The following is a 144,179-nucleotide window of genomic DNA, read 5'->3' as shown; positions in this document are numbered from 1 at the left end:
TTAGGGCTCTTGTTTTTTTCTTATAGAAGCCAGTTTAACTCTCCTGTGAGGCTTGTTATCTTGGCTCATAATTAAGGGTGTTTTTTATGATGATGCTCCAGGGACTGTATTTTCTAAGTAAATTCCTCAATTTGTTTCATTTTTTTGCTGTATTACACAATACTAATTAACCTCTCACTACTGGCTTATGGGCCTCCCAGATAGTGGTGTAAGGCATTTCTGGAGTATAGTTTGTGATGAAATAATTTGTAATTTCCTCTTTTATTTTAGTGACTGTATCTGTATTGCAAAGCATAGCCTTGTTCAGTCTCCAGAGGAATTGCTGGTTCGAATGATTGACCACATGTAGGCCAATTTCCAGAGGAGCTTGGGCCGACCACATGATGGCATGATACTCCGCAAGCCGGACCTTGAACAAGAGTGAATTATCCATAAAAATATAATATAACCTTGAGTAGGTGTGTTGAACCCAGGAGAAAAAAGAGTAGTCTTTCATGGTCAGATTGACCCTTTTCCAGGCGTTTGTTATAAATCGGGATTTGCAAAATCTAATCGCGGAATAATATTGTCTTAGCACAGGTCTCAAACCTCTGGTCGCAATTTGGAATAAGAAACAAAATTGGAGGTCTCAATGGCATCTCCGGGGGGGGGGGGGCTTTAATAGCCTCATTTCAGTGTAGGTGGGCTTGGGTTTTGTCTGCTTCATTTTGCGGCTTGACGACTCACTCCTAGTGGTCTGCTTCATTTTGGAGGGCTTAAATTTTCCAGATCCAAATGCAGGATTGTCAGGTCATTAAATTTCAGTAATGCCAGGCCCTCTGCTAGGGTGCAGATGGAACTCTGGGAGTCTCCTAGCATGATTACTGGGTGGAAAGGAAACCCCCCTTGTACCTTATTTTCTGATCTCTAAGTATCTGAGTGACTGATAGAAGCTCCCTTTGTTTAACCAAGGTTGTTGGTGCTAGATCTCCATAAAATTGCAGTTGGTGGCCTCATGTTCTACCTCCTGCAGATCTCTTGATTTCCTTAAGATAGCCTTGGTAGTGTGAACATAATATGGTGTGTCTGGGTCTATTAGATAAGGCTGCTTTCATAGCTACGTATTAGATCAACTAGCTAAGTTCCTTTGTACTTTCTGTTAACAGTCTTAAAGAGCGCTGACATATAGTCATTAAATTGACCTGGGCCCACCAATTTGGAAATCCCCCTCATACGCAGGTTATTTCATCTCGTGCTATTCTTCATGTCTTCAAGACCACGTTGAAGCATTATCATCTGAGATCTGAGATCATGGAGCTCAGAGTTGACCTTGTGTTGTAATTTTACCTTATCCTCTTGCATCTCTCACTCATGTCTGTGCAGTCACCAATCAACTTCACATCTTGTCTGATTTCTGTGTTTGAGGTTTGCAGTTTGTGCTGCAAACTTTTCTCGTAGGATCATGCCCATGTCTCTTTTTGTTACTAGTGTCGAGTTTTTGTCTTCTGAGCTTGCTTCCACACGCCATTTTCGGATTCTGTATGATCGCTGACGAGCCTTATAAAAAAACTGTGATACTTCCCCTGAGGTTTTTTTCATTTGTTTCGGGGCCATCACACCGGGTTCTGCCACCCAAGAAGTCCGTTCTGAGTGAAATAATGCTCCGTGCACTCAGGTTTTCTTATGAAATGTGTTCAGCAGAGCAGAGCACAAGGATTAGGTTGCCATTCACGCATCCTCCATACATGCATCCCCCAAAGTTGCTCTTCATAGTCACGTCGACTGGGCCCTGCCCCATAGAGGGCTGTACTTTGTGTGCGGCGCGCTCACTGTCGTGCGCCCAGCCGCGGCCACCAAGGACGAGGCCTAAGATGGACAGATCGGATGCTGCCTGTGCTATGTGTTAGGAGCTGTAACTGCTCTGCGTTTGGCTTTTCTAAGTGTGGATACCTTTAGAAAGAAGACCTCGTGCTCACAAACATTGACAATATCCCTTGTCATGATTATGCTACAGGACTGCAGAGTGGAGCATCAATCCGCTCGGTAAATGTATAGGTGTCATCTCTTAGACAATGAATTGTGTGGCTTTTTTCTTTCAAAAAGCTGGAATTTAATTTCCACAACAAAATTGATGAGTTGTAGTGTTTAGAAAAATTGGATAAATTGATTTGACTTCATCACTTTAGAAAAGTTTTAGTCCGCTTTCCTTTCAGCATTATAATTTCACATATGAATGAACGCATACATTACTTTTCAATTAAATGATCAAAATAGAGACGTGTATCCAATTGCATATAGTTAAAAGCACTATTATCAAAAGTCTCATATAAAAACACTCTCATTCATATGTTTTAAAAGGTCTATTAGATATCCTGTCGTACAAAAAAATGATGGTAACAATTCAAAATCTGTAATATAGTTCAGATAAAATTGTTATTCTCTAAATTATTTCTATTGTACGTTTCACCAAGTGATGCACAGAACAAACAAAGAGTAGCCGGTAATTTCAGATCTAATTGTAATACATTACCATTGGCCTTTTATTTTAAGACTTCGAACATGTCATGTATAATCTGTGAATTACCTGGACTCCTGCTGTTTTACTTTGCTGAGTTTGTAATTGTGATATTTCACTCAATATAAACATAAAGAAAGAAAAAAAAAGCAACAATACATGGGAGTGGGGGGAGGGGGATGTCACCATATCGCTCAGCTGCTGAGCAGCATCTGGGTTAATCGTAGCCTTAGCCACCTCACACACTTAGCAGTCCTTCCTTGGGACAAAATGAACCAATGGCAGTGACGTGTTCAAGGGGTTAAATCTTGACGACTGGGAAGGGGGGTTAAGATCTGAAAACTACTTAAATGTGACATACACATGTATTTACTCATTATTGAAAAAGTGAAAGCGACGGTTACAGTATGTGGTTTTAGGAATATGTATGCAATGCTTTATTGCAGTGACGCTAAGGCGTGATTATACCAAAAACCGCAGGTGGCGTCGCATAGCGCGACACAGCGCGGCGCAAAAACAAATGGCATAAATCCTATGTAGGTTAGCATTCCATTAGCGACGTGCGCGCCGCCTGGAGCTGCAGGGCGGCAGGCTCTTGAAGAGACTTTGAAATTTGTTTCTGGCAGGCGAAGGCTGCGTCAGGTGAGCGGTTCAGCCAATGAGGGTGAACCGCTCACGGCCACGCCTCCTTTTCTCCTCTCACTGCCTCCTCGCCCTGCTCAAGATGCCGCTCGGCGGCAGCGGGAGGGTGATGTCAACGGATCGCGCTACCGCTCAGCGGCGTCTGGTATAATCGTAGCCTTAGCCACCTCACACACTTAGCAGTCCTTCCTAGGGACAAAATGAACCAATGGCAGTGACATGTTCAAGGGGTTAAATCTTGACGACTGATTAAAGTTAGTTTGTAAACATAATGCAATGTAGGTTGTGATGCCTTTCAGCTGATCAACATTAGAGTTCTTTATATGTACAGAGCTCTGAAAACCTCACAGGATTCTTCTTGAAGTGTACCCTTGAACGCTAACCGTCTCCATTACAACTAGTTGAGATGTATTCAATGTCATACTCATTGGAGTTAATATTTTGCATTGAAATACATTTTTGACGCATACCGATAACGTCACAAACTTGATTTTAAAATGCATAGCCCATGCTGTATTAAGTAGCACATTTAATAACAAAATCATAACTCATTAGAGATTAAACTTTTGATGTATTTCTTACTAGCCTGTAATATAATAACATTGGTGTGGAAGACAGAAAATCCTGATAATCCGCTCGGAAAACCTCATCCAGCAGTCACAGAGATGTAGAAGTTTAAAAACAATGGGAAATATCAACCGAAATACATTTCTTTGATTCATTTTATGACAGCATTAAAATAAAATGTGACAATCCTTTGTAATGTAAGTTCATATTTTATGTACAACAAGTTACTGTATATATTTGTCCTGTTGGGATACTGCCATGTATGTGAACTCAGGGTAAATGGTTTAAAGTAACCTATAGGATGAGCATTTATGAAAGCAACACAAATAATGCCAATCATAACATACATTTATTGACCATGCTATAAAAGGCACATTACTACAAGCAATTGGGTGCTTCTGTTGTCATTGAGCTCCTCTGCTGCTCATCCAGCGGCCATGGTAAATGCGTGAAGGTTACAGAATGGGAGGGTGTGCACAGTTCTATGGATCCAAACAACCCTTGCACATTGTAAGATCTCCGAGGCACAGATTTCCTTTCCTATTGTCGGATTATGTTTGGCACACTTATTGTATTATATTTCCCAGTATCTAATTGTCTTCTGTAAAGCACTTTATACACTATTGGCACTGTATAAATGTGATTTTACATATATCTGTATCACTAAAAACAAAAAGAAAGCCCATGCTCCATGGTAAAAATGATAATCTAATAGTATTATTTGTGAAAATTAAAAAAAAAATATGCACTCACAAATATGAAGACCTGAAAATCATGTATAAATAAAAAGTCAATCATTACAATCAAACAGTCCCCAATAACTGGCACAAGAGAGTCTTTTATAAACTGCACTGAGCAGCGTCCTCCCGAGAAAAGCAGTCTCTTTAAGCTGATGGCGCCATAAGAAACATAATGATAATATGTTATCCTCTGAAAGTTTATATTTCCATTTCTGAGGCATGCAGAGCTGGTATCGCTCTTTTCTATAGCACTCACGTGTCGTCGTTCAATCCTTTTGTAACCCGCAGGTTCTAATTCAGAGGAGGAGCTGCTTTAGCTATTCAAAAAAAACGCTCACGTGATTTCGTTCGGGGCAGAAAATTCAAAATACTTCTTTATATGTTTTCTGTTCAGAGGAGGGGGAGCTTGAAACGCTCTTTACCAAGGTGTGCTCGTGCTGCTATCTGTCCCCTCCAACTATATATATATATATACATATAAATATATATATCAAACAACAAACATATAATTGGCACTCCAGAAGAAAAGGCAGATAATGGTACCTTTCCTTCATCCTTCAAGCATGCAACCGTTATACCATTACTCAAAAACAGCAAGCTTGACCCTACCTGTCCTTCTAACTATCGACCTGTCTCCCTCCTGCCTTTTGCCTCCAAACTCCTTGAACGTCTTGTATTCTCTCGATTGCTACACTTTCTCAACACCTATTCTGTACTAGACCCTCTACAATCTGGCTTCCGCACTGCTCACTCTACTGAAACAGCCCTCACTAAAATAACTGACGACCTCCACGCTGCCAAAGACAGAGGTCATTACACTCTGCTCATATTACTCGACCTCTCTGCAGCATTCGACACCGTGGACCACCCTCTTCTCCTTCACATTCTCCATACTCTTGGTATTCGGAACAAAGCTTTATCCTGGATCTCCTCTTACCTCTCCCATCGTACCTTCAGTGTCTCTTTTGCTAACACCTCCTCCTCCTCTATTGATCTCTCTGTGGGGGTACCCCAGGGCTCTGTCCTGGGACCCCTTCTCTTTTCTCTCTACACACTCTGTCTAGGTGACCTAATCACATCTTTTGGGTTTAAATATCACCTCTATGCTGACGACACACAAATTTACCTTTCAACCCCTGACCTTACACCTGCTATACAGACCAAAGTTTCTGAATGCCTCTCTGGAATATCATCCTGGATGGCCATCCGCCGACTGAAACTTAACATGGCAAAAACAGAGCTCCTTATACTACCTCCCAAACCTGGCCCTACTACATCCTTCCACATTGCTATTGGAAATACGATCATTCACCCAGTAGCCCAAGCACGCTGCCTAGGGGTCACACTTGATTCCTCTCTCTCATTCTCCTCTCATATTCAAAACGTTTCTAAAACTTGTCGCTTTTTCCTCCGCAATATCACAAAGATACGCCCTTTCCTCTGTTACTCAACTGCTAAAACTCTGACTCAGGCCCTCATTCTCTCACGTCTCGATTACTGCAACCTCCTGCTGTCCGGCCTTCCTACCTCTCACCTGTCTCCCCTACAATCTATCCTAAACACTGCTGCCAGAATCACTCTACTCTTTCCTAAATCTGTCTCAGCGTCTCCCCTGCTGAAATCCCTCTCCTGGCTTCCGATTAAATCGCGTATCTCACACTCAATTCTACTGCTCACTTTTAAAGCTTTACATTCTTCTGCCCCTCATTACATCTCAGCCCTAATTTCTCGCTATGCACCATCACGACTCTTGCGTTCTTCTCAAGGATGTCTTCTTTCTACCCCCTTTGTATCTAAAGCTCTCTCCCGCCTTAAACCTTTCTCACTTTCTGCCCCACACCTCTGGAATGCTCTTCCCCTCAATACCCGACTAGCCCCCTCGCTATCCACCTTTAAGACCCACCTTAAGACACATCTGCTTAAAGAAGCATATGAGTAGCACTGGATAATCATGGACACATGACACAAAGCTTGGCCTCCTGCAGACGCACTTACTAGTATTCCCTCCTACTGTCTCTGTACGTTCTCCCTACCTACCAATTAGATTGTAAGCTCCTCGGAGCAGGGACTCCTTCCTTAATGTTACTTTTACAGTATTTCTGAAGCACTTATTCCCATGATGTGTTATTTATATTTGTTATTTATATGACATGTATTACTACTGTGAAGCGCTATGTACATTTTATGGCGCTATACAAATAAAGACATACATACATACATACATACATAATGGCTGGGTACTTTGATGTATGTGGCTACTAGTCTGCCAGTAGTCAATATATGGTTTCCCCCCCTCCTTGGCGCTGTACTTGATTGACAGTGGGAGACGGTGACATCAGGCTTGGGCATGACCAATCATGAGACAGACCTGGTGCCCTCCTCCTGGCTATACTTAAGGGCAGTGCCACCCCAAATTCCATAGTGCCTTTACCCACTTGAGAGGGGCAGGTCACACAGCCAAGAGTCTGACTATTGGGCCTACTCTGGTCCTCTTCCCTCCGGGGGAGAGTGAGTGTGTTCCATACCTCTGCCCCTGCTAGAGGGGCAGGGAAGAGCTGGGACTGCTACGGGTGCCCTTGACCTGTAGTGAAGGTCCAGGGACCATCCTTCTGTGGTAGCTGAGAGACTATTTTAGGCAGAACCTGCAGTGTACTCTGCTGCACAGAGAGAAAATAAACCGTTCCTGTTTGCATATTCTTCCGGCCTGGTGTGTGACCTTACTGGGGGGAGAGGTAATCGTTCTACCGTGGGAGATCATCTTCAGTTCCCTGGAGCCTACGGCAGATGGAGGCGCTGCACTGCTAAAGAATATAGGGTATGAACCCCAGATGCCTAGTCCTGTGTCCCCACTACCACCGGCGGACGGCTCAGCCCTCCTGTTACAAGCAGGTATCATGCACCACATGACCAGTAATGGCCAAATCTCCCACCAGGTGGGGGAAACACCGTTACATATAGATGCAAAACAATATTCTATTTATAGCAATTACTCACAGAGCTTGCTCAAAAATGTGTTTAAATTGCAATGTTTTGGACCACTATTGGGATGCTGATAAAGGCCCAAACAGAGGTCCAAAATGTTGATATTTAAATAAAAATTTTTTTTTTTTAGAAAATCCTGCCAGTGTCTGGCATTCATATAATATTAAATGGCAGGCTCTAGTGGAATTGTAACTAATATTTCTCATCCTCACCCCTTTCCCTCCATGTCACTGTCATCTATTGCCCCCTTTACTCAACCTCTCATTTTCTTGACAACTTTGTCACCTGGCTTCCTCATTTCCTCTCTTCTGACACATCTACTGTCATTCTGGGAGACTTTAACATAACCATTCCCAATACCAATACCACGTCAGCCTCCCAATTTCTCTCCTTAACCTCCTCCTTTGGTCTCTCTTTCCTCTCTTTCTCACTCAAACGAACACTTCATTAAACAGTTTTTCTCCTACTGCTCAGATTCTAACTCCACAAGCACTCCCTTCCCTCTCTCTGATTACCACCTCCTAACCTTTAACCTCACTCAGGGGCATAGCTATAGCCCGGGCAAAGCCCGGGGCCCATGCTTATGGGGGGATGCTCTCCCCACCTGTCAGCAGCCAGGCCCCCTGCCCGCACATTAATTCCCTGCACGTTCTGTCCATGGCATCCAGATCTCCTCCTGTCTTATTACCTCCTCTTACTCCCGCCTACAGGACCTCCTGTGCTGCGCCCTCCCTGGAATTTCCTACCATCCACCATAAGACTTTCCTCCAGCATTCAGACATTTAAAAACTCCTTAAAAAGGTGAGTTATCTGGCATACTCCTAACATCGACCACCCTCCTCCAACTCTATTGGGACCAGCTTTGTGGCTGGACCAAACTCCAGACTATCTAACACCCCCAAATATCCACACCCCAAACCATAATGGGATCAGCTGTGCGGCTGGATCAAACTCAATCAAGAGGCATACCCCACAATGAGTAGCCACTTCACTTTTTATTCCCTGTAGATTCTAAACTCTCACTAGCAGGGCGCTAAGTACCTTTGGTATCAGTTTGTGCTCGTTTGTCTTTATTTGGTATGCCATTCTGCTTGTCATTTATATTACTCGTTACCCCCACTGTGCTGTGGAATATGTTGGCACTTTACAAATAAACAATAATAATAATAATCCAAAATCAGAATCAAAAGCAAAAAAACAAACTTGGTCAAAAACAAAACCTGAAATTATTTTTAGAAACAAAACCAAAACGTTGGGTCAACTGAACAATGGTAACTCTGGAAAAAAAATCATTTGATTGGCCATGACTTGTTATAAATGAAACATATTTTCACATGTAATAAATGAAAGCAGGAACGAAGAGGTGAAACGGCGCTACTGCGCATGCCTGAAGAAATGAAGCTCCCGGATGTTCTTCTGAAAAACTTTATTGACCACAACACAAGGGCTACACCGCAATCTCCCCCTCTACGCGTTTCACCCTTACAGATAGGGCTTCCGAGACGAAGCCCTATCTGTAAGGGTGAAACGCGTAGAGGGGGAGATTGCGGTGTAGCCCTTGTGTTGTGGTCAATAAAGTTTTTCAGAAGAACATCCGGGAGCTTCATTTCTTCAGGCATACGCAGTAGCGCCGTTTCACCTCTTCGTTCCTGACTTTCACTGACGGCGGCACGCAGTAGCTGGGGAGGAGAGCAGGTCCCAGACCAACGGTGCAGGAGAGGTAAGAGGACATCCCCCTGCACAGGTCAATTCAGTGGCCACGCACAGCTCCCTCCCACATAGCTACATTGCCTGGAGACACCCTGAGGGTGCATCTGCCTTTATACACAGAAGCGCATGACAGCGTCAGTATCTGTTGGAATAAATGAAAGCAGTTTAGTACTGATGTATATAAATATAGTAAAGCAGGGGCTCTAATGCATCCGGAATATATGCAATCCTGTATCAATAATAGAATAATTCAGACTCTGGAGTGGAACTCTAGTATGGAGTGGGTATAGTACATATTGAGTATGTAGCCCCTGTAAGAAATAGTGGGCTACCTATCCTTCTCCTACTGGAGTAAGCCCTGTTAAGGGCAGGCGCCAGTAGTAATCATGGGGTTTCCCCCCACCAAGCCCTGCCTTGAGTGATAGAGGTAGGCCCCTGACTCTGTGGCAGGCCTGAGACAGAGGGGAGGTCCTGCTGCCATCATAAGGGGCAGGGCTGTATCTATTTAGTGGGCTGCTCCTGTGTGTGTCTGGGTTCAGTCTGTTGGAGAGTGGAGTCTGTTGGAGTTGTGAGTGGAGAGTGCTGGAACAGAGAGAGCATGGTCTGGGAGTTCAAGGAAACAGGAGAGAAGACACTCAGCCATACTGAGTAGAGCTGATAGCACTAAGTGCGGTGGACCAATGCCCCTCACCCTGCTGGTGGGGTGAGGGGGGAGATCTAACCTCACCCAGAGGGCCTACCCTTGGGTGGAGGTAGGGGTATTGAAGCCCCAACAGCCCATCTTGCTAGGGTACAGCCTGGAGGAGAGGAGTGGAGAAATAGTTCAGTTACATTTGGAAGCCTGCTGTATATGAACTGCTGCGATGCATATGAACTGCTTCTGTGTGCTGTATCATTGGTTAAAGGAAAATAAAGACATTGCTGCTTTTATACAAAAGACTGTGTGTGTGAGATTGGAATCTCTCGCCCTGGGACCGGGGCTTTCTCTGGGAAGATTCCAACCTATCCCCTAGGTTTTGCCAGAGAATGGAGGCGCTGCACCACCACCACTAAAGATGAAGGCATATACCCCACTTTCTTTTCACTGTCTTTGCTCTTCACTGTTGCTGCACGTCTTATTTTTCTTTTTTCTGCTTACATCAATAGTGCATCAATATGGTTTGGAGCTTGGTAAACTGTAGAGAGAAAAGGGAGGAACACTTTAAACTCCTTTTTACAGATGAAGTGCTGCATGGTCAGCCTAAGGAATCAACTGATTTAACAGCCAAAGATCGCTTTAAAATTTTAGAACGGTTATTGCTTACCGAAGGTAAACATTGGCTTGAGACCAAAACCCTTCAAAGTTATCTAGATGTGGGTAGAATACCCAGAGGTCTCAGGTTTTCAAAAAGTCCTACCTTCGGTAAAGATAACCCCAAATTTATGCAGGAGTGGAATAGGATTCAGGATGAATGTTCTAATGATCTCATTAGGTTAATAATATATGAAAGGAACCGTGAGATCAAAGATTTAGAAAAAGAGATTTTGAAAGCAATTAAGGCATTAGAACCGATAGTGATAGATACTGATTGCTCAGAGATTGAGCATGATTTAAAAGTAAAATTAGAATATGAGGAAGATGAACTTTTAAAAACGAAACACAATAAATTCTTAAGAGATAAATTAGATTATCAGCAAGGAAGACAGAGAGACTGGGCAAAAAAAGATAGAGGAAGGGTAGTAGGTGATTAATATATCCCCCACAAAAAAGCAAGAGGGGGGTCTGCGCATTCTAAGAATAGACAACAAAACTATCACACCTATGAACAGAGGAGAGAGAGCAGAATAAATATAAATGATCGGTCAGATAGAGACCGATCACGCTCCAACCATGGTAAGGGGTACCGTAATCCCAATTATAATGTGAAGAATTACATTGAAGGTTTCAGATATGGTTCAAGGCCTCAGGGCCAACATAGGAACTTTGAATATGAACATAAGGACCCCCAAGTGAGAACATCTAGATACTCACCCAGGAACTCCCCTAAATACTCACATAAGCGCCCAGTTAGAATAGAACCCACAACAGATTCACCTTCTTTTTTAGATTTGATAAGAACAAGATTAGAAAGGAAGGTGAAAACAGTAAAAGATGTACAGAATACCCCACAAGAGAAAAGGAAGATAAGGGATGTATCAGACGAGGAACACGAGGAGGGACCAGAGCACAAAAGAAGAGGGTACTCTTGGGAAGGAACACCCTAGCGAATAAAGGGGCCTTTAATCTCTCCTCTACAGTTTTGAGTACAGATCAATTGAACATACTAGGAAGGGGTCTGAGCTTTTCTAAAGCCTGTGGACCAAGTTCCTTCCAGTTGTTCAAAGATCTGCATAAGTTTACTCGTAACATTACCCTTAAAAGACACTTCCTGAAACAGGATATGGACCTTACTCCTGGTGAGGCTGCAATGGTTTCTACAAGTAATTCGGATACAGAATTGGTAATTAGACATACAGATTTTAGAAGTCAATCCAAATTTTATCCCGCACATTCCAAAGGTCATCACATTGATACAGTTTTTAATATGGTCATCAATGATTTTAATGTTTTATCACGTAATTTTAAGTCAGGAGATATTAAGCACAACCTCAGTGCAAGTGAATCTTTAGCCCTCAAAAAACTTAAAGAAGATACAAGTTTAATCATAAGGCAAGCAGATAAGGGTGGGGGCGTAGTAGTCCAAAATAGATGCGACTACGAAAAAGAAGCTTTAAGACTTCTTAATGATACATTGTCTTATGTAAAACTAACTAAGGATCCCACAGTGGAATTCTTAAGGGAACTGAAGGTTCTACTAGACAATGCAGTCGCCCTCTCGGTTATCACTACAGCAGAATTTGCCTTTTTATTTTCTGAATTCCCAAGGATCCCCATATTCTACCACCTACCGAAGATACATAAGGCTTTGGTTGATCCTCCTGGACGCCCAATTGTGTCAGGTATACAATCGATGACAGCCAACCTTAGCCAATATGTGGATTTTTTTCTCCAGCCTTATGTCGGGAAGTTAACCTCTTATTTGAAGGATTCTACTGCAGTTTTAAATTTATTTAAAGACTTCCATTGGAAGAGTTCATATGTATGGATTACATGTGACATAAAAGCCCTGTATACTAATATACCCCATCAAAAAGGGTTAGATGCAGTGAACTCCATTTTGGAGGCAGATCAAACACTACACCCATTAAATAGGGAGTTTATTCTTGAGTCTATTAGTTTTATTCTAAAACACAATTATTTTCTGTTTCTCTCAACCTTCTACCTGCAGGTTTGCGGAACTGCAATGGGCACTAGGTTTGCCCCCAGCTTCGCAAACCTGTATGTGGGAGAGTGGGAGTCTCAGTTTATTATGCCCGAGAAACCATATCACAGGAATGTCGTTGTGTGGAGGCGCTACATAGACGACATCCTGTGTGTGTGGGACGGTGACTGTGCATCAGCCAGTGCATTTGTGGCTGACTTGAATAAGAATGACTACAATCTAGAGTTCACACACAAAATGGATGCCACACAGATAGATTTTTTGGATCTAAGACTCACTTTTCAAGTGGATGGCACTGTGGAAACTGAGACCTTCTTTAAGGAGGTGGATACCAGCAATTTGCTGATGGCAAACAGTAGTCACAAGAGCACATGGATCAAAAATATACCAGGTGGGCAATTCGTCAGACTCAGACGTAACTGCAGTAGTGTAGAGGTGTTTGACAAACAGGCTAACAAATTATTATTGAGATTTAGAGAGAGGGGATACCCCAAGGAACTTTTGGAAAGAGAGATTAAAAGAGTACGTAATATGGATCAGAAAGAAATGCTAATCCAAAATAGATCTAAAATTAGAAATAATGGAAGCCAAACAATGAAGAGTGGAATTTTAGATGTGGCTTTCATCACTAATTATAACTCTGTATATAGGGACATTGAAAAGGTTTTTAATAAACACTGGGGTATATTGTGCAATGATCCTATCTTGGGATCTCATTTAGACACCAAACCACGGTTCATCTATAGGAGAGCCAAAAATATTAAAAACATATTAGCACCTAGTGATGTTTTTGTAAGTAATAATACTATATCACAAAAGAATTGGCTTGGACCTAAACTAAAAGGTAATTACATTTGTGGCAAGTGCAATATTTGTAAATATCAACATCCTGTTAAACATACGTTTCATTCTAGAAACACACAAGAGGTTTTTAATATTGATGACTTTATTTTATGTACATCCACACATATAGTGTACCTGTTGGAATGTGCGTGTGGATGTGAATATGTAGGCAGAACCAAACGCAGCCTCAAAATCCGCATCCAAGAACATGTTAGAAATATTAAAAATGGGTTTGACAAACATAGTGTTTCAAAGCACTTTTTATTACATCATAATAAAGACCCGTCCAGTCTCACTTTTAAGGGGATTCAGTTTATTCCTGTGAATAGAAGAGGTGGGGATAGAGTTAAAGTACTATCTTCTAAAGAGACGTATTGGATAGACAAGTTGGATACCATGTCCCCTAAGGGGTTAAATGAGGATGTAGATATTTGGGCATTGTATTGAACCCTCAGTCCATACTAACATCGGACCCATGGGATATGTTATTTATCTGTGTTTCCTGCTCTCCCTGCTCCATCACACCTTTTTATCTCTAGTTGTATTTTTTGTATGAAGTATATGAGAATATCAATTTTAATTTACTAATATTGTGTTTCTTTTTATTCCAGCATGTTTTTAAGTATTTATGCTAGGTTTAGTTTATATGTTGTTTTTTGTATGTTCTTTTAGATTTTGTTAATAAAGTTGTTGTTTTAAAAGTAAACATCACATCTTCCCTATCACTTTGACCATTACTTAGATGATTGGTCTAAAGTTTAATTGCTTGACCAATGAGGCATCTCTGAGAGGTATTTAAGTTAGCTCTACGAAACGCGTTGGATGTTATTATTTTTTTGCCATTTATTTGCTATCATTCATATGCTGGATTCGCTCTGCTATTTACATCACATTTTATGCTAGTTTGGTATTATTTGGACTAATAAGAGACTCTAAGGGACTTGTTTCCTCCTTCCCGCCGATCCCATCACCGCTGCGGAGACTGTGACGTCATCACGCAGTACCACGTGACGGAGCGGCATCGTGGCACGCTGAGAGTGCCCCTGCAAGTTGCGGTTTGGCGTCCGCCTAGCGGGACTGTGTGCCGAGCCACTCCAAAGGCCCCAGACTGCTTGTAAGTCTGAGTGGCCTTATCGAGCAGTGATCAGCTGCAGGAGAGACGGGTTACTCAAGGGGAAATCCCCCTGGAGGCGGCACATCATCGGATGAGGAGCGGTCCCACTGAGTATCTAAATCTGCAGCGAAACTTGGCTGTTTAAAGGAAACCCCCCCTGGAAGTGACGCCCTGCTAGCTGAGGAGTGCAGGAAACAATTCAGCCCCAGAACCATTGCAGAGGCTCCTGCAGAGAAAAGACAAGCATCAGACCTTCCTGTTAACAGCTACTGAGCGGTAACAAGTGTGGTATACACTAAATGCACCAATTTTATCAATTTGATGTACGCAGATATATTACCTATTAATTATTAATTACATATTAATACTTGCTTCACTATTTGGCGTTGTGCGCTGTTTTCTTTTTGTTTCCATATACCCCAGAAGCCTGGTCCTGTCATCCCCCACACCACCGCGGGAGACTCAGGCCCTCCTGTTCCAAGCAGGTATGCACCACCACAGTACATGTATCCAGCCCTCACTACACCCTAGAGGTCCAATCTGCGACCGGGGGGGGGGGGGGGAACATGGGCTATATTTGGAGGCGAGCTGCTGAGATCCAGAACAGGACAGGCTTTCAGCGAAGCAGAGCGGGAAGAGTGAAGTGCACCTTCCGTGCAAGTACTGGAGACAGTAGGGCATGTAATACCAGGGGTAGTCAGGGGAGCGTGGATTCCCGCACAGTACGCCCTGGGTGCCCTAAGAGGGTGTGGAGCTATTGCTGTTCTAGTCCTTTGAGGCAGATAGTGTGAGGCCACTGGGGGGGTTAGCCTGTTAACTTGTCCAGGGACCATGGCCCAGGGCCCGCACTATGAGTGGCCAAAAGTAGGAGACGCCCGTAATTAGGGAGATGCCCGGTACACTAGCCAGCACCCACATAAAACACACCACAGAGTACTTGCAGGAACCGTCAGCGAGTGCAGTGCACAGAGAAGTAGTTCTGCCTAGCCTGGGGTATGCCACATCATATCAGTGGGCAAACAGTCAGAATAGCATGCAGAGAGCATCAGAGAGTGTCAGTGGGTACAGTCAGTGTCTAGGAACAAGTTTTGCACTAGACACTGAGAATAGCGGTGATATACATTTGGAGGGCTCATCAAAGATGGCGGCCGTCACTACATGTGCTCCACGGAGCAAGAAAGAGTCCAAAATGGCGACAGCAGCGCCATCCACGGCCCAGCAGTTAGCAGCTGAGCTAAAATGGCGATTCCCGCCAATTCTGGAGCGCGCACGTGAATCGTGCAAGGAGACTGAGAGAAATGTGGAGGGAGATGTGCAGGGGTTTGGCGCCAAACCCAGATCCCCTGCAAAAGGAGCGGCGCGAAAGCCGAAAGCCCACCCACCTGTGCTGTGACTGGCCAACCGACAAGGCCACGTCACACTGAGAGAAGGAGTGCCCCTTCTCTTGTTTCCAGCAGAGGGAGGGGGCACAAGGAGAGCCAATCAGGAGTGTCCTCCCCAGTGAAGAGAGGGACAGGAAGTGAGAGCGAGGAACTTCACTTCTGTCTGGCATTCGAAGAGCAAGGAGCTGAAACACTGAATTGTTCCATCCCTGAGCCAATAATGTCCGAGCTAAGCATGACCACGTTCCAGTTCCCAGGAGGCTTCCTGGTAGTGGAACTCGATGGCCGAGAGTACCTCCGGTGCCTGTGCATACATTGCAGGACACCCGGACCGGCCCCAAGCACGAAGGCACGATGCCCCCAATGTAGCACGTTCTACCTGTGGCCTACCGAGCCATGGCCAATGATCAAGACCCCTCGGGTACCTCTCCGGGAACACTAACGGAGGTGGCGGAAACGACCGACGAGGCTGCCCTAGTTCCCTGCACCCTTGCCGAGGTGGGAACCGAGGCTCAGCCAACTACAGAGCCGAGCGGAGATACGGCGGAGAAGAGCGCGACCGCAGTGGAGGTACCGGAGTGTGCCCGTTTCGTACCACTAACCACTGGCGGGGCCGCAAAAGACCCAGGTGACTCCCTAGCGGAGGATCCGACCAAGTCGTCTTCAGAGGAAGAGGATGGCGTTTCATCGGTGGTGATGCGCCTACCGGCGAACCACCCCAGCTGTAATAAAGATGACAGTCCACTTACCGGAGGGAGCAGACGAGTCCAGACACCTCCCGACGGCAAGTGCTGGTGCGGCCTGAGGCCCATAGAAATCCAACGCCCGTGGTGACTCCCAGTGCGGCGGAGGCAGCGTCGGAGACGGATCCTGAGGGACCCGAGTACATCAGCCTGCAGCCGAGCGGTAAGGAGACTCCACCACCCCCTTACTCCCACCAGGCAAAGACGGACCCTGCAGAGGACGAGAAGGAGAGGCGTGCGGCCTACTTACCCGTCCGCGGACACGATGATCCACCACCGCCCCTTCCGGTCCTCGACGCACTTCCAGTGCGTGACCACGGAGCGGATGGGGATTCCGCGGGTGGCAGCGATGACATCACTTCTGGGTCCGACTGGAAAAGAGGCCCGGGAGCGTTGTTCTTCCCGCGGAGAGCAGCTATGGCCCCTGCCATTGCCACCCTGCATAGCCAAGGTCCTTCCAGAGGATCACGGGGCTCAGCGGAGAGAGCAAGCAAGAAACTGCCCACTGGTCACGGGATTACCCGCTTACTGGACATTACCCCAGCCCCAGTCCCTCGCGTAAAAGGACAATAAAGACATTGCTGCTTTTATACAAAAGACTGTGTGTGTGTGAGATTGGAATCTCTCGCCCTGGGACCAGGGCTTTCTCTGGGAAGATTCCAACCTATCCCCTAGGTCTCGCCAGAAAATGGAGGCGCTGCACCACCACCACTAAAGATGAAGGCATATACCCCAGAAGCCTGGTCCTGTCATCCCCCACACCACCGCGGGAGACTCAGGCCCTCCTGTTCCAAGCAGGTATGCACCACCATAGTACATGTATCCAGCCCTCACTACACCCTAGAGGTCCAATCTGCGACCGGGAAGAGGGGGGGGGGGGGAACATGGGCTACAAGTAAATAACCAGTCAGGTGATAATAAAGTATCTCCTGAAGCAAACCAACAAGGTGAAGATGAATCCACTTGCAGTTAACTCATTGGAGAGAAACTGAATTAATACTGGTATAGGGCAAACTCTTGAAACAGTCATATGTAGAATAAACTTTTTCTCACCCACTCCTGAGCCTCCATGAGTCCATATTGGCGTGTTCAGCCACAGATATAGAAATCCAGTGAAGAGAATAGAAAAAAAGCAGCACACTGCCAGGGAGCCAGGGGGTTAAAAATAAATGATTTTATTCAACACATGAACTTCACCCAAGGGGGTTGTGCCAACCTCCCACATGTTTCGGCCGCGATTCTTGCCACGATTTTTGCCAGACGGTTATTTTTATACACGTAAAAAGTTTTTTTTTACTTAAAATAAGTAAATAACATCCCTTGGGGGGTGTTCATGTGTTGAATTAATTCATTTATTGTTAACCACCTGGCTCCCTGGCAGTGCGCTGCTTTTTTTCCGAGTCTTAGTACTGATGTAGCCCATTTCCCAGTCCCACCTGGGGAAGCTGGGAATGGTTTATCTATGGTTTGCTCACGGTTTCTCGATGGGCCGCCCACTGCGGCTTTCCCTGCAGCCACGGATGGTTGTGGTTTGTTTCTCCCGGCACTCCCTGGCTGTGGGGAGTATAAGGCAGGCTGCATCTGTAAATGTAACCCCGTGAGCATTGTTCTTTCAAACGATTTGTGATTTAAATGGCCATAGGAAAAACGTTTAAGTCACAGATGTAGAATTTTGAGATGTGGGGAGTATCAGCTAAAATGCATTCCCTCACTATCATTTTATGACAGCATAAAAATCCTTTGTAAGTCCAATGTTTATGTGCAACATGTTATATATTTGTCTAGTTTGGATTCTGCATGTCTGTGAGCCCAGGGAAAATGACTGAAAGTAACCTATAGCATGAGCAATTATGAAAGCAACACAATCATGCCAATCATAACATACATTTATTGACCATGCTATAAAATAGATGCACATTATTACAAGCAATTTGGTGGAGCTGCTGTCATTTCGCAAAATAGGTCATCCGTAGAGAATCGGGGTTACTAGAGGTCAAATATCAACAAGTTTTGCCTCTGAGTACCCATCATACATATGAATAAAGCTATTTTCTACAGAATAAAAGACAACTTCTGATTAACAACCTTTATTTCTAATGTTTGTAGAGACACTTAAACCTTTTTCACTGACTGCCCCACACCTCTGGAATGCCCTTCCCCTCAGTACCTGACTAGCACCCTGTCTATCCACCTTTAAGACCCACCTTAAGACACACTTGCTTAAAGAAGCATATGAATAGCACTGTAGATATTCAGAACACATGATACATAATGCTTGGCCCCCTGCAGACGCACTTACCAGAACTCCCTCCTACTGTCTCTGTACGTTCTCCCTACCTACCAATTAGACTGTAAGCTCCTCAGGGAAGGGACTCCTCTTCCTTAATGTTACTTTTATGTCTAAAGCACTTATTCCCATGATCTGTTATTTATATTATCTGTTATTTATTTGATTACCACATGTATTACTACTGTGAAGCGCTATGTACATTAATGGCGCTATATAAATAAAGACATTCAATACAATACACTTGTTTCTTTATGGCAATATTCACAATATGCACAAAGCACCATTAAGCATTGTCTGTTTCTTCCTCTTTTCCTCTCCATCTCCAGCAAAAGTCCTGATTCAGGGTCTGAATTAAATACTCTAACAGAGCTATGGGAATCTAGCACTATTTGCCAAATTCTGCTAATTTTCAAGCAATGCTATTTTTTGCAATTTTAGTTGACACAGAGACATCGTAAGTAAACATCAAATACTTTTGGTGGCAGTGAGAGATACTAACTTTTGCTAAGAGAATGAGTCAATAGGTTTTCTTTAAGCATTGTATTTTTTAAATCTAAGAACCAAAGAAAGAAGTGCGGTTGAAGAAGTGGGTGGGTTCGGTGAGCAACAGAGGAAATCGATAGGCTTGGCTCTCTCTGGCAGTGGAAAAGAATTCAAAGGTGGAAATTAGGAATTGTTCATTAGAGAGGGCAAACGTTGCTCTTCAAGTAATTATCAAGCCTTGAGCAGTTAAAGAAAATGAGCAGAGGGCCTGAGAAGGAAGTTAAAAAGAAACGATTGGATCAGTGAGTATCCATGAGAAAATATGTGATCTGCTTAAAGATAGAGAACGCACTGCTAAAGAAAGGGGAATGCACCTGTAACATAAACGTGATGTAGTTTCAGCATACCTGAATAAATTGGAAAAGGCAGAGAAATATCTGGCCATAACTTTTACTAAAAGGGACAGCCATTGTGGCCTACCAGGAATCTGCAGCCACAATTATTTTAGAGACTCGAGACTTAGAGACTGATACATCGGTATGATAAAAAGGTAACCGTCTGGTCAACACTAGGTCATTTGGAGAATAAGGTTCATTAATGGTGCAATCCCACAGCCGGCCAGTCGAATTTCTTAGGGGGCCTCTGAATGGAAGGGAAGTGTTTGCCAACAAAGTGTTTTCCTTACCCTTATCCCATCCCGTCCTTATCAGAGAACCAGTAAAGTTTACTGGAGGGAGGGAAGGGGGACTCTAGCTGTGTAAGCACTGGGTGAGCACACCGTGACATCGCAAGAAGCAGGCAGAGAACATCAAACCCCTCCCAAGTCTAACTTTAACAAATACATTGAAAATGTTTATAGGTGTCCTATTTGGGCAAGAAATGTATCAATCACCCAGATGAGAACCATAAACATGTGACTGGGATTTGTTCACTTTGGACCTAGGAGGGATTGCCTATTAATGGAGAACAATGGTAAAGATAGGAATAAAAACCCTTAGCAGCTTGAATGACCGAGGCAGTCATTTGACACGTTGAGGAAAGTGAGAAAAGAAAGACAAATCAGACTTTAAAATCTAATGGAAAGGGGAGTTGAGAAAGAATAGCTAAAAAACCAGGATGTCAGTTGTAGCCCATCTACCCCTGCCCCTAAGTGAGATAGTGGTGGGTATGCCTTTTTCTGCTACGCTGGGTGGTGGTGTATACCTGTTGGTAACAGGAGGGCTGAGCGCTCTGCGGTGGTGTGGGGCGAAACAGGGCAGGAGGGACAGGATACCTGGTTCTCAGTTGGTGCAGCGCCTCCAGCCAGCAGGGATCCTCTGTGGGTGTTCAGGGCATGGGCCCCTACTGACATTCCTCCATACACAGAGACAGTAACAGACAGCATGGTCTTTTCTGATGTTTTATTGCAGTCAGCTCACATGACAGAGAACAGGCATTTCTCCTAGCTGTAGCTTCAATTTCTCCTGCTTCTCTTTCCCATTATGTCAGAGCCCTGACTCAGGCCTACTCCTCTTCCCTCCCATCCCCTCATGGGTGGGAGGAAGAGACTCCTCTCCTCTTCTATGACCATTCTTTGGAGTGCTGAAGAGAACAGATAGAACAGCCTAAAATGTGGGAGAATATCCGAATTTATAATCTTTGGGGAGTGTCTGTAACTCTAACTCATAGCAAGCCAGATCTGGATACTGATAGGCCCACACACATACAGGGTGTGTTCCAACAAGTATCTACCCCTCAGATTGACATCCTCAGAAGTTGCTAGGCCTGCCCTTAAATACTGATTACATCATCCAAGGCTGTAATACACACACAGGCCTAAGGAAGGAACTAACCTTTCCACTGCCTGCACTAACCGGACTGACAGAGGAAAGGCCCAGGAAAAAGAAGTAACTGACGGAAGGCTAGGCGATAGAATAATAACATGGGAAAGAGTAAAGATGAAACAGACTCTGTAGACCTCAAAAGAAGAGAATGTAAAGTCCTTATTTAATATGTTGTGTTGCTGCGTAATCAGGTTGGAGAATATTTTAGCCCCCCCCCTTTTTTTTTAATGGAGCTGGACTATTTTCCAGCGCTTGGAAGCGGTTTTATAGCATATTAATTATGAGCCAAAGGTAGAATGGTATATGGAGAAGCTGAGTTTGAAAGTGACTCCCTTTGTGAACTAAGGCATATGGGATAATATTATAATTCAATAAAATAATTAATACTTAAGAAGAAGAAAACACACACTGATAAACAGTTACAAAATGATGTGATCTAAATTGCACATTACAAAATAAATATGTTTTAATCCTTACAGTTTTTTTATCTGTCCCATGGAATTATACCACACCATAAAAACCACCTAATATATACAATAAAGTCAATATAAAATATTGGCCCCATAGAGCCACATCTGTTTTGTGCCACTCAATTAAATAATATGTTATGCTGTGGATGAGTCATGAAGGGGACAGTTATCATTGAACCCAGGTTAAAAACCAGCATGGCTGCTGCTTTTCCGATGACCGTGTTTGTATAATATACAGTAATTGTCTGGTAGGCAGCTGAAAGGTTACACCTGATGTGCTATTGTAGTGCAAGGAGTACAGCGCTATACTTATCTTTTGATTACCGGGATAAGTACTAACTATATTAACAGTACAATGAACCAGGAACCTAGAATGGCTGTGAGACATATGATCCATTCCTGAACTAAAGTTACATTAGGTTTTCAGTTTTCAATTAGCTGGTTTGATCCTTGAGAAATGCACATTCGTTGTAGATTGTGAAGCATTTTAGCCGACCAACATTGCAGTGCTTAATAGATTAAATTATAATATACAGGGCTTTCAAAACGTCATAGGTTTCTACTTCAAGTGTATTGTGTACACTTGAAGTAGAAACAGTAGAGTACACAGTATACTTCAAGTGAAACGTATGAGCTTTTAAAAGCTCTTTACACTCTAATCCACAAAGAACTGCAATGCTCATTACATTACATTTTTGCAAGATAAGTGCGCATCCCTAAATATAACACATCTCGAAGAATGACTATGCCTTGGATATGATTGAATATATCTCGTTTGTATTAGTTCTAACCCTCAGCGGGCATTTCTCCATGATAGGATAGCAATGTCAGCATGTATACACCCCAGTAATGTTTCTCTGTATACTTTAGACACTTGGTGTACAGTAGGGCCCCACTCATATGGCGTGTTCCGTTCCAGGCCACCACCGGAGAGCGAAAAATCTCCGAAAAGGGGAACATTTGCTTTGTACGCTGGCAATTTTCCATCTCTCCTATCCCTTCTGCGCATGCGCAGACTCGTCTGTCCCCCTTCTACGCGCGCGAAATCGACTGCTCCACCTGTGCATGCATGAACTCGGCTGTCCCCCTTCTGCGCCTGCCGCTCCCCTTCTCGGTACCGCCGAGAAGCGGGGCCCTACTGTATGGTCTAACTAAATATATATGCTTTTCATTGGGGGTCTCTGGAACTTGAAATGCTGCTTGAAAAGGCTGAATTTCAGTACAACTTCAGGATACCCCTGTGAGTGTTTTGTGATACATATGCGTGTACGAACAAGTGTAACGGGTATTCCCCCCCCCACCCAATCGCATATATGGCATATGGAAGGGGAACCTATATGTTACCAGGTGTGGTGCAGTATACCTGTCAGGCTCACAGGAGGTCTGAGCCTCTGCCAGTGAACGCCTGGGGTGAATCTCTGGAACGTTTCTTGGTTTCAGCGCCTCCACCTGTGTAGGGTTCTAGGGATGTAGAAGGTTACCTACACAGGACCCACACATATAATAAGTACATGCACGAGGATGTATATAACCAATTTATATATATGCAGGCAATAACAACTCTTATAACATACACTTCTAACACTCCCCCTAGGGAGTAACTCAAGTCCCCGTATCCCCACACTGTGTCCACAGCTCAACCCCCTTGTCCCGTGGTCAGCGCTGCCACTATGTGTGATGAAAGTATGTTAGGATACGTTGGTACACTTATGGGGTACCTGCCAAGCGCTCCTGCACTCGGGCCTGCAATTGACTTCGCAAAGGATTTGTCGCTCGGTGATTCCGTCTGATCCTGTGGTTCCTTGCACGAGATCCGCCAGGGGCGATCCCACCCTGGTGATAGTCTCTGTGGGCACGGACTTGAGCCCAAGTCTTCTCTTATAGAGCGCAGCGTCCGCTGTGTCCTATCTAACACTATTGCCACTGTGACAGGGTCCCTAACCTAGGGCCTGTCCCTGTAGCACCACAAACTGGGGAGTGAGGACCTGTCTGGGACCTAAGGGGTTACTGACCTGCTCCGTTCCCCTAGCTCTTCCCGGTCCTGACTCTAACTACTACCTAGCACCTGCAGTAACGCACTGCCACCTACTTGGTACTTGCAGCAAACGTGCTGCACAAACACACTATGCCTTCTTGTCAGACCTCACAGCACTGACAGCCGTGACTCTGACAAGACAGCATATACGCACACCTAAGGGCAGGGTCCCTAACCTGGGGCCGTCCCTTGTTAATTACCCACTAACCTGGTGGGGAGTTGGGGCCTGTCTGGGACCTGGGGAACCTACCTGGTGCAGGAGCTTCACTCGCTCCCTACCCCCTTCCTTCCCCTTCCTGCTCCCAGCTCCAACTAACTAACTCAGCGCGCGAAATGTATCTAATAACCCTCTCTGCAGGGAGATCCTAAGCCCTATTGGCTCCCTGGCGTCACGTGGGGTGCGCAGAGGCTCATGGGACTCGTAGTCCCTGCTTAGAGCCTTCCCTGGTAGGCTAGGGTTTCGCGGGCTCTCTTCGCGCTTTCCTCGCGCATGCGCAACTCATCCGGCCGCCCGAGCACTCACTGCGCATGCGCGAACTCTGGCAAGATGGCGCCACCCTTCACTCTGCAGCGGAAACACCGGGAGCCCTCGCAACGCGATTGCGGCCCTGGCAACCGGCCGCGCGCGTCCCCGGCAACCCCCTTGAAACCAGGTTCTCACCGCTCCCACTCCTGTGATCGGCCGACGGGGCCGCCATTGGGCTCGGCGGCCCCCGCGATCGCGAGCAAGGTGAGAGGGGGCGAGACTGGCAGGGGGGACCTGGCTACACATAATTTTTTAATGTTTCCATGCCATATCTTTGGTGGGTCTATGTACGAGATCTAGTTGTATGTTATTTATATTTTTCACATATGGTAAAAGAAAAATCTTTTGTTCATACTTCCATGTTTCATTGTTTCTTTAATAGGAGTGTGGGATACCCCTTTTGTATATATTATTAATTCAGGAATATGTTTTGTACAAATCTTTGCATGTATGTACAGATGTAAAAGTCTTTATTCTTCCCTTTGGCGTATTATGGTGGGATATTTTGTGATATGCTGCTGTATCACTGATATTGAATCCTATGTTTGTGTTTTTTTTATCCTAAGGCCGCGCTTATAGTGCTGGCGACGCCGACCGATGATGTCACCCGTCGCCACTGGCGAAAATTGTAATTTGATTTTTAGCGATGTCGATGGCGACAAGGCCAGTGACGTCACTAAAAGGGGCGGGCCGTGCAATTTGATTGGTTTAGAGAGAGTCACATGTGGTGACTGTCTCTAAAAAATCAAATTTTCCCGGCTTCAAAATTGTCAGTGTCTGCCTCATAGTGCATATTATTTCATAATCCTTGTTTTATTGATTTAACTGCTGTGCAATTCTCGATATGTAGCTCTATTGGTCCATTACCTGATGGATACCAACAGAATTTTTATGCCCCTAAATACCATTTGGGATTTAACGGTGGTTTTGTTACCTTTACTAAACATTTATCTTTCTGCCAACACCATAATATATCCTTATATTTAGGGATTACTGCTGCACAAAAACAGTCGCCATCTTTCTGTTCACAATTGTCAGTGTCTGCCTCATAGTGCATATTTTTTCATATCACTTAGGTATTTTAACATATTGTTGAGTTTATTCTTTTAGATACTAATCCTTGATCCTTGCACTTTCCCCGGATTCACTTCAGCCATAAGGCCAAGAAGATCCTCAAGGTCTTGACTCCTTCCTGCTTTCGGATTCCAGACATCCAAACTGGGGTTTCTTCAGCCAGAAGATTACAGCCGCATGAGCACTTTTTTGTCAGTGGCTCATCCGTGGTTTGGCTACGATCAACCGGCATAATTATTTGTGTGGTTATTTCTTTAATTGCAGTTCAGTATGTGTCTGGCAGGTGGCGCACTGAATGTCTTCGACTATGATACCCATTAGGCCCGTTCTATAGTGCCTGCGTTTGCTGCGGGGTCTTTCTATAATGGCGCAGCGCGCGTGAGCGCACTGCAGGGAGAGTCGAGCGGGCCGACAGCAGGGAAGATTGGAAAAATAATGATTTTGCGCTGCTTCTTGTTGCGCGTCATCACTATGAGCCAATCATAGTGAGCCTGCAATTTCATTGGCGCGAAAATTAATCCTGCCTCTTGTTTTGTTTGTTTCCATGTGTCTCCGTCTCCGTGTGTGTCTTTGTGTGTCTCCCAGGCATTGCGGATTTGTGGCACTGGCTTGTGATTTGTGGATTGGAGTGGTGATAATGCAGCCCTTTAAAGTGAAGGTGCTCCATAATGTTACAGTAATTCATAGCACTGATTGCATATACATGTTTGTTTGTGTTTTGGTTCAGTTTTTACTAATTACACTAATTAAATATTCTTTATTATGGACACATATATATATGTTAAAGCATGGTGTGACGTCATGGCCCCGCCTACCCGTGCTCATCATAGCCACGCCCAACCATTGCTCATAGCACAGACCAGTACACACAAAATGTGTGCTTCTCGTGCATGAGCATTTGCGCATGTGCACACGCGCGCACCAAGTATAAAACGGTCCTTAGCCATAAGGGAGACGCAAATTGCAAATAAATGAAGGCGATTGTATTATTTCCCAAAGTCTTTGTTATGTATCTCTAAACTGTCATTTACTGGACTCTAATAAAAAATATATCATACTTAAACAATACTTTTGAGTTACGTTGAAATAAATAGGATATCTTATATCATGTGAAATTAACAGGGATAATGGATGAGTTACGTGGCATTTAAATCAAAGACACATACTAGCACCGCCTTTCATTACTGCAGAGTATTACAGCTGACGCTAAACTCCATTTTGGCGGCCTCGGCTCAGTCGCGGTCCTCGCATCCACAAAACGCAAATAAAATGCCAGGTATTTACACTGCGTTTCTCGTGGTTATGGGGACGGTAAGTCTGGCTACATCTGTACTCGTCTCATTCACTCTTTTCAAGACTGAGATAAAATGTTAACTTCCATGTACTCATTCAGTTTTTGTATGTCTCCAAACACACCAGTGACATTGTATGGGTAAGGGACTGTTATTTACTTATTTTATTTATCAAATGTTTTACCAGGGAGTAATACAATGAGAGTTACCTCTCGTTTTCAAGTATGTCCTGGGCACAGAGTTAAGATGACAAATAATACATGGTTACAAATACAATACCTTATCCCTTTAGGTTTACTGTTATGTATTTTATGCATTATACACTAGTCTCTACTTGTACTATTTTCGTATTAATCTCCTTGTATTATGTCTGGTATAATATGTCTGCATACATGGCACTACATAAATAAAATGACAACACAATGCAGTGAGGCACATTACAGTTTATTATTTCATTTTGAACTCAACAAATGTGTCATGCAGATTTACTATTAGCATGGGAGAAAGACGTCCTTCTCCTAAAACGTATATTGATAAACACGAAATGATACATTTACAATAGCCCGATCTGTCAAATATTGATTTATGATGAAATTTTTGGCCTGCCACTTCACAATTGTGCTGGTACTGCCATCCAGTGGCTTGTACACCAATCAAGGACTTATTTACTATATGTTTGCAGTAAATTTTACCTGGCGCTTGCTTTAATGAACATACATAATACATTAGGAGCATACGTACATAAATATATTTCTAATAACATTTACACATTTTAGCCATAAAAATATATGCATCCTTTAAGATATATCACAGCTGTATCGTTGTTGTTTAAGCAGAGGGAGTCAACATGGCCTTGTTCAGATAGCTATTTACACTGTACATTATTTTGAGGAATGCATCCAATGTGGTCACAAAAGCTCATGTACAATGTAAATGAGACTGTTTCGTGTGTGTGTATATATATATATATATATATATATATATATATATTTTTGTACCCATGATCTTGTCATTGTTAGATAGTTAATTATATATATATATATATATATGGAACACACAATAGATGCCGCAATCAAATCACCCTTGTGTGATTAAATAATCAGTTAACCAGAAGTCAAGGTAAAAGGTAACCCTCTGGTGGTGCTACCGACCCAAGGGAATAATATGACTAAAAAGGAGGGAGAGTAGGGTCAAAAAGGTGCACTCAAATGCTGAATTATGAAAAATAGAAATGGACTTGATTAACAAAGAGTATAAAAAACACAAAAGACAGACCCACACAATTCACATGTCAGATCGCTATGCGACACAGCGTAAAAACATCAAAGAGGTACAATTGGTCTGATAAGAGCCAAAGCAGGGTAACAATATATCATTACAAATATAACATAACAGAACTAGGGGAAAAATATTTCTCCCCAAGTAATGTTTACTGAGATCGGCCGATCCAGAACAAGAGTAGCAATGAATATAAATGGTAAGTAGATACAGACCACAAGAGAAAAATTGGATATATATTGTAGTAAATGTACATAAACCTCTTAATGATGATGAAAATTAGACACATAGCTAGAAATACATACAGTTGTGACCCTTAAATGTGCTGTAAATCAGCTGAATAAAGTGATGCCCAGATTGAGCTGCACATGTAAAATAAGTAGCAGCAGTGGTAGATCTATAAAGTGCACTGGTAGCGCTCATACAGTATAAAGTCCCCTGAGATACAGAGCTCAAAGATAATGAGCAGTGGTGGTGTGTGAATAACACAGGGACATAGAGCACTGCTGTGTGTGGTGTGCACAAGGCACTGGGGAAATCCAGTGATAAATACCAGCGTTACTCAGTCAGGCAGCAGGAGAATCAGATGATAAAGACCAAAGTCTTGCAGTGGGACATCAGCAGTAAAACGGATGAAAGTCTCACGCAGTATGGTAAGGCACACGGGTCACAGGATGGAGGGGTGCTGTCACAGCTCTGCTCCTACGGCCGTTTCGCCAAAAAGGCTCCCGGTATGAGCGCTACCAGTGCACTTTATAGATCTACCACTGCTGCTACTTATTTTACATGGGCAGCTCAATCTGGGCATCACTTTATTCAGCTGATTTACAGCACATTTAAGGGTCAAAACTGTATTTATTTCTAGCTATGTGTCTAATTATCTTTCATCATCATTAAGAGGTTTATGTACATTTACTACAATATATATCCAATTTTTCTCTTGTGGTCTGTATCTACTTACCATTTATATTCATTGCTACTCTTGTTCTGGATCGGCCGATCTCAGTAAACATTACTTGGGGAGAAATATTTTTCCCCTAGTTCTGTTATGTTATATTTGTAATGATATATTGTTACCCTGCTTTGGCTCTTATCAGACCAATTGTACCTCTTTGATGTTTTTACGCTGTGTCGCATAGCGATCTGACATGTGAATTGTGTGGGTCTGTCTTTTGTGTTTTTTATACTCTCTGTTAATCAAGTCCATTTCTATTTTTCATAATTCAGCATTTGAGTGCACCTTTTTGACCCTACTCTCCCTCCTTTTTAGTCATAATATATATATATATGTATATATATATGTATATATATATATATAGTGTTCAACAATCATATACATTTACACGCCCGGGGCGAGTGGATTTAACCTCCGGGCGAGTAAATATTGGTCCAAGCAGCACACGTGTTTGGTTTTTTAAATTTCCCTGCTCGCGCTGAAAAAAAACAAAAAACTCCCCCTACCTGACTGCTGATTGGCGCGCGCTCCCAGGCTCTATATGAGCCCGCCCCTAACGAGCGGCCTACTTTGTGATTGGTTGAGGCTCCTGCTCGCCACTGATTGTCTGCTGCTCTCTGCTATGCTGTCTGCTCTCCGGTGGCTCTTTCCTTTTTTCAGTTCCGGGCCCCACCTTGCTCTCTGCACACGCGCACACTCACCCGTCCGCTGATTGCCCGCCAGCGTTGTGTGCCAAGTCTTGCGCTCCCAGCCAATCGCCGCCTCGCATTGCATCCCCACGCCGTGCCCCGCGCTGTGATTGGTGGGTTCCCTCCCCCTGCTCGGATTTTCCACTGTCTCTTTTTCGAGCTATCATAGGTGTGCTCCCTGCTCTGCGCGGATTGGTCACTCTCTCTCCGTTCCGGCGCGCGTCCCCGCTGCCTCAGACGGTTCAGAGAGCGAGCGGGAGCACACGAGGCACTGGGACATGGAGCCGCCCTCGGGAACCAGGCCGGTACCGCCTCCCCGCCGCGGGTGCGTGGACCGCAACCCCATCAGCCCCCCGAGGAGAGGCCCGCACACCAGGGAGCAGAGAGACCTCTGGGAGGTAGGTAACGAGTTATGTCAGAAGCCCTGGGCAGAGAGGAATGTGGGAGCGAAGGAGTGACGCGGAGGTGAGAAACCCAGGAGAGGCAGAGCGAGTGCACAGTAAGGTGTGTGTGTGTGTGTGTGCGCATAGGACACCAGAGGTACCCCCCAGTCACCCCCTCCCCACCCAGTAACAGTCAGACAACAGAGGTACCCCCCAATCAGTCACCCACCCAGTCAGTCACTCACCCACCCAGTCCCTCACCCACCCAGTCAGTCAGTCAGTCACCCACCCAGTCAGTCACCCACCCAGTCAGTCACTCACCCACCCAGTCAGTCACTCACCCACCCAGTCAGTCACTCACCCAGTCAGTCAGTCACTCACCCACCCAGTCAGTCACTCACCCACCCACCCACCAGTCAGTCACTCACCCAGTCTCTTATTTACCCTATATAACTTAACTGCCCTATACAGTACCTACACCGAAATAACCTATACTGTTTTCTTCCAGATCTGACTCAAGCTTCACACGGAAGACATCGGAACCCCCCTAACCCAGAAGACAGGTAGGGAACACATCCCCTCCAATGTATAACATTGCGGGAATGAGGGTACCTGGACATTGAGGGACTGCAGATCAGGTAAGATCCCAGGCGGGATTGCTGCTTTAGATATTGTGAAGCGGGGACGTCCAGACACTGGTTAAGGGGTTCAGGAAACTAGTCATTAACATATGGCTTTTATTTCTAGATCCGACATTTACACACACACACGTAACACGGACTAATTGTAGTATAATGTAATACAATAAATACATTTATGTCAAAAACGAATGTTGTTCTGCCTAGGAATTTATTAAATGTATTTTATTTATATATTTTATTTTAAAGCGGGGTTGGGGGCTGGACATGGGGTGGGACTAGGTGGCGAGTAGATTTTTTTGGTTGGGCGAGTAGATTTTTGGGTGATTTGTCGAACACTGTATATATATATATATATATATATATATATATATATATATATATATATATATATATATATATATATATATATATATAAAATGATGGCTGATGGGATTACTATTCTATATATGAAATAGTGGTGTTAACTAAATAGGGTTAATCCAATAGAAATAGACGTCAGGAAGTTTCCATTTAAAAGAATATGTATTATGTCCTAATCACAACAGACTCTTTAACCAGAAAAACAGGAAATAAATCAATCCCAAATCAGACATCCAATCAAAAATGGGAGATGACTATATAACCCTAGGCAGGAACAGGTACACGAATATCAGTGCCTGATGAAGCCATAGCAGTGAAACGCGTAGGGCGTGTTGGTACAGTGTACAGGAGTGAGAAGATTGATGTCCATATCGAATGCGGTGACCAGCATCCACAGCGCGGACTGTGGAGCAGAGTTGAGATCTCGCAAGACTGCGACATGATCACGTGACACGGTTGTGGGTGTATGCAGACGCCGGTATCGTAGTAGCAGCAAGTGTGAGATACTCAGCTAAATATTCTAAACTGCCTTTTTATAACTCAGAGTGTGAGTTTTTTTACTTATCATGGCATCTTAACCATTTTTTCATTTAAACAGTTTTACACTACCTTGTGTTCCTTACCTTGCTTTACATGCATATGGTCAATCCCTGTGACAGAGGTTGTCCGTCCATAATCTAACCTGTTGCTGAACTATTTGGAGTGTGTGGAGATTTCATCAACATTGCAAGAAGTCCAGTGGGGACTGTAATATCGAGCCGAGATCCCGATGCCATTGTGGATAAAGGCTTTTATTTGTGTTTATAACTGTGAGTGCATATCATACCATCTTAGTGCTGAAATTACTGAGAACATACTGCACCGACACACTTTATTCGAGCAAATACCCGGTATGTACCTGGCAGATACCTGGAATGCGCCGCTCCTAACCTTTGACAAGCCCCGTTGCATTTGCCTTCCCAGCCTGGGTTCATGCCTGGCTGATGGGCGGCTGATCTGTTAAATGATAATGATTAGGATTTAATAGGCTGCAATGCTTCGCGTGTCTACCAGATGGCATAAATTCATGAATTGTAATGCAGTTTAAATATATATACTGTGCAGTATTGCATCCAGCGGGAATAAAATGCTTCAATCCCTGCCTGGAAAATAACTCAATGCACTCGGGCAGAAAACAGTCACAAACCTCAATACACCCGGGTATACCCGAATTCGTGGGACTAGCCAAGCTCGAATAAAGTGTGTCGCCAGTGTACTACCCTATGTTTTTTTCCCCTTTCCTTTTTTCTCTTCCCTATTTCTTGCGCCTACGTCATTCTTCTGGTATTTACTCTTTGCGGCGGTTGTGGAGCCGTGGACCTAAATGGCAGCAGGCTGAATAGGGTTAGATAGATTGTAAAGTTTAACATCTCCCTTTATATATGTGTGTTGGTAGCATTATATTAATTGCATTGGTAATTGTTTAAGGTTGCGCTGTTTGTTTCTTTGTATATTATATATTGTGCGAGGAAAGGTGGTAAAGTCATGGATGGGAGATACATAAGCCCTGCATTTGCAAAGTATACCTGTCCCTACTAAGGGTTAAAGCCCCAGGGAAGGTTTTGCAAACGAAGCCAGGTGCAGATCACCTGGCCTTGATTAACAGAGTTTAAAAAGGCCAGGCTGGATCAGTTCTCCCCTGTCCCCTATTCTGACGAAGAGGGATGGATGCTACAAAACCTGCAGCAGGTTTGTTTATGATACCTGTGTTTTATTGTTGGGTAAGTGGGGAAGCCAACCAAAGATAGCTAGAGAATTGTGGTCTAGTTAATGCTCAGATAAAGCAAGGATTTATTTTTGATTCTTTTGTTTATCTTGATTTTTGTCTGTTGCAGTGCTAAGGAAAATAAAAGAATTAAACCAGAGCTGGATTGTCCTGTGACTACGGTTTACCCTAAAATACAGTGGGTATTAAGAATCCCAAACAAGAACCCTTAAGCCAAAAAGGGTATGTTGTCACTACATATACATATACAAGTAACTTGAAAGTACATTTTTATATCATGAGGGCATTAGGTGTTCAAAATGCATGCACATTCTCACTGTCTGATTCCGACCACCAAACTGTGTTTACATCAACCCAAAATGGGACCGTTACAATGGTAGCCAGAACTAACTGAAGCTGTCCATGGACCAATTCATTAAAAGGGAAGGTTTGACTAGTAAGGTTCTCATTCTAATTTCAAATCTAACTATAGTCGGCATGCATGTAAGGTAGGCCTTCGTGAACTAAGTCCTAACAATATTCATACAAATACTTATGTAAACTAAGTATTAATAATGCTTGTGTTGACTGGGTTGTGCTTCACCAGTCTTGACTTGATTTTTGTTTAATGAACTTTAAGCATAAGAAGTATAAAGCCAGAAAACCAGCACTTATACCGATAAGTAAAATGTAGCATGCATAAAGTGGGTAGGAATCCATGCCGATACTTTCGATGATCTGTAAGGAAGATGGACAAAGAGGTTAATAATTAATTGCATTTATCACGTATTGGCAAATAGTTATATTTTAGTATTTGACACAACACAAAGGGACCCAGGGAAACAACTGCATTTGATATTAAATTACAAAGCCTACACATTAATGTAAAACCTATAGATGTCAGGCCTGCTTCACTGGTCCTCAAATTCTTTATTCAGAAAATGAACATCACCCAAGGGAGTTGTGCAACCTTCTACACGTTTCGGATGTAATGTCCTTTAACAAGGAGTATGCTACACGCGTTTAACAAGGAATATGCTATCGCGTTTTGGACGTAATGTCCTTTAACAAGTAGCATACTCCTTGTTAAAGAACATTACGTCCAAAACGCGTAGGATGTTGCACAATTCCCTTGGTTGATGTTCTTTTTTTGAATAAAGAATTCTCATTTTTATACCACCGACTCCCTGGCACTGCGCTGCTTTTTTCTTCTTTGGCTATTGGATTTCTATATTTGCGGCTGGACACGCCATCATAGACTTTATTCATAATGTTGTTATGTGAAGAGTGTTTCTAACTCCAGTTCCGATCAAGTTTTTCTCCAATGAGAACTTCAAGTTGATTTATCATTACCTTGATTATTTGCTTAAGGAGATATTATATTCTTATTTAACTGGTTTACCACTCTAGATACCGTATTTTACCCACTCCATATTAGAGTCTTACTCCAGAGTTTTTCATAAGGATTATTGATACAAGACTGTATATATTCCGAATTCATTGGAGCATTCAATTTCTCATATGTATACGAACAAAATATATTTTATATATATATATTGTATTTATTAATATATGTTTGATCATGTATGATTATCTAAATAGGTATGCCACTCCTCCACATTATTTACCTGGCCCTTAGAAAGGTCAGCACCATGCTAAAGACTGGCTCCTAATGTCCCTGCAGCCAGTGAGTCTTTATCTGTACCTCCACTGGGTGCAATTCCCCCTTCTCCTAAACATATAGAACTATGAAATAGAATTCCATCTGCGTTCTAAAACAGCCCTTACATTCGCAGATAAACCCCATCTCTAAGTCAGAGGGCAACCTCTAAAATAATAGTGGGCTTGTTAAGGATCTGTACACATCTCTTTTCCTAGTATATCCTGTGAAGACATAGGGAGAGAAAGTGATTTGTATCGGAACACACAAGTGAAAGTGGCTTAGGCAGAAATTGAATTCACAAGCTGGGGTTTTAATGAACACGTTTATTAATTCTATTGTAACTTCACTCAGTAAGCTATGCAGACCACTAGAAATGTAACATCCGGTTTCCAGCCCAGAAACAGCTGCATGAACACTTTTACAATAAAATATAAAATCTATTAAATAGCAGATGTTCGTATTGCTAACAGTGCGCGGTATATACAGTACTGACAGATGTTATGACTCACCAGTTTTCCTGGAATAGTAACAGTGAAATTTCCAACAGGCACATCATACTGGTGATCAGTAAACTGAACTTGCAATAGTCCTTCAAATCCCCAACGGAGAAAGGAGATATGAGAAATCCAATACGGAACTGCAATGGGAAAGACGGAACATTCAGCATTCTCTGACACAGAAAGGAAATCCTTCATAGTCTATTAACAAGTCATCTTGGACAGATTGACCGAGTGCTGCTATTCCAAATCACGCCTTCCAGCAAATTGGCTTTAGGGGAGTATTCCTGTGCCGAAAGGTGTCTTGTGGCAGACCACAGCTTAGTTAATATGCTGCATTATCCTAATATAAAAAAACATACATCAAGGTATATGATGCAGCAATAGGTTTTGCAAATTAACAATAGGACTGTGTGGTTTTGAAAATTCATATGCAACATTTATGATTTCAATATTTAGGCAAAATATCAGATGCGCGTGAATACACATTACTTACAAAAAGAAGGTTATGTATGTGGCACCTCAATATTTTTGTGTAAAATCCATTTAAAGCTCTGAGTTTAAGAATAACAAAATAGTTATTACTGGGCACCCCTGAACATTAAGCAAAGATACACACTTATTCAGACATCAGTTTGCTGTCAGTCTTAATGTCGATGATAATAAAGTGATGCCTCCATTAATATGTATATTTGCATAAAAAACATTATGGAGTTGCCCAATAATGCAGTTATAGGAAACACATATCACCCATACATTCATTCTATGATAAGCATTTCTTAAGGAATTCTTTTTCTTCAAATAACCACATCTAACACCACCTCACTGCCAGGCGGCCCTGCAATTAAGGGTTTGTTTAGGCAATTGTAGAGCGTTGTTTTCATTTTCCTACCTGTCCATAGGTTTTCCAGGCGGATTATGAAACCTCCTGTCAAATAGGATGATGTAAAAAGGGCATTGCAGAGAAACGAAGACATCTGCAAAGTGGGTAACAAAGCTGACATCCATAATGCCATTGTCCGACTGCAGTATACCACAAGCCAAACCAAAAAGAAGTTTAAAAAGAAACTCGCAGGTTCTGGGTTGAGATTTGCCAGCCAGTATATCGGAACACCATAAAAAATAACAAAAGCAAAGTGTTCAGGGAGTTCCCCAATGACCTGCCAAAATACATAAACCAGCTGTTATAACCATGCCGCCTTCCTAAATTCTCATCAATTACACAGTGCGATGTTCTACTAAGAACCTGAGGACTGTGTGTGTATCTAAAACATTAGTAAGACGATAAAATTATAATTTTAACACAGTATAACCACTTGCTGTTTTTCCGCTTAAAATAGAACAGATCCTTATTGCACGTCTTGAGTCAGGATGCAATTAAAGGCAGTGTCAGCCATTTATATAAAAAAAACTATGCAGTAAAGAAATACCATTGAGGTCCATGTCTGTGAGGAAGGGTTTTGAAATGTTACCTTAGTATCAATTGACGGTATAGAATCAGAAATATAATACATGTTTGTATGTCATTTACATGCGTGAGTTTAGACTTTAAATAGAATCTGTGTGTGGTGAGGAGGCTATTTTAAAAACCTAACATGACAAGAGCCACATCATCTCTCTCCTCTCAATCTCTTTATCTCGTCCTTCCATTCTTCCGCTTATTCTGTCTGTCTTTCTCCCTGTCTCTCCCTCTAGAATTTAACCACAGATAAGAACCACCTGCCCCTATTAGTATGCCCATTTTTCAATCTGTTATTAAACTTCAGACCCAATTTGCTCCTTGGCGTTCATTCATATTTAGGATAGCCTTGGGTCTATACAAAGCATTTGAACATCCCATTACTGTATTAGCCCCTGGCTATCCCACAAATACACAACTTTTTCCATGAAGAAGTACTTTTTCACATTTCTCATAAACCTGCCACCCCCAATTTTAGAGCATGACCTATTTCTTTTTTGCTGAAATAAACTTTCCTCCTGTACCTTAATGCAAGGGGGCTGCCTATTTTTTTCCCTGCGCCACCCTGCCAGCGGTTCCCCTCTCTCCGCGTCCCCCCCTCATTTGACGCCGCGTTGCCATGGCAACGCATCTAATGATCCGCCGGAGCCAAGGTAAGTCAGGGTACAGAGGCCTTCACCGCTCCCCCGGCACTTCATTTAATTGCCTTCGGGAAACGCGCGGGGCCTCTGTAAACCCCGCGCCCCCCACAGTCAGGCGCCCCCCCCCCCCGTTTGCGCACCGCTGCAAGCACCCCCATGCCTGCTGCACTATGTCCAATCTGATTTTGGAAATGCACCAATATTTACATGTACAGATTTACTTATTGTATGCACACTGCATATAGAATGTAGCGTGGATATAACATATTTTATCCTACACTTCTGTGCTCTCAGATTAAACTGAATATGTCTTTTTTTTATCATGTATTTAAGGTTGAAGCACTAATAACATGCATGTGTATGAATGCTATGATTTACTACAAACACAAGGTATAATTGCTATTTATTGTGCAAATGAGAAAGTATACTAAATTACCTTAGCAAAAAAATATGGCGTAACTGAATACATCCCATCTTCTAATTCATGATAAAGCATTGCCCTCTCTGAATGACCTGCAAGAAAAGCATGTACAAAATATGTTGATAAGAACCTCTTCCACTGTTATTTATTATTAGCTTGTTATTGAAAGCAAGCTCCAAGTGTAAAGGTTTAACGAAGAATTAAACTTACATTTTGCGACAACATCTAATACCACTGCAAATGGTGTTAGTGATCCCTTCATGAACAATAGTGCAATGGTGTCCTCTATTGAAAGTTGGTTTCCTCCTTGTCCATAATATAAAAATCCTATTAACATAGCCATGAGAAGAGCCTCAAATCCATGGATCAATAATGTTGTAAGATCTCGCAAATCATTGGACACCTGCCGCCTGCAGGAGATAGAAAACCTTCAAATTCTGTGTGGATTCACAAAGGAAATCTTTAATGTTGAAATATTGAACACTACCAAGGATGCTTTGTATTTAATAAAACTATGTGAAGGTCACAGAGAATCTGTTTTTAGTTCTGTATAAGAGACGTTTTTGTTTGGTTGACTTAGTAACATGGGGGTTGGCAGTTTCCCTGACACATGAAAAGTTCAAAACAAAACAAAAGCACGGAACAATAAAACTGACAAACACTATTATCTTTATGCGTGCACCATGTAAGTGTCTCCTCAAACTCCTTCTATTGCTCCATAGTCATACTGTTAGGCTGCGCTTATAGTGACGGCGACAGCGTTGCGACAAAACAAATGCATTGCCGCCGTTGCGTGCACTTATAGTAAGCGCGACGTGACGGAGTGACGGCTTGGTCGCGATCGCTGGAAGTCATCTCAATTTGTTTTCCAGCAACGCAAGCCTGACGTCACCGTCGCCGGCACTATAAGCGTAGCCTTATCCTGACGCAAGCAGAGCAAAACTGACATAACAGACCTTGATTCATTGTTACTAAAAAGAAAAGGGCAGAGTAAATGGATGTTTAAACATAAATGTGGAACCACTAGTCAATGATCTCCTAGTATCCAAGGAGAAAGGGTTATTCAAAAATGTTTGTTTTCCAAATTGCATTGCGAGTTTGTGGACAAAATGGTGTGCCTTTTTAACCAAAGACACTAAATTGTGTCAGATGTAGCAGGCTTCATTGTTCCCTCTGGTGCATTATGGTAGGGCACATTGTGTTATCTTGTATTATAATCTCCATTGAATACTATGGAAACTGCAATATTCTGAGTTATAGCTGAATATAGTGTGTTATTTCTACATAGGAACATTGAGGCTGGCCATATCTGTATGTATCAAGGCAAAAATAGTGCAATTCAGAAGAAAAGATGTTCACAATATGTAGCAAAGAAAAAAAATGACATTGAAATCAATAAAACTATTTTTTTATACAGTGTACATCAGGTACAGTTTGTTTTGAATTGCACCTCTTTTGCCTTGATAAATCGCCCCCAATGTTGTTAAATTAGAAAACAATGAATCGGCATTGGAGCACTCGTTTCAAACTTCAACATTCTGTAGCTATTTAAATGGACTTGATACAAGTTTGGAAAATTGCATTTGATTAACAATTTGACTATTGATGAATAACCTAAATTATATTCACGTGATTTTCTTTTTTTATCACAACCCATGGATCACTTGTATATTTTAAAGTTGGGTGCAGCCCGTGATACTTTCTAGTTTCCATTGTAATATATTTTAATGTTAATGAAAGTATCCTTCCACAAAGCTCTGCAATGGGAATTGTAAGTGGAATCAAGTAGGAAACTATAAAATTTAACATAATGTAATCTTTTATATGGCAATTATTTCACACAGTGCTACTATGCATTGTACACATGTACAATATTGAATATAAGTAATTCTATTTGGCATTACCTTATCAATATGGAGAATTGGTGCAAACCTCCAGGCAATTGATCAGTTGCATATGAATTTACTGTAATGACTTTTTCAGACGAGGAGATAGGCACGTTAAAACTAGGAGAAAAAGAAAGGATGTCTGATAAAGATCCCAACCTAAAAGGAATGAGCTAGCTTTGAACAAATTAACCATAACAAGTGTTACAAAAAAAGTGTAGGCCCCGTTATTAAGACAGTAGACACTTAAGGAGGAAATGATATACCATATAATCAATGTTAGCTGTTAAGTTCAATAGTTCACAGACTCAATAATTTCACACCCAAACAGAAGGCAGAAAAGAAATAACCCAGTGCTCAACTCCCCAAAACAAGAGGGCGAACTCCCAGACTCCAAAAAAAAAAACCCTCTCCAAGTACAAGAAAAGGAGCAGGCATATAAGGCTGAGTCCCCGCTGGCGCTGAGCTCGGGGGGCAATCGGACAGAGGGGGGGGGGGCAAACGGACAGAGGGGGGGCAAACGGACAGAGGGGGGGGGGGCAAACGGACAGAGGGGGGGGGGGCAAATGGACAGAGGGGGGGGCAAACGGACAGAGGGGGGGGCAAACGGACAGAGGGGGGGGCAAACGGACAGAGGGGGGGGCAAACGGACAGGGGGGGGGCAAACGGACAGAGGGGGGGCAAACGGACAGAGGGGGGGCAAACGGACAGAGGGGGGGCAAATGGACAGAGGGGGGCAAACGGACAGAGGGGGGGCAAACGGACAGAGGGGGGGCAAACGGACTGAAGGGGGGGGCAAACGGACTGAGGGGGGGGGGGGGGCAAACGGAGTGCTGCCGTGTGGTGGGGGGCAAACGGAGTGCTGCCGTGTGGTGGGGGGGGGGGGGCGGCAAACGGAGTGCTGCTGTGTGGTGGGGGGGCAAACGGAGTGCTGCTGTGTGGTGGGGGGGCAAACGGAGTGCTGCTGTGTGGTGGGGGGGGGGGCAAACGGAGTGCTGCTGTGTGGTGGGGGGCAAACCGAGTGGTGTGGTGGGGGAGAAGGGAGAGAAAGAGGGGGGAGAAGGGAGGGAGAGACGGGGAGAATGGAGGGAGAGAGAGGGGGGAGAATGGAGGGAGAGAGAGGGGGGAGAATGGAGGGAGAGAGAGGGGGAGAATGGAGAGAGAGAGAGGGGGGGAGGAGGGAAAGAGAGAGAGGGGGGAGAAGGGAGAGAGGGTGCTTAGAAGGGAGAGACGGAGGGGAAGGGTGAGAGAGGGGCGAGAGAAAGCAAGGGGGGAGAGAGGGGGGATGGCCGGGAGAGATAGGGGGGGAGAAGGGAGAGAGGGGGGGGGGATGGCCGGGAGAGATAGGGGGGGAGAAGGGAGAGAGGGGGGGGAGAAGGGAGAGAGGGGGGGGAGAAGGGAGAGAGGGGGGGGAGAAGGGAGAGAGAGAGGGGAAGGGTGAGAGAGAGGGGAAAGAAAGCAAGGGGGGGGAGAAAACAAGGGGGGAGAGAGGGGCAGATGCCGGGAGATAGAGGGGGCCGGGAGAGAGAGCGGGGGGGTGGCAGGGGAGAGAGAGCGCAGGGGGGGCGGGAGAGAGAGCAAAGGGGTGGAGAGAGAGCAATGGGGTGGAGAGAGAGCAATGGGGGGGGAGAGAGAGAGAAAGAGCAATGGGGGGGGAGAGAGAGAGAGAGCAATTGGGAGGGGAGAGAGCAATGGGGGGGGGAGCGCGATGGGGGGAGAGAGATGAGGGAAGGGGGGAGATATATATCTGAGAGAGATACACAGACAGCCCCTATTCAGCCAATGACACGCCCCCTCCCCTAATAGCCACCCCCCCCTAATAGCCACCCCCCCCCCACTCCTGCTCTAAAAATGTTGCAGGACAGCGATCGCTCATGCTTGAGAGCACCACTCTCCAAGCATGAGCGAGCTCAGCGGCAGCGTGGACTCAGCCTAAAGTGGACAATATCTAGTGAAAGAACAAGTGGTCCTGAAATGTTGTAAGTGGTCTTTACATGATAGCCCCTTTATTGTCCGAGGCGTTGCTGGCCCCTCAGACGACAGTGTTTTTGCTAACCTAACAGATGTTCCTTTTTACCATGACATATTTCCTATGATTTAAACACTGTCAGTCATCGGAAACAAGAAAAATAATTACCATGCCCCACTGGGTGCATTGTTCTTGTTGTCTTCTTCTGCAACTTTCCATAAGAAATCATCTGAATCTTTGACTTTGTCCCAGAACATCTCTGCCAGAGACATTGTCCTCTCCTGACATTCCGTTTCCTGCTCTCTGCTTCGTCGGTCAACGCTGGTCAAATCAACTGCAATTACAAAGTTGGTTATACACAAACTTCATAATAAGGAATGTTTTTCCTATACTAACACAGTAATTAAAACAACCATTATTTTCAAAGAATAGAACATATATACTTGTCTATTTTGCACAATGTGGTGGGTAGAACCGGTTTGCTTTACCCAACTCATTTTATTTTGCATAAATGTTTTTTGTTTCCATCTACAACTGTGGCAAAACATTGCAAATCCATGCATGCCCTGTACATTGGCTTTACCTACCATAAAAGTCTGCAGGGTTGCAGTATTTGGGGCATGGATACCCTATAGATGTGAAATACTGAACCATGTCTCTGGCTGTTCCAGAATAGATAGTGGCTCCTGAAGACAAAAGGAGAACCAAATCGAAGAGCCGGAATATATCAGAACGAGGCTGGTGGATTGATAAAAGAACTAATCGATTTCCCCTGGCAAGCCTGGACAATGTTATCACAAGGTTGTGTGCTGTAAAGCTATCCAAACCAGACGTGGGCTCATCCAGTATAAGAATACCTGTAGAAAAAAAATAAGATTTGGTGGGACTTTCTGATTATGCATATTCAAAAATAATAGTCATTTGACTGTAATGAGAGAAATACAACATGAATAAATTATAGTAATTACCAACATCGTTTCAATAGTTTTTTTGATTTTCAATCATTTTTCTTTAATCCCATGAGTCTATTTTTAAATGCATGCCTTGAAAGTTGAAAATATGTTGATGCTTATAAATTATATCCCATACCCGTAACATCAACCTATCATGGCAATTGCAAAGTTCTCCAATGCAACTACAACACACATCACTGCGAAATGCTCAAAGAACTAGATTGGTCATCACTTGAGTCTAGGCGCAAAGTTCACCTTTCCTGTCTCACCCTCAAATACTTTCTGGGCAAGCTACCCAGCTACCTGAACAAGCTCCTCACCCCTACCACATGCAGTACCTATTACCTGAGATCAGACTCCAAAAGACTGTTCATGGTCCCAAGACTCAACAAAGTATCCGGATGTTCCTCCTTCTCCTTCCGTGCACCCCAAAACTGGAACAACCTACCAGAGACTCTCATATCCACCACCAGCTTAAGTTCTTTCAAATCTAAGGCTGTCTCACACTTTAATCTGGTCTGTAACTGTTTCATACGCTCATAATATATATTTTCTTTAACTGTGCATGCAATGTCTTGTATATAATGTATACCTTGTTCATTTATGTAACTGTACTTGTAACCATGTATTATTTTGTTTTACTCTGTGCCCAGGACATACTTGAAAACGAGAGGTAACTCTCAATGTATTACTTCCTGGTAAAATATTTTATAAATAAATAAATAAATTGCATAAACTGTTGAAATCCGTGCCCCAGATCTCAGGTGCTGACGAAGCACCAATGTGTGAAACGCGTAGGCAAAGGATATGCCTACATGCCTGCTGTCGCAGCAGTCGGAACCGGGATACTTTCTTCAATGCACACCCATCAACTGATGGTGATCGATATCCGGAGACACTCAATGTTTCAGCTGGCACTCTCTGATGACTCCCGGTTTACCTGCGATAATGCACGCTTACATTTGCAAGTTCCGTTCATTTGGATATTAGCAGTGACTCTGCCTTTCATGTTTTTAATCTTCATGTACTTTGTATATTGATGTTGATATGTTTTTTTTATTGTTGCACTTGTGTCTTATTGACTTAAGTGATGTCTTCTACAGTACAGTTTTTTATACCTTATTGCAGCGGTATGCGAAGTGGGATTTTTTTTTGATAGTGCGCGGGCGGTTGCAGAGGCCCATCGCTCTTCACCGAGGCAATTAAATTAAATGCCGGGGCATCGCGTGAGGCCTCTGCTAACTCACTTACTGGGAGTCAGATGATTTGCTTTGACGCATCGCCATGGCAATGCGGCGTCAAATGACACTGCGGTGTCATGCGGAGTGATGTCACACATCCGTCTCCATGGAGACGGGGTCATTTGATACCGCCAAACCAGGTAAGGAGGGCGCCAGGGGGAGCAGGCAGGGGGCGCAGCTCCCAAAGTTTGCGCTCCCCTGCCTTATTGATCCTCAGTGCACTGTTTGTTTTGTCTTCTCTATCATGGCGATCTTTCTGAGATCTTATGACTTTTGCCACAGCAGAGATCTCTCAGTGCTGTGCCCTCAGACACGCCTCACCAAGGCTTTTAATCTGCAAATGGTCTCTAATTCCATGGTTGTTTTTTTTAAAGAAACTGGTGGTGATCAACTCTCCCATAAAGTACATTTACGAGAGGACTTGCTGGTGGATTCACCTACTCTTTCTTTCCATGATATCCATTGCAATTCACTGCAATGTGTTTACTTGCTATGTGGCTGAACCAATCTCCACCGTATGTAATATCCTTTCCACTCCCCCCCCCCCAAAAAAAACCTTAATGGCTTCACCTGTGTGACTGGACCATATTCTAACCAGAGCCACACCTCATCCTACAATGAGCAGCCACCTTACCTTCTTGTTTCACCATTGTCCCTCATTCCCTCTAGATTGCAAGCTCTCACGAGCAGGGCCCTCATCACCTCTTTGTATCTGTTTGTGCATGTTTGTCCTCACTTGTATGTAACTCTTTATAAAATATACATAACTCTGTGCCCCATTGTTCCGCGCTGCAGAATATTGGAGCTTCACAAATAAATGATGATAAAACTAATAATAATAATACCTGGATTCCATAGAAGTTGCACTCCAATGCTTACTCTTCTTCTCTCTCCACCAGAGACTCCTCGGGTGAATTCATTCCCTACTTTGGTCTTTGCACATTGCCGTAATCTCAGTTCTGCTATGACATCTTCTACCTGTCATGAACCAAACAAAAGCATCAATCAAAATCTACTTTCCTCTATGAACCCAAAGGGTAAATGTGGGGGGGGGGGGGGGGGAATAATGCATACAATGCGGACCACGGATTAGATATAATATATTTCAACTTTAATATCTATATATATTCAATACAAATGCAAAAACATATACATATGTAAACACAAAATACAAATATATATTTATGTAAACATACATATAAACACATTAATAAATATGTACATTACTGGTAAGTATGACAAAGCACCAAACCAACTAGTAAAACATACTTAAAAATGAAATAAAATTCAATTAAATATCAAATTTGGAAAATAAAGTTGATCAATCAGTAGTGACCTAGATTACAAATACCAATCTTTAGTCATATCCAAGACTTATCTAAGGAATGGGGTCGGTTCCATCAATTCATTGAATCCTTTAGGGTATTTTGACTCAAAAGTGTATATACAGAATTGTTCTTTTTTCAGCAAGAATAGATCTCTATAACCATGTCTAGCTGATCTTGGAATACATTAAATCCCCAGAAACTTCAAAAAACTTGGATCACATTTATGAACATCTTTAAGTAATGGTGTCAACGGTTGTCCTTGGTTAATGGGCCCAAAACACGATCTAATTTTAAGATAATCTAATGTTTGCTCAAAATCTTTTTTTTTTTTTGAGCAAACATTGGAGGATCCTAAAATTATATCCTGTTTGGGGCCCACTAATCAAATCCAAACCAGATGTGTTTTTTTTAGGAAGGCCCAAATTCTGAAGGGGCTCTTGGTCCCAAGTCAGGTCAAAACTGTAGGCAAGGTGCCCAGTCAAAACTCGATTGGGTATCATTGGGAATTAGAAATGCGGTAAATGCAAGGCATGTCCCCATATGAAAACGGATAATAAAAAAAAAGTTGTATCATCAGTAACACAAAAGAAATACCCAGGTCGTAATTTCATCAATTGCTTAACAACTCATGTTGTATATTTCTTGCAATGTAAATGTAATTTACAATATATTGGGAAAACGAAAAGGGTATTAAAATTAAGAATACGAGAATACTTGCAGAGTATTAAAAACATTCCTAAATTGGTGGGAAAAGGAATCCTGAAGAAGCAAAGATTGCGAAACGCGTAGAATCTTATCAGCATTCTGTTCGAGCACTGCAGAGTGATCCAGGCTACGGTGAGAGCGTGTCTCCGCCAAACTCCGCCTAGAGACGAGTCGTCACCGGAAGTGACGGAGGAGCTTGGAAGGGAGACGCACGCCGGAGATTGAGGTGCCATGGATGAATATCCTCTGCATTCGTACCATGTTCGGTCCTTGTTTGTAAAATGTGAGTGCACCAATATTGTTATACATTGTAATCTACAATACAATAGTGGACATACTATACTATTGAGAGTTTCCTTCCTTTATATCTCGGAGAGAACATACCCTTTACCTTGCACCTGAAATCCTAGGGGAGATCCCCATTGAGGTTTTGAAAATCCTGATATCCTGCTATCTGTCCTACCATAGCTCCAGTTAGAGAGAGAACGTGTCTCTAACCTGTCTTAATTTTGAAAGAGGAATATGTGAGTGGAATCATCATCACACTTTTTGATATTAAGATACCTTACCATACAGGTCGCACTATGTTTGGTTGTGGTTAGTATCTGTTCCCCTCATTGTGGTTACTAATTGGGTTATTCATAGAACTTCCACTGCAACTACCTTGTTTTTTTCGTGCTTTGATATCCAGCTTCATAGAAGCCAGTACTGGGTCAGTGTCCCCTTATGTGGGAACATCCATGTATTTTATGTAATTGTTATATGTATTCTTTTTGATGTTCTTTAGTTAATTAACGTGTTGTGAATATAATTTTTTTGTGATACATTGGTTATTGTGGTCTTGTGACCAGATATTAAAGTTGAAATATTTTATATCTAATCCGTGGTGCGCATTGTGTGCATTATTTTTTGTCTTTTTAGGAGCTCCTTTGGGAGTTCTCTACCTTAAGAGTGTATGAGGAGTGACCCCTTTCGTGTAAAGCTGCAAACGGATTACCCTAGCTCAGGCCTGCACAACTCGTAAAGCTAGAAGGGCCGAACTGCTCCAAGGAAAAAAAATTTGAGCCGCACGGGTAAAATCATCATCATCATCTCTCCCCCAGCACCCCTCATCATCCTCATATCTCCCCCAGAACCCCTCACTATCAACCTTTGCGATACTCCCCATCTATCTCTCATACCCCCATTTCTCCCCCTCACCCACACACATAATGCTCCCCCTCCACATCAAACACACAGTACCCCACTGCACACCACACACATCCCACCCCCCCTGCACCTCCCATCATTCTCCCCTGTGCACCTCCCATCATTCTCCCCCCCGTGCACCTCCCATCATTCTCCCCCCTGACACCTCCCATCATTCTCCCCCCCTGACACCTCCCATCATTCTCCCCCCTGACACCTCCCATCATTCTCCCCCCGACACCTCCCATCACCCCCCCTGACACCACCAATCACCCCCCAACACCTCTAATCACTCCCCCCCCGACACCTCCAATCACTCCCCCCCGACACCTCCAATCACCCCCCCCGACACCTCCAATCACTACCCCCCCGACACCTGCAATCACCCCCCCCCCCGACACCTCCAATCACTCCCCCCCCGACACCTCCAATCACTCCCCCCCCGACACCTCCAATCACTCCCCCCCCCCGACACCTCCAATCACTCCCCCCCCCGACACCTCCAATCACTCCCCCCCCGACACCTCCAATCACTCCCCCCCCCCCGACACCTCTAATCACCCTCCCTGCACCTCCAATCACCCCCCAACACCTCCAATCACTCCCCCCCCCCCGACACCTCCAATCACTCCCTCCCACACCTCCAATCACTCCCCCCCGACACCTCCAATCACCCCCCCCCCGACACCTCCAATCACCCCCCCCCCCCGACACCTCCAATCACCCTCCTCTGCACCTCCAATCACCCCCCTCTGCACCTCCAATCACCCTCCTCTGCACCTCCAATCACCCTCCTCTGCACCTCCAATCACCCTCCTCTGCACCTCCAATCACCCCCCAACACCTCCAATCACTCCCCCCCCGACACCTCCAATCACTCCCTCCCACACCTCCAATCACTCCCCCCCACACCTCCAATCACTCCCCCCCGACACCTCCAATCACCCCCCCGACACCTCCAATCACCCTCCTCTGCACCTCCAATCACCCTCCTCTGCACCTCCAATCACCCGCCTCTGCACCTCCAATCACCCGCCTCAGCACCTCCAATCACCCGCCTCTGCACCTCCAATCACCCGCCTCTGCACCTCCAATCACCCGCCTCTGCACCTCCAATCACCCGCCTCTGCACCTCCAATCACCCGCCTCTGCACCTCCAATCACCCGCCTCTGCACCTCCAATCACCCGCCTCTGCACCTCCAATCACCCGCCTCTGCACCTCCAATCACCCGCCTCTGCACCTCCAATCACCCGCCTCTGCACCTCCAATCACCCGCCTCTGCACCTCCAATCACCCGCCTCTGCACCTCCAATCACCCGCCTCTGCACCTCCAATCACCCGCCACTGCACCTCCAATCACCCGCCACTGCACCTCCAATCACCCGCCTCTGCACCTCCAATCACCCGCCCCTGCACCTCCAATCACCCTCCCCTGCACCTCCAATCACCCTCCCCTGCACCTCCAATCACCCTCCCCTGCACCTCCAATCACCCTCCCCTGCACCTCCAATCACCCTCCCCTGCACCTCCAATCACCCTCCCCTGCACCTCCAATCACCCTCCCCTGCACCTCCAATCACCCTCCCCTGCACCTCCAATCACCCTCCCCTGCACCTCCAATCACCCTCCCCTGCACCTCCAATCACCCTCCCCTGCACCTCCAATCACCCTCCCCTGCACCTCCAATCACCCTCCCCTGCACCTCCAATCACCCTCCCCTGCACCTCCAATCACCCTCCCCTGCACCTCCAATCACCCTCCACTGCACCTCCAATCACCCTCCACTGCACCTCCAATCACCCTCCACTGCACCTCCAATCACCCTCCCCTGCACCTCCAATCACCCTCCCCTGCACCTCCAATCACCCTCCCCTGCACCTCCAATCACCCTCCCCTGCACCTCCAACCACCCTCCCCTGCACCTCCAACCACCCTCCCCTGCACCTCCAACCACCCTCCTCTGCACCTCCAACCACCCTCCACTGCACCTCCAATCACCCTCCCCTGCACCTCCAATCACCCTCCCCTGCACCTCCAATCACCTTCCCCTGCACCTCCAATCACCCTCCTCTGCACCTCCAATCACCCTCCCCTGCACCTCCAATCACCCTCCCCTGCACCTCCAATCACCCTCCCCTGCACCTCCAATCACCCTCCCCTGCACCTCCAATCACCTCCTCTGCACCTCCAATCCCCCTCCTCTGCACCTCCAATCCCCCTCCTCTGCACCTCCAATCACCCTCCTCTGCACCTCCAATCACCCTCCTCTGCACCTCCAATCACCCTCCTCTGCACCTCCAATCACCCTCCTCTGCACCTCCAATCACCCTCCTCTGCACCTCCAATCACCCTCCTCTGCACCTCCAATCACCCTCCTCTGCACCTCCAATCACCCTCCCCTGCACCTCCAATCACCTCCTCTGCACCTCCAATCCCCCTCCTCTCACCTCCAATCCCCCTCCTCTGCACCTCCAATCCCCCTCCTCTGCACCTCCAATCCTCCTCCTCTGCACCTCCAATCCCCCTCCTCTGCACCTCCAATCCCCCTCCTCTGCACCTCCAATCCCCCTCCTCTGCACCTCCAATCCCCCTCCTCTGCACCTCCAATCCCCCTCCTCTGCACCTCCAATCCCCCTCCTCTGCACCTCCAATCCCCCTCCTCTGCACCTCCAATCACCCCCTTCTCTGCACCTCCAATCACCCTCCTCTGCACTTCAAATTGCGCCCCCCTTGCACTTCACATCGCCCCCCCCGCACATCAAATCGCATCATCTCGCCCCCCTGCACTTCCTTCCCTACCTTACCTTGGTTTGCGGTGGAGGAGGCGGCGGCGGCAGAGCAGGCAGGACTGCACGCACACTCTAGCACGCAGCAGGCAGGAAGTGCCTCAATGCTATAGCGCACTGCCACCCTGCAAGGGGGAGAGCGAGTGACAGCGGGCTGGCGGGGGAGGGTGACAGCGGGCTGGCGGGGGAGGGTGACAGCGGGCTGGCGGGGGAGGGCGACAGCGGGCTGGCGGGGGAGGGTGACAGCGGCCTCGCGGGGGAGGGTGACAGCGGCCTCGCGGGGGAGGGTGACAGCGGACTCGCGGGGGAGAGTGACAGCGGCCTCGCGGGGGAGGGTGACAGCGGCTTCGCGGGAGAGTGGACTCAAGAGGGAGGGGGAGAGCAGAAAGCCGCCGCGGGCCGCACAGCGAGTGCAGGCGGGCCGCATGCCGCCTGTTGTGCAGGCCTGCCCTGGCTGATATTACAGGACAGCACAAGCGCAGAAACCTTGCTGTTTGGCCAAAGGGCTAATGTGGAATTACAAAAGGTTAATTTATCTGGGCCTGGTGAGTTATGCTCTAATCTTCATTCCCAGGAGCCTCTAGTATAGGACAATTTGCTTTTTGATCAAATATTGAGGTCCTATGTGGGGACTCAAATCAGGATTAAAAACATGGCCAGGAAAATAATTAAGATAAAAAAATATATAGATGTTCATATATATATTTGTTAGATTACAAATCCATTTAGTAACATTTTGTTTTTACTAAATGTAACAAATAATAAACAAAAATATTACGGTGCCTTGCAAAGTAAAATATGCGCCATTTCCCTTTTTGATACATGGAACCCATAAGAAGCTTTTGCAGAGTTTCTGCTTGAAAAGCAGTAATATTGTAAGAATTACCGCTGCAAGACGGAAATAATAATAATTACCCTTTTTTTCCTTTGTTCTTCTGAAAAAGTCTTCGGAAGACGAAGTTTGGCAACAAAGGATAACGTTTCTTGAACGGTCAGGTGGGGTAAGAGTTGATCGTCCTGCCGCACATGAGCAACACATTTCTTAACTAGCTGCTTGGTGCTGACCTTTCCATTAATTAGTATCTGGCCCGATTTAATCTTCCCTCCTTCATCCTTACATGTGATAATGTCTAGTAAGGATGTCCTTCCTGCCCCTGCACACACACAAAGAAAAACACTGAAAGGACATTTTTCAACCTGCAGGAGTTTTATTCTTCCAAAAAAAAAAAACAACTCGCATTTAAAAATTAAATATGTAATTGAAAAGCATTTATTAGAAATGTGCATTCAAACAAATACAACCATAATGTACATTTTTGCATTGCGCGGTTCCTACAGTAATGTATTCCATTCAACCCACATATTCTAATAAACCATCTTCACATTGCATGAGATTTTGTGCACATATAAGCTCATGCGACAGTCTCTTATATTTATTGGTATAATGCTATGGTTTAATTCACTACATACAGGCATACCCCGCATTAACATACGCAATGGGACCGGAGCATGTATGTAAAGCGAAAATGTACTTAAAGTGAAGCATTACCTTTTCCCCACTTATCGATGCATGTACTGTACTGCAATCGTCATATACGTGCATAACTGATGTAAATAACACATGTGTAACAGGCTCTATAGTCTCCCCGCTTGCACACAGCTTCGGTACAGGTAGGGAGCCGGTATTGCTGTTCAGGACGTGCTGACAGGCGCATGCGTGAGCTGCCGTTTGCCTATTGGGCGACATGTACTTAATCGCGAGTGTACTTAAAGTGAGTGTCCTTAAAGCGGGGTATGCCTGTACTTCTTTTAGCATGTTATTAAACAAAGTATTTGCTTTCCTGGCAAAACAGAGGGTAGTCTTGTCAGTCCATATTGTAGGCTAGCTATTTCCAGAGCTATTTTGAAGGCTGCTTATTAGTTCACCTTTGAGGCTACTATGTATTCAAGATATGTATAATAGCTTTGCCGATTATCGACTAACCATTTTATCCTGCATCAGAATATTGATAAATACTATACGATGTACAATACATACTGTTTATGTTAGGAGCGCACACTCAAATAAACAATGAAGTCCCAGCAGTTCTGAATCCTGATATAAAGCAGTTCTGAATACTGACATAAAGCAGTTCATTGATCATTTTCAACTGGTCTTGAAAAATTTGACATTGATATTTCTAGAAACATTGAGAAACCACTGGATACTTTTTCATTGTGGGATGAAAGTAAAGTAAAGGTAGTATAGAAAACAAATTGTGGGGTTCCTAAATCAATGTAATGGACTGACTTTGTGACACTGCAAATCGAATAAGATTAGTTTTACATTAGCGTGTTTGTGTGTTGTGGACAGGTAAAGACAAGAATAACAGTTCTTCAGTTGTGTGTTGCCCTTGTTATAGCTACAGTCCCAGAAGATGAACAGCACCAATTAAACATTGAAGCAGTGTGCAAAACCCCATAAAAGAAGGAGGTGCTGGACTGGAGGTCACCACCAAGACATCCAAAAGCATACATAGAATAGAATAATGTCCACAGCACTCTCTGATGCAAAAACAGAAGACACATTTATTGTTGCAAAGCTCAAAAACAGATGTCCAGTAGGATAAATATTTTATGCTACAAAGGCCTTTTCTCAAACCCAAAGGCTGTGGACATTGTTCTATTTTGTGTCTCCTTGATATAGCAAGATAACTCTCCTAAGCCTAGATGCCCTAAGCTCCGTCAGGCTACTTAAGGGCACATGCATCAAATGCCAGTACGGGTTGTCACACCCGTTCCGGTGATAACTCCCATTGACTTGAATGGGAGTTAATGCCAGATGAGGTGCGATAACCCATCCCTTAAAGTCACATTCTAAGTAACACTAAATCCACTAAGGACAATACTGTAATGTTAAGCCATGTTTCCTCCTGTAAAGAGGATAGAATTACCTATAACAGATGTTAGTGTTAATGAGATGCAAGTGATATGCAAATGAGGCGTTTTCATATCATCTCCTAATCAATAAATGCCTGTTAAGGTTAACGTGGGACTTAACGTTACATTACTAAAGTCAGCACCAACCTTGCCGTTACTCCCATCCAAATCCTAAAATTGCACATTGTCTGGATGGGTACAATGCCACAATAAGGCATCATTTTAACAACGCAGCATTATTTCTCTGCGTTACTTCCCTCTTCTCTCCACTCCAGTATTTCAGGGTCTGGATAGGAGTCAGGTCAGGAGTTATATCACGACCCGTTATTGAAGATACCGCAATGTTATCCTACAATGACGTGACATTGACCCTACTCTAATGAGATGTACTATGGATGTTGCTTTTATATATAATTAGCTCTGTGGATGCGGCATGAACTCAGGGGACATAACGTCCGTTCCTGTTTTAGGTAATGCCACGTTACATTCCCTGATGTAACTGAATGTGGTGCATCTAGGAACCGGTGTATAGTACGGCAAATCACATTTACTTACTAGTGTTATGTACAGAACAATCAAATGAAATGTAATCAACAGAAAACCCACCTCCTTGCCTTACATATTAGCATGAGCATCCTGTGTTATTTTATTTAAAAAGAATATTTCTTCAAATCAATTGCATAGCATAATCTTACCTGTGTTTCCTATGACTGCCAGCATCTGCCCACTGCTAACTTTAAAATTCAAGTTCTTCATGGCTGATGTATGAGACCCGGGGCCTTTATTCCATTCCCACGGCATTTTAAACTCTGCTAACTTCTCATACCATGGAATCTGAGCGTTTAAATTAACCTAAAAAACAAATGATACAGTTGCACTGAGGTGAAGGTGAAATGATGTCATTCTTTTCTTTAAGTAATAATAATAATAATAATAATAATAATAGCATGTTCTTGTATAGAGCTGCTAGTTTTACGTAGCTCTTAACAGAGACATTTTGCAGGCAAGAAACAATGTTTTTGGTGCATGAGGCACAGGGAGATAAAGTGACTGGTCCTAGGTCACAAGGAGCCGACACTGGGGATTAAACTCAGTGCCAGAGTCAGTGTCTTTACTCACTTGGAATATACACGACTATATAGTTTTCTATACAAAAACAGCTACATTGCATAAACTGTATACCTTGATCAGATGTATTACATTTTTCAGAAAGCCTTACCTGATAATTTAGGTCTCTGACCTCCAGGACATTTGGTGTTCCAGAATATGTAAAATATAGGCTGTTGTCTTCAGGCAAGAATAAATTATGTCTAGGCTTCATGTCGAACTGTAAAAATATTGCTAGGATCAGTAAGTTTTTCAAGTAACAGTGAATATAAAAGTAGGTCCAGTACAATAATTACAATTTTTTTTTCAAGATTAGTATAACACTTTTCTGACAAGAAAGAAATGATGTAAAAAGTGTCCAGATTTTCCTATTCCTGATTGTCTAGAAAACAGAAATGTGGAGACAGTGGAGGTGATCCCAAAAAAATGAAATAATAATTTTCTGAACTATAAATGCACACGTCAATAACAAGGGCACACAAAAGCTAACTATTTATACATTTTATTTAATAAAAGTGCAGCTTTCAAAAGGAACAAATGCTTTTGTGGTTTATTTTATGTTAATATTGTGACTGATATTCTGCATTGATATATCCCACATGGGGGAATGCTGACAGACATTCATTTTAATCTCAAAAACAACTGTACTGACTTCCGGTATGGCGACACGTCTGTGAGGACGCACTGAGAGGCGCTCCTCTGGTCCGACGGGGAAAGCCGCAGTAACCGCAAACCGATAGCCGGCAAAACATGTCAAAAATTAAAGGGACAGACGCCTCAACAAGCGGAGGTACCTGCATGGAGAAATATCTCTCCAAAACTGCACAGATGGCCCCAAAACAGCAGCAACAGCGCCAGGACAAGGGAGAGAGAAGGAGAGAGACACTGAAAATGGCCGACTGCCACGAGGCTCAGGCAGGAGAATCCAGCCACACCGGGGGAGCAGACAATCAGGCACAAACAAGGTCAGAGCATGAAAACATTGCAAAGGCTGTAGCAAGAGAAATTCTCCCACAATTAGATAAAAAAATTGACAAAATAAAAACATCCATAGATGAGCTGAAAAACGAGCTGACAGCACATACATCAAGAGTGGAGGAGGCTGAAACTAGAATTAGCAATGTGGAGGATGAAATGTCTGAAGTGCATCAAGCAGTAGAAGCACTGAGGAAAAAAAACTGCATATTGGAGGAAAAAGTGGACGACCTTGAAAACCGGTCTCGACGAAACAACATAAGACTGATAGGAGTGCCTGAATCAGTAAAACAGTACCAACTCATAGAGTTCTGCGAGAAATGGATCCCAGAGCACCTTGGGCTATCCGCAGATCACGCAATAAAGATCGAGAGAGCACACAGAATGGGTGCTGCAAGGCAAGACCAAGAAACTAAACCTAGAGCAATAATAGCAAAGATTCTCAACTTCGACGACAAAGTCAGAATTATCAAAGCTTTTAAGGAGATGGACCAACTGACATTTGAGAACAAGAGAATTATGATTTTCCAGGACTATTCGGCAACGGTCTCACAAAAAAGGAGAGATTTCAGCAGGGTATGCACCACTCTCTACAAGCAAAAACAGAAATTTGCGCTGATCTATCCAGCAACCCTAAAAATGTACACCGACACAGGGGTGAAAACCTTCACCTCCCACGACCAGGCGGAAAAGTACGTGACAAAGATGACAAACCCCAGGAACGCAGAGGAGGACCGGAATGACACAAGAGACGACGACCGCTGAAGCAGACGAATGCAGAGCCAAGGAACACATTTTGCTTGAAAGAGACTGAATTAAGATAGTTGTCCCTTGTAAAAAAAAAAAAAAAATAGTGGTATGTATGGATATAAGTATATGTGTGGCCCAAGAGTGTGTATGAACAAGCCCAGGTTGATTGACAGCATATAGGGATGTGTGTGGATATCTGAGTGTGTAACTGGTATTAAGGGCAGTATATATAAACCACACAGGGCCCCCACGCCTTATAACCTGCACATGTATGTATTTTGGACTGGATGCAAAATAGTGGCCAAGGGGGACAGAGACGGGCAACCACGACACTGATGTAAGGTATACAGCTACATAACCACATGAACATACAAACAATGGGACCAAGAGAGTAGTGGGAAGGAGGGCAAACCCACACTTTATAGCATTCGAAGCACTCATACCACAAGCAAGAAACACAAGGAGATGAGCAAGAGGGACACACAGACACCCTAACATACGACCAAGGTTATTAATAAACAAGGACAAAATAGCCGCAAGACAAGGGACATAACAACAAAACCAAAAAAAAAGCCAAAAAATAAATAAATAAAAATTACACGCAAAAGAAACAAACAAAAAAAAAAAAAGAAATAGGGAAATTGGCTAAGGGAAAAATAAAATAGAAAATATATCCCCCAGAGGGGACAAGGAGACTAAAGTGCACACATAAGGAAACACACAAGAGGGTAGAAAATATATCTCTGGAAAAAAGTGAAGTCCAGAAAAGAAAGGAAAGTTAAAAGTTTAAAAAGTTAAAAGGTTCAAAAGTTAGAAGTTCTAATACACAAAATAAGGCAGAGATCATGTTGACAAGCCGGTCTAATAAAAAAACAAAAGAGTGTTGGGAACAAGCAGAAAAGAGAGAAAAAACCCAGAACAGCATACTTAGCAGGAAACAGGAAAGAGCTAAAGATGACATACATAGAGGACACGGAACACATATAGACATAAAATGCATACACGAATAATAACATGGAATGTAAAGGGGCTTAACAACCCCATAAAACGCAAAAAAAGTACTAAACTACCTAAAAAAACAAAAAGTGGACACAGCATTCCTACAGGAAACGCATCTAAATCCAAAAGAAAGCAATAAACTACAAAGAGATTGGGTAGGACACAGTATCTTCTCCCCGGCGATAGGAAAGAAAGTGGGAGTGGCCATACTTATAAATAAAAATCTCCCCCTAGAAATAATCAACACAGAGAGAGACAGTGAGGGCAGCATCATAGTGGCAGAGGTAAGAAGTGGAGGAATAGACTACCTCCTAGGCAATGTCTACGGACCAAATGACCATAAGACTGAATTTTTTCAAGAAACTATAAACAAGATACTAAAATATAAACATAGAAATGTAATCCTGGGGGGGGACTGGAATGCAATACAGGACAAGTTCTTAGACAGATCAAACCATAATGATAGCACGCCCAAAGAAAGCGCCCAAACCAAAAACATGGAATCAATTAAAACAGCACTAGGGGTAGTGGACGGATGGAGAACGCTCAACCCAGTGCAGAGGGATTTCTCCTTCCACTCCAATGCACATAACTCATTTTCAAGAATCGACGCAATACTACTAACACCGAACCTACTAAATAAAATAACACACATAGACATGGGAGAGATAATTATCTCTGACCACGCAATGGTGCGCCTAGATCTAGATATGGGGCTGGGCAGAGCAAGCCCAAACACCTGGAGATTCCCAAACTACCTGAGCAATAGCGAAGACTTTGTCAATTACTTAAAGGGAGCCTGGGAAAGATTTGATAACACAAATCAGGAGCATAGGACAAACCCCATACTCTTCTGGGAAACATCAAAAGCAGTAATTAGGGGAGACATTATGGCATATATATCCAGAAGAAAGAAACAGGCAGCACAGGAGTTCTGTAAAGCAAGTAAAGAACTTAGCAAGGCATTCAAAGCGTTCAAAACAGATCCAACACCCCAAAACAAAGAAATCTATAACCAGAAAAAATCCATATGTGAGATATGGTTAGAAAAAAAGAACTAGGGAAAAAAATCAATAAAAGAAGCCAAATTTTTCAGACACGGTAATAAGACGGGTAGACTTCTGGGAAACCTTATGCGCAACTATAGATCAACTAAACCTATCACTAAAATATATGATAAGACAGAGATAATCACAGAAGCAAAAAAAATAAATGAGGTATTCAAAGAATACTACAGTAAACTATATAGAGACAGAGAAATAAATACAGAAGCAAGGGATACTTTTTTTAAAGACATTAAAATACCTAAAGAGAGTCAAGAAGAAATAGACAGTTTAAACTCCCCTATTACTCAAAAAGAGATAAAGGACACAATTCAAAACGTTAAAAACTGTAAGGCCCCAGGCCCGGATGGGATGTCAGGAGAATACTACAAACTCTTAAAAGAAGACCTGATAGAACCACTACAACAATTATATCACAAGGCACTGAAAGACGCCACGTTTATGCAAACAAGTGAAATGGCCCATATAATGATAATACACAAACAGGGGAAGGAACCACTAAGACCAGAATCGTACAGACCAATCTCACTGATTAACCAGGACACTACAATATTCACTAAAATTATGGCAGATAGGCTAGCGAACTTTCTCCCGTCCTTGATACACCCTGACCAGTCGGGATTTGTCAAGGGAAGATCGGCAGTGAAAAACATCAGAAAAGTATTAGCGGCAATAGAGTGGGTCCGACTACACAAGATAGGGAATACAGCCCTCGTGACTATCGATGCCGAGAAAGCATTTGATAACATAATGTGGGAACATGTGTTTTTCGTGCTAGACAAATTTGGACTTAGGGGAAATTTTAGCAACATGATAAAGGCAATGTACAACACCCCAAAGGCTAGAATAATAGCAGCAGGACACCTATCAGACCCATTCCAACTATATAGAGGGACACGCCAAGGGTGCCCGCTGTCACCCCTTCTTTTCAATCTAGCAATAGAACCTCTGGCTATCTACCTGAGACAAACGGAGGATTTTAAGGGGATCAAGATAAACAAAACAGAACTGAAACTATCAATGTTTGCAGACGACATACTAATGTTCATGACTAATCCAGATGAATCAATCAAAAAGGTTCTACAGCAAATAGAGACATTCGGGTCGTTCGCGAGCTTTAAAATAAATATATCTAAAACTGAAATGATGTACATTAAAGAACCCCCAGACACAACGACACCATATAACTTCCCTGTAAAAGTAACAAAAAAAACACATTAGATACCTGGGGATGATGCTGGAGGCAGAAATTTCCAGACTATACGAGAATAACTTTAAACCTATCATAAAAAAAAATAGTGCAGGAACTAAAAAACTGGATGACACTATCCTTATCACTATTTGGGAGAGCAAGCGCGATCAAAATGATATCATTTGCCAGACTCCTATATCCCATGCAGACTCTCCCTATGCTCCTCAAACATGAAGACAATACTGAAATAAATAGAGAAATGACAAAATTCTTATGGGGAAATAAGAGAAGCAGAATAGCTCTAAAAAAATTACAATTACCAAAGGATATGGGAGGTATCAACCTACCGAATATCAGGAACTATAACATAGCAAGTATAATGAGACATGTAGGAGACTGGATAAAAGACACCAATCACTACTCCTCCCTAGAAATGGCAAACACCACAAATTTACAACCTGCAAACAACTACCCAAATTCCTACTGGTACTGTTATTCTCTTTAGCAGGTGATATTGAACCTAACCCAGGTCCTCCCATTTCAGCTCTGTCCCATGCCCCTGAGAACTCCACCTTTAAATTCCAAAAAGGGCTATCTGTCGCCCATATAAACATCCGGAGCCTGCTGCCCCCAAACTGGACGAACTAAGGGCATGGTGCCTTATGCATAAACCTAAAGCTATCATTCTTACAGAAACATGGCTAACCCCTAAAACTCCTGATGCAAATATCGCCATTCAGGGATACTCCATTTCTAGGAGAGATAGGTCAAAGAGAGGAGGAGGGGTGTTATTTTATATTGCAGACACCTTACAATTTACACTGTTAAATTGCCCCCCAAGCCCACCCTCTTTTGAAATTCTAGTTGGCAAAATCTGCCTCCCCTTTTCTAAGCCCACCTTGGTTGCTGGCATCTACCGCCCCCCTAAAGCCCCTCTACAATCCCTGACTGATATCACCCAATTTCTTGGCTCCATTTCCTCTCTGAATGAGAAGAGTGAGCTGCTAGTTCTTGGGGATTTCAACTTCAATTGGCTTGACCCTAAAAACCACAAAATCCAGATACAACTCAAGTCACTTTACCTATCGCAACTCATTTCCCAACCCACACGGATAAACCTGAAATCGCATAACCATTCCTTGCTAGACTGGATTCTCTCCTCAAACCCCAGCAGAATCCAATCCTCTGGCATCCTTCCTGACATTTTCAGTGACCATGCAATAGTGTACTGTGTAAGGAAAATTAAACCGCCCCAATCAAGCCCTAAAGTTCTCCTCACTAGAACATTTAAAAACTTTAACCCACAACAGTTTCTGGATGACCTTACCAACTGCCCATGGCACAGAATCGATTTAATTCCCGACCCTGATTCTGCACTCGACTATTTCCAATCCGAGTTCTTAAAACTCTGCGATACCCATGCTCCACTACGCAAAATAAGGGTACGGGGGGCCCACCTTCCATGGGTTACAACTGACCATATTGCACTCTACCAGCTCAGGGATACCTTGTGGAAAAGCTACAAAGTAACTGGCACTACCAAGGATCTCAATCACTACAGATGCATGCGGAACATGTGCACAAGGCAAACAAGGCATGCAAAAGCACAATATTACTCTTACAATCTCCACCAAAATACAACAAACCCAGCTAACTTCTGGAAGGTTATCAACAATATATTCCAACCTCCTAACCATCAACAACCAAGTAATATTGCTTTGTGGGGTGTGCCACTAACTTATTAGCAAAACGCAGCCCAAACCACAAATCTGAATCTCATCCTGGGAGTACCCCTATAGTCCCACCCCCTCCCAACACTGCCCACAATTTTCAATTTGGCCCAGTATCTGAAGAGGAGATTATACAAGCGCTCCTCAAACTAAAACTAAGCAGCCAATGTGGACCTGACTTACTACAATCTAGGTTCCTACGACTTGGTGCCCCAGCCATTGCCAAACCAATTGCGTCCATAGTCAACTCTATCCTGTCTGCAGTCCATATTCCTAAGACCTGGAAAACTGCCAGAGTTGTGCCAATCTTCAAAAGTGGGGACAAAAACACTGTCTCAAACTACAGGCCAATCTCTCTTCTCCCAATACTATCCAAAGTCATTGAAAAACGTGTTCTCTCCCAATTAAGCGATTTCTACACCAAGACAAATCTCCCTAGCCAATTCCAATCTGGGTTTCGTCCCAAACACTCCACCGTAACTACCCTGCTAAAAGTTTGCAATGAAATCCAGTGTGGAATGGAACGGGGACAACTCACTGGTGCAGTATTCCTAGATTTTGCAAAGGCTTTTGACACAGTTGGTCATGCTATCCTACTTAACAAACTCCAGAGCTCTGGAATAGGGAAGCATGCTTTAAGCTGGTTTCAGTCCTACCTATCAGGAAGATCCCAACATGTGTCCATCTCAGGCTCTAACTCCAACCCCCTGGATATCACCTGATGTGTCCCGCAAGGCTCTTTTCTGGGGCCCCTACTCTTCTCAGTGTTCATTAATGATCTTCCCACAGCTTGTAAGGAAGCCTCAATACACATGTATGCAGACGACACAATCCTATATGCACACAGTCATAGCCTCTCTGACCTTCAACACATACTTCAGTCTGACTTTTTGAGACTCGAAAACTGGATTTCCCAAAACAAACTGTTTTTAAACACTGACAAGACTGTAACAATGGTATTTGGGACCAAGACTAAATTTTTAAAACTTCCAGTGACTGAGCTCCTGATTAGAACTGACGCTAACACCACCCTAACCCCTGTCACTAGTTTTAAATACCTGGGCTTATGGTTTGACTCCCACTTAACATTCAGGATGCACATTGATACCCTGACAACCAAGACCTATGCCAAACTAGGGGTACTTTACAGGAACAAATCCTCCCTAAGTCTCCTGGTCAGAAAGCGTATCGCACAGCAGATGCTAATGCCAATTATTGACTATGGAGACATAGTATATGGCTCGGCACCTCAAACCCACCTTAGCAAACTTGACACCCTCTACAATTCAATTTGTCGTTTTGTTCTCCAATGCAACTACAACACACATCACTGCGAAATGCTCAAAGAACTAGATTGGTCATCACTAGAGTCTAGGCGCAAAGTTCACCTTTCCTGTCTTGCCTTTAAATTCTTCATGGGCAAGCTACCCAGCTATCTGAACAAGCTCCTCACCCCTACCACTTGCAGCACCTATCACCTGAGATCAGACTCCAAAAGACTGTTCATGGTCCCAAGGCTCAACAAAGTATCCGGCCGTTCCTCCTTCTCCTACCGTGCACCCCAAAACTGGAACAACCTACCAGAGACTCTCACATCCACCACCAGTTTAAGTTCTTTCAAATCTAAGGCTGTCTCACATTTTAATCTGGTCTGTAACTGTTTCATACGCCCATAATATATATATTTTCTTTAACTGTGCACGCAATGTCTTGTATATAATGTATACCCTGTTCATTTATGTAACTGTATTTGTAACCATGTATTATTTGTTTTACTCTGTGCCCAGGACATACTTGAAAACGAGAGGTAACTCTCAATGTATTACTTCCTGGCAAAATATTTTATAAATAAATAAATAAATAATAAATAGAAATAGAAAAGGAGTTTTCTCCAGAGACATCCCTGAGAGAGCTAATACATACTAAATGGGTAGACATCCCAGTGACCCAAAGAAACAATATTCTAATCAAAGATACCATAGTAACGTTGAAAACGGTCAGAAAAAAGTTTAAACTATCACACACAATTTCTAGATATCTACCAATCCAAGACAGATGTTAATATCCCTCAGTGCGCCTGCCTGTCATTTGTTTTTCCTACTACATGACACACTATACAAACTAGTGACAATAGACAAACTGGAGACATCCATAGACAGGAACAGAACAACGGAAGATTTCCGCCAAAGATGGGACTGGTTCCTTGAGGAAAGAGACTTGAGGACAGGGGACAGCTTTGGAGAAAGACATGAGACAGGGGACGGAAAGTAGGAAAGGAGTGAACAGGACCAACACGACAAGTTGCGTTAGAGTATAAGTCTAAAGTTTAAGGTTAATTAGATAGGAATCGAGCTGGAGAAAATCGTAACCATAATGTATAACACAAGGGTGTAACAAGGCGAACATAACCGAAGAAAACAAAAATGCTCGCCCATATGGCAAAAACGAACCCAAGTTCGAGTTCAAAGTTAAGAGAAAATATGTTTAATATATGAAAAATTTGTAAACAATGTCTGTGAATAACGGGTGACATAATATGCATGTAACAGCAGAAGTTTTCAAGCTGATCGCCTGTATACTGAAAATGTACCCAATAAAAAAGATTTGTGAAAAAAAACCCAACTGTACTGTAGTCAGGGCCGCCAACAGGGTGGATCTACAGGGTGGATCTGCAGGGGTTGGCGTCCCTGTGACTCGGGGCACACCGCCGGGTCCATGTCAGAAAAAAAAAACTGAGGACAGGATATCTAATCATGGCCTCTCTCATTGGCGGGGAGTGGGACAGACTAGTAGCTAATATAAGAAAATTGCTGAGAGACCCGGCGTTGCCTGGGAGTAAAATTTCCCGCTCCCCCCTCTCTCTCCACTCCCCCTGTATATTTCTCCGCTCCCCCCTCTCTGTTTGTGTCCCCCCCCTGCGCAGCGCCGTTCCCCCCCCTACAGTGTTCTACACAGACACACAAAGCCCCCCCCTCCCCCCACACACACAAAGCCCCCCCCTCCTCCCCCCACACACACACAAAGCCCCCCTCCTCCCCCCACACACACTAAGCCCCCCCTCCCCCACACAAAAGCCCCCCCTCCCCCCACACACATAAAGCCCCCCCTCCCCCCACACACACAAAGCCCCCCCCTCCCCCCACACACACAAAGCCCCCCCTCCCCCACACACAAAGCCCCCACACACACACAAAGCCCCCCCCTCCCCCCACACACACAAAGCCCCCCCTCCCCCCCCACACACACACAGCCACCCTCCTCCCACACACAAAGCCCCCCCCCTCCTCCCACACACAAAGCCCCCCCTCCTCCCACACACAAAGCCCCCCCCCCTCCTCCCACACAAAGCCCCCCCCTCCTCCCACACACAAAGCCCCCCCCCTCCTCCCACACACAAAGCCCCCCCCTCCTCCCACACACACAAAGCCCACCCCTCCCCCCACACACACAAAGCCCCCCCTCCCCCCACACACACAATGCCCCCCCTCCCCCCACACACACAAAGCCCCCACTCCCCCCCCACACACAATGCCCCCCCTCCCCCCCACACACAAAGCCCCCCCCTCTCCCACACACAAAGCCCCCCTCCCCCCCACACACAAAGCCCCCCCCTCCTCCCACACACAAAGCCCCCCCCATCTCCCACACACAAAGCCCCCCTCCTTCCACACACAAAGCCCCTCCCCCTCCTTCCACACACAAAGCCCCCCCCTCCTCCCACACACAAAGCCCCCCGTCCCCCACACACACAAAGCCTCCCCCCCACACACACAAAGCCCCCCCCACACACACACAAAGCCCCCCCTCCCCCCCACACACACAAAGCCCCCCCTCCCCCCCACACACACAAAGCCCTCCTCCCCCCACACAAAGCCCCTCTCCCCCCCCACACAAAGCCCCCCTCCCCCCCACACAAAGCCCCTCTCCCCCCCCACACAAAGCCCCTCTCCCCCCCACACAAAGCCCCTCTCCCCCCCCACACAAAGCCCTCCTCCCCCCACACACAAAGCCCCCCCTCCCCACACACAAAGCCCCCCTCCCCCACACACAAAGCACCCCTCCCCCCACACACAAAGCCCCCCTCCCCCACACACAAAGCCCCCCTCCCCCCACACACAGCCCCCCTCCCCCCACACACAAAGCCCCCCCGTCCCCCCCACACACAAAGCCCCCCCGTCCCCCCACACACAAAGCCCCCCTCCCCCCACACACAAAGCCCCTCTCCCCCCCCACAAAGCCCCCCCCTCCCCCCACACTCCCCCCACACACAAAGCCCCCCTCCCCCCACACACAAAGCCCCCCTCCCCCACACACAAAGCCCCCCTCCCCCACACACAAAGCCCCCCTCCCCCACACACAAAGCCCCCTCCCCCACACACAAAGCCCCCCCTGCCCCCACACACTCCCCCCCCCCCCCACACACACACAAAGCCCCCCCCCTCCCCCCCACACACACACAAAGCCCCCCCTCCCCCCACACACACACAAAGCCCCCCCTCCCCCCCACACAAAGCCCCACCTCCCCCCCACACACAAAGCCCCCCCCTCCCCCCCCACACACAAAGCCCCACCTCCCCCCCCACACACAAAGCCCCCCCTCCCCCCCCCACACAAAGCCCCCCCTCCCCCCCCACACAAAGCCCCCCTCCCCCCACACACAAAGCCCTCCTCCCCCCACACACAAAGTCCCCCTCCCCACACACAAAGCCCCCCCTCCCCACACACAAAGCCCCCCTCCCCCACACACACAAAGCCCCCCCTCCCCCACACACAAAGCTCCCCTCCCCCACACACAAAGCCCCCCCTCCCCCCACACACAAAGCCCCCCTCCCCCCACACACAAAGCCCCCCTCCCCCCACACACAAAGCCCCCCTCCCCCACACACAAAGCCCCCCCTCCCCCACACACTCCCCCCACACACAAAGCCCCCCTCCCCCCCACACAAAGCCCCCCTCCCCCCACACAAAGCCCCTCTCCCCCCCACACACAAAGCACCCCTCCCCCCCACACACAAAGCCCCCCTCCCCCCACACACAAAGCCCCCCTCCCCCCACACACAAAGCCCTCCCCTCCCCCCCACACACACACACAAAGCCCCCCCTCCCCCCCACACACAAAGCCCCACCTCCCCCCCACACACAGCCCCCCCTCCCCACACACACAAAGCCCCCCCCCACACAAATCCCCCCCCCCCACACACACACAAAGCCCCCCCTCCCCCCCACACACACAAAGCCCCCCCTCCCCCCCACACACACAAAGCCCCCCTCCCCCACACACAAAGCCCCCCTCCCCCACACACAAAGCCCCCCCTCCCCCACACACAAAGCCCCCCCTCCCACCACACACTCCCCCCACACACAAAGCCCCCCTCCCCCCACACACAAAGCCCCCCTCACACAAAGCCCCCCTCCCTCCACACACAAAGCCCCTCTCCCCCACACACAAAGCCCCCCTCCCCCCACACACAGCCCCCCCACACAAAGCCCCCCTCCCCCCCCACACAAAGCCCCCCTCCCCCCCCACACAAAGCCCCCCTCCCCTCACACACAAAGCCCCCCTCCCCTGTTACAGGACTGACAGCACCGCTCCTCTCTCCCGCGCTCCTCCGATTGTCGCGCGCCTAGCCCTTCCCTCCCTCCTCATGTCCGGGGAGCGCTGCGCACGCGCCCCCTCTCAGCACCTGTGAGCGTGAGCCCCCCCCCCATGTCCTATCTGGCGTGCTTCATCCTGCTGAACCCGGACGCCCCACGCGCATCCTCGGCCCCCCAGGCCCTACCGGCATCCTTCGCCGTTCCGCCTGCAGTGGCACCTGGGGCACGGGCAGCTGTGCCTTAACGCGCCCTCCCCGAGTCCCCAGCCACGCTCTTCAGCCCCCCACCATCCCCAGGCCCCTACCAGCAATCCCCCTACCGGCTCCCCCAGCCAGGCATCCTTCCCCACCCCTCAGTCCTGCTAGGATCCTTTCCCCTCGCAACTGGCATCCTCCAGGCTCCGCCTGCAGTAGGGGGCCGAGTGGCCAGGCCTTAACCAGTGCTTTCCCCGAGTACCCAGCCCACGCTCCTCAGCCCCCCCTCCGCCCCCAGGTCCCTCAGCCCCCCCTCCGCCCCCAGGTCCCTCAGCCCCCCCTCCGCCCCCAGGTCCCTCAGCCCCCAGGTCCCTCAGCCCCCCCTCCGCCCCCAGGTCCCTCAGCCCCCCCTCCGCCCCCAGGTCCCTCAGCCCCCCCTCCGCCCCCAGGTCCCTCAGCCCCCCCTCCGCCCCCCCTCAGCCCCCCCTCCGCCCCCCCTCCGCCCCCCCTCCGCCCCCCCTCCGCCCCCCCTCCGCCCCCCCTCCGCCCCCCCTCCGCCCCCAGGTCCCTCAGCCCCCCCTCAGCCCCCAGGTCCCTCAGCCCCCCCTCAGCCCCCAGGTCCCTCCGCCCCCCCTCCGCCCCCAGGTCCCTCAGCCCCCCCTCCGCCCCCAGGTCCCTCAGCCCCCAGGTCCCTCAGCCCCCCCTCAGCCCCCAGGTCCCTCAGCCCCCAGGTCCCTCCGCCCCCCCTCCGCCCCCCCTCCGCCCCCAGGTCCCTCCGCCCCCAGGTCCCTCAGCCCCCCCTCCGCCCCCAGGTCCCTCAGCCCCCCCTCCGCCCCCAGGTCCCCCAGCCCCCCCTCCGCCCCCAGGTCCCTCAGCCCCCCCAGCCCCCCCTCCGCCCCCAGGTCCCTCCGCCCCCAGGTCCCTCAGCCCCCCCAGCCCCCCCTCCGCCCCAGGTCCCTCAGCCCCCCCTCCGCCCCCAGGTCCCTCAGCCCCCCCAGCCCCCCCTCCGCCCCCAGGTCCCTCAGCCCCCCCTCCGCCCCCAGGTCCCTCAGCCCCCCCTCCGCCCCCAGGTCCCTCAGCCCCCCCTCCGCCCCCAGGTCCCTCAGCCCCCCCTCCGCCCCCAGGTCCCTCAGCCCCCCCTCCGCCCCCAGGTCCCTCAGCCCCCCCTCCGCCCCCAGGTCCCTCAGCCCCCCCTCCGCCCCCAGGTCCCTCAGCCCCCCCTCCGCCCCCAGGTCCCTCAGCCCCCCCTCCGCCCCCAGGTCCCTCAGCCCCCCCTCTGCCCCCAGGTCCCTCAGCCCCCCCTCCGCCCCCAGGTCCCTCAGCCCCCCCTCCGCCCCCAGGTCCCTCAGCCCCCCCTCCGCCCCCAGGTCCCTGCGCCCCCAGGTCCCTGCGCCCCCCGGTCCCTCAGCCCCCCCTCCGCCCCCCGGTCCCTCAGCCCCCCCTCCGCCCCCCGGTCCCTCAGCCCCCCCTCCGCCCCCCGGTCCCTCAGCCCCCCCTCCGCCCCCCGGTCCCTCAGCCCCCCCTCCGCCCCCCGGTCCCTCAGCCCCCCCTCCGCCCCCCGGTCCCTCAGCCCCCCCTCCGCCCCCCGGTCCCTCAGCCCCCCCTCCGCCCCCCGGTCCCTCAGCCCCCCCTCCGCCCCCAGGTCCCTCAGCCCCCCCTCCGCCCCCAGGTCCCTCAGCCCCCCCTCCGCCCCCAGGTCCCTCAGCCCCCCCTCCGCCCCCAGGTCCCTCAGCCCCCCCTCCGCCCCCAGGTCCCTCAGCCCCCCCTCCGCCCCCCCCCTCCGCCCCCCCTCCGCCCCCCCCTCCGCCCCCCCTCCGCCCCCCCTCCGCCCCCCCTCCGCCCCCCCTCAGCCCCCCCTCCGCCCCCAGGTCCCTCAGCCCCCCCTCCGCCCCCAGGTCCCTCAGCCCCCCCAGCCAGGCCCTACCGCCCGGGTGGGCCCCCGTGACCCGGGCCTTAAAGCGGCTCCGCAGACCCCCCACCTGCCGCCGAACCCTGCAGCCCCCAGTCCCGACCATCCCCAAGGTATGTCAACTTTTTTTTATATGTATTGAGAGGGAGTGGGGGTCTTGTTATTTGTATTGGGGGGGAGTTGGGGTCTTTTTATATTTATTGGGTGGGAGTGGGGGTCTTATATGTAATGGGGGGAGTTGGGCTCTTTTTATATGTATTGGGGGGAAGTGGGGGTCTTTTTATATGTATTGGGGGGAAGAGGGGGTCTTTATATGTATTGGGAGGAAGTGGGGGTCTTTTTATATGTATTGGGAGGAAGTGGGGGTCTTTTTATATGTATTGGGGGGAAGAGGGGTCTTTTTATATGTATTGGGGGGAAGAGGGGTCTTTATATGTATTGGGAGGAAGTGGGGGTCTTTTTATATGTATTGGGGGGAAGAGGGGGTCTTTTTATATGTATTGGGGGAAGTGGGGGTCTTTATATGTATTGGGAGGAAGTGGGGGCTTCTTTATATGTCTTGGGGCTTTTTTATATGCATTGGAGGGGTTTTATATGCATTGCGTTTTTTTATATGTATTTTTTTTTTAATATGTTTTGGAGGTCTTTTTTTATGTCTTGAGGAGGTGGTTTTTTGTATATACTGTATTTGGGGAGGTGGGGAGTTGTATATATTTGGGGGTTGCTGATTTTTTTTGTATGTATTTGGGGGTGGGAAGTTTTTTGCATTGCGGTTGGGGTTTTTTTTTGTATATATTTTGTGGGGGGAAATTATGTGAGGGGGGAGGGAATTGAGTGAGAGGGGTGTAATTGACGGAAGAGGGAGTGAGGAACAAAGGGAGTAGGGGAGAGAAATACATGTGAGGCGGGGGGCAGGGATTGAGGGAGAGTGGAGTAATTGATGGAGGGGGGAGAGTGAGAGGTGAGACGGAGGGGAGAGAAATACATGGGAAAAGGGAGGGAAATAGAGGGGGCTCGCGAGGTGTAAAATGGTGGGGCTCATGAGGTGTAAAATAGGGCTCACAATTGTGCCATTTAAGTAAAAGTTGCGCCCTAAAAAAAATCTCATGGTAGGTATGCTGGGGGGGGGGGGGGGGGCTGCTCCTTGCATTTGTCCTGGGCCCCAAGATTTCTGTTGGCGGCCCTGACTGTAGTCCCTCGTCAGAAATACAGTATCTCTAAGTAGAGATGTGTGAAGCTTTTTCCGAGTTCGCGAATCATGCAAAATTGACTCTTTTTTTTTTTTATTCGCAAAAAGTCACGTCAGTCAGAGGTTTCGTGAGAGATTTGCTATGCAATAAGTCGATGTGAATTTAAATCGTTTTCAATGATGATAACAAAACTGAACACACCTGAGATACATAGGACGTACGCTAAGTTAATTAATTTTAATATACTTTGCATATCAAAATGAGCATATTTAGAGTTATCTCAGGTATGTTCAGTGTTGTTCACAGGTATCTCTCTATGTAATATATAAAAGTGGGTTTGGGGAGGTATTTAAGTTAATGGGTCCTCTAGTAAAATACTCTAGGACTCCTTTCTCTTTCTCCTTCTCTTCCTCCCTCACGTCTCCACTAACCTCCCTATTTCAGGTTCTGTATAGGAACCTATTAGCATCATTAAACACACTTAAAATGCTTGGCAGATCACTTGGGAATTGTGAGGTAAGCTGTGATTCATTGGTGAAACAGCGAATGGATGCTGAAAATGTGTGATTTTTGCTCAGCCTTTAGCCCTTACAAGTTCTGCGAATCGTTCTCCAAAAATCTATTTGGGTTAAAAAAAAAAACATTGCGAAAAGGTTTGTGGATGTATTTTGGATAGTTTCACACATCTCTATCCCTAAAGGTCCATTCACCTACCTCTTATTGCCCTGATAGCTGCCACGAATACAAGTGGCTTAAAACAGTGGCACTAATAATTGTAAAGTAATTAAATATCGGGGTAAAGTTCTTGATGGTATTTTAGAAAGACAGACGAGGTGTTTATAGAATTAATCTAATTTTCATTAACGGTATGGAAATATAAGTGTATTAATAAAAAAGTAACATTCTCTGTACTCAATAATTTGAGGTAATAGTTTGATCAAGTTTCACAGTGTAATGCTTAAAAACCCATTACAGTTTCATTCAAAATGTATTTATGAATGGGAAAAGGCATGACAAACACCCATTTAATATTAACGAACATTTGTTAAATCATTTGTAACCTGCCACACATTCTCCGGGAAACTGAGCATGTTGCAGGCCAGTGAGTTATCAGTTACTATACATAGATGGTTGATACATGTATTCATCTTTATGTCGAGGTACAAATCTTAAATATAGTTTGATAAATTACCATACCTAATGACCAAACCATATTATTAATAAATATTGAAGCATAACTGTAGTGATTATGTGAATGCAATTACAGCCATTGTATTTTCCTATGTTTAGAAATAAAAGTGGTGTGGAAATAGATGAATCGGGGGTTCTTTTTGCCCTAGTAGGGAATAGCAAAACTATATATACCAATATAGGTAGCCCTCATTATCCAACGTTTCAGTTTACAACGAATGGCGTATTCAACGCTTAACAATGCAACCCTAAGGGCCGTTTTTCAACGCCGGAATGCGTTATCCAACGCTCACCCCCACTGATTAACATGGCACTCACTTTACAACGGTGTCACTATCAAACGTTACTTCCAGAACGGATTCCGTTGGATGTCCGAGCACTGCCTGTAGCTACTAAAGATTGGAAAACGAAGCTGTATCTTGCTGGAAAATGACACAGAGAATGTCCTGAAGTAGCTAAGGTGGTATTGTATTGTAACAGTCAAACAGTCTGATGACATCCTTGTAGTTTTAAACGCACATCTCATGCTCAATTCAATCGTCTGATTAGCAATTCTTCTTACCACCATTTTACATAAAGCCTGGGGAAATTTTTATCTTGCCAGTTCCGTACTAACCTGTTGACCTCGGGACAAAGGAGGATGTGTCTGTCTTTTCAACACCTCACTGGACTGTATGATATCAGTCCCATCCATTTCTTTTCTTAACTCTCTTTTGCAGTCACCTATATGTTTTTAGTCACCATTTGTGTGAAACGTCCGCGCTAAGTTCCTTCACTCCTCTGAATCCTGCTGCTTGCTCCCTTTATGTGAGGTGTACTGTATAAGCAGAATCCCTACTAAAAAGCACCAACCTCACCCCTGCTATCTGTTATTAACCACATCCTACGTCAGGTAATTTAACCAAATGAATTGCTCAGTCTATTAAGATAGAGAGCAGGAGGCTAAAGTATTATCAGATAACAAAATGACACTTGTGTAGGTTCCCCAGCCAACTAAAATCATTAAAGGTATATGGCATTGCAGGAGAATACACAAAGATCAAACATTAATAAGCACCTTCCCTTAAGCATTCTCCTCTAAAGCTAATGCAGACAACGAAGGCGGTTTAATGTCTGGAAGGTCTCAGGTCAGTGGTGGTGAGGAACACACCATGTATTTAATGGAAAGAGTGCTTGAGAGATTTTACTGGGTTATAGGCAGAGCAAGGGAAGTCATGTTTTGGGGAGGAAGCCATAGTGCAAACTACTGTAGATGAAATAAAGTGTGTGTTGAAATGGATACGGGGATCTCAGTTAGTACACAGCCAAACGACCAGTCTTTGCTTGATTCTGTGAATTATTTTTTTTGTAGAAGACCATGGCAGAAGAAGGAAGTTATCCCCTACAGGCTCGGAGAGCAATGGATAACGATGGGAATCCTTGTCCAGATCCTATGTCAGCAAGAGAAGAATCCCATTGCAGTATTAGTGTCCACGGGATCTGCTATACTGTCAGGTAAGACAGTCTAATACATTACTCTGAAAATAATATGGAATGGGAAATTAAAAGTATAGGGGAAAATGGTAATAAGCAGCAGTACAATTTACCACAGAGATTTAATGAAATGAAGCCTAAAACCCACACTTAAAATTATATCATTTAATGAGCTTTTTCCTCAACATGGCACCCTTATCGTGTTATGAGACAGAATGCAGCTCAATCTATTAAAATGCATTCAGATGAATGGTTATAAGTGAGTGACTAGGCATTCAGGAAGTATTTATATCAATATATTGTCACTAATACAAAATAAAAACAAATGTTAAGATAATACTTTTTAATGGCTAACTCATGTTACAAGATAAATATTGACTAAGCACAGGAGGTACAGTATGCCCAACACACTGAGTTTGCTTCTATATTTATGGATATTCGCTATTATACTGCATAAAAGGCACTGCAATTTTATTCAATAAAATACTAAAACTCGCCATTATAACTCTTTTTCAGGCACTTATATTATTGTACAGTATGTAGAAAAACATAATTTTTTATATTTTGTGCATTTTTAAATAAATGAAAAATGGACTCGGTATGAAAACATTAGGTACAGATGTTCCCTTATTCCAGAGCATACTGCAGTTTTCTGTTGCAACATTACCATTGAATGCTATGGAAACGCTGGCATATTTGAAGGCATGTTGACATATTTGAGTGACACTGATGTTGCCTACTGTCATGGTCGTCTAGACATCCAGGTCCTAGCTGTAGTTTCTTTCCTTGTCCACCGGGTGTGCTGCTGCTTTCTGTCTGCTCTGGGGTTTGTCTGTCTGTCTGTCTCCTCTTGTTGCTCCTGTTCTCTGTGCTTCTAGTTCCTGCTTCCTGTTTGGTTCATTGTCTTTGTTTGGTGTCAGACTCCATGCTTATGCCTATGCCGCAGCCTGTTCCTGTACCAGTCCTGTTCTGTATTGGAGTCCTGTTCATATTAAAGGCCCTTGCTATTTAACTAGATTGCCCCAGTCTGTTTCCTGCTAGCAAGTCCCAGACCTGTTCCTGCTCCGTAGTCTCAGTTTCTGCTCCCCTGTCCTGTTGCTGAACCTCTGCATGTTGCCACGATGATCCTGCTTGCTGCTCGCCATTGACCCCTGCTTGCCCACGACTATCCGACTTGCTGCTTGCCACCAACCTCAGCCCGTGACCCCAACAATCTTGCCTGCTCCCGCTGTTCAGGCCACCGAGGTCCTACCCGCTCCTGGAGTCTCCCTTGTGACACCTACATCTTTATGTGTGTTTATTTGCAGTTTAGATGGATGCATACATACAGTAATGTTTTATAACACAAGCAATGCCTCCCTGTTATTTGACTGATTTATGATAGTATATGATAATGTAATACACATTGCTGTTGGGTTGATCTTTTCAGGCGGCCACATTTTCAATGACTGTGGAATAATTAGAAAGACAGCCCACATAGCTTATTCTAGGGGATTCTGTACCAAACTGGATTTTTCCATACATTAAGCTTTCTCGGTACAACGGTAACTTGAGGAAAGCGCTGTGAGTGGCCATCACTTCCGTCTAGGAGTTGTTTCCCCAATGACCATTAGCTACTAAATATGATCCTAACGCTGGGATTCCCTAAGCGCTGATGCTGCTCTCGCACCCAGATCCAGAGCTAACTGCTATTGACTTGAAGGGCAATCAATATCAGATTGCAGAGTGATACCTCACATCAGTGCTTACTGAATTCCCCCCCCCCCCCCCCTTAGTCTTTACTAAAGATGTATATTTCCGTTAGTTTCTTAATTGTAACAAATATTCTCTTGTTCTCTTCAAAATCTGTAAATAATTAGTTGGAAATAATTTCTTATATTTAGACTTTTTGTATAATTGACAAGTATATTGGAATATATGCACATTAACCAAAGGCCATCAAATGTTTAGTCTAGCATCCACCTTTAATTTCTATTTGAGTATTGTTGTAGGCGGTGAGGGGGTGCATGCATAATACATTTTTGATTGGAAATTTTGAAGAGATTGCATTTTATTATATCTCACTCCAGACTTTATGGCTGTTCTGTAATTAAACTTTTAGCACATTTTATAGTAAACGTATATTACAGCCACATATGAAGAGATAAGAAATTAACAGTCATTTCAATGTTATTTATCTTGCGTGCGCTTGTAAATCAGGCCCACAAAATAGACAGGATACTTTCAGTTGTGCAACATTTGGCACTCCTGATTTAGGCTGTAAAAATGATCAGCAGGCGATTGTTGTAACATCTTCCAGGGAATTAGATAAGAAAAAATATCTCGATTTATCTGTTAAATGCAATGATAATGGCATAATACTAACTTTCATTCCTGCAGAGATGCAGATATTGTAGTTGTAATAAGGAAGAAGCAGCCAGTCTTATAACATATTCACTGCTGGTTTATATCATTGCAATTATTAGAACCAACTTTTCGGTCCCGTAGAGCAGGGGTGCGCAAACTTTTGCCCTGCGCCCCCGCCTGCTCGGCCCCAGTGCTCGCTCCCCCCCACCTGGTATCCAGCGTGAAATGACGCCGCGGGGTCATGTGACGTCACACGTCATGTGACCCCCACTGTGTCGTTTGACGCCGTGTTGCCATGGCGATGCTTTGCCCGAAGCAGTCGGAGAGCAGGTAAGTGAGTAAGGCTATGGCCTTGATTATACAGAAAAACGCATGCAGCGCCGCGCGCCTGAAAAACAACATTAAACATACCAATAGCGCGCCATGTGGAACTGCAGGGCGGATGTCTCCTGGCGCGAGCCTCGGATTTTTTTCTTGGCTGGCGATGCCGCATCACGTGAGCAGTTCCAGCCAATGAGGGCGTACCGCTCACGGCCATGCCTCCCTGTCTCTGCTTTGCAGTTCCCATTGGTATAATCAAGATGCCGCTCGGTGGCAGCGTGAGGGTGATGTCACCGGATCGCGCTGCCGCTCAGCAGTATCTGGTATAATCGAGCCCTAAGTCCCCGGTGGTGGCTGCTGCACGCGCGCCGGGCATCCTGGCGGCGCGTGAACAGCTGAAAACCGCGATCTGTGGTCGGTAGGGAGCGATGAGAGGCGTGGCCAAAACGGAGGGGGGGAGCGCGGTCATGACGTCAGGCACAACACAACTCCTATGACACTTCACCTGCGATTTTTAACTTTGGTTCATAATTTCAGGTACTGAAAAGTAAAAGTAGTTTGTAAACATTTGTGATGGGGGGGGGGGAGAGATCATTGCTTCCCACTATGATCCAGCACAAATTCCCTTTTAACACCTTCCATGTACTGTATCCCTAACGTATCTGCCTTACCGTAGTGTGGAACCAGCAGCTTTCCTTATGCACACCGCCCATCGCCCCTGCTCACAATACCCCTCCCCTAGGAGGCAGCATTACTACTTATAATGTAACTGTAGCTAAATATACCCACAGCACAATCATCTTTACTAGCAGAGCGCTATTGGCTCCCAGCGCACCACGTAACTGCATCGCTGCACGGGAACACAATCGTGTTGTTTCCCCTGCTGCCTAATGCGCCGCCTCACTGCGTGAGCCAACACGTAAGAAGACACTGGGGCCTTGCCTAATTGAGGTTAGTGTGCGGAGCGCGCAACGCCGTCACCCCCTGGGACCTAGCCTTACAGAGGCCTGGCGTGTTCCCCGGCATTTAATTTAAATGCTTTGGGGGAAGAATACGAGACCTCTGTAACCGCCACACTCCCCCCAAAAAATTCCCGCGCACCCCTGCCATAGAAAACATTTGTCAAGTGACAAATGACCATAACATTTGTTCTAATAAGGAGCTACAAAATATTTATTATCACCTTAAACCAGTGTGCTAATCCGATTTTGTTTTATAAGCAGTTAAAGGGCAGATAAGTGTTTTTATTTTTCGTTAGACTCACTCACATTTTGCTAGTGGATTTTCCCCCTTACATCTGGACTTTGGGATATCTTTATTTCACAATGTAATAATTAAGCAGATGTTAGCACCAGCTGGTAACTTACCTGTAACCGTTCGAGAAAGGTAACAAGTTTAAAGGAATAAAGTATGTATAATGCGCCTGTTCCGGCAGCGAAGAGATTTAATACGAATGTTGCTCTGTAATATTTTCCCAGCGAGCGTCTCGGTCCTTGGTGGGACATGCAATCATATTACAAAAAATGGACAAGACAAATCTTAAAGGATGTTTCCTTTAACATGGAAAGTGGTCAGATAATGGCCATTTTAGGGAATTCTGGTAAGTGCAAGACAAGTAACGCACAATAATACATGCACAAGTCTTTGGGTTAACAAATTAATATAACAATTTGCAGAGAGGGAGTTCCACGGAGCTGTGGTAAATCAGGGCAAATAACGTGACATTACCTAAATTGGTAACAGACGTTAGTTTCCCTGAGTTTAAGGGGTATCCACATAGCTAGTTATATGCAAAAAGAACTGACGTTAGAGCTCTAAGGCTAATGCTGTTGTTGCCGGCTGTGACAAAAGAGATAAAACTCCCCCGCGCTAACTGCCAGTAACGCTGGCCTGCATTAGCCATATGCCAAGGAAGATGCCAGGTATATATTGCAATGCAATGCCTTTAAAGGGGCAGATCCACGAAGCTCCGTTAGCCTATTTAACCTAAACTAACGTTAGCTTAATTATAACGCCTATGCACCAAGGCAAATACTGTATTGTTGGGTTAATTATAATGCCTATGCACTAAAGCAAATACTGTATTGTTAGGTTAATTATAATGCCTATGCACCAAGGCAAATACTGTATTGTTGGGTTAATTATAATGCCTATGCACTAAAGCAAATACTGTATTGTTAGGTTAATTATAATGCCTATGCACCAAAGCAAATACTGTATTGTTAGGTTAATTATAACGCCTATGCACCAAGGTAAATACTGTATTGTTGGGTTAATTATAATGCCTATGCACTAAAGCAAATACTGTATTGTTGGGTTAATTATAATGCCTATGCACTAAGGCAAATAATGTATTGTTAGGTTAATTATAACGCCTATGCACTAAAGCAAATAATGTATTGTTAGCTTAATTATAACGCCTATGCACTAAGGCAAATAATGTATTGTTAGGTTAATTATAACGCCTATGCACTAAAGAAAATAACGTAGCCTTAACTCAGTGCTACTCCTTAAAGCTGCAGACCAAGCAATTTCCTACGTGTTTTTTTTTAAATAAATCAGTTCTGTACGATAAAAAAATGCTACAAGTATTTTCTCAAACAACTCTGAATGACATTTTTTTGTGTATTATAATGTATCAAGCCTTTTGTTTTATTTAGCAGCCATTTACAAAATCACACTGCAGACTACTCATCTGCAGTCATGTAGTGAACCCCTGAGCCAAATCTTTGCCGATCGATCGGCAATTTAGCTAATTACCATTGTGTGGATTGTATTGATGCACATATTAAAGGGATTTTTTAATTTATTTTTTTAAACCGCAGCTTGGACTGCTGCTTTAAGTAACATATGGTTATTTCTTTCCGCCCGGTAGTGCTAATGATATGCAAAAGGGGTGTTCCTCCGAACATCGCATATGCCCTAAAGACCGTTCAGGTTAACCCGAGACACTGAAAATGGGTTTTGGAGGAGAGAGTGGGAGTGAGAGACCTATTTTAATAGAGTCCCAAACACGATATCTATCGCCTCAAACCTAACTCCAAATAACATATGGAGAAACACGTGCTCCAAACGGAGCACACCTCAGATACCTGGGAGATATGCTAATGAAATATTCAAATCTCACAACTAATTGTACATACTGTACCATAATAACATTCCAATGGCTAATAAAGGAAGTAACAAACTAATATGCTAAAAAAAAAACTACTGTAAAAAATTCAACTGAAATCCATATTTTAAATATATGTGTATTACTCCCATGGAAGTGCATCAGTTATGATAACTAGAATTACTAACCCTTTTTTTTTTTTTTTTTTTTTTAGAATCTGCCCCAAAATTTGTCATCTTGCGTTTCAAACTGAAAACTACCATTGTACTTATCTATTGCTTTTCTTTTTGTGTATGCCCAATTACCTCTTTAAACAAAGTTATAAAATAAAACGTGTGTGTGTGTGTGTGTGTGTGTGTGTGTGTGTGTGTGTGTGTATATGTAGTAACCAGGGAGATCCTGATGACAAAAGTCAGCACACCGCAATGATGTTTCAAAAAAGTGTGTATTGTGAACACAGGGCCGCCAACGTTTCGGTCCTCATAGAGAGACCTTCCTCAGGGCAGTGCACAAGTGACTGATCCAAGCACCCATATATACCCCTAACTCCATACATAAAATCACCTGAAACCAATGATGAAAACCCAAATTGCAATCCCAGGTACAACCCACTTCATATTACAGCCAATAGAAAATAATGATACTAACCAGCACCAATGGAGTCCCAGCATCTAAGACCTGGCAGGGATGGTCATGTAATATAACCCTGTCGTCCATGCTATGACGTCACTGGGCAACCCGATCGCGTGTGTAGCAACCCGCAGGGAACGCGCATCAGCTGGAGCATCATATGATGTGTGTAGTTACTGTAGGAGCCGTGCATGCGCTTCAGAGCCTGGCTGTTGGCAACCCGACAGCGTCTATAGTGATGAGGGGAGGTGTGCGCACGCAGTCTATCCCGATCGCGCCGCACTAAGAGCATAAATGAATCCTTTCTCTAAGACCACGCATGCGCTTCTACGCTTGGCCACTAACAACCCGACAGCGTCTATAGTGATGAGGGGAGGTGTGCGCACGCAATCTGTCACGATCGCACTGCATCAACCGCATGAATGAATCTTCCCTCTAAGGATTTATCCCAATAGCAATAACTATTATGGCAAATGATAATACAATAAAAACCAACAGTACCCCTATTGGCGCATAACTTAACTATGCAAAGGATCCATACAAAGCACGCCTCAGCTATCACAATGTCCACTGCCCACTGAATGAACATCTATGTATAAACACTGGGCCACAGTGCCCCTGGTAATACATAAAATCATGCAGATTAAATGCTAAGAAAATATCCATGCAATCTTAAGGATGCTAGCTATGTTAATGCAAACAATTAAACTAAGAGCACCCTAGATAAAATATGTGAACGTGGTATATACACATGAATTTAAAAAGACAAAAATATCCCACAACTATGGACATCATAACACTCAGTGCTAACTCCATGCCAAACTATATGGTGTAATACTGATGTCAGACCTGGGTCACCAAGTGATAAAGACACCAGAGTGTGAACAAAATAAAACATACAGGGAGGGGAAACATGGAAAAAACTAAACTATACTATGGAGATCATATGCAATAAAGTGCTACAAATATAATAAACAGTTTTACAAAAAGCAGCCCAACTCAAGACTATTTCACCATATGGACTCAATGAGGACTTAAAGTTGGGCTGCTTTTTGTAAAACTGCTTATTATATTTGTAGCACTTTATTGCATATGATCTCCATAGTAATGTTTATTTTTTTCCATGTTTCCCCTCCCTGTATGTTTTATTTTGTTCACACTTTTCAAACTTTGGTGTCTTTATCACTTGGTGACCCATGTCTGACATCTATCAGTATTACACCATATAGGTTGGCATGGAGTTAGCACTGAGTGTTATGATGTCCATAGTTGTGGGATATTTTTGTCTTTTTAAATTCATGTGTATATACCACGTTCACATATTTTATCTAGGGTGCTCTTAGTTTAATTGTTTGCATTAACATAGCTAGCATCCTTAAGATTGCATGGATATTTTCTTAGCATTTAATCTGCATGATTTTATGTATTACCAGGGGCACTGTGGCCCAGTGTTTATACATAGATGTTCATTCAGTGGGCAGTGGACATTGTGATAGCTGAGGCGGGCTTTGTATGGATCCTTTGCATAGTTAAGTTATGCGCCAATAGGGGTACTGTTGGTTTTTATTGTATTATCATTTGCCATAATAGTTATTGCTATTGGGATCAATCCTTAGAGGGAAGATTCATTCATGCGGTTGATGCAGTGCGATCGTGACAGATTGTGTGCGCACACCTCCCCTCATCACTATAGACGCTGTCGGGTTGCTAGGGGCCAAGCGCAGAAGCGCATGCGCGGTCTTAGAGAGAGGATTTATTTATGCTGTTAGTGCGGTGCGATCGGGATAGACTGCGTGCGCACACCTCCCCTCATCACTATTGACGCTGTCGGGTTGCCAACAGCCAGGCTCTGAAGCGCATGCACGGCTCCTACAGTAACTACACACATCATATGATGCTCCAGCTGATGCGCGTTCCCTGCGGGTTGCTACACACGCGATCAGGTTTCCCAGTGACGTCATAGCATGGACGACAGGGTTATATTACATGACCATCCCTGCCAGGTCTTAGATGCTGGGACTCCATTGGTGCTGGTTAGTATCATTATTTTCTATTGGCTGTAATATGAAGTGGGTTGTACCTGGGACTGCAATTTGGGTTTTCATCATTGGTTTCAGGTGATTTTATGTATGGAGTTAGGGGCATATATGGGTGCTTGGATCAGTCACTTGTGCACTGCCCTGAGGAAGGTCCCTCTACGAGGACCGAAACGTTGGCGGCCCTGTGTTCACAATACACACTTTTTTTTTGCGCAAGAAAAAATACAAAACGGTAATATGATACAAAAAAATACAATCTGCCTGCAAAAAAGTCCAATAGATGTTGTGGTATGATCCTAAAAAGAAAGAAATGCCAGAAATAGTGAAGTACTGCAAAATGGGGCTATACCCGCAAAGGTGAAAAGCTACTTACAATGTAGCGGTAAAAATCAGCATTGTGGGATAACAATCCCGGTCCCGCGGTGGTGAATGAAAACTCGGCGTCCATGAGTTTTACGCTGGCAGGAGCTGCAACAGCTGACAGAGTCCCAAAATCAGGCACACTTGGAGGTCTCCGACATTCGTCACTGGCGGATGACGTCAGTGCAGTGAGAAGCGTCCGTGCACCGTGCTCTCCGATAGAAATCCCACAGCTATGTGTGCTGTGAAGGACGACAGGTTTCAGCAATTCTCAAACAGTGTGTAAATGTCTGACTTTTGAAGGGGTCTGGTAGGCAACTCAGTATTCAATAGGCAGCCCTACTTAACCCTATGCATTTCATCTCAATTGAGACTTCATCAGGGGTGAGATGAAACGCGTAGGGTTAATTTGGGCTGCCTATTGAATACTGAGTTGCCTACCAGACATTGTATCATATTACCGTTTTGTATTTTTTCCTGCGCTTGCTTCTATATTTCTGTCTGTTCTTTCTTGGTTTTTGCGTGGAACCTGAGACACTATAGCAGCATTTTAATGGAGTTTTCACAGGTTCACATATCTAATAACCATTGTTAGGTTACGGATTTGTTTGATGCATCTAATTATAATCTGTGCATTTTATTGACACTAGCAAGTATCAAGGTAACATAGACAGCGCAAAACTTGGAGAAACGACCTTGATATATTGACGCAAAGAGACGCAAGATGAAAATTACGCAATTTGCGTCAATTTTGCTCCACATTTCCTTGATACATTACCCCCTACAAATCGAAAAGCTCAATTCTCTGTATAATATACAATATATGTAAGTAATTGGCCACATTAGACTGTTTCACTCTGTATTTAGGGTCTGGGAAAACAACACTGCTGGACGCAATTTCAGGAAGGATAGGGCAGAAAGGAATTTTGCTTGGTGAGGTTTACGTGAATGGGTCCCAGCTAAAGAGAGAGCAGTTCCAGGATTGTTTCTCATATGTCTTACAGGTAAGTGTATATGTTTTATATTGATTCTATCTAATATTATGTGCAATTGTAATTTATAATCTACTACACTTTTTTTAATCAACTAGAAAAGATAAAAGTATATTTATATTATAGAGAGTTGAGGACTTCGAAATGAAATTGTACAATAACACAGGGCATAATACAGCAGAGGAAGAGAGGGATGAAACCATTAGTCATGTACCATGCGTCCTTCCAGAATAAAATCCCTGAAGAATGGGAAAGTCACCAAGGAAGATGGAATTACATCTGAAATCTGAAAAGAAGCTGGGGAAGAAGTAGAGAAAATCCTTGCAAAACTCTTTACATGCTGCTTGAAGAACAGGGAAATTCCAGAACAATGGAGTAATGCCCTAGTTATTCTTATCAACCAGAAAGGAGACAAAAAAAGACCTCAAGAACTATACAGACCAATAAGTCTACTTGCAATCACATACAAGATAATCACTAATCTGCTGCAGTAGACCCTGGACTTTGTTAGAACCTGGAGAGCACGCAGGATTTCCCATTGGATATAACACAATGGAGCACATCCAAGTTGTACAAGAAGTGATTTTTAGAAGTAATGAATACGATCTACCACCCGTCGTAGGATTGGTAAATTATGAAAAAGCATTTAATTCTGTCCACACCTCAGCATTAAGAAGACAAAGTGTTGCAAAAGCGTTTATGGATAATATAGGGAAGATTTACAAGAATGCCACATCAACCATTAGATTACATGAAGACGCGAGCAAGAGAGGGCGGCAGGGACACACCTTTTCACCAAAGCTTTTCACAGCAACCCAAGCAGAATTGTTCAAGACATTGAATTGGGAAGAATAAGGAATACAAATTAGCCGTGAATATTTGAGTCACTATAGATTTGCAGATTAAATTGCTGTTTTTGCCAGTACAGAAAACCTCCAGCAACAAACAAGGGAACTTACCTAAGCAAATCAGAAGATGGACCTCTATATGAATCCCAGCAAGACTAAATGTGTCAACGCTACAAAGATCAAAATAAATGGAATAGAACTAGAAGAAGTCGAAGACTATGGCTACCTTGACCAGCAAGTATCAGTGATAGGAATGATTCTAATTAAATCAATAGGAGAATATAGATGGGATGGAGCGCATTGGGAAGAAACAAGACAATCGTGCAAGGGAACTGTCTACTGTGCCTCCAAAAGAAATGTGCATCCTGCCTCTGCTCACATATAGATGGGAAACTTGGACCTTAAATGCAAAGACGATTCAGAAGCTTCAGACTCAAGACGTATAAAATATGGAGAGATGCATGCTGGGTATTACAGATGAGGCCGGAAAAGAATGAATTGGTTCGAAAGCAAACAAACGTCTGTGACATCATCACAGGGGGGGAAGAAATTAAATTAGTAGTGGGTCAGACATATCGCAAGAAGAAATGACCATCGTTGGACAAAGATGGTACTCCAAGTGAGATCAAAAGGCCAAGACTGTGACCAAAAGTAAAATGGGAGGATGAAATCAGAAAATGTGTTGGATCAATGTGGAGAAGAGGGGCTTGCAACCATAGTACATGGAAGATCGTTGTGTAGGTCTTCCTCTAGCAGTGGATCGACAATGGCTGAGGATGATGATGATGATGATGACATATATACATTACACACACCAAAAATATTTTCGTTTTCTTTGTTTTATTGACAACATATGTCACTCATGTTTACAGAGAATGTCACAGAAATCTTTGTGTTGTTTTTCCAGCATGACACTTTACTAAGCTACCTCACTGTAAAAGAAACATTGACTTACACTGCATTGCTGTCACTTCGGAAGCACTCCAAAGAAGCAATAAAAAAAAAGGTTGGGTTTATATTATTATTATTATTATTATTATAGTACTGCATACTATTTTAGTAGGTGTGAGCAGTAGTCAAAATGCAATTAAAACGACACGGTACTGTATCTGATTTTAGCGAAGGCTAATCTTATTAAACCCTCTGCAATATGTTGCTGGTTCTTCTGGCAGGTTGAACAGGGATCCCTCTGACATCAAAGATTTAAGCCGGGGGCAAAACTTTTGGGACTCCATCTTAAAAGAGAACATGATAAAAGACTACTTAATATAAAGACATCCTTAAAAAAAAGAGTAATTTAAACGTCAGTGCTACTCTATACTCCCATTATACTTTTATTAAACCAATTACCTTTCAGATATACCTAGTGACAGTAAGAATACAACATACGTTTGCTTTAAATAAGATCGAGAACAGATACTTGCAAAGACAAGAAAATAGCCCTTTTGAGACAGCACTCAAATCAAATGATGGATTGATTACGTAATTAACATCTAACTTTTAATAAAAAATCCCCTAATGTGAAATGTGATGGACAAGCAATGACATTTAAACAGCACACAAATAAAATACAAAGGATCGTTCCACACACTGGTGGGAGTAGTTAATTTATCATAACGTTCTAAACCCTTAACATTGATTTGAGTTCTGTCTCAAAGGACCTCTTTTCTTGTCTTTGCAAGTATCTATTCTCAATTGTCATTATGCTCCTTCTTGCCGCTCATCTATATTACACTAGACTGCAGTAAGAGCCCTCATTCCCTTCCCCTCGCCTTCTATCCCGGGTTTTTTTTATTTTATTTTAATAAGGTTGGACTAATTAGTAAGTGCCAGACCTTTACCTTCCAATAAAACATAACTGTAGACAGATGGTAAACACGTACATTTCTTTTTATCACTTTGTTAGTCTGTAAACATATAAAGTTTATCTCCCATTAGAATGTATCTACTTTCTTCATTACTTTTCAGTGTAATTATCATGTGGCAAGTACAGTAGTTCTGTCTCCATGGACCAAAGGTCACCCTGAGATACAACATACATTACAATACCATGTTCAGTGGGCACTGCGCCATTCAAATTTAGTGGCGCCTGTTATTACTAGAAATATACTGTCTTTAATATATATTTATGCGTATTTGTCTGTGTTTTTTTTAGGTAGATTCTGTCATGGCCGAGTTAAGCCTCACTCATGTGGCCAGAACTGTAATTGGAGGGCGTATGTCTAATGGGATTTCCAGTGGTGAAAGACGACGTGTTTCTATAGCAGCCCAGCTTATTCAGGATCCCAGTGAGTTCAGCCTTTACAAGGGTTTAAAACGCCCTATCTCATATCTCATGTTACCAAAGTAAAGCGTTCACAGAATAAATCAATTATTAATATTCTTCAGAATTATTGTTTAATTACAATTCTTTGTTACTAATACAAAACATATCGCTCTGATATTATAATTACATGTACTTTCTGACTACGGTGAGTAGGTCATAATAACGTGGTTAAATGTTTACAGCACTGACTGAGGAATAGGGAGGTAAGTAGGGAGTTACCTTCTGAAGATGTATGGAGGACCAGCTATGTGCACTTTTCTTTGATTTACTTTGTTACTAGTGACAAAACAGATGGACTGGAAGGGTTGACACATTATAGAGAAATGATGCACCTAAACTAGAGTCATTGTCACATGTATGGAAACTACAATGTCATATTATAAAGTGTGGACATGAACAGCTAAAACCTTGTGAGAAAATGTTACTTTGTCAGCCACAACTGAAGAAAAAGGGGTTAATGTGACCAGTTCAAATGAGTTAAATACTGTAACAAAGCAAAGGGGAAGGCAGAAGGATGTTTAATTGTATAAAGCAGCGGTGCGCAATCTGTGGGGCGCGATCCCCAGGGGGGGCGCGAGACTGCCGACGGGGGGCGCGGGGTTTACAGAGGCCCCGCGCGCTTCCCGAAGGCACTTAAATTAAGTGCCGGGGGAGCTGCAGGGCCTCTGTAAACCATACTTACCCGTGGCTCCGGCGGCTTCCTCCCGGCGTCGCCATGGCAACGCGGCGTCAAAATGACGCTGCGAGGTCATGTGACGTCACGTTGCTATGGCAACGGGACGTCATTACGCCGGTGCGAGGGTAAGTTGGGGTTGGGGGGGGCGCGGGAGTGAGGGGACAGCCGGCAGGGGGGCGCAGGGAAAAAAGTTTGCGCCCCCCTGGTATAAAGAAAGACATTGGAGAAAAATATGAATGTAGTAATGATACGTTACAGATCATTGGAAGTGCCATGCTCAGTTTTGGAGGTTGTATATTCAGAAATATATCAACAAAACTACGGGCAGTACAAAGAAACACAACTAAAATGGTGCATAGAAAGACTAAAGGACCTCAAATAATGGAGGGTGTCACTAATACACAAGAGAATATTTTTCAGAAGCAGCCTTTTACATTAAAAGGCCAGTGCCTTGAAATGGAGGATGTTGTGGGGAAAACACAATGAAGAATGTCTGTAAAATGGCAGTCAATGAAAGGCCAGTCTCCCAATAGAACTCTAATAAAGTTAGGAAGTCAGGAAAATGTACAGACTACGATGACCAAGTGGTCCGCATCTGCCATCAAGCAATATATTTATGTATGTCCCAAAATGAGAAAATGGTTAAGTACATAAATGTCCAGATTATTTGATTGTATGCTAATTTGTAGAGATATGCAGAGCCTTCGCCAAAGATCGTGAACCAGGCCAAATTTGGTCATTTTCAACCGCCAAAAAAAATCGTGACCTAGTCAGATTTGCTTAATGCTCAGAATATACATTGGCCCCCGCCATGTTAAGCTCACTGTCTGGCGATACTTCACTGAAAACGTTTGAAGTGGCAACATCTAGGACTAATCTGGCAGCATTATTAGCTCGCTGAGGCTTGGCAAACTGTTTTGCAAGGAAGCGACATTGAAAAAGAAAAAAATGCTAGAAATATTGAGACTGCATTTTGGATAGTTTGCACCTATCTACTAATTGGTAATGGACAAAGAATGACAGTTCATAGGAAAATATACATATCCTCATTGTAAAGGTAAAACTCATTAAGTACATGTTTGGCAAAAACTCACTAACCGCACTTCCAGAATTGCAATTTCTTGATATTTTTATTGGGGAAAAAATCATGAAACATACCGAATCTTCAGAACCTGTCATATCAAAATACCTTCCTTTTTAAATACATAATTTTTCATGTCAAAAAGTATATTTAATCGCCTTTTCCTCAGTACTCAAAGAACGTAGTTAATGACTTATCTCTACACTGACGATATACAGTGTTAACGCTGTAACTGTATACATCAAAGCAGAATTCACAAAGAAGTCTATTTTGACTACTCTAGTGGCTAATATGTGTGCCTTTCTCTTTAAATAGTAACACAATTTGCCAATGCAAATAGAACACACAAACTCCTCTCCTAACATCTCCTATACCTACCTGCCAAACCTCTCACTGAGGCTAGCGAATATTACGAATTTGAACTGTTTGTGAAGCAATGTTCCAAGTTCCCACATTGATACATATTCTCCATTGATTTTGCATGTGAGCTTCTGAAACAACTTACCCCTACTTTATATTTAACTCAGTGGTGCGCAAACTGGGGGCGAGGCCTCTGTAAACTTACTTACCTGGCTGTAGTCACACGTCTCTATGACAACGTGATGTCAAATGACGCCGCGGGTCACGAGACGTGACGTCACATTACCCCACAGCGTCATTTGACGCAACATTAGAGGTATGGGGGGGGCGCAACGGAGGAGCATGTAGGGGGGCGCAGCACAGAGAGTTTGCGAACAGCTGGTTTAACTTATGACAGGAATTATGTTTTTAATTAACTTTCTACTGTATGTCGATTAAACAAATAGCTTCACAGTTTGGGTAGCAAATCAATATAATTATTTAAAATTCTTCAACTCAAAGCAAGAAAAAAAGCTAATAGATAAGTGCAAGACTGTTTCTTATGATAGGACGTCATAAAGAAATGAGAGATCAGTAGGAAAAAAAATGCATATATAACAATGAATTGATTTTGCTGAAAAATGGACCAGTAATACATTATTTCAAATGGTTTTATATGCCCTTCTGGCAGTGAAAGGATTAATATAGCAGGGAAGAGTGATACCAAATACAATACTTAGTAAAGTCTAACACTATGTTTAATGAATTATCCTAGCCATCAGTTACAGTAAAGTGCTAAGTTAGTCAGCAGCCTGACAAGCATAATGATGGGTCACATTCCATTCTACGCATGAAAGTGTTGCATTTTTATATCTTTTTTTTGTATACAGTTGTTTGAATTTCTATTGCTAAGTGTTTATAAACCATTTTTCATATAGAGATCATTTTACTTGATGAACCAACTACTGGTTTGGATTCAATGACAGCAAATCACATTGTTTTACTGCTCTCTGAGCTGTCTCGCAAAGACAGGATAGTGATTATTTCTATTCACCAGCCCCGTTCTGAACTGTTTAAAGTAAGTATCAACTACGTGTGTGTTTTCTACCTCAATTCTAAGTCATTATGAATGGCCTCTAGACTATAAACTCAAAATATAGTTGAAAATATCCTCCCATTCAATTATTTCTAAGGTGCCTGGGTGCAGCCATTTTACATATAACTGGTGTGCTTACTTGAGAATAATTTATCTCAGAAGAAGCATAACATCTTTGTGAGTAGTTCTTGCAGTCTCCTCCAGTTACTACCCATTATTTACTACTACAGGTAACACATCTTCCTTAAAATAGGAGTGAGTGGGTGAGAAATGACCTCACTGTACAGTAATTACATTCTAAACGGGCTTAATAGATGACAGCCATACACAAAAGGATGAAGGTGCAATGCATGTAACATACTGTGCCACATAACCGTTTATTTTTATTTTAGGCCTGTAAAATCTAGGAATGAACTGTAGAACGAGAAAGTAAAGAAAGGTCTACTGGTGGGACATGGCACATGGGGATTACTGTGGATGGAGAGTTGTCACATTGTTGGGAGACTGTTTTTCTTTTGGGAAGTGAATGCGGAAGTGTCTGGTGTGGCTAGTAGTGTGTTCCGGAGGTAAAGGCTGAGCAGAGAAACTATTTTCAGGTATAACAGGGCAACAAATAAACGTGGAACAGAGGTAATTGGGCATAGCAGATAATTATTGTATAATTTATGATGCTAAAGATAATTTATAAGTATAACATGTAGAGGGAAGTGACATGATCTAGGTCTTAAACAGGAGCAAGCATAGAAAGTTGAGTGAGAGGGATTTAGAGGTAACTGTAGGATATAATAACATACCGTTACCATCTCATAAATTACACACAGTACAGGCATACCCCACATTAACGTATGCAATGGGACCGGAGCATGTATGTAAAGCGAAAATGTACTTAAGTGGAAAAAGGTAGTGCTTCACTTTATCGATGCATTTACTGCACTGCAATCGTCATATACGTGCATAACTGATGTAAATAACACATTTGTAACAGGCTGTATAGTTTCCCCGCTTGCGCACAGCTTCGGTACAGGTAGGGAGCCGGTATTACTGTTCAGGACATGTTGACAGGCGCATGCGCAAGCTGCCGTTTGCTTATTGGGCGCTGTGTACTTACTCGCGAATGTACTTAAAGTGAGTGTAGGGGTATGCCTATACTGGGAAACAGTATATCAAGTTAATAATAGCTTACAGTACTGAAGGTGGGAAATTATGCTAATGTGCATTATTAACATTTTAGCTGTGGACGGATATGCAGAAACGGGTATATCTAATTATGTCCCATGGAAACTTTGCAATAATGTGATTGTCAGGAGAAAATGATAGTTCGGAGTCAAATGTAATACCAACGCTATTAGTTTGCTGGACAAAATAGATGATAGTGCCATCATAATGTGAAAGGGAGAGGATGGGGCAAAGAATATCAGTCACTGGAGATTAAAGAGGTGTGTTCGGGAGGAGACAGGTGAAAGATAGTCAGCAATACAGAACAGGCCACGTCTGGGATATATTTGGTATTTTGAGGTACATGTAAAATGTCTAATCACAGTTCTGTTTTCATCATTCTTGCTCATTTACAGTACACTAAACTCATTTTGTAAACTTTGATAACTAGGTTTTCAATAAAATTGCAATTATGAGTTGTGGAGAACTGATTTTCTGTGGCAACCCTCAAGAAATGATTGGATTTTTTGATAATTGTGGCTATGAGTGCCCTGAACACTCCAACCCTTTTGATTTTTATGGTAAGGTTTCTTTTAAGGTATTACAGTATTCACATGTTCACAAAAGCAGGTTTTAGAAACTAATGGGGTAATTCTATATTGTCGTGCATTGATTTGGGATTATTTAATAATGACTATAGACTGCAAAACTGGTGCAAAGAAATGCAAAAGATTTATCAAAGGAAAAAATATAATTGCTTTGAGTGTGATTCCATTTGTTTGATATAGTGCTATTTTTTGCACTGGTTTTACAGCTGGGAGACTTAATTAAATAGATTCCCAAGAAGTAATGTACCTGTATGCATTAGGCCGTACCCTGCTAAAGAAGCCTAAAACATACGCTATACTGCCTTTCTATCAATCCACACAAGCAGCGACAGGAAAAGCATTCCTTCTTACTTCAAAAAACAAAACACACTATATTAAATGCTCCAGAAAGATGCATAGTATCTTTATACATTTCAATCTAGTAAAGCAGAGAATATAACACAAAGTTTTCCAAATAGAGGTCTCAAATGTTGATTTTATGCCAGGTCCAAACGAAGGAGTCTTTCCAGACTGTAGAGTTTGTTTTACATTGTTGATATACACAAATGGGTTTCCCAGGTATCGCAGGTCACAGAATATTTAGCTGGATGTGTCTGCCAGGATGTAATTGTAGGAAAGACTTATGTGGTTATTAGAAGATTAGAAAAAGTAATTGATGCTGATCTTGTTGCATGTTCAAACTTCTAAAAATAAATCATTACATGAACAATCCAATGTAGTTTACTTATGTTATTTGTAAAGTAAATCAATGGTTTAAACATTATATTAAACCTAAGATTAATTACACACTTTGAGTGCAATTCACCACTGTAAATATGTTTCCATTTTTTTCCACTTTTCATATAATGTCCTACACATCCATTGAAAATGTATAATTCTAGCATTATTTCGTACTTACCATTTTTAATATTTTTATCAGAATTTACAGATAGCATCAACAAACAAACATTCTCAAATGATTCACAATGTAATTAATAGGAGTAAACACAGATTTGTCTGATTATACAAATGATCATTTTGAAGACATAACTCCTAAAATGGATTCATTGATGATGTACAGTTTAATTTTTTTTACCAGTTTGGGGTGTAATTTACATTTTTATTAGGTATAAAGAATACTGTAGTATTTTGCCTACTATGTCTAATGTGTGGTAACCTTTTCAGTGGATCTAACATCTGTTGACACTCGAAGTAAAGAACGTGAACTGGAGACCTATAGTAGAGTCCAGACTATTGTATCTGCTTATAAAGACTCTGAAAATTTTCAAAATGCCCTTGGGTATATTGAAACATCAAAGAGTACAAGAGAGAAGCGACTCATCCCATTTAAACGGAAAGACACACCAAGTGAAATCTCCAAACTCTGGGTCTTATTAAGGTGAGAGGGATTTACAAAATGTTATACAGTATTTTTGTTTAGCATACATGTAGAAAGCAGAAAATGGGATACACCCAATGTCAGTGCATCAACAAACTTTCTGTGAATTATGTTTCAAGAAAAAGTGTCTGACATGCCGGTGTTATGTTTGTTGTATATAGATGGGGAACGCTTTCTTTAGTCAGGATAATATATGAAGATCTTCTTTTGTGAGTTATGACTCCTTTTGACACATAATTGGTGGGGCTGTTTTTTTGTGTAATGCAGTTTCTTAATTAGGCAAATGATGGGGGTATGGGACTACCTCCATGTCAAGGGGATGAACTCAGATATTGTGTGTCCCTACTCCAGAACATGCCTTAGTTATGCTCCCAGTATTTGCAATATATAATATATAGTCCATAGTTCGACTTAGAAAATCACTTGAAACATAGGAACTTTTGGAGTACTCACAAGATCCCTGCTGAGATGAGTTCCGTTGGCATGCTCCTGCTGCATCAATGAGAACAGGAAAAGGGAGAATAGTGGTGCACAGCACAGTAACCGATCCCAGTACTGGAGTGCAAGCAAAAGCTTAAAACTTAATTTGTTGGCACATGATTAAGTACAAAAGAGGGAAAGTACACTCTGACGCGTTACAGTTAACGAGTACAGTTAAGGTGCGAAACGCGTTAGTGTACTTACTGTACCCTCTTTTGTACTTAATCATGTACTAACAAATTAAGTTTGAAGCTTTTGCTTGCACTCCAGCCCTGGGATCAGTTACTGTGCCACCATTCTTCTTATTCTGTTAGCATACATGTACAATTATCTTCAAGTTTGCCTGCCTATAAGGAATACAAGTATTGATTTTCTGAAAATATTAATGTAGCACTGCTTCCCCTCCCCCCTCTGGGAGATCTTGCTAAAGCTACAGGTGTCGTGGTGCTTGTTACCTGTGAGGGTTCAGGAGAGATGAGCGTCTGCGATGGTAAGGGGAAACAGGACCGGCTTTTGGTGATCCGCAGGCTGACATTCTGGTTCTTGTGCAATGTCTCAGTCATAGCAGGCTCCAGGGTTACTGGAGACAGTCCCCACCATGACAATCTTCTCTTGCATACTCCTACCCAATAGACTAGGCTCAGGCAGGGGTATATAAAACAGGATCCTTTATTATAGCATCCACTGCAGTTGTTATTACAGCGAATGCATAGGGTTTTAGGATAGGTCCCAGACCTTTCGATGGTACTGGCCTTCTCGCAGTCTTGAGGCCTGGCACCCTGTTCAGATCTTTGGCTGTAGTCAGCCCCAGGAGTGGCTGAAAGGCACGTCTCTATCCTTGGAGGAAGAGAATAGAACTGCATGTCTCAACCCCAGGAGGGGGTGACCTGGACTGACTATAATTTAGAGTACTACCTCCCTAAGGCACAGAGGGGGAGGGCATAAGGTATGCACCATGATTGGCTACACACAGACCCAGTTCACCTCCACCCAGTCACTCAGAGAGGCAGCATGTGGGGGCGGGGGGTAAACCCCACAGGATAGCCTGCCACTGCTTGTAGCTACTAGGACTTACGTGACAGGAGGCAGAAAGTATAACCTGGACCAGTCATGGCTACATTAATATTTGTCATTTAACTATTCATGCTATTATAAATATAATTGGTGTATTTTCTGTTTAATTCAAATATTTGTGTAATTTGTAGTATGTATGTAAAAAAAAGTTGGTTGGCGATTCGCTGAACATTTGAACAGAATGTGATAAGCCTGTTATGTAATTTGCATAATTTTAACTCAGTTTCTATAGTGTATAAGTACACAAACATATGTTTATTGGAATCTGTGTATTTGTTCCCTTGTTCCTGTGGGTAATACTGTACTTATATTTAAAAAAAAAACACACAAAAAACAGGCAGACATTTTATTTTTTTAATAGATTTATCTATAAAGAGATGTAGATGTACTGACGCTTATTTATTTTCTGCTTTTACATTGAATTTTCTGTAGATAAGAAGGGTTGTTGCTCATTTTCTTTACATTACGTAAATCTTACGTGCTGAAATTACAACTGTTAGGCTGCGCTTATAGTACCGCCGACAGCGACGTCGCGTAAAAAAAACAAAAAATTAATTGCGCCGTCACGTGCGCATATAGTATAAGCGACGGCTTGGTCGGGATTGCTGGAAGTCATCTCAATTTGATTTTTCCAGCGACCGCAGCGTGACGTCGCCGGCACTATAAGCGCAGCCTAAGTAATGCAGGTTATATGTAGCGTTAGAAACAGAAGCTTACAGGCCTGAATATCTATTATGTGTAAGTGTGTTGCACACAAAGCACGTTTTCAAGTACTCTTACAGGTCGTAACAACAAGCTACTTGGCAGTCTTAATGAGCAGATCCATTGAACTTTCCTCTATAATTTGTTATAAATTGTTTTTGGAACCTCGAATATTTACCGCCATTCATAAAAAAGTAGAGTTACCACAAAAAGCAAATAGTTTTTTTCTGCCTCAAACCACTGCTCGCATTGTTTTTGTCACAAGTCATGTCACATGTATTTTAGGAACCCTCTGACTAAGGATAGCACATTTTTTCATGAAATTGTGCAATCATTTTCTGTATCGAGTCTTGGAACAGCTTCATGACTCATGGCTGATCCCCGACGTTTGAATTACTGCAAAAGGAGACCGAAATCACCTCACAAAACGCAAGATTCCATATTTATAATATTGCACTTTTTTTTTTTTGCATATACTGTAGGTTTTCAAACAAATTTAAAAGCATATCTTACATTATGAAACAACGTCTAAAAATGGTAGCCTTGACTTAATTGCAAACGCAGTACATTTTGATAAGTAGGGCTGCATTTTTAAAGCAGCCGTCCCCACATTTCAAATTGTTTTTATTTTTATTCTATGAACCTAACTTGAAGACTCCCACAATTGATCTGCGGTTGCCTGACAGATATTTGAAAAGTGAAACAGTGCGCAGCAAATATAGCAACAAATTCAGTGATGGGCAAACCGTGCCTTGTATTCTCAATATAGAGATCACAAACACCCCCCAAAAAATAGTGTGAATCAAACATATGTGATAAAGGAACCTTGAGGTATACAGGACCTTAAATGTATACACACACACACACGTCTCCAGCTGTTAGAGATGGCTGAACATCTCTCAAGTGCTAGAGAATTTTTTTTTAACAAATACAGCGCACAACGCTCGTAGTGAAGTTTAGTCATATAAAAATTGATCAGTAAGTATTGTGCGCACATCAGGGTAGTTCTTTTAAACATTTCATGTAGCTAAGACATGAGTTACCGCACTGGAAACAGACAGACATCCGTCACCGCTGGATCTCCTGTTGAGCTGGTTGTAGTATAGCTGCTCTCTTTGGGATGGGCAGCACCTCGGTGACGGAACGCGATCCTTCCTCCGTAGTTGACACGAGGGCCGAATCCCCAGCAAGGCAGTCAGCGGGCGGGTCTCAAAGGTGTATAAGGAAACTTTCCCAGGCAGAGTCTTGAGCACGGCAGTGTTACTCGCAGCAGACTCTGACGTCACCACACAGCGTCACAAAACCGTGACCATGAGGTATCAGTCTAGAGATCACGGTAAATAGCTGTCTGTGTCACAGGGGCAATAAGAACAACTAATGTCTTCAAGGGTGAGGAAACTCCAGCCACAACTCTTCCCGGCGATGCAAAGCAGCGGCTTAAGATAGCAATGTAAACCGCCACAGAATTGCGGCTGTACAGAGCTTCTCAAAATTCCAAAATGAGCCACACGTCGGTACTTGTTGGCAAAAGGAGTAATAAGAGACAATAAAAGGTATAAGACAATCAAAAAAAGTATTGTCTTACACCGTTTATTGTCTCTTATTACTCCTTTTGCCAACAAGTACCGACGTGCGGCTACGTGTGTAGGTTGGACAGTGGATCCTATCCTAGGGTAAAGAAAGCCATCCCTCCATTCCCCCCACAAAATAAGCACACGGCTGCCTTAAGAGAACGCGTGTGTGATTACAGATGACGTTTTTACGGTTGTTTACATCTCTGCTTAACAAATAACATTTTCATAATTACACATTGAGGTTTTTTTGTGCAAAATGTGGTAGAGTGCCGAGTGTTTAGAAGAATTAAAAAACCACAGGTTATTCATGAAATATTTACTTCTATTTTCAGGAGAACTGTAAGGAATTTATCTAGGAACAAGCTTGGCATAATTATGCGCCTTTCCCAGAATTTGATATTTAGCATTTTTATAGTATTCTTCCTTATTCGGCTAAATAATGATGTACTAAGAGGTGCCGTGCAGGATCGAATTGGGTTAATTTACCAATGTCTTGGAGGAACACCATACACGGGACTACTCAATGCTGTTGCCTTATGTAAGTTTGTATGTCGATTTTATTGTATTTCTTTTCTGTATACTGATCTAGAACAGGGGTGCACAAAGTGGGGGGCGGGAGAATTTCCTTGGGGGGGGGGGGGGGCACGGCAGCTACATAAGTCCTGCGCTCTCCGCCAAGGCACTTCTATTAAGTGCCGGGGGGGACCGCGCGAGGCCTCTGCAGCTTCCCCTACCTGATCTTTGGCGATGCGTCGTTGCCATGGCAATGTGACATCACATGACCCCGCTACGTCATTTGACACCGCAGCCGAGGAGGGGGGGTGGTGTCGCGAGCCAGGAGGTGAGCAGGTAAGGGGTGCGCAGGATCAAAACTTTGTGCACCCCAGATCTAGAAGTGGGATTCTTTTAATTCAATGTATTGTCTAGTATCTTCTTTTTAAGACCTTTATTGTGTCTACTACTGTAGGACATGTTTTGAAACAGGTAGGCAAAATGTAGGTGATTCAAAGAACAGGGTGCACTGTACTTCCAAAAACACTTGAGGAAATACTAACCATGAAAGATGGGGGGGAGGAGCGTATGGTGGAAACTTGAGCTCCAGTAAAATAAACACATTTACGAGATATACTGTATGTCTCTTCAGGTATTAGATTTTTGAAATCTGTGACCAGGAAAACCTTGTGCATGGGTGTCTTCTATAAAAAAAAAAAATATCTCCAAATTCCCATCATGAGGATTATATAATATAATCAAGTAGAAATAGTTGTGTTAGTCCAGTTGCAATAGTGCAGCAGTTCACTCTGGTCCTAAGTGGAACTCCAGCTTTAAGTGCCAATTGAACTTGAAAATGTTCAAAAAGTTATTCTTTATAAGTCACATAGCATATTTCTACATCCATGGTAACGGCCTTTTCTTTTGTTATTCAGTCCCTGCCCTACGCGCCATCAGTGACCAGGAAAGCAAGGATGGTTTGTACCAGAAGTGGCAAATGCTTTTAGCCTACATAATACACATTCTGCCTTTCAGCATTCTCAGTGTGGCAATATTTAGCGCTTTCATGTACTGGTAGGTAGCATTTGGTATCTTTAAATCATTTGCTAAATTTGGCTATCTGCTTATACTTTCATTAATTTATGACATAGATACCACTGCCTACAATATATATATAGACATTACCAAATATAATACAATGTATAACCCTGTTCTATGTAACCGTGTATCAGTCATCATAACTCTGTGCCCAGGACAAACTTGAAAACGATAGGCAACTTTCAATGTATTGCTTCCTGGTAAAATATTTTATGAATTAATAAATGATGTGTGTATGTGCTTATACTGTAGGACTGTGGGACTGTATCCCGACATCACACGATTTGGATGTTTCTTTGCTGTGCTTTTGGTTCCCCATCTAATGGGTGAATTGCTAACCCTCGCAGTACTTGGTGTAGTAGACAACCCAAATATAGTGAATGCTGGGGTGGCTCTGCTCAACATCGCAGGAATCCTTGTGGGATCTGGAATTTTAAGGTAACATATCTCATGCACCCGAGTGATCATGAGATCATTGTTGAGATATGCAGTCTGATTTTAATGCCACTATCAGTCATGGATTATCACTGAACACCTATGGCTTTCCCACTTACTTTGAAAACATGCAACGGGAGGTGGTATATCAGCTAATAACTTAAAAGCACAAGTGCAGGTGTTTAGTGGATAACTGGGGAAACAGAAACATTGAAGACAGAAGCCAATAAATAAAGTTAATTACATATGTTTATTATAAATAATTTGATTACTTGACCCATTTTTACACTGGGTGAAGGGCTGGGCAGTGGCTAAATGCTTATGGTTAGGGTAAAAACAAAAGGCTGCAAGCAAGAGGCTGATGAATGTTTGTACAGTGCATAGATACAGATAGAGTTACTATTGTTTAGTGAATAAACAACTTTTATGGATAACACCATGGATGCTGTAATATTAACTTCAATCCTAACTGAATTATAATACACATAATAATGTGTAATGTAAGAGGATGAGAGTGGAGAAACCCCCTCCACCATTAATGGTTTTCCCTTGTCAAATGGACTATAGTACTTCCTATATTTTTTTTCCCACATGAAACTTGGCTAACCCATCTGCCAACTGACACATGGGAATACACTGAAACATACATTTCAATCAGTTTGAATATATTTACTGAATTAACTTCAGGAGCTGAAAACCCCCCCCAGAATAATTTTGTTTCTCTCTCCCTCCTTCTCCCCCCCACAACCCCCAGGAGTTTGCAAGAAATGCCGCAAGTGTTTCAACTTTTAAGCTATATTACATACCAGAGATACGCTTGTGAAGTACTAGTCATCAATGAGTTTTATAATTTGAATTTTACCTGTGGTAAGTGATGATATTTTTATGTTAACATTAAGTCACTGGGAGATGTGTATTAAGATTCTGAAAGATTAAAAAAAAATTGCTTTATCCATTAGAAAAAACGTTAAATTAGATTTATCCTGTCACAAAGCTGTCTGACTTCTTGATATGGAAAAAAGGAGAAACATTATGAAACAAGATTAGGAACTTAATGCATCCTTTTATACTATATACAAATGTGCAACTCTTCCTTAAACCGTACTATTGCCTAAACTGCTCATGAATGTGAGAGGTGCAGAATAGGTGATACTTGATACTTAAAAATATACAATTAAAATGACAAGTCATTTTGCAGCAAACCCAGCTTTTTGTTTTGGTTGATTCATAACCCCAATTGTCCGATAAGGGAATGTGAAATATTCCTGGGACAGAAGTAGCTCAGTGGTAAACACATGGGCCCCTTTTAATGTACTTTTTCTTCCTTAGGTGTAGCGCACAATTCATCTGGAATAAACTCACAATGCCTGTACTCCGAGGGGAATCAGTTCATTGAGAAGACATATCCTGGTGGCACTTCCAGAATCACTTTTGACTTTTTAATGCTTTATGCCTTCCTCCCTGCAATGGTAATTGTGTGTATAATCAGCTTTAAAATACGAGATATTCTGATTCGTAGATAGACAGAACACATGGAAACATACAAAAAGTGGATTATTTACAATAGTCTCCCAGCTGGAAAACCAGTGCAGAAGAATTGCACCAGATTTAATCAAAGGAAATATTTTTTTTAATGGGATTTGCTTTCTTTGATAAATATGGAGCTGTTCTGCAATGGCTTTGCACTTGGGAAACTTGAGTAAATAGAGGCCTAGTTTGGGTGAAGCACATGAGAATCTCTAGTGAACCCAACTTCTTTATTCACCATAATTTGTTACAACTTATTTCAAGATTTGGAACTTTTGTGTGCGCCTTTTCACCAAAACCTACTATCGGGCTTGAAATGCTGCTCTGACTGAAGGACTACATCAATTCTCTGTCACTGAAATGTTTTCCATTGCCCTTCCCAGGCCTTCACTCAGTATGTGAAAATAACAAATATCAGTTGCATAGAATGTAACTGACAAAATAGTTTTGCATACACCGTAATGTTCAGATCCTGTATTTAGGAATGTTTAACCTGTAAACAAATGAGTTTCAAGGACCGGCTAAAATAGAACGAAAAACAAATAAGTAACATGCCAAAGTTAATGTGATTTTTCTCAGTCAATAAACCTGTCCGCAATTTATCAAGGATTATACTGTATGTTTAACGCTCGTATTCTCAATGTAATTATGTATTTAACTAATATTGCTATTTTAATACTTGCTGTGTTGTATTTTGTGAACAAAATGTATGTTCGGTAGTTCTTCACTTCTCTCACACTGGCTGCATCAATACTGTTTTGAAAGTATCTAGAATAAAAAAGTTGACAATACTCAGCTGCTTACCTACTGTATGATGAAGAAAAGTGAATTGATTGTGCTGTTTCTCTGTGTAAAATACACCTTTTTCTGAATATTAGAAGAAAGTCTTTTGATAAGTAAATAGCATTGTAGGCTGAAATACTGTGTTTCTTGTTATGCAAAGTGGAATTAGATTTAAAATATCTGTTATATATGAGAAAAAAATAAAAAGAATGGTGTGGCAACTTTACAAAAATTATCAGGGAGGAAACACGGATGCAGAGATTTATTGGAAAAAATGTAGAATAGTTTTAAATATGTGGGGTAGGTATGGAAAAGATCAATTTGACGTTTGTTTATGCATTTGACCCCTTTGCACAGTGTGTAGTGTAAATATTGTTCCGAAATGAATTTGTTAGAAAGTACCAAAGTGTGCCTTATGCTCTTCTTTTTTGCTAAATTAAAAGCATTAATACACACAGTCTTAAATGTCATTGTCTTAACACCGATGTTAAATTACTCAAAAGTAGGCATTAGGCTGGCACAAAATGTAAACATGCAATGTTTTTCTCCAACCTGTATTTTTCATAGCACATACATTTCAAAAAGATCAAAAAACGTGTTCGACAAAAGCGTTCAACTAGATTTCCACGGCTTGAACAGCTTTATAGGGTTTCATAAAAATCTTAGGATAGAAAACGACAATTAAAAAATTTCACACAAAAAGGTACCACTCCTGAACAGTCATCGCAGGTGAGATTCAAGCGCCATCTCTCTCCAGGATTTATCAACATTCTTTTTATACTGTTCCAGCTCCTAAAAAAATGAAATAAAATAATTTTTATTAAAAAAATAAAAATAATAACACTACAAAACCCTTCTGACGGTGGAATTGAATTTAGCTACAGTTGTGTGAAAAAGAAAGTACACCCTCTTTGAATTCTGTGGTTTTACATATCAAGACATAATAACAATCATCTGTTCCTTAGCAGGTCTAAAAATTAGGTAAATACAACCTCAGATTAACAAAAACACATGACATATTACACAGTGTCATGATTTATTTAACAAAAATAAAGCCAAAATGGAGAAGCATGTGTGAAAACCTACGTAACCTTAGACAGGTCTGCAACCCTGCCTTTCACCATCATCACCCAGCATACAGTGCTTCCACTGCAGCAAGGGATTTTGGGAAATGACATGCAATCGAATATATATATATATATATATATTTATATATACACACACATATATATATATACACATATATACACATATACATATACACCCACACACCCACTCATTTGCATGTAATTTCCCAATCGTTCGTAATCATTCCGTTTTATATATAGACACTGTACAGCATTTGACATTGTCAATATATGAAATGCTTATATAGCCATGCATAATAATGGTATATTACTTTCTCTCTGTTGGCAGTAAGTCCTGGTAAGTACAGGTATGCCAGCAGTAGTTATCGAGGTTTTCCCTCACACCATGGTGAGGTGCCCTATGTATGTAGGGGAGTAGCTGTATGCTCTGAGTCCCTGGATAGTGACATCAGGGGTGCGCCTGCCTCCTGAAGTATATAAGGCACAACACAGTTAGTTACAGTGTTCTAGCAGCTGTGGAAAGCTGTTGGGAAGTTGTATTTCCTGCATAAGGGATTGTAGGAACACTTTGTGACCCTAGTGAAGTAACTAGCGGTCCAGGTTGACCAATCAGCCTGTCTAAGCCACTTTGTGTCCAGGGACCTGGCACAGAGAGGATCTCCATAGGAGAAGAGGGAATCCCACTTCAATTTGGGAGGGCGTACCTGGCAAAGGGACAGCACGGAGAGATGTGCGGCTAGAGCCGGCAGCTACATGGGGCAGTCTGCTACATCACCGTCTACAATAAAGATGACCTTGTTAACGATACCCCCACTGTGTGAGTGTGAAATTACTCAGCAGTGGATGGCACCACCAAGAAAGAGTCCCTCACCAGGACCATCTCCCTGTGGAAGCACAGATCCTGATGAGGTGGAGGCACTGCACATGATGTAAGTTGAACTCGCACCCACTACCTCAGCTACCTGTCCTGCTGGAAATCCCCTACTAACATCAAGCGGGAGACTCAGGAGTTCTGTTGCCTACAGGTGCACCACCAAACACACGTTATGGGGGTTGGTTGTTAGAGTACCCGGGCCAATGTGAGATTGGGGGGGGGGGGAAACCCGTTACAATTGGAGGCGCTGCTGAGAGATATATATCTATTAAACAGGACAGGCTTTTGCTAGGCACACGCTAGGAAACAGGGAAAGTGTATGCTGCCACTTTGTGCTGCGTTGGGATGGAACCGCAGGGATACCCTGGGAACCTGAGAGGAGTTAGTGGATCTGAAGAGGGCTATAGCTGTCCGAGTCACCTTGAAGTCGCGCTAGGGGTAGGACGCCAGAAGGGAGAGCCTGTTAACTAGGTCAGGAGTCTTGGAGAGGGTCTGCACTAGGCTGACCAAGAGAGGTAGACGCCCAAGTACTGCATGGAAGCCCCAGAGTACTCTAGCCATTCCAGATCACTTACCGAAGGGAGCACAGACTGGGAGGAAGGAGATACAGTAGACACAGAGAGTGAGCCTAGCCTGAGGTAGTGCAAACACGAGTTAGACCTATGTTAGGTACACAAAGTGGTGCACAAGGCATGTTTATTGTACGGATGTGGTAGCTGCCCTGCAGAGCGGAGCTCCATGTACAATAATCCAGTATACCGTGAGCAAGAAGCGACTGTCAGAATGGAGGATCTGCAAAGAGCAGAAGGTTCAGGATGCCGGGATGAGGAAGGAGAACAAGCTACAGGAGAGACTCTTGTGTGTTTGTTATGGAATGGCGTGAAAGCCGTGGCTGCGCCGTGTTTGTCATGCCTATGTTCTCGGGAAGATACCCCCGAGAATAGTGAGGACGGCAGCCTTGCGAGATGGGAGGAACGAAATGGACTTTGTTACACACCAATAAACAAACAGCCAGACGCTACCTCAAATATAAAGAAGGACAGTGCTTACCAAAATGGCGGTTCCCGCATTCCCGGGACACCGCGTGGGCCAGCTGCAGAAAGTCTTGCAACTCTGCCGTTTGCAAATTGTTGGCCAGGATTGGCGGCAGCGAGGAAACTCCACCCAGTTGGGGAGTTTGGCGCGAAAGCTGGAGCCGCGCCCTCATGGACTATGACTCACTCCGCCCCTGTGCTGGGTCAGCCTACAAAGCGGCGAGACATCCCCCTAGTTTCAACAAGGGGGAGTGGTCTACAGTTCCACCGGATGCCGATGGAGGAAGTGGGGGGAAGGATTGCTCAACCATCCCCTGCACTTCAGTTGCGAAGAACCATTGATCAATACAGACCGCTAGGACGAGTGCTTCCGTTGGTGACCATGGCTGAGCAAGCGGAGAAAGTGGAACAGAGTCCCTTGATATCAACCCACCCCTACTCGGCTCCAGGAGGCTTCCTGATTATCCGCGTAGAGGGTGTGGAGACAGTGGTCTGTCTCTGCCTGCAGTGCAGACTGCCTGGCGGAGCCGTGGGCCGTGGGCAGTGAGGCTCGATGCCCTCATTGTGGACTGCAATATATGTGGCCTATGACGACATTTGTGCCGGTACAAGCCGCGGGGATGAGAGATCCTACCCCGATGGCGGCAGCGGAGCTTCCGGGTGCACTATGGAGTGCGAGTGCAGATCCCGCGGAGCCGGAATCATGCCGAATTCCTAAGGCAGAGAGAACCAGCCATCGGAGAGGCGACCGGAAAGGAGCCCATCGACGGTCCCCTACTGGATTACCCCGCCCGAACTGTAAATTAGAGTCCTCGGACGAGGAGTGTGCCAGGTTGGCAGAGGCACAGGACTTGTTAGCGGAGTACCACACTACTGGTATTCCGTGGCGAAATGCTATCCCGCGTGGTGTGGAGACACGGAGTCGAGTGTCTCCAGTACCGCGACAACCCGATCGCCGGAGTCCCACTGCCGTGGTGACTAGCGGGTCGGAAGGAGGTCGATCCACCCCGACGCTGCGGAGCAGTAGGCTAACTCCGTGCTCACCGCAGATCCCGGGGGTGGAGGTGAACGAAGAGCGGATCCAGGGTCAGGCTAGACCGCGCAGTAGAAGGGCGTTGCCGGATATCCTCGTGGAGGAAGAGGTCTCGCTTGGGGACCCAACCCAAGATGGCGTCGCAGCACGTGCGTGTCCAGAGGCAGTTCCGGACGACCTGAGCGGTGTCGAGTGGGACGCGATCGCGCCTCTACGGTCGAGCAGTGGGAGTCGATCCCCTACGGACAGACGGAGTGGGCGCTCGAACTGGAGAACGAGAGGCTCCACTACCGAAGGACAGAACGAACTTTGTGGCGGACGTGAGTCAGGTATTGCGGAGGAGCAGGCCGTGATCCTGCCGGTACCTACCGTCCATCCCCAAGGTTAGCCCCAAGGCCCTAGTTCAATCCCCTGTCCCTGTCACCTATTCCTTTGGGTCAACCTCTAGCCTGGGAATGTCAGGGGATTCTCTGGGTCCTACCGAAGAAAGGACTGGAAGCCTGGACTGGGGAACTTCGGATGATGGGTCGGAGGGTGGAAGGAGGATTTCCCGACGAGGGTCGGTACCCAGTGATAGCACTAGTACGCTGAGTATTACGGGTGGACACTGGTCACAGCGTAAGGAAAGGTTTGCGCCATCTGAGGGTACTTCAGGGGTATCATCAGGTGGGCCTGAGGAGGAAGAGCCACTAGAACCCAACTCAGAGGAGGTACGGGAAACTAGATGGTCGGCACCATTATATGAGGGTTATGTCGCCTGGATAGACCGCACCCGTTTCATTCTAGAAAGGGATGGGGTGGTTGATCATTGGTGGGCCCCTGGGGATTTTGACGATGAGGCCTATCTCAAGGAGCTACGAGTACGGTGGGACCGAATACAAGTAGGTCTTATTACCCCAAAGGGATCTGAAGGGTTAGATGATCCGGTGGAGTCAGATGAGCCCCTGTCATGGGTGTTACCGGGAAAGGCTGGGCAAACTAAGTTAACCAGGGCCTGCCGAGCTGAACGGGCTATTGCAGCCAAATATAAAAGATCCCATGGGCTGGAATACCCATATGTTCGCGAACCTCTGATGAGGGGAAATAGAGGACAATCGAGAGAGGTGGCTTCGTAATGATATAGAATACTATATCGTTAATAAGGGAGGAGCCATTAAGGGAGTTCAGGCTGAGCAGAGGGTCTCCCAACTGATGCGGGTCTGGAAAATTGGGCGCAGCATTTATATGCACATGGTGGTGTATTGTAATGAGCGAGGCTTGCCCCGAGAGTTTAGCGTAACAGTCACCAATGCAGCGGGGCAAGAGGTGAAGAAACCAGACCCTCGACACTACTATTAGGTCCCGTCAAAGAGTGGTCTGCCTTTTTTTTTTGACGCTCTCTGCTGGTCGGTGAGCGTATGTTCTGTCATTATTATGTGACAATGTTTAATGCTTAATTTGTGTGTTCTTTTTCAGTGTTTCCTGGAACAAGGTACACCAAATTTAGGCCCCAGCCGGGACGGTGGGGATTCACCAGGGGGAGTATATAGCCATGCATAATAATGGTATATTACTTTCTCTCTGTTGGCAGTAAGTCCTGGTAAGTACAGGTATGCCAGCAGTAGTTATGGAGGTTTTCCCTCACACCATGGTGAGGTGCCCTATGTATGTAGGGGAGTGGCTGTATGCTCTGAGTCCCTGGATAGTGACATCAGGGGTGCGCCTGCCTCCTGAAGTATATAAGGCACAACACAGTTAGTTACAGTGTTCTAGCAGCTGTGGAAAGCTGTTGGGAAGTTGTATTTCCTGCATAAGGGATTGTAGGAACACTTTGTGACCATAGTGAAGTAACTAGCGGTCCAGGTTGACCAATCAGCCTGTCTAAGCCACTTTGTGTCCAGGGACCTGCCACAGAGAGGATCTCCCTAGGAGAAGAGGGAATCCCACTTCAATTTGGGAGGGCGTACCTGGCAAAGGGACAGCACGGAGAGATGTGCGGCTAGAGCCGGCAGCTGCATGGGGCAGTCTGCTACATCACCGTCTACAATAAAGATGACCTTGTTAACGATACCCCCACTGTGTGAGTGTGAAATTACTCAGCAGTGGATGGCACCACCAAGAAGGAGTCCCTCACCAGGACCATCTCCCTGCGGAAGCACAGATCCTGATGAGGTGGAGGCGCTGCACATGATGTAAGTTGAACTCGCACCCACTACCTCAGCTACCTGTCCTGCTGGAAATCCCCTACTAACATCAAGCTGGAGACTCAGGAGTTCTGTTGCCTACAGGTGCACCACCAAACACACACGTAATGGGGGTTGGTTGTTAGAGTACCCGGGCCAATGTGAGATTGGGGGGGGGGGAAACCCGTTACACTTATAAAGATTCTAAAATGCAATTTTAATACTATTTTGTCAATGCTGTATAATAGTTAAAATCTTTGCAATTTTTCTATAAAATGTTCTGAACTCAATTAGTTGTTTGTTGTTGTTGTTTTTTTTTAATAAAAGTGAACAGAAACACTGCTTTACACATGACTTAATATAAATCACACAGCTTTCACAATCTTCAACACTCAGCCTTTCACCTGGAGCTCCCTGTGAACCCCACAATGACCTTGTAATAACAATAATACAAGAGAAGTTTATTTGTTCACTGGGAATCATGTTGGCAGTCCAAAGTGTCAGATACAAGTAACCTTGGAAATGTTCAATCTTCAAGTATATGATACATGTTGAATCTTCTAGTATAAAAGCTTATCTTCATATCTTAACAGTTCTGAAACAAGCTGGAATGTTTCAGTCTTCTGTACATGTCTGATTACTGAGACTGAGAATAGTACAAATTAATTGATACTCACAAGCTCATTAGTGGTATTTTGTGTTTAACCAATTTACAAATAGCAAAGAAATGTTTTGTTTTGGCATGGTGCAGGTTTTTTCATTAGTTCAATGCTGTACATTTGACGTTAGTCTGTCCACTAAAATAATTTCAAACAAATCTACGTAAGTACCAGCACTCACTGTCTAATAGCTAAATGATGAAAACAGTTGTAATGCAGAATAAACATTTAATAATAAAATGAACCAGAAATAAATCAAATGTGTTTGCAGAAACCAGTATCATAAATGGGCATGTCACAAAGTGAGGGGTGGGGGGGGGGAGGGGGAAGGAAAAGGGGAAAAAACATGAAACACAAGGAATATACACAAAAAACGGAGAACGGAAAGTATGCTAGGGGGGCGACGTTTCGAGGGACTACCTCTTCATCTGGCCCATTCCCCCTGGTCCAAAAGGACCAAGAGGTACTTCCCTAAGCCTCCCTTCCCCTATACCTGGTCAAATCAGACACCCCTGAAAATAGATAGCAAACATATAGTGTAGGCTAAATACAGCTAAACAGCTAATAGCAGGGCAGCAAGAATCCACTAATGGTACAGTAAAAGCTGAACACAGCTTGCAAGAAAGCAGCTTGCAAATGAGCACCAGGAGTCCACACAGTCAGTGAAAGGTTAATGAGAAAAGTAAATGAAGTGATCAAACCCTCAGTGGCTCTGCTCCTTCAGCTGCTCGTGTGGAGTGCAAAAAAATATCTCCCATTTTTATCACCGCCCCAGGCTGGTGTTGTGCCCTGCTTAGGCAAGATAAGAATAGTCAACCTTGAATAGTGGATACAATGCATCATATTAGCATTGTAGAACACATTTATATATTGACCCCTTCAGAGGCTCAAGTGCTCAGCCATGTCCACAGTCCATGACCACACTACTAAATGCTACTTGCACATATGGATTTAGAACTTTTTGCGTTTTATTTGTAGGGTGTTTACATTGTTATCGCCCCTGGTGCATTACTTTGAAATGTATTGGCAGCCCCAGGCATGAAACGGGTTAAATAATTTGTAAGAAATCCGATTACATAACCCCAGGGTAAAAAAAAGTGTGATATTTCCCACAACTGCATCGCTAACGCTGATTTCTATTGGTTATCGCTGATTGCATCACTAGGGCTAATTAATTCTGATCCAACGCAATTTTTGCGTAAGGGAACAAGATTAATATCGCTACCCATTAATGAAGAAGTAATTCCTAGAAAATATGGTGGTGATTCTAACTAATAAATCGCTTCCGTCCCATATTTTCATAAAACCACATTTCAACGCAGCTGTGTTGACCGTTAGTGAATCTAGCCATTAATTCTGCTTAAAAGTCTGCAAAACATATGTAATTTACAATTTATCGCATAATTCGATACAACATGCTGCATAAAGCCAACAATACAATATTATTAATGCTTTTATAACTCCTTATTAAAGAAAGATGATCTTGAGTTACAAATTTTAACCAAAACACTGGAGGCTTACTGCCTTGCCAAGGCCATCCCCAAATGGTAAGTCCTACGCAAAATATTCCCCATGTCTCACTAACTGAGCTGCCGCAGGGGGAGGTTCTGTTCTGGCTGATATTTTCAATCTGTCAGTGGTGACATTGGATGCTTCTCTCTTTCCTATTTATGGGAAAACAACTCAAACTTTCACAGATAAAGGGGGGGGGGGAAAGCTTGTTCTCTACAATTAGTGGTAGTGGGGTGAGGAGCATGTACCAAAATTAGGTGGTCACAGTCCTCCCAAGCATTAATGCTAACATCATCATGCCTCCCTTGCTCTATTAACCCTTAGGGTGCCTTTATGACATTCCCTAAATGTCACAAGGGCAGGCCTTTTAGGGACTTTCATGAATGTCATGTAATTTTGCTAATCGTTTAAGGAGAGATCGGAGCAGTAAATAGCCCTGGGCCATTCATGTCACTGGGGGTTTGTCGTAACTGCGTAATCGCTACCCCAAGTGATACCAAAAGTCGCCACGCATTGAAAGGGATAAATGTATATTTTTAAGCATTTTTGCTTTTGTTTTGCTCTGTGTGCTAACCTCCACAGCTTTGCACCACAGTACAAAAAATTGTTCATCACGAAAAATAACAAATATGGGGTGAAAATTACACTTAATGGCCAATTGAAAAATACAAGATTTCAAAATCACCGAAGTTCGAAGAAAGAACTGGAGTATGCAGAAACTTTTTGTATTTTTCAGGTCAAGCATTAGTTATAATTTCTACTGTACTATTTAGAGTCTACTATATAATGTAGAAAAAGAGGGGGACGGATTAACCACTCAAATTCATCAAATATGTGAAGCTCTAAATTGATTTTAGTGTGTAATTTGTTCCTGGGTGTTGATTATGTCCATAGCCACAGACAATAATTCATATTTATCCAATGTCTTACATTTTGCCAATTACTTTTTTTTACCTAATGTTTTTGTTATTAACAGATGGACTTTCCCATGTTTACTTTGATGTCTCTGTGGTCTATGTCGTGCTCCTAGCCTGTGTTGCCACATTGCTGTAGCCATTCATTTCTACTGTTTGCAGCATTCTGATCCGAGTGGCATGAAAGAGTTCCAGGGGCCAGAGGCATGGAGAAGAAAGGCATTGGTATACAGCTAGGGGTTGACACCACAAACATAGGCCTTGGTAGGGTGAGAGAGAACACTTGAAGGTACAGAGGAGACCTACCAAGGTAGGAGTAGCAAAAAGCTTGCTGACCCAACAAAGCATAAGGCAACACAGTCAAAACAAAGCCATACACACAAATTCAGCTTGGAGAGCGTGGAAGAGAGCAAATAGTCTAAAATTTAGAAAGGATCCCTCTATTCGCCCTATGCAGATTAATATAGAATGTGTGACAAACATTACACCAAGGGACAAGCATATCCAAAATGTTCTAGCACTAGGCTGAGGAACACATGGAATTTTTTATGAAGGTATCCAGGTGCAATTAGTTAGCCCAGTGTCACGACAAATACAGGTCTTAGACAACCAGTTGTAACCCTGGTTCCCATCACAATGTCTCCTGCTGCTTACTACTGTATTTGAAGATTTATGGAGACAGGAATGCAGTGGGGAATGGGAAGTAGGTGCACACACAAGGAAAAGCACATCTGTATTAGGGGAATTGGAAGATAACAATCAAAGAAAAGGATAGTAAAAAAGGTGGAGTCATTTGATTTCTGGTTAATATTGGGGTGCATTGCTTCAACAATGCTATTATTGTGTGAATTCAAGGTGTAATACCTGCAGTCATTTTTGATCTGCCTGTGAAATAGTTAGCACCGTTGACATGAATCATTCTTGTATTGTGCATCATCTGAAATGCAACAATAAAAAAAATACTAACCAATTTTAGGATAAATTATACAGCTAAACCCCGTTATAACGCGCCTCGTTATACCGCGATTCGGTTATAACGCGGTTTTCCCAAAAAAACTGCACACTGCACACACACTGCTCATTGCACACACTGACACACTGCACACACACTGCACACACACTGCACACACACTGCACACACACTGCACACACACTGCACACTGCACACACACACTGCACACACACTGCACATTGCTCACACTGACACACTGCACTGCACACTGCACACTGCACACACACTGCTCATTGCTCACACTGCACACACTGACACACACTGCACACTGCTCATTGCTCACACTGCACACACTGACACACTGCACACACACTGCTCATTGCTCACACTGCACACACTGACACACTGCACACACACTGCACATTGCTCACACTGACACACTGCACACACTGCACTGCACACTGCACACTGCACACACACTGCACACTGCACACACACTGCTCATTGCTCACACTGCACACACTGACACACTGCACACACTGCACACACACTGCACACTGCTCATTGCTCACACTGACACACTGCACACACATTGCACACTGCACACACACTGCTCATTGCTCACACTGCACACACTGACACACTGCACACACACTGCTCATTGGACACACTGCACACACACTGCACACTGCACACACACTGCTCATTGGACACACTGCACACACACTGCACACACACTGCACACACTGACACTGCACACACACTGCACACTCACTTACAGACACTCACACACACACACACACTTAGACACACTTAGACACTCACAGACACTCACAGACACTCACAGACACTCACACACACTCACACACACTTACAGACACTCACACACACTCACACACACTTACACACACTCACACACACTCACACACACTCACACACACTCACACACACTTACAGACACTCACACACACTCACACACACTTAGACACTCACAGACACTCACACACACTTACAGACACTTACACACACTCACACACACTTACAGACACTCACACACACTCACAGACACTCACAGACACTCACACACACTCACACACACTTACACACACTTACACACACTTACACACACACTTACACACACACTTACACACACACTCAGACACTTACACACACTCACAGACACTTACACACACTCACACCCACATACACACACACACACTTTCTCTCCCATATATACATACACACACACACTCTCTCACTCTACACAGACGGGGGGTGGGGTCGGAGCAGAGGAAAGGCCGCGACCAGCACCACCACCCGCTCCCCCCCCCTCCTCCCGCGCAGGCAGCGGGAGCACCGGGGACAGCGGTGGGGAGAAGAAACCCCCCGCTACCACCTCCATGCAGGCAGCGGGATCTGAGGTAAGCGGCGACCTGAGGGACATCCCCGCTCCCATCTCCTGCCCCGCGGCCTGTCCCGCGGTGACAGGGGGAAGCGGGGACAGGAGGGACATCCCCGCTCCCATCTCCTGCCCCGCGGCCTGTCCCGCGGTGACAGGGGGAAGCGGGGACAGGAGGGACATCCCCGCTCCCATCTCCTGCCCCGCGGGCTGTCCCGCGGTGACAGGGGGAAGCGGGGAGCGGAGGGACATGCCCGCTCCCATCTCCTGTCCCGCGGGATGAATATGCGCTAAAGCGCGGCGGCCATTTTTTTTCTCGCGACCCCGTTAGTAACGCGGTGGTCTCGGGGTGGACCCCGAGACCCGCGTTATAACGGGGTTTAGCTGTATTAAAGATTCATAAAAAAAAACATCTATTTTAGTGCAATACCAGTCAGATTTATTCACCCGCACAAGCGGTGTACCTCACTTTATCAATATTAAAGTGATCTGCATTAGCAAAAGCGCTCACAATCCTTACTACATCTGCCTGGATGTGCCATGTTTTAACTGTGCCGCTTTACAGCCATACCCCGGTTTAAGGACACTCACTTTAACTACACTCGCGAATAAGGACATATTTTCAATAGCACCATACCCGTGTCCGTACGCTTACTTCGTGACCCCGCTTCGTTATTCTGCCCTACAGACCGACGTAGTAGTTACGCGCCGATTCCCCTCACCCAACAAGCAAACGGCTGCTTGCGCATGCGCCTGTCAGCACGTCCTTAACAGTAATATCGGTTCCCTACCTGTACCAAGCATCGATAAGTGGGAAAAAGGTAGTGCTTCACTTTAAGTACATTTTCGCTTTACATACATGCTCTGGACCCATTGCGTACATTAATGCGGGGTATTACTGTATACAGTATATTGTGCAGATTTGTTTGGATGTGGGATAACAGATAATTTACAGATTTTTGGGGGCTACAGTGAATATGTTCCCAAATAACTACGTAAGGGGATATGACAAATATTTTGCGAACTAACCATACATCTTAAGACTACAATGAACCTTCCAAAAATGCCTTCTTGCCTTTATATATAGTTTAAATGGGAACAAACTAAAGTTTTATCCGATGGTTCCTATTTGTGTGCAACTGTGTGTATATTTTAGACGTGCAATCCCACGTAGGCCACCCGAGTCTTATTTGTTTCTATACAAGTCACCTTTACTTTATCGTGAATAAATATTTCATGGTGAAATTCTCCAGTAACTTACCATTTCCCATTCCAGAGACACATTGTAAAATATATTTTCTGTGTCTATTGAAAACGACTAATAAAAATGACTGAATAATAATGCCTGATCATAGCAAGGCTTTTAATATAGCAACTGTTTGGGACCCTTGTTTTAGACATACTACAAAACGTAGTGCTGTATATGCGTGAATAATATTTGTTTCTGTGGTGTTTGGAATTAGGCTCTTGGGTGTAATCTTGCAATGCTTTTTAAAATACCTCTAATTTAAAAAAAATAAGTTCAAATTGTTTCATGGTTGGGTGATTTCAAACTATTTAACCCTAAAATATGGGGCTAAGTGGGTGCAGCCCCTGTAACAGGTTGGTTACATAACCCTTGGTCAATGACCTTTAGTACAGTATGAATATGCAATAGGTCTAGCTGACCTGACCGTGTGTTACCTAGTGCCTAGTATGAATAATAAACTTTACAAGCATTAACTTATCAGCAACACATATTTCAAACGTGAACTTATTGATAAGCAAGAAGCAGAAGCAACTTGTACGGGGTTACTATAGGTCAGAGGTGGCCAACCCCAGTCCTCCAGAGCCACCAACAGGTCAGGTTTTAAGGATATCCCTGCTTCAGCACAGGTGGCTCAATCAGTGGCTTTGTCAAAGACTGAGCCACCTGTGCTGAAGCAGGGATATCCTTAAAACCTGACCCGTTGGTTGCCCTTGAGGACTGGAGTTGGTCAACAGAAGAAAAAGAAAGAAAAAAAACATTTTTATTGAGGGTTATTTGGTTGTGATACCTTTTATCTGACCAACATTAGAGGTTTTCAACAATGAACTTATAGTTTACCGAGCTTTCAAATCTCATAGTTTTCGTTTTCCAGTTTATGGTCACATGAAAAACTTGCGTAGAAGATATCACCACTTACAGAACATTGAATCTATTTTTCTTCAGGCCCAATACAGCTACTAGAACTTATTATATTGGCGGTTATGAAAGCTTTAATTGGCCAAAATAAACGTTCAATGTGTAATATTTTGCACAGAGATTCTGAAGTGTTAGTTTTTTTTTTTTTTTAAATGTAAGGTTTCAACATCTTTGTATATAACATGACGTCTATCAAGACATTTCTTGTGTGTTTCCCTGCAAGAGATCACAGTGTAAGAGGAATTTACATGTCACTAACAATATGACTATGAAACGCTATACAATGACCTTGATTTTTAGTATTCATAACCATGTCTGTAACTTGTGACTCTAGGTATTAGATATACTGTACCGTAGTAAGAGATTTAGTAACAAAGTATTGATTTGAAAACTGCAGGGAGTGTTGTCATTGTGCAGTATTTTATTTATTTATTTATTTATAAAATATTTTACCAGGAAGTAATACATTGAGAGTTACCTCTCGTTTTCAAGTATGTCCTGTAGCAATAGTCCATATAGTTGTTACACATTACCCTCAGCTTTTATATTGGTTTCCCTATATTTTAAAGAATTAAAAATCCAAGTCTTCACTTTCTATTCATGAAGCCCAGCTTAAGTTAGAAATCTGCAGTGACCTCTCATTTACAGTATCAGGGTTTAAGCACACGTCTGTGTGATATGTCAGTTAAACATTAAATATTTCCCCATGCTATTTAAAAAGTAGTGGTACTGCACTGTGCCTGATGTTAGGAAAGCAGGCATATGCAAAAGCTTTTTGACAGTTATGCTATAAAAATAGAAAAGTAGACATTTTTTTGTAAAAAATAAATACAAATTGTAGCTTTGGAAATTAAATATGGAGAACATAGACTGTAAAACATTTTGCAGAAGAGCTGCCCATTTTTGTCTCTGAATTTCAGGAATGGAGGTTATTTTAATGTGCACGTGGGAGTGGTTCCATTCTCCATATATGGCATTTCCATTTACCGCTCTATTTTTGCGTTTATCGGTCTGTTGCAGAAATCCTGCTTTTATCCTCACTGGGTAAAATCTGCCATCCTTCCCTCCCACTTGGTCACTTACAGACTCCTTCGTGCTTGCATGAAAGTTATCTTTAGAGACTGAAGATAGAAGACCTGAACGACAGGAGAGCACAGCTCCAAACGTAGAAAAACAGGGGATCCAGGCGGATGTGCTGATAAAACAGGTGAGTGTTTATTTGCAGGAAGGAATCACAAGCAACATCATGGTCGCACAATGTTGCTTGTGATTTCTTCCTGCAAATGAACACTCGCCTGTGTTATCAGCACATCCGCCTGGATCCCCCGTTTTGCTACGTTTGGAGCTGTGCTCCCCGCTCACCTGTCATTCAAGTTTTCTATCTTCAGTCAACTCTCCGTAGACATCATGCCTACGGAGCCGGGGATGGCAGGTCAACAGAGCAGTGCAATGAGTACTCAGCGGCATTTCTGTACAAGCACAGAGTGGTTCACACACATGTCTAAGAAGCTTTTGTGCTCTCTCTCTGGTGAAGCAGGGGTTACTAGCGATTGTGAAGGGGGTAGTGATCGGGCTGTCCAGAGCTCACTCTAGACTGTGTCCTGATTTTCAACCAGTTCTCATTCCCTCTACTCCCCCCCCTTCCCCCTCCCCCCCACTGCAGTGTTTATTCTACAACCCTCATATCATTGGATTTATTGATGGACTGTTTATTCATAGTTACTGGATTGTGGAGGGTACACCGCCACCAGATTTACTCACACTCATTTGCACTCATTTTGTACCTGGACCGCATCCCCCATCTCATTATATGATTCAGCACAGATCTTTTTATTGGATCGGTTCTGCTTCAGCTGTGTAGCACTAATTCGGGACTTTCAGTTTCGCGACTCTTTGGTTTATTTTTAGAGACAACAGATTTGCAGGGATTGAAAATATAAGAAGATTTGAAAAGAAGTATTAAAAACATACCTGGTCCTTTTGGGTCCGCATTGCATCAACCTCACTTTCTGCATATTGTGGGTCTTTAGCAGGGTCCTTGACATCTTTATTGCAATTTGTATTCTACAAAGAAGAGGAAAGCAGTCAATCATGTTTACTATTTTATTAGCAGCTTCATAGGGTGATGACATTAGGAACACAAATAAGCTGCCAGTGACACTACAGTCAGACATTTCATTCATTTTAAAGCATGATACATACAATAATCTCCATACCATGTGTTTAAGTTATTATCCCCCTTTTGTTATTTATGGGTAACATTGTATTACTAGTCTGTGCTACACTGAGTTTGTAATATATTGTGTTACCTCTTTAAAATTGCTAAAGGCAACTGCAGAATACAATATACAGAGGACCATATGCACTGTACTAAGCAGCCTTCTGCAATAAGAGGCATTCCGCTGTTGGAAGATCCCTAACATGTCAATTGGTTCTGAGGTGATTGCCAGCACTGAATTATATCATAAGGCCTGGGACATGGTGATATGAAGAGCGCTGGGCAGCGCTGACGCTCATGCTCTCCTGCTCAAGCAGGAGATTTTTCGTGTCCCTGCATGAGCGTCAGCGAGCGCGCTTGTGTGCCGGGTGGGAGGCAGGCTGCCATTGGCTTCTGGCAGTCACGTGACCGGCCCTGCGCTTCCCTCAGCGGCAAAATTTAAACTTGCCTGTCTCCTGCATTTCCACGCGCCTCCGCACACCTGCGGAAGCGCCATCTAAAGCCGCGCTGATAGGGATAATGTTTCCCCTCAGCGTGCCTCAGCACGGTCTTTTTGACCATGTCCGAGGCCTTAAGAATGCTTAGTAGATCTGGCCTAAAGGGGGTCATTTATCAAAATCTGTCGGCTGCAAAATTGGGGGGAAACTAGTGCAAAAATAATGCACCAGATTTATCAAAGCAGAATGTGTGGATGTTTTTCCCTAATAAACGTAATGCAATTTGTGGCCCAGTTTTGCAGCCAAAAGACTGATAAATGACCCACAAAAAAAGTGTTTAGTGCATCGTAGCAACAAAGAAAAGCAAAGGCAAAACATATTTTCCCCTCAAATCAGCCTTTGAGTAATTATTTTCAAGTAACTGATGAGATACTACTGTACAATTCTATATATAACATTTTTCTGCTGAGTTTTAAATCCGACTTTCAAGAAAGGCAGATTACCTAACCCTGCCTCTGCATTTGTGACAGTGCTAAAAGAAAAAGAAAAAAAGGACACAACTCAGAACAGGCAGTTGTACAGTCAATTGTTTTAAAGGCGTTCAACCTGTGTTCTGGGTTCCCAAATACATTATTTTCATGGTTATTAAAGATATATATATATATATATATATATATATATCTACCGTACTGCAATACTATTATAAGGTACTTATGGAAGCTGGGGTCCATGGAATGGGACAAAATGTTTAATGGTTTCCGCAGTTCATAAAAGATATCAAACCAGTGATGCAAAGCATTTTCTGGGCAGCATTTCGAAGATTTGTGCTTATAGATACATTTCAAGAGACAGCAGTGAAAAATAAGAGCTACTGTACTAGGAGGGCTCGGCTAGCAAGACAGATACAAAATGTCATAATTGTGATTTAAAACGGGGTCATATATACTGAGCAAATACTGAACCTTTGGAGGAAAAGATCGCTCATAGACTTTCTTCCATAACTCCATGGGTGTGCGCGCACGGAACTGTGCCAGGTCACTGTCAGAGGCTGGAGGAGATCCTGAATATTAAAAAACCTAATATTTTAGTTGGCCTTCAATGACACTTATAACCCAGCTCATAAAAAGCAATGTTTTCACCAATTAGCAATGTAATTGCCTTCCTTACAGCCTAAAGTCATTTTCTGGCACATTAATGGTATGGGAAGTTCTCAGTGTTCGAGGCATCAATGTAAGTTCACAGGACTTTCAATTCTCTCTAGTTGATTGAAAGATATGATATGACTAAATTACCTACTAATATCGATACTTCTAACACTGGGTATGCATCACTGCTAAAGAAGCTCAGTCTCTTTAAGTGGCTTGAACCCTGTAGTGTGGTGGTCTTCCGTAATTCTCTGCAATACTAAACAGGCAACTAATGGGCACCAAAATTCTTCTGTAAACGGATGTGCTGGAAGGTTTGGGGAGCACAGGTATCACCATATGAAAAATTAAGCAGATAAACTCTACGTAGCGTAATATCTGCTGTGCTCCTGGTAGTGCGTCGCGTCACCGGATGTGAACCGGATAGCTGCCTGTCCCTCGCTGCAAACTCGAGTGCACCGGAAGTAACAAGACGTGTCACCGGGAGCACAGCAGACCAGGGGACACCGTCAACAGGCGGAGCGGTGAGGATACCAGACGCCACTCGGCTATAGTTTTATATGTCCATTCTGTCTATATTTATGTACGTGTGCAATCATCTGTTTAATACAAGCTTTGAGTATATGCAGTTTTGCACGATGGTATTTTTTCTCCTACATTGAAGAACATCACACCTACACCATAACCATCTCCTAATCCAGGAAGTGACATCTGATGATCCAGAGCCACATGGAATAAATAAATAAATGTGGGATATGCTGGTTTTTACTTAAGAAAATGTGAGTCCCCATTATATTGAATTCCTAGCAGAGACCCAATTGAAGCATATTACACTATGTAGCGTTTATCTGCTTCATTTTTCATATGGTGATAATTACGCTCCACAAACCTTCCAGCACATCTGTTTACAGAAGAATTTTGGACCTCTCTCGATAGGGTTGAGCTGCGATCTTTTTCACTTTGTAATTGTTTGCACATGCACTTGCACTTTATTTTATATTCATATGTATTAGTGCACCGTTTAAACCTTATTAGGGATTTAATATTGTTTTAATGACATATCACTTTAATACACTCTGCATAAGAGCACCTAAGCACCACTTTTTGTCACAGACTAATGGGCACCTAAGTTAAACTGGCACCAGAGAACTGAATATTGAGCCAGAGAAGACATTTCAAATAAAGATAACGCCCCCCTGTGAGTGTGACACGCGATTATTTACTTCTACTATAGATGACATCCCAAGAGTTGACAACAGAGATATGCAGAACACGGAGGAAACCATTATTTTCTATTGATATCTTGTGTAGGTGTTTGTTGATATGTTGAACAGAGAAAGCTTTTACCTTAAATGAAAACATTTAGATTAGATGTTTTCTTAATTGGGCTGCAACCCAATCATTTCAGAATTCCTGTATGAAGTTTTTTTTTGTTAAGGTCTAAAAAGAACATGCCAGATCCCAATTCCCCGAGTTCGCTCATAAAAATAACCCTACAAATCAATCATTTCCTCTATTCTTGCCAAACCTCGTCAGAGGGCCAAGCAGCAGAGCGGGAGGCCACGGACTATTTTAAGGGGATGTCAACTGAGCTCACTGTGTTCATAAAGTATATTTGGGAAATATTTTAGAAAATGCTACTAAAAAAAAAAAAGTTTTATTGGAAAACAAAAGGAACAGTTATAAACATTTGGCCACAAACATCACATTCTGGTTCATGTTTTATTTTTTATAGAAGAAATTAATACACACCTATTTGGTTTAAGGAATCCAATCCTGCTGGAATAAGGAGCGGTTTACTGTGATCCACTGACATAGATTTGCTAGGACAGAAATAATGAATAATGAAACTTGTTACATTCACAATATAACGTTAAATTGTGCATAAAATCCCTCTCCTGGCTTCCGATCAAATCCTGCATCTCACACTCCATTCTTCTCCTCAATTTTAAAGCTTTACATTCTTCTGCCCCTCCTTACATCTCATCCCTAATTTCTCGTTATGCACCATCCAGACTCTTGCTTTCTTCTCAAGGATGTCTTCTTTCTACCCCTTTGTATCTAAAGCCCTCTCCCGCCTTAAACCTTTTTCACTGACTGACCCACACCTCTAGAATGCCCTTCCCCTCAGTACCCAACTAGCACCCTCTCTATCCACCTTTAAGACTCACCTTAAGACACACTTGCTTAAAGCATATGAGTAGCACTGTGGATATTCTGAACACATGATACATAAAGCTTGGCCCACTGCAGACGCACTTACCAGAACTCCCTCCTACTGTCTCTGTACGTTCTCCCTACCTACCAATTAGACTGTAAGCTCCTCGGGGCAGGGACTCCTCTTCCTTAATGTTACTTTTATGTCTAAAGCACTTATTCCCATGATCTGTTATTTATATTATCTGTTATTTATTTGATTAAAACATGTATTACTACTGTGAAGCGCCATGTACACTAATGGTGCAATATAAATAAAGACATACAATACAATACCAAAACAAAAGATGCCACAAAAGGTTAGCTTTGTATTAAGTATCTTACATTCTTACAGAATAGAAGTAGGATTTTAAATGCACTAGAAAACAAGATGCATACAGGCATAAACCGGTTTAAGGACACTCACTTTAAGTACACTCGCGAGAAAGGACATATCACCCAATAGGCAAACGGCAGCTCGCGCATGCACCTGTCAGCACGCCCTGAACAGCAATACCGGCTCCCTACCTGTACCGAAGCTGTGCGCAAGCGGGGAGACTATAGAGCCTGTTATAAATGCCTTATTTACATCGGTTATGCACTTATATGACGATTGCAGTGCAGTACGTGCATCGATAAGTGGAAAAACGGAAGTGCTTCACTTTAAGTACATTTTCGCTTTACATACATGCTCTGGTCCCATTGCGTACGTTAATGCGGGTATGCCTGTAGTTAGATTTGTTTAATGTAATAAAACAATCATAAAGTGCAACTTAACCCAAGCGAACTAATAGCAGTGATATAAGTAACGCATTTTTTTAAAGTCGGCTAATAAAATACTATATATCTCAGTATATCAGATCACATAAAGTGGTCACATCAAGATACCTGGACAAAGGATGATGAGAATAGAGCAGGGGAGCGCAGAAGATTTTTCTGGGGGGCGCAGGGGCTGCAGAGGCCCCGCGCTCATCCCCACAGCATTTAAATTAATTGCTGGGGGTTCGCGTGAGGCCTCCGCAGTGTCTCCTACCTCGTCTTCGGCGACGCGTTGCCATGGCATCAAATGACGCCACGGGGTCACGTGACGCACGTTAAACGACACCGCTAGTCATGTGACCCGAGTGTCATTTGACGCCGGATTTTAGGTAAGGGGGGGGGAGGAGCAGTGCACAAAGTTTGCACACCCCTGAAATAGAGGATAGAAATACACACACACATCGGGCTATGTTATGGTGTTATGGAATAAAATATTTAACTTTATACATTTTGGTAACACTGACCCACCTTTTGTGATCTTGCCTGACTGCTGTACAATGTTTCTAGTGAGCATGACGCAGGCCTTCAAAAGGCAATACAGTTTGGGAGTGCACCGATTTCCTATATCTATACACACATACACACATCAGAATAAATGAGTTCTTCAGTTTTAGGTGATACCTATTTTATTTGGACTAACAATTTATGTCATAGGACAAGCTTTCGAGAGTTCTCTCTTTGTCAGGTCAGCAATACTGATTTACAAAAGGAATCTATCGCTAAAACAGAGCTTAGGAAAGCAGGAAAAAAAACCCCAGAGATGTATTGTGGGAGGTGGGGGGTAGGTGTGGATAAAAACATTGGCAGAGAGGCAGGCAGGATAATTACAAACAATTGTGACAGTGTGAGAAACCCCATATCCGCATTAAGTCCTCCTGTTTTGGTGTCAAAGAGTCTTATCATTCTGAGTTCAAATGTTTTCCCGTTCTTGGGTGCGTTTAAACATTCCATTGAGGATTTTGATTTTTAAATCATTTATGGAATGAATATGCACAGACACTATACAACACCACGAAGAAGGAAGATACTGCTCACCGGTGGGACATCATTTCTCACTACCAGATCATTCCATAAATTATTTAATTATGTGATACCTTTTTACATATATACATATAAATAAATACAGAGTCTGAGGTACTCCTGTATGTTTATGCAAGAAATTGTTGGTACAAATATACAAAAAAACTGTCAACAGGCAGTAAAGGCAGTTAAAGAAATGTATAGGCACAAGTTTTAAATATAAAGTAGCAAGACCTAGTTACAAGGGAAAATATAAAAGTTGTTGGCATTTGATTATAGACATTTTCAGCTAATGTACTTCGCGTAATATTTTGATCCTGCTGATAATGGTTTCCCTTTTATATTTCCTTGTTACTAGATCACACACACACAGACACACATTTTAATTGCAGTATAACACCTTACAAAATCTTTATTAATATACCAAAATTATTTTGTCAACAAAAAGACAAATGTTAAACAAATTTAATTTTTGTACTGAAAAAAGGGGCAAAGGGCAAATAACCAGCATGATCGCAAAACAAAACACTCCTACCTTTTGTCTAGTCCAAATGCCAATTGGTTTATAAACGCACGTGTCACTGTTTTAAGCATCAAAGCTTCAGATTTGCTTGTGAACTAGAAAAATATTTAAATGTTGTAATGCTAATAAATAACAGAGCATTGCTCACAATGAAAACACAGCAGTATTTTTTTTATTTCAGATATTTGAAGTAATTATTTGTATGCTTTCTAAAGCTCATAAAAAATACAACATACACAGATTTAATACGATTTTTTTTTTATAATTTGGACTGAAATGTCTTCATGAACAAGACATGAAGAATTGCGCCCCCCTCCGAAGAGGTATTAAAGTAGCAAAACTACATTCCGGCCACCACCTCCTTTTTTTTCATATGTAAAAGACAGTCTGGTGTTGCGAACACAGCAACAGATCTGTCGAGTTTCATCTTAGCTTCTGCAATGACAGAGGGTATGAAAAGCATATTATTCATCTAAAATAAAATACAAACTATACAAACCATCAATGATGCTCCATAATAATGCGCTACAAATCGAAGTGTCTTGCATACGATTTTCCTCTTTTCAGAATCAAAATCCTAAAAATAACAATAATAATAACTTTATTTCATATACCACTTTTCTCCCGGTACTCAAAGTGCGTCACAATTACAGTTTAGTGCACGGTACGCAGCACATAGGATTTTACAGACACAGTCCCTGCCCAGGTGCGCTTACAATCTATGTTTTTGGTATAGGGAGATAAAGTGACTTGCCCAAGGTCACAAGAAACCAAAACCATGTTCCCCTGCTTCAAATTCAGTGACATTGTTTACAGAGGCAGCGTCTTCACTGAGCCGCTCCTTCTCCCAAACATTCAAACAATTACAAAATCGCTATGTAAGAAACCAAGCATGATTGCACTAAAACACAATTATCATAACATTTGATGTCAATAAACTGTTTGGAGGATGGAATAATTGAAATCAGAGCCAACCTAGGCACAGCTCACACCTCTTCCCAAGGTACCATGGACAGTTATCATAAACATCCCAATGACATATGACAGATCAGGAGGTGCTATGGATTTAATTCGGAGAACAATTGGGAAATTGATGAACATGGAGGTGTGTGTGTGCGTGCGCTCTATCAAGGTACTTCTCACTCAATTCTACCATTGAAATCCCTCCAGATCTGAACCTTTCACATATGGAGCAAAATTGGAGTACAACACCTTCATAAGACAAACAGCCCCAAAGCTACATCCAATATGACAAATTATATATAGTTACATACATATCTGTTTATCTTCCCATAAGCAAAGGTAATTTAGTCAAATTCTTTGTCCAAAGTATCTTTAAGCCTGTAACCATGCCAAGGTGCGCCCTTTTCTATAGGTCCTAACACTACCTGCAAAAGATCTCCTAACCTCTCTACTGGAGGAGCAATGCCTGAACAGACTGGTCATTCACAGGTTCACCTTGATAAAGAGCCAACGCTTGAAACATGTAGGTGGAGGCTTTAATTTTGCCTGTGTATGCTGTATGTATCCATGCTGCTAATAAATTAGCTCTGTTTTTCACTTTGGGAACGCTCTCCCTGCTTTTTTGATTATTTCTACCTGCTGGAAAGTAGTGCTTTGTCTTTTTTGGTTCTTGTTGGTCATTCACAGGTGCCTAACAAGACCTGCTATTTAAAAGTGATACGAGCGAGCTAAAAACCAAGACCTTCATACACTGATGCGAAGAGGCACAAAGTGAAAGGATGCTCTTTGCATTTGTTGTGCTCCAGAATTGCCTCAATATATGGATCCCAAAATGTCTACAAGTATTGTTTTCAAGCAACTAAAAGTCTTTTATACAAATTGGATGATTTAATGATAACCTAGTTGCTGCAGTGCATCAAGGTTGCACTTAAGTGAAGTTTTCAACAAGTTCAGATTACCTTTATATTTATTTAAAAAAAATGGATCATAAAAATGTAAGGTGAGCCTTTCTTACCTGAAAAATGTCATATTTGCTGCCAACGATCAGTAAGGGAACAGGAAATGGATCAATTAATTCTCGGTCCTGTTTAAATGAAAGAAAAGGTCCTCATTTAATAAGATGGTAGATTCTCGATCTGAAAGCGGTAAGAAAACAAAGATGTTTCTTACACTGTTCTGAGGCTGCCAGGTGCTTAACATTTGTAGTAACCTTATGACGTACCCGGCACGGCGTGGGCAAATGTTCATTAAGTAGGGGGTGGTCAGGCAAGCCGATCCAAAACGAAAATGGGACCCCCTCCACTTCTGTTTCCTGTATGCGGGGCACAGCTGTGGCACGTGATCACTCCTGGAGCAATCACAGGACGCAGAAGTGCGGCCATACCTCCAGCACAGAAAAGGTTATAGCAGCAGTCTGCTTTAACCTCTTTTTACTATCCAACATAGTTTTTATTTATTTTTTAAATGTGATGCTCAGGAGATAGAATCATGATTTTTAACACTAAGAAAAACATACAAAAACAACAAGCAGGGCATGCTCAGGGGGAAAGATACAAACATTATAGGAGTTAAACTCAAATAGGCTTCAACAATGTAGGAGCTGGCTGATAGTAAAACAATGGCCTAATCTGGTAATAAAAAGCAGAGTGCCGTTTCGCATAGATTTTAATGTCACTCTTCACCTCTATGGATCGTCCCTGCACTAGTTGTTGTGCTGGAAATTTGTTCTGAGTTGGTAACGGTCAGAGAAAAGACCTAAATGAATAGCCTAAAAAGCCAATGTATAGCCATGGTTTGCTTAAAGCACTCTACTTTACAAAGTCTATATTTCGTCTAATATAAAATGGATGAACAACTGCGAGAAGGAGAACTAAAAAAAAACATCATCATTTTTTTCTGCATTCAACAAATACATACATGATTGCAGATGGTTGACCCTGCACGGTACTTAAAGCCATGTCAGTTTTATCTCAAGTGGGCAAAAATAATTACATTTTACACTAGCTTTTTACACTGAAATAGTGGTATATTTATATTGCTCAATATAGTGTTCCGTTACAACGCGAAGCTACGTTTTCTATACCTAGCACAAAATAAGAGTTGGTATTCAGAGCGCTATAAAAAGGTATGACTAAAATATATAAACCATTTACAGATTTTTTTCTAAAATCAAAAACTTTTGAAGCTGTGGTTTTCTGTAAACTAATTCTCAGATATGAATTTCCGAGAAACCTTCTGATCCATTATAGTGTGCCCAAATAAATATTTAATCACATACCACCGGTAAAAAAAAAACAACCACAAAAAAGCAAATATATATATATGTGTGTAAAACAGACAGTGAATCCCAGCGCTTCTCCACCGAGCCACCAACAAATGGGAAAATAAATATTCACAGTGAAAACTAAATCTGTAAAACAAAGGAGACTTTGGTTACATAATTTGATCAACCAAAGTCTCCTTTGTTTTACAGATTTAGTTTTCACTGTGAATATTTATTTTCCCATTTGTTGGTGTCTCGGTGGAGAAGTACTGGGATTCACTGTCTGTTTTACACAAATGTAAGGCCAATGTTTTCACTAGCTGCATGTTCCTTACACGGAGAAGCGCTGTGAATATATATATATATACAGTGGTTGACAAATCACCAAAAAATCTACTCGCCACACAAAAAAATCTACTCGCCACCTAGTACCAAACGTGTGCTGCTTGGGCCAATATTTACTCGCCCGTTTACAATATATATATTTGCTTTTTTGTTGTTTTTTTTTTTTTGCAACAAAATTTTTTTATTGGGGTATGGTAAATGCATAACATTGTCTAACAACACACTGTCTTACATTTGTGTCCATATTCCCTCTTTCTTTTTTGTTCCATTGTGAGCAAACATAACGTACAAGGGAGACTGACTGACATACAAGACACACGACAATGACAATTGGAGGGGGGAGAGGGGGGGGGGAGGAGAAGCAGCACAAGGAGCACTGATCTCTTTGTCCTCTTCAGGTTTCGCACCTTCTTGAAGAGGGACCCAGCTTCGAAACCCTGACTCATTATTGGAGCATTGTTAGGCTTTGCCCCCGCTGCATGCTGCAGCGTCCGCTGTGGCGGACGCTGCGCTCACCAGAGCCCTCCCCGCAACGGCGCCGGGCCCGCTGCGAGGGGAGGCCGCAGCGCTCGCGCGAGAGCTACTCCTGCTCTCAATAGAATTGAGAGCAGGAACTCGCGTCGAGCGGCTAGGCACGCCCCCGGCGGTTCAGCCAATGAGGGCGAACCTGCCGGGTGACGTCATGGCCGCGCCCCCGTCACTCCTCCGGCACGCCCCCCCCCGGTCTCTGCTCCTGCAGTGAGCTGCAGACCGGGGAATCGCCGGAACGCGCAGCCGAAAGCGCGGGCGCGCATTAGAGCGCCGTGACCGGGGCCTTAGCCTTACTTCTTGTCAGCCCTACCTGTATCATACCCAGCTACTGTCTGTACTGGCACTTCATAGGAGAATGCATCTCAAGCTATCAAAGCAATATGGTGGTGGCACCCCTGGGTGGACCCCTGGGATATCAGACTGGGTCAGCCACAGAGCCCACACTTTTAGAAAATTTGTGCCGGTGTCATTGACCAGACTCGTCAGTTGTTCCATCCGGCAAACATACCAAATTCTATTCCTAATTTTCGTAATCGTGGGTAGGTCTGGTTGTTTCCATAATGCTGCGATTTCGCATGTTTTTTTTTTTTTACCGGTGGTATGTTTAAATATTTATTTGGGCACACTATAATGGATATATATATATATATATATATAGATATATATATATATATATATATATATATATATATATACACACAGCTAAACCCCGTTATAACGCGCCTCGCTATACCGCGATTCGGTTATAACGCGGTTTTCCCGTGGCTCCCGTTTTTGCACACACTCACTGCACACACACTGCTCATTGCTCACACTGCACACACACTGCACACACACTGCACACTGCACACACTGACACACTGCTCATTGCTCACACTGCACACACACTGCTCACACTGACACACACTGCACACTGCTCACACTGCACACACTGACACACTGCTCATACTGCACACACACTGCTCACACTGACACACACTGCACACTGCACACACTGCTCATTGCTCACACTGCACACACACTGCACACACTGACACACTGCTCATTGCTCACACTGACACACACTGCACACTGCACACACACTGCTCATTGCTCACACTGCACACACTGCCACACTGCTCACACTGCACACACACTGCTCACACTGACACACACTGCTCATTGCTCACACTGCACACACTGACACACTGCTCATTGCTCACACTGCACACACTGCTCATTGCTCACACGGCACACACTGACACACTGCTCATTGCTCACACTGACACACACTGACACACTGCTCATTACACACACTGCACACTGCACACACACTGCTCATTGCTCACACTGCACACACTGACACACTGCTCATTGCTCACACTGCACACACACTGCTCACACTGACACACACTGCTCATTGCTCACACTGCACACACTGACACACTGCTCATTGCTCACACTGCACACACTGCACACTGCTCACACTGACACACACTACACACACACACACACACACACACACACACACTACACATATACATAAATCAGCCTTACCTTGGGGATGATTGGTGAGGCATGTGGCTGCAGGGGGGGGGGTCGTGCCGGTGGGGGTGGTGCTGCGGTGGAGGGGGATGATGGCTGCGGGGGCCCCCGATGCTGCGGGGGCTGGTGGGATGGCCCGGTGCAGCGCGGGGGGGCATGGGGGGGGGGGGAAGGACGACCCTGCGCTACGGCAGGGCCAGGGGGCCCTGTATTGCGGCGCGAGGGCCCTGTGCTGCGGCGGTGGGGGAGCCGGACCGGAGGGGTATCCCCCCTCCCATCTCCTGTCACGCGGTGACAGGGGAAGCTGAAGCCGGAGGGGAATCCCCCCTCCCATCTCCTGTCACGCGGTGACAGGGGGAAGCCGGGACCGCGGGGTAAATACTGTATGCACTGATGCGGCGGCCATTTCCCAGGGGTTGGAATGGCAAAAAGGATGTAATAAAATAGGAGGAAAAAAAACAGCTAAATCAATAAATAAATGTTCACAAATTTACTAAATTAACTCATATGTTGGAATCTGTTTGGAGCATTACCCTTATTCTGTCTGTCTCTCTCTTAAATACATTAATATTTTGGGGGTTATTCATTAAACTATGTCAGCGTCAAATCATTGACATCAATTGGGACTTTGTGTGTCATAGTGCCCCAATTTACATGATTGCAGCCTAATTAATAACCCCCTTTGAGTCTTGAATATGGCTTCACAATGTAAGTTGCTGTGAGTAGAGAAGTGACAAAAACCATCCACTAAACAAAACCACACACCTTTGAGGTTATTAACGTCTCGGACAGGTTCACAAACCTGCCGTTCACCATAGTCAATCCGCATACAATGCATATAGTGCAGCAGGTATAAGCTAAAAGGGATGCATGATAAAATGGATAAGAAGCCAAAAAGGGACACGGCGAGTGCTCATTTGCATGTCATTACCCAGAATCCCTGGCTGCAGTGGAAGCATTGTATGCCCGCGAATATGGGGAAAGGCAGGTTTGTGGACCTGCCAGACATGCGAGTGTCCTCAAAAGTGTTATTATACGGCTGAACGTTCAACCATTCATTATAAAGGGTTATATAAATATAATAAAACTATATCAGTTATTTTATGTGATTGTATAGTGCCTGATATAAATAGGAAACATACTGGATGGTCCTTTGGCATACTTCGCCAAATGTTCTGTTTTATTTGGTTGGCTGTCTTGGAATTGGTTTTGCCAATTTCAGCTATTACTTTCTCCACATGCTTCCTGGTGGCCTGTAGAAGGTTCTCCATTGTTGGCCACAGCTCATTGGGATTTGAAAGGTCTAAAACCAGAACTATAGAAAACATCCTGTGAAAGAAGTGAGCAAAAAGATGAGATGGTTATTTGAATTCAAATTCAAAAAGGTAAATATGACAATACAAGTTTAATTGTATACATTTGAGACTGACAATCCAAATAGTATTAACGCGTATTAACATGTGAATCCGGAACCCATTTCCTACTAAACAAGCGCAGGATAAAAAGTATACAAATGAAATCAGGACAATAACAGTTTAGCTCCTTAAAGAAGCAGTCCAAGCGACATTTTTACTTATTTTTTCTTTGTGCAGAGGTTTAAAGCAGTGGTTCTCCAAAGCTGAACCGCGCCGATTTCAGCTTTGGGGATCCCCTGCTTCTCCGGACACTTACCGCTGCAGGGGGTGCCGGTATCTCTCTGCTTTTTAAATGTCCCAGTCACGAGTCCCAATAGGAAGATACAAGGGAGGACGTCACGGCTTCCTATTGGCCCGTGAGACGCTGGACATTTAAGCCGCCATCTCGATAACCTCACAGACAGATGCAGCGGCCGTTATCCGACCATTTCTCAGGTTGAATCAAGCACGTGCATGGTGGCCCGAGATGCTCCACTGCAGACTAAATGGCCCATCGAATTAACACAGCAGATGTCCCTGCTGTGTGAATCCTACCGGGGTCTACTTGTCTGGAAGAGGCGCGCAGTAAAATAAAGGCTGAATCAGTCACTCTACCTGCGCTTCACCAACAGGAGATCGCTGGGGTTTTATTTAATTGTAAACACTACAGTATTGTAGCAGGGGGTCTCCAGAGCTGAACCGCATTGATTTAAGGTCCGGGGACCCCCTACTTCCCGAGATACAGGCCCCGTTATGGGGTGCAGGTATCTCCTGCAATGTTAAAATCCCACGGTCACGTGACCCACATGATTTTAACACAGCAGGGATAACTTTTTAGTTTGCACCAATCTTTAAATAATTATACTAAAAGTAGGCTTAAAATATATATATATTTTTTTTTTTTTACAACAGTTCAGCGTGTTGAATAATGCACAATGTCTTTCTCTTCTAATGCAAGAAAATAAAGATGGCAGTTATTTTACAGTACTATACAGGAATGTTCAAGGAAATAATTAATATCCAGTGTGATGACAACATACATATACATGGATTTCTGTGGTTTGCAAGTACAGGCAATAATAGGTAACCAACAACATTACAGTGTTTCCTTTACCAATTAAAAGAGCCCATTTTTAATGGGCATGCCTTTTTCGTAAAAATCCCAAAGTGTATTTCTATTCACAATGTTCACATACAACTGGGAAGTGCATTCACTGTAAAGAACTGTGCAATAAACTTACATCTGTGCTCAAATATTTTTGTAATTACTTACCATATGCTGTTATTTGTAATTGGTATGCAAATTAAATCCAATAACGATGTTCCCCCACCTAGTTCCCAAAAATGTGCAATATCTTTGGGCTGTAAAACAAATGAAAAAACTTTAGCAATAAAGATTTTGCCCTAAAAATAAATACACATGGCAGGTATTATTGTATGCGTGAATGCATACACACAGTGTTTCCCAACTCCAGTCCTCGGGGAACCCCAACAGGTCAGCTCTCAAGGATATCCCTGCTCCAGCACAGGTGGGTCAATCAGCGGCTCAGTCATTTTGACTGAGCCACCTGTGCTGGAGCAGGGATATCCTTGAGAGCTGACCTGTTGGGGTTCCCTGAGGACTGGAGTTGGGAAACCCTGCATTAGAAGTTCATAAATATCCCATGCGTTAAGGATGTGTGAATAGAGCCGGGTTAATCATGTGTTAAATATTGCACCCTGTATTAGCAGGTGAAATAAAGGCTGCTGCATCCTTACTTTTTATTAGTATGCAGAAATGAAACACTGTACTGTATTTACTGCTTTTTGTATTTGAACACTTCCATGTAGAGATTATTTTAAGATCGAAAGGCGTTATCAATCTACTTTCAGCTCTAAGTAATGCATTGAGAAACAAACATGAGTGAATGTATAGCGATTTTACTTTTCTTACTTCATTCATGAAATAAAATACAACTGTACTATTTTATGTGTAAAGCAGACTACATTGAGTCAACTATCAATGAGTTAAAATGTAATTCTTAAGCATCCGGAAGTAATTTGGCAAAATGTATACAGCAAATAAACATATCACTTGTGAGCACATTCACATGTCTCAGACAGGTCTGTAACCCTGCCTCTCCCCATTATCTCCTAGCATACAGACTGCAGCAAGGGATTCTGGGTAATGACATGCAAATGAGCAAAGTGTCACATTTTGCTTCAAATCCATTTTGACATGGACCCTTATAAGCTTATGCCTGCTGCATTACACAGCTTTTCAACACAGCCTGGGTTAAAGTGCATAGCCAGTAAACCTACTCACAGACAGCTGTTTCAATCTTTTGGGTCTCATCAGTGTGTGGCTAGTTATACTGGCTTTGCAAATTGAAGCAGGGAAAGGTTTCAACCACACCTCAAATAAGTTATGGTGCGTAAAAAAAAGTGATAAGAACTCTCCACCGTATAGCAAATAAAAATACCACGTGTGAGTACATTCACGCCTCAGACAGGTCTGCAACCTCTTGGCATACAGTGCTCTCTTGGCATACAGTCTTGTCTCTTGGCATACAGTGCTTCCACTGCAGCAAGGGATTCTGGGATAAAAATTGATTTTATACATGATTCTTAGGCCGAGTTCAGGGTGGCTGCTACGCAACGTGTGCGTGCACGCCCGTCGCAATTTCGGGTTGTTCGGTGGGAGTGTTCAAACTACACTTTGCCGCTACAACCCGAAATGATATTTGGGGCGGCAGTCGCGTCACGTGAGCTGGTTCAGTGAATCAGCCCCGTGATACGTTCACCCCGCCCTCGGTACGCCTCGACCCAACTCCTGCAGCCTTGGCACAGATCGCCGGGCTGCAGGAGCACGCGGGGGAGGCGCGCACGGACACAGGCGTCCATAGCAGCCACCCTGAACTTGGCCTTAAGGAGCCAACATTGAGTCACGCAGATACAATAGGAAACAAACAAAAGAATACAAATACTGTACAGTACAAAGTATAGTTGTGTGGTTGAGATTCTGCACCTGCTTGCTCAAACACCAAGTCATTACAATTCACTTATTTTACTCTACTTTCAGGAAACAGTTTTGGTGGCAGTAGCTTGGTAACATTTAAAAAAAAATTTTTTTTTCAATTACACAAACATGTACTGAAATTCTAATCTTAGGGCCTTATTCTGTAAGCATTGCTTCGGCGCCAACACACAGAAAGCACCATTGACGTCAACCAGCGCTATCGTATGTCTAGAACAAAGCCCTTTGTCTTGTAACTAAACTCATTTTTATAGAGGATGGGTCCTCCACAGCTGAATCCCCCAATTTTCATCTCCCCTCTCCTGGAGAAAAGTACATGTGAAATTACCCGTATTATTTCCTGGTTTTTAAATTGGCCGTCCAAAAAGAAACTGCAACCGATGTTCTGGCCTCATATTGGACTAAGATTTGGAAGCCATTTTGTTTTCCCTGGAAGGAAACTTAAACGCAGTAACTTCGCTGGTAAGTATCTCAGGAAGCACCAAGGGATCCGGTTTCTATCCTAAAAAAAAAATATTTTTACAGGATTGGAACCAGGATCCCCTGCAGCTGAACGGCACCATTGTTAGCACAGGTTATGAAAAAATGGAGAGGTTGTGTACACTAAAAAAAAGCACAGGGATACAGGTAGGGGAGAGGTAGGGGAGAGCTAGGAGAAAGGAAGGCTCAAGGGTTTTAAAATGAAATATTTGGCCACAAAGCTTACAGTATTATGTCCCTTTGATCTTCTCCCGAAGGTGTATTCTAGAGCTAAAGTTGGTTTTGGAGCTTCATCTCTGTTATCAAAAACATAAGATTGAACAGAGAGTTATGAAGAAATTAAACATCATCGCTGTGAAACCAAGTGATATAAAAAAATAACTAAAAATACTAGAAGATACAAAATGCGGAGTATATAAAACGGTTTCCTGATTATATGATGTGATTTGTAATGACATTAAACATAATAGACTAGGTGAGGAAAAATAAAGAGGATGGCAGAGATATTTAAAGGTGCACCAAATCTTGGGTCAGAATTATGTTACATTCCGAGGCAGAATTCATCACCGAAGAATCCACCACTCTTAATCATTTCAAAATTAAGCATTTTATGAAAAGCGTTTTAAAAAGTATGTCTGGAGTCGTGGTTGAGCAATTTTCATGTCTTTCATCGCTGTTATGAGGAAATTCCCTATCGCTCGAGTCTTTCACTCATTCAGGACAATGTATGCAGTAACTAGGTGACAGGAGGAAAGGGACATTAGCTTATCTTTAATTTATTTTCTTCTAGTTGCTCTATGCCAGTAGTTTTCTACAAATACACTCCCTGCACTCTTTCCTCACATCAGTTAATCATCTAACTGAGCCATAACAACAAAAAACAGGAGAATAACAAAATATAGTGTAAGAAATTACTTGCTAAATATGGTGGGCCAAAAACAAAATCCAAAAAAACTATACTTGGTAGGAAGTGTTGTACTGGCCCATGCCCATGGCATTTCCCATTGGACTGGGGGGGTGGGGAGGAGGGGAGGGGAACCTCCTATGCAAGTAGGATATGTAGCCAGTGTAAAACCAAAGCCATGTGCCAAGAGTATAAGAGCGTACCAGCATAACCCCAATGAAAAATCCCAACAGAGCTAAAATATACAGATCCAAATCCAATAGGCTCAAAGCAAACGTAGGGCCCAAAGGGCCCATGGCAAAAGCAAAGCCTGAATGCTCCCCACACAGTAGTGCTCATGGCAAGTCACAGCCTGACTGCTTAGAGTAAGCAAAGTCCCCTACAGGGCAGAGCCCAAAGGCCCATTGCCAATACCCGCTGCTGGGCAGAGTCTGAATGCCTATTGTAATGTCCCACTGCTGGGCAGAGCTCCAAGTCCCACTGTAAAGGCCCACTGTAGAACAGAGAATCTGAAGGCTAAGAAGGATCATAGAAGACACACTCTGGCTTTGAAATACAAGGTGGCACCTTCAACTAAGAAGAATGCGAAAAGTATGCTTTTGAATACAAAAAAGTGAATTGGGGACAGATCGCCAGTGGAACAGAAGCCTGGCAGGTAAGGTCTGGTCCTTATTCCAATGGGAATGTGCCTCACAGACACACTTATAACGTGAAAAATAGAAGGGAAAAAAAATAAATTGTGAACATATATAAAATATAGATCAATATTCCGTAAAACAAAGATTATATATGTGAACAAGTAAACAAAAATCAACAAAATAAAGTCTACAATAAAAATTCAAGGGATAACAAGCAGTGGGCTTAGTGAGTCCCTCCAAGGTTTCAGAAAATCTACAAAACAATAAGAGAAACAGTGCAACCTCCATAGTGCAGTATTTATTGCAAGAAAAACAGAGGGTATCAAAATGCTGCAGATGCACTCACAAACACAACAGATAAACGTCTCTGAATTATGCCATACAGCGTCTCCAGTCTGGGGCGCAGTATTTGTGGTAATGCAAAGTGGCACCCACGTGATCTCGGTCGCATTTCTCACTGGTGCACGTGATCTTATTGCATCTCTCACCATGTCTGCATTTCACTGGTTCTACCAGAAATAGCCACCATCTATTAGCCCCCAATCAGTTGTGGATAGTGGCAGCACAATCAGCTTACACAGGGTACCCCCAAGACGTAATGTGGCATAATTCAGAGCCGTTTTAGCTATTGTGTTTGTGAGGGCATGTGTAACATTTACTCCCTTTTTTTTTGTAATAAATACTGCACTATGGAGGTTTCACTGTTTCTCTTTTTTGTTGTGTTGATATGCTTCTGAATACCACTGGTGCAGGATCATAATTTAAGTATAGTAATTTTGGCGTTTTGCCACAGACAGCATAACTCTCAAATGAGTCCCCAGATAAGGATTAATCTAACCAGACAAAGTAAATAGCTTTGAGAAAAAAAATTAAGTATGTTTACCTATACAAATGAATCAAAAATACTATATTGGAAACATAAATGATAATTACTGTATGACATATGAGAGACCACAGAGGTCAGTGGACCCAACTCATGCCTGTAACACTTCTGAAAGATGATACCCTTAAATACAGCAGTCTTTGAAAAGGAGATAAGAATATAATACCTGTCAAGACATCGGAGAATAATGGTTGTTTTACCCTGAAAGACAAAAGAAAGAAAAATAACTGATACAATAACACTAATACTTTGTGTAAATATGTTAGAAACCAGTAGACGATCTAAATTTCCAACTTTCATTGCAAACCGAGGACCAAAATGTTCGCAAGTCGTCTCCTAAAGTTCTCTTACAAAGCAATGTGTTGCAGGCCTCTCACAAGGGCTTAAGTAGGATTGGTAAATGTATCAAAATAAATTTATACAGTGTCTTACCTACTACAAATTTTGATGAGGCGGACTAATGACAGCTGCAAAATCTCCAAGTTTCTCATTAAACATAAGTGGCGTAGGGCAGGGGAGCTTTGGAGGACTTACAGACCAGTCATTAGAACAAGAGTGGGTAATTACTATTTACACCCATACATACTTAATTTAAATAATGTTGATGGACAGTATCAGGGACAGAAATACCACTATAAAAATCCAAATAATAAAGATTTAATGTTAATGAACTGCATTGCTGAATATTAACCTTAATTACAAGGATCTTCACTACTAGTGAGATATATCAATTAAGCCGACATTATTTAATGGCTGTATGTGATATTGAGGCAAGTATATATAAACAAACCCATTGGACAAATTTAGGGACAGGAATGTATCAATGTGAAAGTGTCTTGATACAATATATGCCATAAGCGTAACGGATAAATATTACATCAGAACTCATAACATTAAGCACATACTTCACTGGAAAGAGACGAAAGATGTCAGAATATGATAAAACGGATAACATCAATAATATCTCAGTTTAATTTTGCGACAATATTTTTCATACTCTGTGGAGGCATTCTCACATAAATGACCTAATCAGGTCTCAACCTAGAAATTGAACTCAGAGCCTAAGTTTTTAACCTGTGAATCCAGAAGGTCTCTCTCCTGCTCAGCTCTTTACTTACATCCCCTCCTCTCCAGTGTTGTTTCACTTGCTCTTTAGCTGTAATTATAAGACCTTTACAGTCTCCTTGACGGCAAAGTGAAAAATGATTTGATACACTGTGTGGCTACTATCCTCTTGATGTTGTTACTCAAGTGTTCAATCACTTGTTCTGATGGGCCTCGTGATCTTGCCCACATATTGTTGCCCGCAGGGACATTCCAGTAAATAAATTATAAAAGTCTGAACTGAATGTAATATGACTGACTCTCTATTGTAAACGAATTACCTGTTACATTTGATTTAAAGTTGAACTTATCTTTTGCTCTGAACTGACATGCTCTACACGTTGTACATCCATACTATCCCTTACTTTAGGATAACCATCCTGTTTTGGTGGTTTTGTTCTTAATGCACTGGATGCTAAACTCTCTTTTAGGTTTTTCACCTTCCTGAAAATCAAATGGTTTCTCTGGGATATGATCCCTAATGATAGGGACATTCCTTAAAATGTCCCAATGTTTGTTTCTGATTTTTTTTTTATCCTTTGTGAATCCCTATTGTAACCAGTCAAGAAGGAGAAGTCAAATTTGCCAATATTTTGTTTTTCTCTTTTACTTTTAACAGGTTTGTCCTTTCTAATTTGTCCAATCTTTGTGAGCTTCCATAACCATCTCTGATGTATACTCCTTTTCAATAAATATGTCTTTTATAATTTGACTGTTCCAGAAATACCTCTATCAATACAATTCTGTCAAATACGATGGAATTGTCCGAAATGGACATTGTCCATCCATTTATCATGGTGACAACAGGAACGTAGGATGTAATTGTTGATGTCTACATCTTTAAAATTATTTTTTGTTTTTAGTTTGTTATTATCTATGTAGATCATCAAATCAAGAAACTCTACCTGTGTCTTGCTATATTTTGAGGTAAACTTCAAATTTGAACCGTTATCATGAATGGCACGGAGGAACTCCTCTAGATCTTCCTCTCCCCCCCTCCAGATTAGCAGCACATCGTCATTATAGCGCCGCCATAGGACAAGACCCACGCCGGGCCCACCCTCGGACCAGATGTTATTGTCCACCCACTCTCCCATGAAGAGGTTGGCATAGCTAGGCGCAAATCTGGTACCCATGGCGGTGCTGCACCTCTGGAGGAAGAAGTCTCCTCCGAACCAGAAATAATTGTGATCCAAAATGAATCTTATTCCTTCAATTATATGGTCTATTTGACTATCGGGTAATTCTTTATTTTTGTTTAGTATATATTTAACTGCTGCACAGTCCTGATCATGTTATAGAAGCATACAACGGTCACATCGCAAGTAGCCAGGATGTAATGTTTTTCCCATTTCATGTTTCCAAAATGTTAAGCACTTCACTTGTGTCTCTTAAATGGGATCTGTTTTGTGACATATTTTTGGAGATAGGAGTCTATGTACTGAGACAAAGTCGGACGAGCACGGAGGAGGTGCCCATAGAGACGCCGGAGACCCGGAGGTGAACGATCGACACAGCTGGGGACCCAGTGCCGGTTGCAGCAACTCACGACGGAGCTGTGGCAGTGAGATGATCGTAACACCAAGCATTTTTATGCACTATTTAGTGTGACACTGAATACTTGGGCATATGGTTTGACCCCCATTTAACATTCGGGTTGCACATTGATATCCTGATATCCAAAATCTATGCCAAAATAGGTGTACTTTATAGGAACAAATCCTCCCTAAGTCTGCTGGTCAGAAAGCACATTGCACAGCAAATGCTGATGCCAATTATAGAATATGGGGACATAGTATACGGCTCAGCACCACAAACTCACCTTGGCAAACATGATACCCTCTACAATTCAATATGCCGTTTTGTTCTCCAATGCAACTACAACACACATCACTGCGAAATGCTCAAGGAACTCGATTGGTCATCACTCGAGTCTAGGCACAAAATTCATCTTTCCTTTCTTGCCTTCAAATACTTTCTGGGCAAGCTACCCATCTATCTGAACAAGCTCCTCACCCCTACCACATGCAGCACTTATCTGAGATTTGACTCCAAAAGACTGTTCATGGTCCCAAGGTTCAGCAAAGTATCCGGCTGCTCCTCCTTCTCTTACCATGCACCCCAAAACTGGAACAAGTTCTTTCAAAACTAAAGCTGTCTCACATTTGTATCTGGTCTGTAACATACGCCTATAATATATATTATCTCCACCTGTGCATGCAATGTCTTGAATATAATGTATACCCTGTTCACTTATGTAACCATGTATATGTAACCATGTACCATTTGTCATCTTAACTCTATGCCCAGGACATACTTGAAAACGAGAGGAAACTCTCAATGTATTACTTCCTGGTAAAACATTTTATAAATAAATAACATGCACACCATGTAAGTGCATTTCTTATCTGTTTTAACCTATAAAAAATACTTTCATTCGATCTGCGCAATGGTCCCTGTTCTCTCTTTTCACTGAGGTACCAACTTCCTGACACTTTGAAGACTGCCACGTTTGTGATTTCACCTGATTATACCACAATATTAGGAGTAAGAATTACACAGGAGCCAAGATACGATTATTTAATCACCTGTTAGAAAAACACAAGCACTTAGCTGTTTGTTTCTTCCTGTTTATCATTTTGCATTCCTCCCAAACTCCCCCTGGGTTTTTGAAGCACTCCTGATCCTGGTGGTCTCAGCATGTCTTGACGCCGATTAAAATGTAAGCTATTTAATGCTTTGATGTTATATAAAACTGTTTGCCAATTACATATTGCACTTTAGTACAATGCATTGTTTTTACTGAATAAAACTAAAAAATACAACCCTTTTGAAGTATAAGAGTAAAATGCAATATGAACATCGATCAGATAGAAATACATATACACACACACACACACACACACACACACACACTGTATATTAGTAATCAAATATAAAAAGTATAAACAAAGGAGAGATACAAGTTTTGTAGAACAAGACTATGTAGATTTGTTATAGCTTGTGATACCTTTTAAGCATCAACATTACATTTCTTCATAGAAGAAATTATAGAGTACAGTGCTTTCAAAACCCTACAGGTTTGTTTAAGTTTACTCTACACTTGAAAAAGGTACCTGTGAGATTATACACAAAGAAGAAACGTATTGAGGTTTGAAAGAGCATTGTACACTATAATTTCCTCTATAAAGAACCCTAATATTAGTCCCTTAAAGCTGAAGTTAAAGCAATATCCTACGTGTGTGGTTTTGTTTTAAATAAATCAGTTCTGTACTATGAGAAAATACTTGTAGCATTTTTAAAAAATACAATTTTAATGTATTCTAAAATAACAAGCATTTTTGTTCTTATAGCAACCATTTACAAAGCAAAGTCACATCCCCTTCCCATTCCGAAACTGCATCACCATTTTGAGCCGTGCCCTCTCTAGCAGTGAACCAATGGCACCTAGCGCCTGCCTGGTCACATGATCTTCCTCACAGAACTGTGGCAGCAGAAGATTACCCAAGATTACCGAATATTCAGCGATCGATTACAAGAGAACGGATCGATCAGCAACTTAGCTAATCACTTGTCAGTGTGTAAATTGTATGGATGAGCATATTGAATGGAAAAAAAAAACAGCTTGAACGGCAGCTTTAACAAAGGTACCACAATCTACAATGAATCTACATGTGAAAATATGAAACAATAGAATATATCTCAAATAACAAAACAAAAACATCTAATACAAATATAACACATTTACACTTGCATTAGTATATGATACCAGTTCACAGGGAGACAGTGATGAAAAGCACAGATGGCCGAGCCCTCTAAAGGGTGCTATGTCATATCATAACCACATCATAGCACTAGTGAATAGTCATAAGGCAGAGTTTCAGAACTTTTTATTTTTTAAACAGGGCACCCCTATTGATATGAACCAATTGCTGGGGTACCCTATCATCATATCACTTCTTTTTTAAGTTCAAATAAAACTGGATAGAAACTGATACCAAGTATCAAATTACAATATCATGCCCCAGTTACAATTACAGTGTTCTCATAATTGACTGCAATTGGAAATCTAAAATTCCGTTGTTCTGTTATGTTAAATGTAATGCAAAATCGTTAATCAGCGATAAATTCAGAAAACATTGCAGCATTTGGGTTGATGCACCAAAACCTCACATATTTCATTTTTTTCCACAACGCACCCTTAATGTCAGTCTGAGGCACCGCTGGGTGAGAAACACTGCTGTAAAGGTGTCCTCCTGGGCCAGAAGGTGTCTTATAGCACAGCCCCTCCTAGTGGCCCATATTACTTAGATAAATAGACGTCATATGTAACAATTGTGTAGTCTATGTAGTGCATAGTGTCAGTCTACAAGGATTAAACAGATATTCACACATGTTTAATTAAATGTTATTGTGGATCTGTGTTATGTTGCTTTTTCTTTCTATGTTTGCTGATGCAACTACCACATGCAATCCTGCAAATTATTATCTCCAAGAGAACCTTATCAAGACACACAAAGCATTGTGAGTCTTTATAAAATAGAAGGAACACAGTTGTGTTACATAAGTATGCACTGCATGCTACTGAGGGGTTAAGGTTCTAGCATAACCTCCCATACAAAGGCTGTTCCCTAACTATTGTCATCAACACTGTTGGTAATCAAATACTATATGGTGTCCCCATTATTTGGAGTCTTTTTATCACCAAATGTCCATTCCCATATGGATATTAGCGTATAATATTAATTTTATTGTGTGATGCTATACACGGTTCTTTTTGTATTTTCAATTCACATACTGCACTGTGCACGGATCGATGGAGACAGGCACCAAGGAGGACTATTTTTCAGAAAGATATTTCACACAAATATAGCATAAATAGTTCATATTTGTTTACAAGAGAAATAGATCCGTTTTACCCCATTTTTATTGCCCAAGAAGAACACAGATCTCTCGGACAGTTCTGCTCCTTCTGCGTCATCATCATCATCCTCCTTTCCAACATTTTCTTTTTTCTGCACCTCAGATATTGCGATGTCCCAGAGGCAATCGCTGAGAAAGAGAGGAGGAAACACAGGGATGTTATGACAAATGAAAACATTTTGCCAATGTTTAGAAAGCTTTAGACAGTGATCAAAGGTGCAAAGTTTGTGTAAGAACCTCCAGCTGTGGCACTTCTAAATTGTGCAGAGGGGTTTTTTTTTTTTTTTCTTTCAACCAGACTTAACAAAACCTTGTTGCCTTTCATACAACAGCATCATCCAAATCGAAATGACACAAGATTTGCCTGTGGCAGCTGCCTCACACACCGGCCCTGGTAACCACATAATACTTCGGTTACCAACCACTGGTTAACAAAAGGGCCTAGAAATATGTTATCTGTGAGGATGCAAAAGAGACTGTAGAATACAGCTAAGATAAAAGATATTAAACTGAAATATATAGGAGATGACCATCATATGGTACAAGTGCTCCTCTTCCTCTCATCGTTATTGTTTTTACTGGAGAATGTTGTCATCTGAATTGAGGGGAGACTTTGGTCCTAGTTGTGACTGCATCTTTAATCCATCATGGAAGAAGTTAATGGGGGACTAAGAGATGTTGGGGATAAATAAGGAAACACCAAGTTTACCCCAGAAAAAAAAGCCCTTGTCTGAAATGTGAAATTGTATGACGCACAGATGGCATTGTAAACATGCTAGGAAAATCATGATGCCAATGCTAATACAAAAAACAGAGACATGGTATATTAAGTGATATTTAGTGGCACAATCACCCCCATTTTAAACTATGAAGGGGGTGAGATGCTCTTCAAATTGCCATGTTCTCCCTTTCTGCCCCATGTTTAGAGCTATTATGGTATAATAATGAGTTAATAAGTGCACCGTGTATGATGCCACATTAATAAGTATTATTCAGGGCACCCAATTCACAACTCCCATCAGCAACTAACTTATAAGTGAGATTACTGATCTCCATAAGGGTGATCCCACCTAAGCGTATGGAGAATCTTGTGTTTTAGTACACGGAGGAGACCACAGCACCTCTGCGGGTGAGTGAATGTGCTGAAGCAGAGGTGAGAGGGGCAACTCTTCGGCTCCTAACATCTGCAGTGAAGAGGAGGGGATTCCCAGCACTGGCCCCGCATCTCACTGACATTATCTACCCCACTAATCCCCGGGAGGGGTCACACACACCACCCCACCCCCTCCCCTCTCTGGTACCTGAACCGAGACATCTCCCCAACTCTTGTCCCAGAGAGGACGCCGGCGACAGGATCGTTCCTATGGAAACCACCAGGCCCCGGCGTGCACCGGTGACGTTAAATGCCAGGGAGCATGATGGGAGTTGTAGTTTCTCTGCTGCTCTCCTCTGCACATGCTGTGGGGGTGTATGGGAGATTGAAAGGCCGTGATTGTTTGTGTTCGCTACTTCTAGATGTATACACACCAGCATTAACCTCAACGAGCAAGGTTTCAAAAAGTTATTTCAACAAATGAGATTTTAATAGTCTAACCCGAGGTGTTTGGAGGCACAGATCCCAATGAGTGACATGATCACTGACACTGATTAAAGCCGCACAGACCTGCGTTGGGTTTATTTTATAGGTGGCTATGAATTCGGTGACATGTTAATTTATTCATTTTATTGGATATGTGACTCCCCTGAAGTGGACAGGGGTGAGTGCTGTGTGTTGAGGGAGTATATCTATGTCTCCTTGCTGTAAGACTACTTCATAACCAGTGCAAAGAGCATCCATTTCAGCAAGGAAAAATATCTTACCTCTCAATGTAACCCTTTATTCAATTTGGTTCTGGTTTTTGTTGTTGCAGCAATTCAACTTTGATAAAGATTCTCCAAGATGCCTATATTTATCCTCCCTCCTCCCGTCTCTTTACATTCTCCCTACATACCCCTTAGATTGTAAGCTCTTTTCCTCGTGTTAGTTTCATGTCTGAAGCGTTTATTCCCATTATGTGTTATATTATTATGTCCAGTGGCGGACTTACCTTTTTGTCGCCCGGAGCCTGGGGAAGGGCCTCTGCCCTAGGGTAGTGACAGCGGCATGTGATACCGCATTGTCATGGCAACGCGCTGTCGCATGCCGTTGAGGTATCATTTGACGACGTGACGTTACAGGAGACGGCCCGCTCCAGAAAAGGTAAGGCTCTCGCACACATTTTCTCCCCCAAAAATTGCCGCTCTAGGCTATAACCTACTCAGCCTAAGGCTGAGTCCCTGCTAGCGCTGAGCGGGCGGCACTTGCGGTGGTTACTTACATATATAGATATATGTAAGTCCCTGCTCACGCGCGCCGCGCAGGCACGCACGCTCACCCGCGATCGGCGCTTAGGTAAACAAAAAACCTATACTTACCCGCGCGCTCAACTACCCGCAATGTCCCCCTTCTCTCCCCCCCCCGCGCGCGTACAAGCAGGACACCCGGCGCTCATGCTTGGAGCGCTCTCCAAGCATGAGCGCGCTCAGCGCCAGCGGGGACTTATCCTAATGGGAAATCCGCCACTGATTATGTTATGTATATTACTGCTGTGAAGCGTTGAGTACATGGATGACGCTATATAAATACAGATATACATAAATTAATATCAAAAGGAAAACATCCACTGCTCACCTGTCACTGAGATGTATTTTTTTCTTTTGTGCCACATCCTTTATAATGTTTATTTGGGGTATACAAATAGTTAAGAGTGTGTAGCAGGGTACTTCCCCTTACCTCTGTAGGTAGCCGGTTCCGTGGTTCGGGAGGGTCGGGGGAGGTTGCGACGGCCATCTTGCGGTTGGCGTCGCATGTTAATATGGACTGTGTGTAGCGCGGGTGGCGGCCATGTTGTGGTTAGCGACGCTGGAAGGGGAGGTCCTGCAGACCAGGATTTCCTCCGCGGGACTGGAGGCAGCGAGGCAGTCCTAACGGAGCCGTGGAATGAAGAGGTAGTGTCAGGGAGCAGTCAAGCTTCCTGGACTAGGCCAGGACCTTACCCCCTAGGCCCCAGGCAGTCCCCTCACTGTAGCTAAGCATTTGAGGGATCGACAACAGCATAGGGATTATCCTGTAGTGAGATACCTCAGCGGAGCAGGACAGCAGACTGTGAGTGAGTTACTCCGGTTGGAGGCAGCACCGCGTGGCAGCCCGGACGTGAGGCGTGAGGGGCTTGTTGTCAGAGACCCCGAGGCGTGGGACCTGACCACCCCCTATCTTGGAAGCATCCTCTGGTTACTGGCCTGTACCAGGAAGGTAGACGTGCACCAACGATACACGAGGGTAGCGCTGCCCTCACATATACACTTGGGACAAGGGAGGCCCTGATGGATACAGAGTTTCAGGTACCCAGGGCACCCTAAGTATTGGGGGTGGGGGAAACAAGCACCCATATTGTATTGTACTGTTACTGTGTTGTTATTGTTAATGCTGTGTTGCATATTATTATCTTTGGGCATACTATGGGACCACAGTAAAGAAGTATTACATAGCCTGTGTGAGTGTGATTTATGGGGTATACAGTATAGATATACCGGTTCCCGTGAGGAGTTATCTCGCCAACGCTGGGATCCTCCCGGGTGGAGGCGCTGCACCCATTCTCCCAAGGAGTGGAGACTTAGCCCCCTGTAAGCCAAACAGGTAGCACCGTAGCGCGTAACGGTAGGGACAGACTGACTAAATCAGGAAGTGCCATGCATTAAGTACAGCTCCAGTAAGCACCACCCCTGTGTCTCTAATTGGACACAAGGCCTGATGACACTACCTTCACTGACTCACTGCACAGCATGTGTGGGGAAAACCCATGATTGCTCCTGGCAAACCTGCCCTTAACAGGTATTACTGCCAGGGGGAGGACAGAACTATAGCCCCAAAACAACCCAGGGCTACACTTGCAAATATAAAATATAGTGGAACGCCATCCCCT

General features: G+C 43.6%; 3 protein-coding genes across 11 annotated transcripts; 1 reads left to right on the top strand and 2 right to left on the bottom strand.

Moving 5' to 3' along the window:
• Positions 1-32,720: 32,720 nt before the first annotated feature.
• Positions 32,721-70,943, bottom strand: ABCG8 (ATP binding cassette subfamily G member 8). Of its 4 annotated transcripts, none has more exons than XM_075595770.1 (13): positions 70,733-70,943; positions 53,440-53,547; positions 52,916-53,072; positions 50,217-50,455; positions 44,138-44,270; positions 41,686-41,955; positions 41,267-41,432; positions 39,148-39,249; positions 37,454-37,653; positions 37,259-37,335; positions 35,615-35,882; positions 34,735-34,862; positions 32,721-33,300 (listed from the first exon to the last, which is right to left on the bottom strand). In XM_075595770.1, exons 1-13 carry the CDS (start codon positions 70,808-70,810, stop codon positions 33,163-33,165), a joined length of 2,064 nt encoding a protein of 687 aa, XP_075451885.1. In that variant the 5' UTR covers positions 70,811-70,943; the 3' UTR covers positions 32,721-33,162. The 4 variants fall into 4 exon arrangements, with proteins under 4 accessions (XP_075451885.1, XP_075451888.1, XP_075451887.1 ...); XM_075595773.1 differs by lacking the exon at positions 70,733-70,943 and adding an exon at positions 70,435-70,661; XM_075595772.1 differs by lacking the exon at positions 70,733-70,943 and adding an exon at positions 65,620-65,700.
• On the top strand, positions 67,710-99,518 carry ABCG5 (ATP binding cassette subfamily G member 5). 6 transcript variants are annotated; one of them, XM_075595775.1, is made up of 14 exons: positions 67,716-67,848; positions 71,468-71,610; positions 75,735-75,856; positions 81,265-81,401; positions 83,145-83,243; positions 84,393-84,525; positions 87,598-87,737; positions 89,362-89,491; positions 90,683-90,896; positions 95,059-95,264; positions 96,154-96,292; positions 96,569-96,754; positions 97,506-97,618; positions 98,081-99,518. In XM_075595775.1, the coding sequence occupies exons 2-14, from the start codon at positions 71,474-71,476 to the stop codon at positions 98,272-98,274; spliced, it is 1,950 nt and encodes a 649-aa protein (XP_075451890.1). In that variant the 5' UTR covers positions 67,716-67,848; positions 71,468-71,473; the 3' UTR covers positions 98,275-99,518. The 6 variants fall into 6 exon arrangements, with proteins under 6 accessions (XP_075451893.1, XP_075451890.1, XP_075451889.1 ...); XM_075595774.1 differs by lacking the exon at positions 67,716-67,848 and adding an exon at positions 71,131-71,243; XM_075595776.1 differs by lacking the exon at positions 67,716-67,848 and adding an exon at positions 71,203-71,253.
• DYNC2LI1 (dynein cytoplasmic 2 light intermediate chain 1) lies at positions 97,481-141,607 on the bottom strand. The gene is made up of 13 exons (XM_075595781.1): positions 141,480-141,607; positions 140,175-140,307; positions 134,318-134,352; positions 131,953-132,022; positions 129,504-129,592; positions 127,979-128,165; positions 123,189-123,257; positions 121,710-121,787; positions 121,223-121,305; positions 118,405-118,475; positions 116,470-116,567; positions 114,824-114,916; positions 97,481-99,853 (listed from the first exon to the last, which is right to left on the bottom strand). Exons 1-13 carry the CDS (start codon positions 141,491-141,493, stop codon positions 99,782-99,784), a joined length of 1,092 nt encoding a protein of 363 aa, XP_075451896.1. The 5' UTR covers positions 141,494-141,607; the 3' UTR covers positions 97,481-99,781.
• Positions 141,608-144,179: the final 2,572 nt, after the last annotated feature.

Source organism: Ascaphus truei, chromosome 4, assembly GCF_040206685.1.
Source record: "Ascaphus truei isolate aAscTru1 chromosome 4, aAscTru1.hap1, whole genome shotgun sequence".
NCBI lineage: Eukaryota > Metazoa > Chordata > Amphibia > Anura > Ascaphidae > Ascaphus > Ascaphus truei.
This window is presented reverse-complemented; position numbering and strand designations above follow the sequence as displayed.

Bases quoted from the DNA above. Each gene is read 5' to 3' on its own strand.
- ABCG8 (XM_075595770.1), bottom strand. From the start codon at position 70,810: ATGGATGGGACTGATATCATACAGTCCAGTGAGGTGTTGAAAAGACAG. The intron at 50,456-52,915 runs GTAAGATTATGC...GTGTGTGTGCAG, and splicing joins GGCAGTCATAGGAAACACAG to GGGCAGGAAGGACATCCTTA. The intron at 34,863-35,614 runs GTAGGAAAATGA...TTCCCATTGCAG, and splicing joins CCTGGAAAACCTATGGACAG to TTCCGTATTGGATTTCTCAT.
- ABCG5 (XM_075595774.1), top strand. The intron at 81,402-83,144 runs GTAAGTGTATAT...TTGTTTTTCCAG, and splicing joins GTTTCTCATATGTCTTACAG to CATGACACTTTACTAAGCTA. The intron at 95,265-96,153 runs GTAAGTTTGTAT...TTTGTTATTCAG, and splicing joins ACTCAATGCTGTTGCCTTAT to TCCCTGCCCTACGCGCCATC.
- DYNC2LI1 (XM_075595781.1), bottom strand. The intron at 128,166-129,503 runs GTAAGTAATTAC...CTTCTTTCACAG, and splicing joins ATTACAAATAACAGCATATG to GATGTTTTCTATAGTTCTGG. The intron at 121,306-121,709 runs GTTTGTATAGTT...ATATTTTTCTAG, and splicing joins ATTATGGAGCATCATTGATG to TTCACAAGCAAATCTGAAGC.